Source organism: Triticum urartu, chromosome 6A (genome assembly GCF_056163025.1).
Source record: "Triticum urartu cultivar PI428250 chromosome 6A, HENAU_Tu73, whole genome shotgun sequence".
NCBI lineage: Eukaryota > Viridiplantae > Streptophyta > Magnoliopsida > Poales > Poaceae > Triticum > Triticum urartu.
The window spans coordinates 221246090-221390268 of NC_141878.1; positions in this window are offsets into that span (position 1 = coordinate 221246090).

Here is a 144179-nt window from a genome sequence, read left to right on the forward strand (position 1 = left end):
CACGGCCCCTTGTGAAAGCAGGTGCGGCGTCTTGGCATTCTTCCGAGCGACCGAGCCGCTTGCAACTGAGCTGGTCGGCGGTGCCGAAACCGTCGCTGGTGTCGCTGGCGGCGTCATGCCCGGGAGTTGCGGAATGGATGAAAGCGTCAGGTCGAGGACCCTCGCCGGGTTGCTCCCCCACCGGCGTCGTCCCCTCCTGCTCAACTTAGCGCATGCGCATGCCGTAGCATTTTCAACGGAACCCCAAATCTCTCTCAAAAAGATGGATTCTTCATAAAAATTAATAGAAGAAACGTTTTGCGGGAAGTCTTTCAGCACGGCGCCGGTGGATTTGGCTCGTGGCCATAAGCGTTTTGGGTTGCCTTGAATGCATGGCATCAGCGTGACATCACTGACAATGGGGCCCCATGTCTAGTTAGTTTAAATTAAACACTCTATTAAAATATGTGAAAATGACATATGGGCCCCATTGACCCTACATGTCAGTGTCTGTGGCTGGATCTGCCCTGTGTAATAAAAGTAATTTGCTGTTTAATTCGAATTAAATAAATTCCAGGATTTTTAGAAATTGAATAACATTTACTAAATTAATAGAAAATAATCCATAAGTCAGATTAAAAAAGTTTTCTACATGTAAGTTGTTCAGAAAAAGAGACGAAACTGAATACGCTCCTCCGTCACGTGCCCCTAGCATAGAGAACATGTAACCGTCCCCCACCGTTACATCTGTCCGAGAAATGCAAACTTCGGGAAAACATTTCCGGATGTTTTCCCCCTTCACCGGTATCGTGTAGCACTATGATAGATCACCCCTAACACTGTGTGTTGTCGTGTCGTGCATCTGTCTTACATATGTGTGCTTTATATTTACTATTTCTTCCCCCTCTTCTCTCCGGTAGACCCCAAGACCGCTGCTGATGCCACTGTGATTGACGACGTCACCGACGTCCCTTCTTCCTTTTCAGCAGAGCTTCCAGGAAAGCAAACCCCCCTTGATTATTCCAATATCGCCTATTTCATTCTCTCTCATGCTTACATTAGATTTTGCTACTCTAATTGTTTGCTCCTATTCTGATGCATAGCCTGCTTTTGTAACATGATGATGTTACATACCTGCTTATCCTAAACTGCTTAGTATAGGTTGGTTAGTGATCCATCAATGATCCCTCACATTGTCCCTGTTGCCCCTGCTTCATCACCAATGGCTCGATACGTGATCGACGTCCAGGGCCCAACACAGCACATCACCCCCTTTGTTGCTCGGCTCTGCAGAGCTACTATCGAGTGCCGGGGGTGATACCTCATAACGCACTCCTGATGATAACTATGTAGTGTAGCTATTCGGTCGTGATCATCGAGGGTGATTCCTCCTTCACCACCCCTGATATGTCTCTGTCGTGCAACACCTCAAGTGTGAACCTCGAGGGTGATTCCTCCTAAGTTCACCTTGACGATTACATCAGGTGGATTCCATCGAGCGTGATTCCTCGGATTCCCCCTTGATGTTGTGGACACACAGTTACCTGGACTTTACTTGAGACCATTGTTGAAGTCGGGTTGGCCCTGATGGGTACCTGCGAGTTGATGTGAAACTCGGGTAGGCCCGGAGAGCACCCGCGAGATAATTACGAGGCACGACCGGGTAGGTAGACTGCCCTAGTGAGAGGGTTGGGCCTGGCCCTTGCCGTATTTCCTCGAGACGGGGCAACAGGGTCACATGATCATGAGTCTCTGCTCGTCTCCACGAGCTCCTAATACACTAAAGGTTTGGGTATTTAATCTGAGTTGGCCACTGGCCTATACGCACTAGCCGCCATGCGGGAATAGAGTTGGAGGTCATTGGAGACTTGGCTACATTATGAAGAATTAAGGGGACTTCATCATTCTTATTGTCTCAAGCCAAGTCAATTGAATCATCAAGTTTATATCTTATATCCAATGTGCCTCCTTGCGGTAACTTGTACTTAAATTGCTTACATTGAAAGTTACTTGCCCCCTTTGCATGTTTGGCTTTGTTCCTTGCATGTGTTTGTATATGTTGTGCTTCCAACTTGATTATCTTGAGCAATCAAGTATGTGTGTGTTGGTTTGCACATCATGTACGTGTGTGTCATGCGTTGAGCCTTTTGCATCTTGTTTATTTCTTAGTTGGCTCTTGTGAGAGATTAATGGAGTATCCCATTATGGGGGAGTTATGTGCTTTGTGCACTTCATAATCCTATAAAGGTGGGTACATGGGGAATACCACTTAGAATTGATATTGCAAGCTTATCTAGTCGCTATGTGGTATGTCTTCTCATGAGAAATTCAAATTCTAAGTTGTCCATTAATTATCTCTTGTTGGATCGTTTTTTTGCCTCTTGTTTATCTTTTATTGGTATCACATTATGGGGGAGTAATATGCTATGTGTATATTACTAGCCTAGAAAATGTGTACATTTGAGATATTATCACCTAGAATTGATATTGTAAATTATCTTGTTCCTAGGTGGCATGTGAGCTCTACAAGTTGCAATTTGCTTTTTGTTTGGTGTGAATATGATGTCGGATATCCTTGCTATCTACCACCAGGAATTATTTCCAAATACTTCTTGTCTTTTGATAATTGGTACTCACTTATGTGTGGTAGAAATTATTGATCATCTTTACATTGGCCTTTGCTTTTATTTGCTTTATCGCTTGCCTAGGATTGTGTCAACTCCCATTGTATTCCATACCACTTGTGGATCTTGTTATTTACTTGAGCTTGTCTAGTGTTTGTATAGATATAGTGAAAGTGGTGATCCCATCTTGTGCTTTTTGTATTCAAATGCAAGTTCTCTATAATGCACTAGTCTTGGGGGAGCTATCATATTTTCTATAAAACACTCATCTTGTGATCCTTATCAAGTGTGTGTCAGTGGAAGGCAAGTCGTTTCTTTTGGGCACTTTGTGCCATATTGAAACTTTGTAGAGAGCTTGGTTTGTTTGGAACCATCCTCTCTTTTGGGGGTTTGATATCCTTTATTTAGTGGGTATCAATGGATATCTCATTCCTTGATGTATCTTTTTTTGATATCCTCCAAGTGCTGATTTATTCATTTGGTATCTTTTCTTCACTTGGTATTTCTTTGTCTTTTGGTCTCGGTTCTTGAAAGTCTTGATCTTGCATATTTACTTCTTGTAGTTTCTTTGGCATGTTTTCTTTCTTTGACCCAATATATAGGGGGGACTCCACCAAGTCTCAAATTGGATGAGATGTGCATGAAATTCATTTTCATATCTATATGCACATATTTATGTGGAGTTTGTCCTACGTGTTGTTGGTTCTCTAACTCTTTGGTCCCAATGAGTTTGGGTACCATTTTGTTTGTGTTGTTGTTCTAGGAACAAGTGGAGATACATTGGATGCTCGGCTCACTCACAAGGAAGGTGTTTTCACCATGTGCTTATTGGAGTCAAGCTAGGATGATCAACTACTTTGTACCTTCAATTGGTATCTACTACATCCTTCCAATGTTATCTTGGTAACAAGTATCTTCATATACTTCATGCACACATTTCTTGTATCAGCCTTGTGTAGGTTGTATCATGGCATGTTATTCATTCATTCTTGTGATACTTGTTTTCTTTCTCAAAGCATCCCAACAATGATCTCTTGTTGCTAGTTGTGATGTCTTTGTTGTTCGTGTGTGGACTCATTTATATACAATAAGACCAATATCTAGCCATGAGCTATGCTTCCAAGCAAATATCTTATTGGTATATGTATGACCTCCCTTTTGATATCTTGTTCCTCGTGTTGTAACTATTTCGGGTGTACATCCTTCTTTGTAGATATATATCATCATGATTTCGTCTACCTAGAATCTTATACACTTGAGAGAAGTTGCATATCTAGTTGATATCCTTTCTTTCACGTCCACCTTGTCTTTCTTATGTTATTTCTTTGGTGGCTCCGTGAAAGCTTTTGCCTTGAGTGCGTGTCTTCTATCGTTGCATCTTGATGCACTCTTGTGTGTGGTGAAGATTATTTTCCTCATGCTTATCTTCACGAGGCTTTTGCCATCTTAATTGGTATCCCTCGTCTTGATGAGGCTTTCATCTTCTATCTTCACCATGGGTTGTCACAAGCATAGGTTCTTAATATGCTTATTAGTAAGCTTGTGAACCCATTTGCTAGTTGTGTGTGGGAATGATAGGCCTTGCACCGTGTGCCTCGTTCTTTCAAGACTTTATTGATGCCTAATGCTCATCCGTACATTAGTCTTCTCAAGTGCATTGCCTTGACTCACACACATCATTTTGGTTGAGCCCATTCTTAAGTTGCCTCTTTTATTACTTGTTGCTCAACCATGTGTGTGTTGCAAGTATTAGGCTTTGTTTCCTATATGCTCACTTGCACTTGTTGTAAGTTTCTATTGATTTTGGGGGAGCTATGATCCTATTTTGTGCACTTTGTATCCAAATACAAATATTCTTATGTGTGCACAAATCATGGGGAGCTTCTCTAGTTTCTTTAGAACACTCCTTTGCTCATTTCATAATATCCTTTATTCATGTGGCTCGTAGGATCTTTGGTCTAGTAGGTTCAATTGATATCCGTTGATTGCTTGCTTCAATTGGTACCTTTTGATTGCTTGTGTCTCTCTTTGTTATGTCCTTGTGGCATATCATTCCTTTAGAAATCTTGGTGCCTCAATATAGTTGGTCTCCCTCCAAGTATTACCTTTGGATATGTGTATGGCATTCCACTCTCTTGTTGAGAAATACACAACTTTTGGAGGAACACCTTTTATATTGGTCTTCTTAGCTTTTCACCCATTTTGGCAATCGATGCCAATGGGGGAGAAGTTTCAGAGAGTTTTGTGGAGGTTTCAGAGAGTTTTGTGGAGAAGTCTTTAGAGTTTTCTCCTTGCTTTGGTTTTGTTCCTAAGCATTTGCATCTCATACACAAGCTTTATTGGTTGTTGCATTGCATGGTGATGCATAATTCCTTGTATTAAACTCTCTTGAAAGTGATTGTCATCAATTACCAAAATGGGGGAGATTGAAAGAACATGCGGTGCCCCCATGTTTGGTTTTGGTAATTGATGACAATCTCTATGGACTAATGGTTGCCTTGAGTTATATTTGAAGGTTTTTGTCCATAGGCTTTTCTTGGAGTACATGTGTTGGTTTCAAGGAGAGTTTGTGTCGACCAAGGTGCTATTCAAGGAATTACCTAAAGATTGGTCTTGTGAGAGGTTGATCAAGACTAAGTCAAAGAGTGAATCAAGTTGACCAACCCACAAAGCGTAGAAGATGTACCGAGAGGGATCAAGTGATCCCATGGTATGGTAAGCATTGTCAATTACGCTTCGTGTACTAACCCATGGTCTTCGTGAGGATTCTTTTTGGGGTTAGGTTGCGGTGTGCAAGTTCAAGTGGAGCATCACGAAGAGATCAAATGCTTGAAGCTTGCCGTCCTTTGTGGTGATAATGGACTTGTGAAGATGTGCGGAAGAGTGGCTCACCCATAGTGGAGTATGGGGGAGCAATCAACTAGTCTTCATCAAGTCAACCCAATCAAGAAAGGTGGTCCAACTTGAGGGAGTCAAGATCGTCTTCATCTAGCTCAAGTGGACCATGTGCAAGGCAAAGGTTTGCCCTTGATAGGTTTTCTATTTTACCGGTCTCATGATGGTAGTTGGGAGACTAGGTTATAGGATCGATTGTCGTACTATCAAGGGGGGCTCTCGATGAGTAGCTTGATCGTATCGTTCGCTGAGATCTCAAACCATTGCATCCTTGCATCATCTTTCTTGGTTCTTGTTTGGTTCTCTTTGAGAGTCTTAGAGCTTTTGCTCATCTTGATGACAAGCTTGAGTTCATCGAAAATGGAGTTCGCTTGCATACTCTATGATGTTTTCGTTGTTGGAGGTTTTGCCGGTTCTTCTTGGTTGGAGGTTTCACTCCTCTATTTGTTGGCATACCTTCCCTGCCTCTTCTTACTATATCCAGTCGTTGTTTTAATGCTACTCGTCGTCTTGTTTCCAACAAGCTTGAGTTTGCTCAATTCGGAGCTCATATGCAGAAGTTATGGCAGTTCTTGTTCTCTTGAGTGTGGTTTTGTCAGGGTCCGCGTTGGAAAGGTTTGGGTGGATTCATCACGTACACGTCTCCTTCTTTTCCCCTCCTTCCTTGGAGCTTCCTCCGTTTTCTTGCCTCCCTTGTGTGGCTGCCGTTGTTGGTTGCGGTAGTACTGCTCCCAGGAAAGCGGTAGTACCGTAGGCATCAGCGGTAGTACCGTGCAGTGGCACGGTAGTACCGCAGGTGCCCAAGGTAGTACCGCTCCCCTGGAGCTGCACTACCGCTGCCCACCAGGCTAGTGCCGCCCCTTTGCGGTAGTAGGAGCGGATGTAATTTTTTACATCCGCACCTACCGCGGTAGTACCGCTCTCGCCGTGCGGTAGTACCGCGCTATGCGGTCAGGCAGTAGTACCGCCCCTCGGCAGTACTACTGTGTCGGGTTTTTGCTACTTCTGTTTCTTTGCGGAAGTAGGCACAGAAGTTTCCCTTTTTCCCTGGCTGGGACTTTTGCCTTGCGGTAGTACCGCATGGGGGGCGCGGTAGTACCGCGCGTGCGGAAGTTCTGCCCCCAGCTCCTGTGCGTCTGTTTATCGGTTCTGTGCTGGGGTTGCGGCAGTACCGTGGGTCGGTACGGTAGTACCGCACAGCCGTGCGGTAGTACCGCGCGGCCTTGCGGTAGTACCGCTGGCCGTGGGCTGGTTGGTGGGTAACGACTGGATTTTTCCCCACCTATAAAAGGGGGTCTTCTTCCCCAATGGACCTTATCCTTTTAGCTCGTGTTCTTCCCCCATTGTTGACCTTCTTCGAGCTTTCTAACTCTCAATCCCTCCAATGATTCTTGCTAGTTCTTGAGGGAAAAGAGAGAGGAGATCTAGATCCACGTTTCCACCAATCACTTTCTCCTCTTTGTGAGGGGAACCCCTTGGATCTAGATCTTGGAGTTCTTGGTGTTCTCCTTCTTGTTCTTCCTCTCATTTTCCTCCCTAGCACTAGTTGCTTCCGTGGGATTTGAGAGAGAAGGACTTGGGCACTCCGTGTGCCCTTGCCATTGTTGGGGAACGTTGCAGAAAACAAAAAATTTCCTACGGTTTCACCAAGATCCATCTAGGAGTTCATTTAGCAACGAGTGATCGGATTGCATCTACATACCTTTGTAGATCACGCGTGGAAGCGTTCAAAGAACGGGGATGAGGAAGTCGTACTCGACGTGATCCAAATCACCGGAGATCCTAGCGCCGAACGGACGGCATCTCCACGTTCAACACACGTACGGTCAGCATGACGTCTCCTCCTTCTTGATCCAGCAAGGGGAAAGGAGAGGTTGAGGAAGATGGCTCCAGCAGCAGCACGACGACGTGGTGGTGGTGTAGCTGCAGTACTCCGGCAGGGCTTCGCCAAGCTCTATGGAGGAGGAGGTGTTGGAGAGGGAGAGGGAGGCACCAAAGGCGTAGGTTAGAGGCCCTCCCTCCCCCCACTATATATAGGGGGCCTAGGGGGGGCGGCGGCCCTAGGAGATGCAATCTCCTAGGGAGGGCGGCGGCCAAGGGGTGGGGCTTGCCCCCAAAGCAAGGGGGCGCCCCCCTTTAGGGTTTCCCCACCCTAGGCGCATGGGCCCTAGGGGGAAGTGGCGCCCCAGCCCACTTTGGGCTGGATCCCTTCCCACTTCAGCCCATGGGGCCCTCCGGGATAGGTGGCCCCACCCGGTGGACCCCCGGGACCCTTCCGGTGGTCCCGGTACAGTACCGGTGACCCTGAAACTTGTCCCGATAGCCGAAATAGCACTTCCTATATATAATTCTTTACCTCTGGACCATTCCGGAACTCCTCGTGACATCCGGGATCTCATCCGGGACTCCGAACAACATTCGGGTTACTGCATATACATATCCCTACAACCCTAGCGTCACCGAACCGTAAGTGTGTAGACCCTACGGGTTCGGGAGACATGTAGACATGACCGAGATTGCTCTCCGGTCAATAACCAACAGCGGGATCTGGATACCCATGTTGGCTCCCACATGCTCCTCGATGATCTCATCGGATGAACCACGATGTCAAGGATTCAAGCAACCCCGTATACAATTCCCTTTGTCAATCGGTATGTTACTTGCCCGAGATTCGATCGTCGGTATCCCAATACCTCGTTCAATCTCGTTACCGGCAAGTCACTTTACTCGTACCGTAATGCATGATCCCGTGACCAGACACTTGGTCACTTTGAGCTCATAATGATGATGCATTACCGAGTGGGCCCAGTGATACCTCTCCGTCATACGGAGTGATAAATCCCAGTCTTGATCCGTGTCAACCCAACAGACACTTTCGGAGATACCCGTAGTATACCTTTATAGTCACCCAGTTACGTTGTGACGTTTGGTACACCCAAAGCACTCCTACGGTATCCGGGAGTTACACGATCTCATGGTCTAAGGAAAGGATACTTGACATTGGAAAACTCTAGCAAACGAACTATACGATCTTATGCTATGTTTAGGATTGGGTCTTGTCCATCACATCATTCTCCTAATGATGTGATCTCGTTATCAATGACATCCAATGTCCATAGTCAGGAAACCATGACTATCTGTTGATCAACGAGCTAGTCAACTAGAGGCTTACTAGGGACATGTTGGTGTCTAAGTATTCACACATGTATTACGATTTCCGGATAACACAATTATAGCATGAATAAAAGACAATTATCATGAACAAGGAAATATAATAATAATCCTTTTATTATTGCCTCTAGGGCATATTTCCAACAGCCATTGCATTTGGTGCATCGGTTTGAGTTCTCCACGGTGATACGTGGAAGTTACAAGTTGAGAAGCTTATTACTCTTGGGTGCTTGGTACCCTTGAGCTTGTTCCTCTTGGGTGCTTGGGCGCCCTAGACGGTTGGTGGTGTTCGGAGCTCAATCATTGTGGTGTAAAGCTCCGGGCAAGCTTCGGGGTCTCCAATTAGGTTGTGGAGATCGCCCCGAGCAATTTGACGTGTACCGGTGACCGCCCCCAAGGGTTGCCAAAGTGTACGGGTTCGGTGACCGCCCCCAAGGGTTGCCATTTGTACGGGTTCGGTGACCGCCCTCAAGGGTCCCTTAGTGGAATCACGGCATCTTGCATTGTGCGAGGGCGTGAGGAGATTACGGTGGCCCTAGTGGCTTCTTGGGGAGCATTGTGCCTCTACACCGCTCCAAACGGAGATTAGCATCCACAAGGGTGTGAACTTCGGGATACATCGTCGTCTCCGCGTGCCTCAGTTATCTCTTACCCGAGCCCTTTACTTATGCACTTTACTTTGTGATAGCCATATTGTTTCTTGTCATATATCTTTCTATCACCTAAGTAGTTTATCTTGCTTAGCATAAGTTGTTGGTGCACATAGGTGAGCCTAGTTGTTTTAGGTTTTGTGCTTGACAAATTAACTGTTAGGTTTATTCCGCATTTGTTCAAGCCTAAACCGTAATTATTTTAAAGCGCCTATTCACCCCCCCTCTAGGCGACATCCACGATCTTTCACCAGAGTAATCAACGTGTTGGGTAATGTGGTGCACCTCTGCAGGGAAGGTATCTATTCGAATAGTCGTGTCCATGGCAATAGATGCTCGGAGTTGTATCCCAATCTATTACAACTATAAATGGATACTTGAAATATGTGATGGATATGATGGCTCCCGGATTGCTTTCTCGCAGGGAGTCGAGGAACGATCTCTGGGCGTTAATTCTACAACATGCTTGTTACTTATAATATGCTATTATGTACTCTTCTAAATGCTGCAAGATGCTTGAAGATGCTAGTCTTTGATAGGCTAGGCTTTCCCTTCTCCTTTGACATTCTGCAGTTCAGTCCACAGATACAACTCATTCCTTTGATACTGATGCATACTTAGTATACATCTGATGTAAGTCTTGCGAGTACTTTGGATGAGTACTCACGGTTGCTTTGCTACCCTTTTCCCCCTTCGTTCTTCTCTTGGATGTTGCGACCAGATGGCGGATCCCAGGAGCCTGATGCCACCCCCGTCGACTACTACTTCTACCCCGGGGGTGCCTACTTCTACGTGGAGACCGTCAATGACCAGGAGTAATTAGGTGGTCCAGGTAGGGGGCCTTGCCTTTTCGATCGATGATGCTTTTGTGCTAGCCTTCTTAAGGCAAACTTATTTAACTTATGTCTGTACTCAAATATTGTTGCTTTCGCTGACTCTTGTGTATTCGAGCCCTCGAGGCCCCCGGCTTGTAATATAAAGCTTGTATTATTTTAATTTGTGTATAGAATTGTGTTGTGATATCTTCCCATGAGTCCCTGATCTTTATCGTATGCATTTGTGTGTATGATTAGTGTACGATTGAATCGGGGCATCACAGGCCGTGTCCCAAACTTGCGATACGCCCCACCGACGTGGGCTCGCATGCGGGGTTCATGCCGATTCGACAAGCTCCGATGGGTCCATTGTCACCAAAGCAGCTGACTAAGAGGGAGTAGAATTTTGTGAAGAATGGAAGTGAATGTATTTGAGAACAAGAGCTGCCAACACATCTATATGTAGGCAAAACTTAGTGCTGGCATTCTAGACAACGGCACAACAACACAAGATTAAGTATCTATGGTGTGTTTATAAATCACACGACAGCAATATCTTGCAACTGGTCACGGCAACTGGGCCCACATAGTAGTGACGTCAGAAGTACTAAGTGCTGCAATTTAGTCTATTTTGGGCAGCCCAATAACTATTTCAGAAATTCCTAATAAATCCTAGAGGCCCACTTAGCCCATTTGTGCAAGGCAAGGGATACTACTAAAGTTTAGTCCCACATTGCTAGTTTAGTGGGAGTTGGACCTCCTTATAAGGGAGGTTCTTTCCCCACTTGTACGAGCATGAGAATAAGAGGGATATCCACGTGCGCTCCTCCTCCGCCGCCCGCCTCGCCACGCCACGCCACGCCTCGTCACGACGCGCCGCGCCGCGCCGCGGGTTGCGGGAATGAGCCGAGCCGATATCTAAATTTTTGCCACGCACGACGTGTATACGAAAGGTCACATGGGAGTTGAAACGTTTTCTGTAGTGGACACTGAATTCGAACGGCGCGCCTCTTCGGCCGCTGCCTGTTCGCTTCGTCTCCCTTCATTGCTTCACCTCCTGTCGCAGCCTCTTCGCGTCCTTCTCCTGTGCCTATATAAGAGAGGTCGCTCCTCTCCAGAGAGACACAACAGAAGGTCCTCTTCCTCTCGCCACAAAGTTCCGACCACTGCGCTACTGCTACATTCTTCCCCATCCCGTCTTGCGGCGTGCACCGCAGGTCGGGACAGTAGGCCTCCGAAACCGCACCCTTTGAGTCCTGTACGGGAGAAGGGTGATAAGGTTTTTGGGGAGCGCTCAGCGCGACTACTGGCTGCTTCATCACGGACGATCCGGTCGCCGATGACTACTTCCCCGACGACGACTTCTTCCCCGACGTCCATGACCTCCTCGACGACATGGCAGGCGAGGACACCGACCCCAAGTCCAGCGCTTCTGCTGCTGCTGTCCCGTACGTGTTCTTGTCTTTCCTGTTAAAGGTTCTGCCGCAGTTCCTTGTTCTAGTCCTTATCCTACACATGATAGGTTCTACTTCATATATGCTACTTGCTATACTGTCTGCTTTAGATATGATAGGCTACGGTTCATATATGCAAAAGCTATTTACCTTCTCTCTGTCAGAACACATGACTTGTTTTATCTCTACTATATTAGTCATGCTTTATCTAGTATTTCTGTTAATAAAATCATTTGGTAAATTGCTCATATTTCCAACAATCCAAAAACCTTATTATACGCAATTTACCCCAAGTGGTTTTGTTGCTTCCATGAGACCTCCTATGTTTGAGGGTATCCACTATAAGAGGTGGCGCGTGAGAGCAGTCTTATGGTTTCAAACCATGAGTTGCTATGACGCCACTCTTGGCAAACCTGAAGGGGAGCTTGATGCTCAACAGGCACAAGCCTTTCAGAAAATGGATACTCTGTTTAAGGCTGCTCTCTTGAGTGTTCTTGGTGAGAACATAGTTGATGCTTATGCGTCAATTGATAATGGAAAAGATATGTGGGATGCACTCGAGGCCAAGTTTGGGGTCTCGGATGCTGGCACTGAGCTGTACATCATGGAGCAATTCTATGATTACAGGATGACTGAAGAGCGCTCTGTGGTTGAGCAAGCTCATGAGATACAGTCATTTGCTAGAGAACTTGAGCACTTCAGTTGTATGGTATCGGACAAGTTTGTTGCCGGAGGTATCATCACTAAGCTTCCTCCTTCATGGAGGAACTTTGCTACCTTGCTGAAGCATAAGAGGCAGGAGTTTTCCGTCCCAGATCTCATTGGCACTCTTGATGTGGAAGAAAAGGCAAGAGCAAAGGACACACGTGCTCGAGGTATTGAGGGAGGATCTAGTGCCAATGTGGTACAGAAGCAGAACTTCCAGCCCCACAAGTTCAAGAACAAGGGCAAGTTTGATGGAAAAGCAAAGTTTGATGGGAAGAACAAGGCTGTGCAACACACAAACTTCAAGAAGAAGAATGGCAAGAAGAAAGGTGCTTGTCATGTGTGTGGGGATCCTGATCATTGGGCTCCTAGTTGCCCTAATCGCTATGACAAGCGTCATCCTGGGAAAGGCGGCAAGACCGCTAATGTTGTCATTGAAGACACTGACATGAAGGATGCTGGGTATGGTATATTTCCCACTATTCTTTCAGTATGTCATTCTCCTGACTGGTTGATTGACACGGGTGCTAATGTGCATGTATGCGGTGATATTTCCATGTTTTCGTCTTATCAGACCGCAGGGACTTCAACCGTGCCGATGGGCAACGGTTCAAGTGCTTCTGTTCGTGGTGTTGGCACGGTCGATCTGAAGTTTACTTCGGGGAAGATCGTGCGGCTGAAGAACGTGCATTATATCCTCTCCGTCAATAAAAATCTTGTTAGCGGATCTCTTCTGTGTAGAGATGGATACAAGCTTGTCTTTGAGTCGAATAAATTTGTAATATCCAAGTATGGAACCTTTGTTGGTAAAGGCTATGAGTCAGGAGGCTTGTTTCATTTATCCTTATTAGACGTTTGCAATAAAGTTGTTAATCATATTTGCAACAATAGTGAATCCAATGTGTGGCATTCACGTCTTTGTCATATTAACTTTGGTTGCATGTCGCGACTAGTGAAGTTGAACTTAATCCCTAGTTTCACCACCGTTAAGGGATCTAAGTGTCAAGTGTGTGTGCAAGCTAAGCAACCTCGTAAGTCTCACACGACTGCGGAAATAAGAAATCTTGCACCACTAGAGCTCATACATTCAGATCTATGTGAAATGAATGGTGTGTTGACAAAAGGTGGAAAGAAATATTTCATGACGTTAATTGATGACTCCACTAGATATTGCCGTGTGTATCTTCTGAAATCTAAGGATGAGGCTTTGAACTTTTTCAAGATCTATAAAGCTGAAGTGGAAAATCAACTTGATCGGAAAATCAAGAGGCTTAGGTCCGACCGTGGTGGAGAGTATTTTTCCAATGAGTTTGATGCCTTTTGTGCGGAACATGGTATAATCCATGAGAGGACTCCTCCCTACTCACCTCAGTCAAATGGGGTGGCCGAAAGAAAGAACCGTACTCTAACTGATTTGGTTAACGCCATGTTAGATACATCGGGTCTCTCCAAGGCATGGTGGGGGGAGGTGATATTGACAGCATGTCATGTCCTGAACCGAGTCCCCACAAAGAACAAAGAGATAACTCCATTCGAGGAATGGGAGAAGAAAAGGTTAAAACTCTCTTATCTACGAACATGGGGTTGTTTGGCGTAAGTCAATGTTCCAATTCCAAAGAAGCGGAAACTTGGACCAAAGACTGTGGATTGTGTTTTCCTGGGATATGCTTTTCATAGCATTGGCTATAGATTCTTGGTTGCAAAATCTGAGGTACCTGACATACATGTCAGTACGATCATGGAGTCGAATGATGCGACTTTCTTTGAAGATATCTTTCCCATGAAGGATATGGCTACCTCATCTAATCAGGAGATGCCTAGTTCATCGAATCAGGAACCAGTTACAATTACCGAACCTGCCATTTTGATGGAACACTTTGAAAGTCCCGTGGAGGAGAACAATGAAGTTCCTACTAGGAGCAAGAGACAAAGGACTGCAAAATCCTTTGGTGATGATTTTCTTGTGTATCTCATAGATGACATTCCCAGTTCTATTTCAGAGGCCTATGCATCTGAAGATGCTGACTACTGGAAGGAAGCGATTCGTAGCGAGATGGATTCCATCTTGGCGAATGAAACCTGGGAGATAACTGATCGTCCTTATGGGTGCAAACCTATAGGATGCAAATGGGTATTCAAGAAGAAGCTTAGGCCTGATGGTACTATTGAAAAGTACAAGGCTCGGCTCGTGGCTAAGGGTTATACCCAAAAGGAAGGTGAAGACTTCTTTGATACTTACTCACCTGTGGCTCGAGCACTATTCGAGTTCTACTTTCACTAGCTGCCTCACATGGTCTTCTCGTTCATCAAATGGATGTTAAGACTGCTTTCCTAAATGGAGAGTTGGACGAGGAAATTTATATGGAACAACCAGATGGGTTTGTACTAGATGGTCAGGAAGGGAAAGTGTGCAAGTTGCTGAAGTCTTTGTACGGACTTAAGCAAGCACCCAAACAGTGGCATGAGAAGTTTGAAAGAACTTTAACAGCTGCAGGCTTTGTTGTGAACGAAGCTGACAAATGTGTGTACTATCGCCATGGTGGGGGCGAGGGAGTTATCCTGTGTTTGTATGTTTATGACATACTGATTTTCGGAACCAATCTGAATGTTATTAATGAGGTCAAGGATTTCCTATCTCGTTGTTTTGAGATGAAGGATTTAGGAGTGGCTGATGTCATTCTGAACATCAAGTTGTTGAGAGACGATGATGGTGGGATTACTTTGCTTCAATCTCACTATGTGGAAAAGATCTTGAGTCGCTTTGGCTATAGTGACTGCAAGCCCTCTCCAACACCATATGATGCGAGTGTGTTACTTCAAAAGAATCGAGGAATTGCCAGAGACCAATTGAAATATTCTCAGATTATTGGCTCGCTTATGTACTTAGCAAGTGCTACAAGACCTAACATCTCTTTTGCTGTTAGCAAACTGAGTCAGTTTGTCTCAAAACCAGGAGATGTGCATTGGAAAGCTCTAGAGAGAGTTTTGCGTTATTTGAAAGGCACTGCAAATTATGGAATTCACTACACCAGGCATCCAAAGGTGCTTGAAGGGTATAGTGACTCGAACTGGATTTCAGATGCTGATGAGATAAAGGCCACGAGCGGTTATGTATTCACTCATGGAGGTGGCGCTGTTTCTTGGAAGTCTTGCAAGCAGACCATCTTAACGAGGTCAACAATGGAAGCAGAACTCACAGCACTAGATACAGCTACGGTTGAAGCAGATTGGCTTCGCCGGCTCTTGAATGACTTGCCGGTTGTTGAGAAACCTGTACCGGGTGTCCTTATGAACTGCGACAATCAAACTGTGATCACGAAAGTGAGCAGTTCAAAGGATAACATGAAGTCATCAAGACACATTCAGAGAAGGTTAAAATCTGTCAGGAAAATGAAAAACTCTGGAGTTATTGCGTTGGATTATATCCAAACGTCTAAAAATCTGGCAGATCCTTTTACCAAGGGTCTATCACGTAATGTGATAGATAATGCATCGAGGGAGATGGGTATGAGACCCACAATATGAGTTGTTCACAGTGATAACCTATTCTTTGTGATCGGAGATCCTGTGAATTAGATGTGGAAGACAAGCTGTTGGTCAACTGAGAGGAGAGTATCCTTACTATTCACAATACCACTCCATGAAGATGCAATACTCTCCTAATATGCATGGCAGGTTGATGTATATCTTAATGTGTTCTAAGTGGCTTATTTAAGCAGAGATGTTATCCTGCGGAACATCTTTTGAAGAACACACCTCTATGAGTCTGATTGTCAAAAGTCGCAATCTATGAGAGTAGGGTTCTCTCTAGTAAACTCATGAAAGGTGACGGAGTATGACGCATAAGCTCCACCCGCGTGGAAGATCCACGGTAGCCACGTATCGGTCAAGGCTTTATGTGAAGCTAGATTCGCAGAAAACTTGCAGTTCAAGGCCCAGTCCACTGTTCAAGTTGCTTACTAGTGTAGCATAGAGTTCTAGGTGGAAGTTCAACTTAACAGTCTCCACTGCAGTACCGGTATATAAAACAGTGTTTTGGAACCAAAGGCAAATTTCTGTGTGCCTCTGGGATCTGGTGGGGGATTGCTGGAATTTAGTCTATTTTGGGCAGCCCAATAACTATTTCAGAAATTCCTAATAAATCTTAGAGGCCCACTTAGCCCATTTGTGCAAGGCAAGGGATACTACTAAAGTTTAGTCCGACATTGCTAGTTTAGTGGGAGTTGGACCTCCTTATAAGGGAGGTTCTTTCCCCACTTGTACGAGCATGAGAACAAGAGGGATATCCACGCGCGCTCGTCCTCCGCCGCCCGCCTCGCCACGCCACGCCACGCCACGCCTCGTCACGACGCGCCGCGGGTTGTGGGTTGCGGGAATGAGCCGAGCCGATATCTAAATTTTTGCCACGCACGATGGGTATACGAAAGGTCACGTAGGAGTTGAAACGTTTTCTGTAGTGGACACTGAATTCGAACGGCGCGCCTCTTCGGCCGCTGCCTGTTCGCTTCGTCTCCCTTCGTTGCTTCACCTCCTGCCGCAGCCTCTTCGCGTCCTTCTCCTGTGCCTATATAAGAGAGGTGATAAGGTTTTTGGGGAGCGCTCAGCGCGACTACTGGCTGCTTCATCACGGACAATCCGGTCGCCGACGACTCCTTCCCCGACATCCACGACCTCCTCAACGACATGGCAGGCGAGGACACCGACTCCAAGTCCAGCGCTTCTGCTGCTGCTGTCCCGTACGTGTTCTTGTCTTTCCTGTTAAAGATTCTGCCGCAGTTCCTTGTTCTAGTCCTTGTCCTACACATGATAGGTTCTACTTCATATATGCTACTTACTATACTGTCTGCTTTAGATATGATAGGCTACGGTTCATATATGCAGAAGCTATTTACCTTCTCTCTGTCAGAACGCATGACTTATTTTATCTTTACTATATTAGTCATGCTTTATCTAGTATTTCTGTTAATAAAATCATTTGGTAAATTGCTCATATTTCCAACACTAAGAACGCCAGCAATAGCAAGTTATAGCTGGCGTACCAATTTGGACGAGGCCAGCACGATGGAAAACGACGTGCCATAAACGAAATTTGTGGCTAACCGTTTTCCACTAGTAAAATTATAATCCAAAACAAAGAGCAAGAGTGTTTGGATACGTAGATACATTTGGGACGTATCACTTGTTCGGGTTGTACTTGTTTATTTCAACTTTAAGGACCTCATGGGAAATCATGGTTATAATAAAGTGGTATTCTATGCAACAATCGTATATATGAAACAACGAAATGAGATAGATGAATTTGAATATGTGTTTGTGATACATCATGTCATGATCAGTGATAAATCGTGTAATAGTCTTGCTGTAGATTTTGGTTACAAGGATAACCACAAGCATATAATTTAGCACTGAATTAGACAATCCTCTATAACACTAAGCTTCGTAGTTTTAAAGAGCCCACATTTAATTGAGGTCTCCAATTGAGATTAGGCACCCGATTTTGACCGGGTCAATAATTTCTTAAAGTTTTCCCATTCAATTCTTTTATACTATACACTATGTTCCTTAATTTTTAAGGCCTCACAATTAATTGATCTTTCCAATTTAGAATTAGTTCAACTCAGTCAACAAAACTAAGCTCCCTAATTTTTAAGGCCTCATAATCGATTGAGGTCTCCAATTGGAATTGTTTACCGGATTTTGACCGGGTCAACAATTTCTCAAAGCTCCCCCATTCATTTATTTTATAGTACTATACACTATGCTTCTTAATTTTTAAGGCATTACAATTAATTGATGTCTATAAATTAAAATTGGGCCGCTCGATTTTGACCGGGTCAACAATTTCGCAAAGCTCTCCCATTCATTTTTTATAGTACTATATAGTATGCTTCCTAATTTTTAAGGTATCACAATTAATTGATGTCTACAATTCAGAATTTGGTCGCTCGATTTTGACCGGGTCAACAATTTCTCAAGGAGCTGTCCGATTCAATTATTTTAATTCACTATGTTCCCTAATTTTGAAGCTCTTTATTCGATTGAGGCATTCAATTTTAGATTTGATTTACTATTTTGATCGGACCAATGATTTTTCAAATCAATCAGCGGCAACCGGCCTATAGAAACATAGCAATCTCACGCACCCTCCCACCACCTTAGAGTCAAAAAATTAAACAAAATAATGACATCCACAATATAAAAAAATGTGGATATTCATTTCATGATGAATCTAACTATATTGGTTTGATATTATGGATTTTAATATATTTATCTATAAATTTGATAAAACTTAAAAATGTTTGACTTTTCAAAAAATTAATACACCTTGTATTTTGAAACAGAGTGGGCATTTTTTTAAAATACCGAACAGTATCAAGGCGCAGCAAAGCGCGTCCAATCCTTCTAGTTAATATGAATATCCATGCAAAAATTTATCCAATGGTCGCAGAAAGATCACTGCTAGAGGTATGCATGCACAAAATTAGCCTTGAGATCTTCGCCAGCTATAGAGATTCAGAGTTGAATTAAGTCAAAATTTAGTCTTAATTCGCTTGGGCCATATAGTCTAGCTCATTCGTATATCCTAGCTGATTAGGGGCAAATAACAGTCCAAGGTTGTCTCTAAGAGCAACTCTAGCAGACCCCGCAAAATCTCGACCCGCAAAGTGTGTTTGCAGTTTCACGAAGATTTCATTTGTGGGTCGAAAACTAGCGCGGCCGAAAACTAGCGCGGTCGAACAGAAACCGCAAATGAAACTGCATAATTTGAAAAAACAGTTTTGCCGGAGAAATTGCACCTCGTGGACGCGAGTAGTTCATCACATACTACATAGATTTTACATGATCAAACACTACAAACACTAGTTCATACTATATACTACACTAATACTAGTACTAGAGGGGTGGCGATCTCACGGCGGCGAGGTCGCGGCCATGGACGACGCCGTGGAGGAGCTCAATCCTCCTCGTCGGAGCTGCAGAGGTCGATGTACTTCACCCCCTGCTTCTCGCGGATGCGGCGCCACTCCTCGTCCTTCTCTTGGCGGTGAGGTTGGCGGCGACCGCCTGCCGTCACTGGAGGTCTTCGAGCTCTTCGGCGTGGCGCCGGCGCTCCGCCTCCTCGCGCACGCTCCACTCGGCAATGGCGGCCGCAACCGCGTCGAGTCGGAGACGAAGTCTTCCGGCCCGACGACTCCGCGGCGGCCGAGCGGAGCGGACTCCTCAGGCTCCTCCTTGACGGGGACGAACTTGAAGTCGTCCGGCTCCTCTGGCTCCTCCGACCACTCCCTTTTCACGGGGAGAAGGCCCGCGCCGGAAGAGGAGAAGCTCCCGGCGTAGGAAGATCTCGCCGCGGAGGAGAAGGACGTTCGCCGGCGGTCGTACTCCTCCGTCTCACGGACGCGGAAGCTCGCCGGCGGCAACAGGCCGCGGTTGGTCCACTTCCGGGCCCCGTGCTTCCTCGCGCCGTCCGGCCGGACGCGCCGCTCGCGCTCGGGGTCGCTTCCGTCGCCGAATCTGTTGCCGGAGCCGCGTCCGGAGCTCCACATGCGGCCTCACATGGCGGCTGGAGGCGGGGAAGGTGGTCGCCGACGGTGAGAAATGTGGAGAAGGGGGTGGGGAATTGTGTGGCTCGGCGACAACAGGGGATAGGGTTTGTACCCGCAAACACGCCGCGGAACCGTAGATATATTGGTCGGGGTATGCGGTTTGCAGGACGCGGTAAATTTTTTTACGGGTCGGACGAGTATGCGGGCTCTATTCTGGCCGAAAAATTAGGCCGAGCCCGCATACTCACCAGAATTTTACAATTTTGTGTGTTTTACGGGGTCTGTTAGAGTTGCTCTAAAAGACGCATGCCGAAGCTTTTGATTACCGCCAAACTGCAGATCGCTCCGAGGCTACCACAGAAAGTGTCCAGGTGAATCCTAATACTTGGCATTGACAGTATCTAATTTGGTGAAGAAACGTATTAGTAGCTCTGAAAAGGTAAAGGCAGATGAGTTGACGACATGATTCTCGGAAAAGTAGTAGGTGTTGATATTATTTATATTTGTCACTTTGTAAGCACGCAGCTGGTAGTTGAGTTGATTGGTTGACTGGAATCCAATCTAGCTTGTGTGCTCACAAGTGGAGTTTGCTTGATTCTAAGTCGCTTAGCCTGAATGCTACTCCTACATTGCTTTAGTTTCAGAATTTTGTGTTGTATTTGCTGTTGTCTTGTTTGCCACTATTGACCGGCCAGTTGAATCGATGCCGTACTCCCTCTCGATCGAGTAGCAATACTTCTTCAAGACTCTTTTATTTCTGAAATAGTTATCTAATATACGGGAACCAACATTCAAAGAAAACTTCGTGGAAGTTTGAAAGTTTCAAAACAACCTGGAATTTAAAGTTAAAACACATTATGGAATGCGAGCCATGAAAATACATAAATTCATCAATGAATAGTAACATTACAGTTTGGCACTATTCAATGTTGATTTGTTTTTTTAGAACTCACATCCTGCAATGTGTTTGAACTTGAAATTTTGCATAGCTATAGAACATCACCCTTTTAACATCCCGTATATTTTAGAACTTAAAAAGTTCATTTTCGCGCAGTTTTCACCGTTTACCACTGTTGGTTTTCATATGATATTCCCCTCTATGAGAATTGACACATGATAGAGAAAAGAAGAACACTTTAGTTGTAAGAGCATCTCTAGCTAATCCCCTAAAATATAGGGAAGTAAACGGCTGAGTAATGTTAGTGAAGTAAACTTTTACTTTAAGTTTTGGTCGTTTCTAGTTAGCCGATCCCCCATACTTAGTGGAGTAAAATTTGAAGGAAATATGCCCTAGAGGTAATAATAAAGTTATTATTTATTTCCTTATATCATGATAAATGTTTATTATTCATGCTAGAATTGTATTAATCGGAAACATAATACATGTGTGAATACATAGACAAACAGGGTGTCACTAGTATGCCTCTACTTGACTAGCTCGTTGATCGAAGATGGTTATGTTTCCTAACCATAGACATGAGTTGTCATTTGATTAACGGGATCACATCATTAGGAGAATGATGTGATTGACTTTGACCCATTCTATTACCTTAGCACTTGATCGTTTAGTTTGTTGTTATTACTTTCTTCATAACTTATACATGTTCGTATGACTATGAGATTATGCAACTCCCGTTTACCGGAGGAACACTTTGTGTGCTACCAAATGTCACAACGTAACTGGGTGATTATAAAGGTGCTCTACAGGTGTCTCCGAAGGTACTTGTTGGGTTGGCATATTTCGAGATTAGGATTCGTCACTCCGATTGTCGGAGAGGTATCTCTGGGCCCTCTCGGTAATGCATATCACTCAAGCCTTGCAAGCATTGCAACTAATAAGTTAGTTGCGGGATGATGTATTACGGAACAAGTAAAGAGACTTGCCGGTAACGAGATCGAACTAGGTATTGAGATACCGACGATCGAATCTCGGGCAAGTAACATACTGATGACAAAGAGAACAACGTATGTTGTTATGCGGTCTGACCGATAAAGATCTTCGTAGAATATGTAGGAGCCAATATGAGCATCCAGGTTTCGCTATTGGTTATTGACCGGAGACGTGTCTCGGTCATGTCTACATAGTTCTCGAACCCGTAGGGTCCGCACGCTTAAAGTTCGGTGACGATCGTAATTAGGGTTTTTGTGTTCTGATGTACCGAAGGTTGTTCGGAGTCCCGGATGTGATCACGGACATGACGAGGAGTCTTGAAATGGTCGAGACATAAAGATTGATATATTGGAAGCCTATATTTGGATATCGGAAACGTTCCGGGTGAAACCAGGATTTTACCGGAGTACCGGGGGGTTACCAGAACCCACCCCCCCGGGGGGGGGGTTAATGGGCCTACATGGGCCCTAAGGGAGAAGAGGAGGGCCGGCCAGGGCAGGCCGCGCGCCCCCTACCCTCCTAGTCCGAATAGGACAAGGAAGGGGGGCGGCGCCCCCCCTTTCCTCTTTCCCCCTTCCCCTTTCCTTCTCCAACAAGGCAAGAGGGGGAGTCCTACTCCCGGTGGGAGTAGGACTCCTCCAGGCGCTCCCTAGGGGCCGGCCGCACCTCATCCTCTCCCTCCTTTATATACGGGGGCAGGGGGCACCCCATGACACACAAGTTGATCTTCGTGATCGTTCCTTAGCCGTGTGCGGTGCCCCCTTCCACCATATTCCACCTCGGTCATATCGTAGCGGTGCTTAGGCGAAGCCCTGCGTCGGCAGAACATCATCACCGTCATCATGCCGTCGTGCTGACGAAACTCTCCCTCAACACTCGGCTGGATCGGAGCTCGAGGGACGTCACCGAATTGAACGTGTGCAGAACTCGGAGGTGCCGTACGTTCGGTACTTGGATCGGTCGGATCTGTAAGACGTACGACTACTTCCTCTACATTGTGTCAACGCTTCCGTTGCTGGTCTACGAGGGTACGTAGACAACACTCTCCCCTCTCGTTGCTATGCATCACCAGTGGCGTGTGCGTAGGAATTTTTTTGAAATTACTACGTTACCCAACAGTGGCATCCGAGCCAGGTTTTATGCGTTGATGTTATGCACGAGTAGAACACAAGTGAGTTGTGGGCGATATAAGTCATAGTGAGTTGTGGGCGATATAAGTCATACTGCTTACCAGCATGTCATACTTTGGTTCGGCATTACGCATACGCTTACGCGAGACTGGTTCTACCGACGTGCTTTGCACACGGGTGGCTGGCGGGTGTCAGTTTCTCCAACTTTAGTTGAACCGAGTGTGGCTACGCCTGGTCCTTGCGAAGGTTAAAACAACACCAACTTGACAAACTATCGTTGTGGTTTTGATACGTAGGTAAGAACGGTTCTTGCTAAAGCCCGTAGCAGCCACGTAAAACTTGCAACAACAAAGTAGAGGACGTCTAACTTGTTTTTGCAACGCATGTTGTGATGTGATATGGTCAAGACATGATGCTAAATTTTATTGTATGAGATGATCATGTTTTGTAACCGAGTTATCGGCAACTGGCAGGAGCCATATGGTTGTCGCTTTATTGTATGCAATGCAATCGCGCTGTAATGCTTTAATTTATCACTAAGAGGTAGCGATAGTCGTGGAAGCATAAGATTGGCGAGATGACAACGATGCTACGATGTAGATCAAGGTGTCGTGCCGGTGACGATGGTGATCATGACGGTACTTCGGAGATGGAGATCACAAGTACAAGATGATGATGGCCATATCATATCACTTATATTGATTGCATGTGATGTTTATCTTTTATGCATCTTATCTTGCTTTGATTGACGGTAGCATTATAAGATGATCTCTCACTAAATTTCAAGATAAAAGTGTTCTCCCTGAGTATGCACCGTTGCCAAAGTTCGTCATGCCCAGACACCACATGATGATCGGGTGTGATAAGCTCTATGTCCATCTACAACGGGTGCAAGCCAGTTTTGCACACACAGAATACTCAGGTTAAACTTAACGATCCTAGCATATGCAGATATGGCCTCGGAACACTGAGACCGAAAGGTCGAGCGTGAATCATATAGTAGATATGATCAACATATTGATGTTCACCATTGAAAGCTACTCCATTTCATGTGATGATCGGTTATGGTTTAGTTGATTTGGATCACGTGATCACTTAGAAGATTAGAGGGATGTCTTTCTAAGTGGGAGTTCTTAAGTAATATGATTAATTGAACTTAAATTTATCATGAACTTAGTACCTGATAGTATCTTGCTTGTCTATGTTTGATTGTAGAGAGATGGCCCGTGCTGTTGTTCCGTTGAATTTTAATGCGTTCCTTGAGAAAGCAAAGTTGAAAGATGATGGTAGCAATTACACGGACTGGGTCCGTAACTTGAGGATTATCCTCATTGCTGCACAGAAGAATTGCGTCCTGGAAGCACCGCTGGGTGCCAGGCCTGCTGCTAGAGCAACACCAAATGTTATGAACGTCTGGCAGAGCAAAGCTGATGACTACTCGATAGTTCAGTGTGCCATGCTTTACGGCTTAGAATCGGGACTTCAACGACGTTTTGAACATCATGGAGCATATGAGATGTTCCAGGAGTTGAAGTTAATATTTTAAGCAAATGCCCGGATTGAGAGATATGAAGTCTCCAATAAGTTATATAGCTGCAAGATGGAGGAGAATAGTTCTGTCAGTGAACATATACTCAAAATGTCTGGGTATCATAATCACTTGACTCAACTGGGAGTTAATCTTCCTGTTGATAGTGTCATTGATAGAGTTCTTCAATCACTGCCACCAAGCTACAAGAGGTTCGTGATGAACTATAACATGCAAGGGATGGAGAAGACGATTCCCGAGCTCTTCGCAATGCTAAAGGCTACGGAGGTAGAAATCAAAAAGGAGCATCAAGTGTAGATGGTCAACAAGACCGCCAGTTTCAAGAAAAAGGGCAAAGGGAAGAAGAAGGGGAACTTCAAGAAGAACAGAAAGCAAGTTGCTGCTCAGGAGAAGAAACCCAAATCTGTACCTAAGCCTGAAACTGAGTGCTTCTACTGCAAGCAGACTGGACACTGGAAGCGGAACTACCCCAAGTATTTGGCGGATAAGAAGGATGGCAAGGTGAACAAAGGTATATGTGATATACATGTTATTGATGTGTACCTTACTAGAGCTCGCAGTAGCACCTGGGTATTTGATACTGGTTTTGTTGCTAATATTTGCAACTCGAAACAGGGACTACGGATTAAGCGAACACTGGCGAAGGACGAGGTGACGATGCGCGTGGGAAATGGTTCCAAAGTCGATGTGATCGCAGTCGGCACGCTACCTGTACATCTACCTTCGGGATTAGTACTAGACCTAAATAATTGTTATTTGGTGCCAGCGTTGAGCATGAACATTATATCTGGATCTTGTTTGATGCGAGACGGTTATTCATTTAAAATCAGAGAATAATGGTTGTTCTATTTATATGAGTAATATCTTTTATGGTCATGCACCCTTGAAGAGTGGTCTATTTTTGATGAATCTCGATAGTAGTGATACACATATTCATAATGTTGAAACCAAAAGATGCAGAGTTGATAATGATAGTGCAACTTATTTATGGCACTGCCGTTTAGGTCATATCAGTGTAAAGCACATGAAGAAACTCCATACTGATGGACTTTTGGAATCACTTGATTATGAATCACTTGGTACTTGCGAACCGTGCCTCATGGGCAAGATGACTAAAACACCGTTCTCCGGTACTATGGAGAGAGCAACAGATTTGTTGGAAATCATACATACAGATGTATGTGGTCTGATGAATGTTGAGGCTCACGGTGGATATCATTATTTTCTCACCTTCATAGATGATTTAAGCAGATATGGGTATATCTACTTAATGAAGCATAAGTCTGAAACATTTGAAAAGTTCAAAGAATTTCAGAGTGAAGTTGAAAATCATTGTAACAAGAAAATAAAGTTTCTACGATCTGATCATGGAGGAGAATATTTGAGTTACGAGTTTGGTCTACATTTGAAACAATGCGGAATAGTTTCGCAACTCATGCCACCCGGAACACCACAGCGTAATGGTGTGTCCGAACGTCGTAATCGTACTTTACTAGATATGGTGCGATCTATGATGTCTCTTACTGATTTACCGCTATCGTTTTGGGGTTATGCTTTAGAGACAGCTGCATTCACGTTAAATAGGGCACCATCGAAATCCGTTGAGACGACGCCTTATGAATTGTGGTTTGGCAAGAAAGCAAAGTTGTCGTTTCTAAAAGTTTGGGGCTGCGATGCTTATGTGAAAAAGCTTCAACCTGATAAGCTCCAACCCAAATCGGAGAAATGTGTCTTCATAGGAACCCAAAGGAGACTGTTGGGTACACCTTCTATCACAGATCCGAAGGCAAGACATTCGTTGCTAAGAATGGATCCTTTCTAGAGAAGGAGTTTCTCTCGAAAGAAGTGAGTGGGAGGAAAGTAGAACTTGATGAGGTAACTGTACCTGCTCCCTTATTGGAAAGTAGTACATCACAGAAACCGGTTTCTGTGACACCTATACCAATTAGTGAGGAAGCTAATGATAATGATCATGAAACTTTAGATCAAGTTACTACCGAACCTCGTAGATCAACCAGAGTAAGATCCGCACTAGAGTGGTACGGTAATCCTGTTCTGGAAGTCATGCTACTAGATCATGATGAACCTACGAACTATGAAGAAGCGATGGTGAGCCCAGATTCCGCAAAATGGCTAGAAGCCATGAAATCTGAGATGGGATCCATGTATGAGAACAAAGTGTGGACTTTGGTTGACTTGCCCGTTGATCGGCAAGCAATTGAGAATAAATGGATCTTCAAGAAGAAGACTGACGCTGACGGTAATGTTACTGTCTACAAAGCTCGACTTGTTGCGAAAGGTTTTCGACAAGTTCAAGGGATTGACTACGATGAGACCTTCTCACCCGTAGCGATGCTTAAGTCTGTCCGAATCATGTTAGCGATTGCCGCATTTTATGATTATGAAATTTGGCAGATGGATGTCAAAACTGCATTCCTGAATGGATTTCTGGAAGAAGAGTTGTATATGATGCAACCAGAAGGTTTTGTCGATCCAAAGGGAGCTAACAAAGTGTGCAAGCTCCAGCGATCCATTTATGGACTGGTGCAAGCCTCCCGGAGTTGGGATAAACGCTTTGATAGTGTGATCAAAGCATTTGGTTTTGTACAGACTTTTGGAGAAGCCTGTATTTACAAGAAAGTGATTGGGAGCTCTGTAGCATTTCTGATATTATATGTGGATGACATATTACTGATTGGAAATGATATAGAATTTCTGGATAGCATAAAGGGATACTTGAATAAGAGTTTTTCAACGAAATACCTCGGTGAAGCTGCTTACATATTGGGCATTAAGATCTATAGAGATAGATCAAGACGCTTAATTGGACTTTCACAAAGCACATATGTTGACAAAGTTTTGAAGAAGTTCAAAATGGATCAAGCAAAGAAAGGGTTCTTGCCTGTGTTACAAGGTGTGAAGTTGAGTAAGACTCAATGTCCGACCACTGCAAAAGATAGAGAGAAAATGAAAGATGTTCCCTATGCTTCAGCCATAGGCTCTATCATGTATGCAATGCTGTGTACCAGACCTGATGTGTGCCTTGCTATAAGTCTAGCAGGGAGGTGCCAAAGTAATCCAGGAGTGGATCACTAGACAACGGTCAAGAACATCCTGAAGTACCTAAAAAGGACTAAGGATATGTTTCTCGTATATGGAGGTGACAAAGAACTCATCGTAAATGGTTACATTGATGCAAGCTTTGACACTGATCCGGACGATTCTAAATCGCAAACCGGATACGTGTTTATATTGAACGGTGGAGCTATCAGTTGGTGCAGTTCTAAACAAAGCGTCGTGGCGGGTTCTACATGTGAAGCGGAGTACATAGCTGCTTCGGAAGCAGCAAATGAAGGAGTCTGGATGAAGGAGTTCATATCCGATCTAGGTGTCATACCTAGTGCATCGGGTCCAATGAAAATCTTTTTTGACAATACTGGTGCAATTGCCTTAGCGAAGGAATCCAGATTTCACAAGAGAACCAAGCACATCAAGAGACGCTTCAATTCCATTCGGGATTTAGTCCGAGTGGGAGACATAGAAATTTGCAAGATACATACGGATCTGAATGTTGCAGACCCGCTGACTAAGCCTCTTCCACGAGCAAAACATGATCAGCACCAAGGCTCCATGGGTGTTAGAATCATTACTGTGTAATCTAGATTATTGACTCTAGTGCAAGTGGGAGACTGAAGGAAATATGCCCTAGAGGCAATAATAAAGTTATTATTAATTTCCTTATATCATGATAAATGTTTATTATTCATGCTAGAATTGTATTAACCGGAAACATAATACATGTGTGAATACATGGACAAACAGAGTGTCACTAGTATGCCTCTACTTGACTAGCTCGTTGATCGAAGATGGTTATGTTTCCTAACCATAGACATGAGTTTTCATTTGATTAACGGGATCACATCGTTAGGAGAATGATGTGATTGACTTGACCCATTCCGTTAGCTTAGCACTTGATCGTTTAGTTTGTTGCTATTGCTTTCTTCATAACTTATACATGTTCCTATGACTATGAGATTATGCAACTCCCATTTACCGGAGGAACACTTTGTGTGCTACCAAACGTCACAACGTAACTGGGTGATTATAAAGGTGCTCTACAGGTGTCTCCGAAGGTACTTGTTGGGTTGGCGTATTTCGAGATTAGGATTTGTCACTCCGATTGTCGGAGAGGTATCTCTGGGCCCTCTCGGTAATGCACATCACTCAAGCCTTGCAAGCATTGCAACTAATAAGTTAGTTGCGGGATGATGTATTATGGAACGAGTAAAGAGACTTGCCGGTAACCAGATTGAACTAGGTATTGAGATACCGACGATCGAATCTCGGGCAAGTAACACACCGATGACAAAGGGAACAATGTATGCTATTATGCGGTCTGACCGATAAAGATCTTCGTAGACTATGCAGGTGCCAATATGAGCATCTAGGTTCCGCTATTGGTTATTGACCGAAGACGTGTCTCGGTCATGTCTACATAGTTCTCGAACCCGTAGGGTCCGCACGCTTAAAGTTTGGTGACGATCGTAATTAGGGTTTTTGTGTTCTGATGTACCGAAGGTTGTTCGGAGTCCCGGATGTGATCACGGACATGACGAGGAGTATCGAAATGGTCGAGACATAAAGATTGATATATTGGAAGCCTATATTTGGATATCAGAAACGTACCAGGTGAAATCAGGATTTTACCGGAGTACCAGGGGGTTACCGTAACCCCCCCGGGGGTTAATGGGCCTACATGGGACCTAAGGGAGAAGAGGAGGGCAGGCCACGTGCCCCCTCCCCCCTAGTCCGAATAGGACAATGAAGGGGGGGGGGCGCCCCCCTTTCCTCTTTTCCCCTTCCCCTTTCCTTCTCCAACAAGGCAAGAGGGGGGAGTCCTCCTCCCGGTGGGAGCAGGACTCCTCCAGGCGCACCCTAGGGGCCGGCCGCACCTCCCCCTCTCCCTCCTTTATATATGAGGGCAGGGGGCACCCCATGACACACAAGTTGATCTTCATGATCGTTCCTTAGCCGTGTGCGGTGCCCCATTCTACCATATTCCACCTCGGTCATATCGTAGCGGTGCTTAGGCGAAGCCCTGCGTAGGTAGAACATCATCACCGTCATCACGCCGTCGTGCTGACGAAACTCTTCCTCAACACTCGGGTGGATCGGAGCTCGAGAGACGTCATCGAGTTGAACGTGTGCACAACTCGGAGGTGCCGTACGTTCGGTACTTGGATCGGTTGGATCGGGAAGACGTACGACTACTTCCTCTACGTTGTGTCAATGCTTCCGTTGCCGGTCTATGAGGGTACGTAGACAACACTCTCCCTCTCGTTGCTATGCATCACCATGATCTTGCGTGTGCGTAGGAATTTGTTTGAAATTACTATGTTACCCAACAAAATTTTATTTGGCTCATACATTTCATCAAACACTTACTATGCGCCTCTGAGGCTTGCAGCGACCATGATGACCACGCCAGCAACACTAGAGAGCACGTCGAACATGCCTGTGGAGGTCACGTGTGTCGTCGCCAGCAACATCGGAGAGCGCGTAAAGCAAGTAGCAACAAATCCATCAGATAGCATCAAGCGGAAGAGCTATTTCTGATGAATTGTGGAGAGCGACGACGACATACCTCGACAAAGTGGGTGTGCATGCTACAGTCGGAGATGGAAGTGATATTGGCAATGATTACCATGGGGCAGAGCTCCTCGAGCGCACTGCATACCTTGGTCATGTCGCCATGCTTCTTGCTGCACGTCATGCTCACCACCAGCAGCTTCCTTCGGCACGCGAAGCTCCAGAACCTCCACGGGCGACGATGTCACTGCTCCTGCCGCGGCGAGCAAGACATCGTTCATGGGCATAATAGACAAGGCGCGCTTCACCTTCTTCCTCTGTGCCGAGGAGACCCGCTCCATGGACAGGCCGTCGCCATAGTCATCCTTAGCACTGGCGGCGGACTCGAGCATGGAAACCTCGACCTCTATCTACCGTTCCTCTGCCTGTAGATGTTGGATGTACTCTATCGCGTCCTTGATGATCGGGTCCTTGTCCATCTGCAACAACGAGGGCACTAGATATGTTGTTGTGTTTCGGTAATGCGGGCTAGGATGCTTGCACTCACCTTGGTGATGTTGGGCACTACGCTGAGGTCACCGTGGAAGGGGTTGTGGCCAAGGTTAAGGGTGGTCGCGGAGTGGGGAACGACGTAGTCGTAAGGAGAGGCCACAACTTCTACTCCACGGGTGGACGGAGGAGAAAATTTAGGATTCGCAGTGTGGGAGAGTAAAAGTTTTCATGTAACAGTTTTACATGTTCGGTTAGGTGCGGTTTATAGTAAAACTTAATTTTACTTCTCTATAATTTGTTAGGATCGGCTAGAAATTCAATAAGTTGTAACGACAGACTAGAAGCAACAAACATAGGGCCGATCCACGGTTATGTTTACCGGGTCCGGTCGGAGTTGATAGGCACTAGACGCCTTGTAGCGGTTTCCTGACCTAGAGTCAGATCCCAGGGAACATGGGATTCTCTACCAAAAGCAAGTGGCGCATTGAACAGTTGAATTAAAGATACAAGGAACAGAGTCCGATCAAGGGAACATTAACTTAAAGATACACTGAATAGTTGATCATCACAACAAAGCAGGGAGCATGCGTTTATTGAAGGAAATATGCCCTAGAGGCAATAATAAAGTTGTTATTTATATTTCCTTATATCATGATAAATGTTTATTATTCATGATAGAATTGTATTAACCGGAAACTTAGTACATGTGTGAATACATAGACAAATAGAGTGTCCCTAGTATGCCTCCTACTTGACTAACTCGTTAATCAAATATGGTTAAGTTTCCTGACCATAGACATGTGTTGTCATTTGATGAACGGGATCACATCATTAGAGAATGATGTGATTGTAACACCCACAATGCGACTATATCTTCCACGTGTCGGGGCACGACTTAGAGGCATAGCCGCATGGTAGTTTTGTCGCAAGGAGGGTAATCTTCACACAATCCCATGTACTGAATAAGAAAGGGATAAAGAGTTGGCTTACAATCGCCACTTCACACAAATAACAAGTTAAACATACATCATCCATAATACAATCAAGGTCCGACTACAGAACCAAAATAAAAGAAGACAACCCCAAATGCTAGATCCCCCGATCGTCCCAACTGGGCTCCACTACTGATTGACTGGAAAAGACACAAAACAACGATCAAGATCTTCATCGAGCTCCCACTTGAGCTCGGTTGCGTGACCTGCACTGGTATCATCGGCACCTGCAACTGTTTGGAAGTATCTGTGAGTCACGAGGACTCAGCAATCTCACACCCGCGAGATCAAGACTATTTAAGCTTATGGGTAGGAAAGGGTAATGAGGTGGAGCTACAGCACTAAGCATATATGGTGGCTAACATACGCAAATAAGAGCGAGAAGAGAAGCAATGCAATGGTCGTGAAGCTAGAAGTGATCAAGAAGTGATCCTGAAACTACTTACACACAAACATAACTTCAAAACCGTGTTCACTTCCCGGACTCCACCGAAAAGAGACCATCATGGCTACACACGCGGTTGATTCATTTTAATTAAGTCAAGTGTCAAGTTATCTACAACCGGATATTAACAAATTCCCATCTACCATATAATCGCGGGCACGGCTCTCTAAAGTTTATACCCTACAGGGGTGTCCCAACTTAGCCCATCACAAGCTCTCACAGTCAATGAAGGATATACCTTCTCCAGGAAAGACCCGATCAGTCTCGGAATCCCGGTTACAAGACATTTCGACAATGGTAAAACAAGACCAGCAAGACCGCCCGAATGTGCCGACAAATCCCGATAGGAGCTGCACATATCTCGTTCTCAGGGCACACCGGATGGGCAAGACGTCGGGTTGGCATAGACCCTGGTTGCCCAGGGGGCGCCGGACATCGCCCACTTCGGACCAACACTTAGAGAAGCACTGGTCCGGGGGGGGGGGCGGGGTTAAAAATAAAGATGACCCTCGGGTTGGCCGACCGAAGGGAAAGGTAATAGGTTGTTAGGAAAAAGTAAAACCAAGGTTGGGCCTTGTTGGAGGAGTTTTATTCAAGGTGAACTGTCAAGGGGTTCCCATAACACCCAACTGCGTAAGGAACGCAAAATCAAGGAACATAACACCCGTATGATGGAAACTTAGGCGGCAAGAGTGGAACAAAACACATGCATAAGGCCGAGCCTTCCACCCTTCACCAAGTATATAGATGCATTAATTAAAATAAGAGGTAATGTGATATCCCAACATATCCATGTTCCAACATGGAAGAAACTTTAACTTCACCTGCAACTAGCAATGCTATAAGAGGAGCTGAGCAAAAGCGGTAACATAGCCAAACAACAGTTTGCTAGGAAAGGTGGATTAGAGGCGTGACGTGGCAATATGGGAGGCATGATATAACAAGTGGTAGGTAGCGCGACATAGCGATAGAGCGAACAACTAGCAAGCGAAGATAGAAGTGATTTCGAGGGTATGGTCATCTTGCCTGAAATCCCGCTAGGAAGAAGAACGAGTCCATGAAGAAGACAACGGGCGTAGTCGAACGGATCCTCACAACTCCGGAACAAAACCGAAGCTAACGAGAGAAGCAACCCGGAAAGAAGCAAGCAACAAACAACCATCACATAAACATGGCATGATGCACAACCAAAGATGATGCATGTCCGGTTTAAATATGCATGGCATGGCAAAGTGCAACAAGCAATACTACAAATTAAGTGGAGCTCAATATGCAACGAGTTGCATATTGAGGAAACACCACATTCAATTACTTAGTTCTCTCCATTGTATGTACTCAACAATATTCAATGTTATTAAACATGGCAAGAGGTGAAGCATAAGTAAACTAACTATCTAGTCAAGTTTAAACGAGGTCGGAAATAACAAACAACAAGTCCTGAAAATCCTCATATGCATATTATTATTTTCGTACTGTTTTGTCCTAAACATAATTTTAGAGTTTTTAAACATGCAAAGCAAGTACACCATGTTAAACTAGGAATTTTTCTACCCCATTTACATATAAAGATTATTTAAATCCGAGCTACGGTTAATTAGTTATGAATTAAAGCATTTTAGCATGGCATTGGAGCAAATTAAAGCAAACAACAATTTAAACATTTCAAACATGCATGAAAGTGGAATATTATGAATTTAGACACAATTCTAAGCATTTTTCATAGTTTTTACAAATGATGCATGGTTGGTGAGTTATTAAATGCATGTTGCTTGGGGGGTTTTCTCCAAAACAGCGTTATCTCGAATAAATACTAAATCCATCGAGACAAAAAAACATTACTCAAGCCGAAACTAAGATCTGGTCCAACATGCACAAGGGGCTGGAGGGGGGCTGCTCACCCATGGGCCATGGCCCAAGTCGAAGGGGAAGGAGGCCGGGGCACTGCTGGGCCGCGGCGAGGCCCACGCACGGTCAACGGGCAGGTGCGGATTGGGGACCTCCCGATCAAGCGAGGCGGCGGCGACTCTGGCGCTCCGGCGAGCAGGTGGTGGCGGGGCCAAGCGAAGGGCGTCGGAGGTGGGCCGATGCGGTGGGGACAACCCGTATCCGGGACGAGGGGGGTTGCCGGGGCCGGTTCCAGGCCGGATCGAGGCGGAGACGACAAGCATGGGCAGCGTGGCCCTCACGGCGGCCGACGCCGGCGAGCTCCTGCAGCCGGCGGTGCGATGTAGGGCTAGCGACGATGGGGAAGGCAGGGTCGGGCGGGCGGCGGGTCGAAGTTGACGAGAGGCAGCACTCCGGCGCGGTGCGCAACGGCGGCGGGGCCCGAGGTCACGGGCGGGAGGGGCGATGGCGGTGCTCCCCCGATCCAGCTCGGGGTCGAGCGGCAGGAGGCGCGGGCTTGCGCGAGGAATGAACGGCGGCGTTCGGGCGGCCCCGCGGGCCTGGGCGTGCCGCGCCTGGGCCCGGCGGGCTGCGGCGGTGGAGGGCGTGGGGCTGGGACGCGTGGCGGCCTTCTGTTGGTGGAGGGCGGCGGCTGCGGTGGCGCTGGCTGATGGAGGCGCGACAAGTGGCGGCTGGGCAGCGGTTGTGCGCGGAATTTGAGGAGGAGGTGGGAGGCTAGAGGTAGGGGAAGGCTAGGCTGCGAGATTTGGAAGGGGAGGTGGTTTAAACAGGCAGGTTTAGGGTTAGGGGGATTTTGGAGCGTTTCGGAGCACCCGATTGCGATCCGACGGTTCCGATCGAGAGGAGGGGTTTAGGTAGGTTAGGTGGGCAGTGGAGAGTGGGTTGGGATGAGAGGAGAGACGGAAATGCAGTCCGACAACCATTTCCGGAGACCGGAAACGTCTCATGATAGACCGGCTATAATGCCGCTATAGTTACACGTTGGGGCGTCAGACGGACTCCGAATGCGATGAAACTTGGCAGGCGACCTACTAACAACATAAAAACACCGCATGCCAACTTTCAACCCATTCCGAGAACATTTTCCGGCCACTTATAAAATAATATTTCGGACATGCCGCCGGCGCGTGCAAGTGTGTCTGGGCTCTGAACTGACAACGGAGAGAACTGGGGAACCCGGACGGATGCAAGTTTTGAAAACATGATGATGCAATGCACATGATGACATGACCAAGATGCAACACGCAAGCGAATGACAAGGCAACAACAACGAATAACTAGAAGACACCTGGCGCAACGGTCTCGGGGCGTTACAACACTCCACCACTACAAGAGGATCTCGTCCCGAGATCTAGGATGGCACCGGAGGGAAACGGAAGAGGAAGAGAAGAGGTAAAACTAAGTTGCTTCTTGGACAAACGAGTGAAACCACGAACCTTGCGAGGTTGGACAAATTGAAAGAAAGAATACAACAAAGATGAACAAAGTTGAAAACACTCCGTTAGAAAAGAGGAACACGGAACATTACTAGAACCTTGTAGGTTGAAATACATAAGAAAAGGGTTGCAATGGACAAAGAGTACATGCAAGCACTCTGGTTGAAAACGAGATGTACAAGGAACGATAAATATCAATTGCGAATACACTCTGGTTGGAAATGGAAGGTAAAGAATATGAGCTTGTCAAAATGAAAGCAATTGGATGAGAGTCCGGTTAGAAGAGGAATGATAGACACAACACTCCGGTTAAACAAGATAGAGAAGGAATAAGAATGATATACTTTGGGCAGCACTCCGACTGTAAGTGGAAAGAATTGAACATGATCTTGACAAAACAAGATGATGGGTCGAAGAGAGCAACATCACAATGCCTCCGGAACAAATGTAAGAATGGAATCAAAATAACGACGAAGAAAACAACATCTTCTACCTCAAATGAGCTTGAAAAAGTATCTTTAGGAGAAGGGTCGAACGGAGTTGTTGGAAAACCAACAACGAAAAGAGTATGATTGTTGTGGGCTTATGGAAAACAACTCAAAATTAAGGTGAAATTCTGCCACCAACAAAAACAATGATTGATTGTGAACAACGAAGAGATGAAAAACTTCTTCCACCAAGATGATAGAGAGATAACTTGGATCATTGATAAGCACCATAATAGCAACATTCCTTAGGAAAGGCTTTAGGTGAAATCTATACCAACATAACTCCAACAAAGAAATTGATGGATTTAAAATACCTCATTCTTGACAACATGTGAATCATGAAACAAGAATGGAAATTGACAAAAATGACATAACACCACATCAAAAGATAATGTAGAAAGAATTGCATTTCAAAATGCACGATGAAGAATACTTGAGCTCCTCTGAAAAGAATCTTGATGAACACTTCGAGAAGGAATTAAATCCTTGATGAACCATCATGTAGAGCCTCCATGAAGAACTCCGGTAATAAAAGGATGACCAAAAAGAAGTGAAGGATGAAAAGAATAAAATTGAAGCCTTGCAATGATTGGATGGAGCTTTGCGATGAGATAAAGCGGAAAACTTGGAACTCCGGAAAGAAAAGATGAAACATCTCGAACCGAGACATGTGACATGATGAACAACTCTGGAAAGAAAAAACTAGATCACTTGGATGAAACAATAATAAGAATTACGTTATGCGTATCGTTCATCAATTTAAATTGATGACATGCAACGGATTTGGCATACTACTTATTCTTCTTGAAAAGATTGAAGAGAGATATAGCACGAACTTGAGAAAAGTCTTCAACGATCCGCCGGTAGGATTTGGGAAGAACGAATGAATCTGTATGATAAGAAGGAAGAGAGCTCTTGAACGAACCACCATAAGAGTTGAAAATGAAAGTAGCAGAGGCACAATTCACCGGGAAGAATTGGAAAACGAAAGAAGATACTTGAGGGAATTTAGATACATGAGAACGAATAGATCACGAGCTAATTAGAGAATACTTGAATGACGCACCGGTAAGATTGGGGAAAGAGAGATGAATGCTGAGAATGAATAATTTTGAGATGAAGGGCTCCGGAGAATCAAACTGAAAGACTCCTGGATTGCTCCGAATGGTTGAAAGAATTCTCACAATCGAAAACAATTATGAGAGGATGGCATCAAGCTAGAACCATGAATCTTGAAGAGAATAGAGCAAGATTCAAGAGAAACTCTTCTTCGGTCTTCACAAACCCGAGAATGACGACGAGAAACACCACCATAAATTGTTGAGACACTCCGGAATGAATAATAGAAAGGTTGAACCAACGATGAAAAGAATTTGAAAGATCTTGGAGAAAGACATATGCCTGATGACAACTCATTCTTACATCAAACTTGGAAAGGAATTTGAGAGTAACTCCGGCAAAATAGAAGAGTCAGGTAAGATCCCACGAAAAGACCTATGGTTTAGAGCCCACTCAAGAGAAACACCGTTGAAATGATTACTGAGGAAGAGATAAAGCACCGGTTGATTTAAATGGCTTGAACAAGATATCCACATGGAAATAACTTGAACGGATTGAGAATGGAAAACGTGAATCTTCTGAGAGATCTCCAGCACTCCAGAACAAATGAATAGTGAGAAGTGAATGATTAAGAGGTGCACCGACATGAGAAAGCATTTGAACCGAGGAAAGGATATGATCAACAAAGCTTGAATTGAATCCACCGGAGAAGAAAAGAGAACGAAGTATGATGAACTTGAAGCTATGTTAGTATCTTACTGAGAATCACCGGATAAGAACATTGACGGAAAAGAATGGAGAGACTTCCCATCAATAAAAACGATACTTGATTAGGAAATCTGAGTCCTTGAAGAAAAAGAAAGGGTGGGAGGGCGGGAAAACAAAGGCAACTTGGGGACAGATGAAACGAACAACGTTGGGAAAACTGAGAGGTGATCTTGCGAATGTTGAAATGATCGGATCCACTTGAAGAGAATTAAACCGGTTGGAAATAGAATTGAGATGACAATCTCGATAAATAAGAAGGGTTAGTATTCACATAGAAGTATGAGAACACACCACTTAGGAAAGGTATGGAATCAACATTTGACATTGAAGCAACTCGAATACCACAACTCAAAACAAAACAAAGGATTTGGCTTGCAAAATAAGCCGGAAACAAACATATGATAGACCCCATATCGTATCATGTGTCTATTGGAAAGATATCCTACGAGATACTTGAATTCCCACTTATAAACTATCGAAACTTTCTGGTTATGCAATCAGGTGTTGGGGATATGATACGTCTCCAACGTATCTATAATTTTTGATTGCTCCATGCTATGTTATCTACTGTTTTGGGCAATATTGGGCTTTATTATTCACTTTTATATTATTTTTGGGACTAACCTATTAACCGGAGGCCCAACCCAGAATTGCTATTTTTTTGCCTATTTCAGTGTTTCGAAGAAAAGGAATATCAAACGGAGTCAAAACGGAACGAAATCAACTGGAGAAGTTATTTTTGGAAGGAAAGCTACCGGATGGACTTGGACCCCACGTCAGGAGCCAAGGGAGGTGCTCACGAGGGTGGGGGGCGCCCCCCTAGGGCGCGCCCCCTGCCTCGTAGGGCTCCCGAAGCTCCACCGACGTACTTCCTGCACCCATATATACTCACGTACCCTAAAACTTCCAGAACAGACAATAGATCGGGAGTTCCGCCGCCAGAAGCCTCCGTAGCCACCGAAAACCAATCTACACCTGTTCTGGCACCCTGCCGGAGGGGGAATCCTTCTCCGGTGGCCATATTCATCATCCCGGTGCTCTCCATGATGAGGAGGGAGTAGTTCTCCCTCGGGGTTGAGGGTATGTACCAGTAGCTATGTGTTTGATCTCTCTCTCTCTCTCTCGTGTTCTTGAGGTGATACGATCTTGATGTATCACGAGCTTTGCTATTATAGTTGGATCTTATGATGTTTTCTCCCCCCTCTACTCTCTTGTAATGAATTGAGTTTTCCCTTTGAAGTTATCTTATCGGATTGAGTCTTTAAAGATTTGAGAGCACTTGATGTATGTCTTGCCGTGCGTATCTGTGGTGACAATGGGATATCACGTGATTCACTTGATGTATGTTTTGGTGATCAACTTGCGGGTTCCGCCCATGAACCTATGCATAGGGGTTGGCACACGTTTTCATCGTGATTCTCCGGTAGAAACTTTGGGGCACTCTTTGAGGTCCTTTGTGTTGGTTGAATAGATGAATCTGAGATTGTGTGATGCATATTGTATAATCATACCCATGGATACTTGAGGTGACATTGGAGTATCTAGGTGACATTATGGTTTTGGTTGATTTGTGTCTTAAGGTGTTATTCTAGTATGAACTCTAGGGCTGTTTTAGGAATAGCCCAACGGATTGATTGGAAAGAATAACTTTGAGGTGGTTTCGTACCCTACAATAATCTCTTCGTTCGTTCTCCGCTATTAGTGACTTTGGAGTGACTCTTTGTTGCATGTTGAGGGATAGTTATGTGATCCAATTATGATATTATTGTTGAGGGAACTTACACTAGTGAAAGTATGAACCCTAGGCCTTATTTCCTATCACTGCAATACCGTTTACGCTCACTTTTATCATTAGTTACCTTGCTGTTTTTATAATTTCAGATTACAAATACCATTGTATTGGGTGTGTTGGGGACACAAGAGACTCTCTGTTATTTGGTTGTAGGGTTGCTTGAGAGAGACCATCTTCATCCTACGCCTCCCACGGATTGATAAACCTTAGGTCATCCACTTGAGGGAAATTTGCTACTGCCCTACAAACCTCTGCACTTGGAGGCCCAACAACATCTACAAGAAGAAGGTTGTGTAGTAGACATCAAGCTCTTTTCTGGCGCCGTTGCCGGGGAGGTGACTTCTTGAAGTTATATCTTTAGATCTTGCAATCGAGTCTTTTAGTTTCTTGTTTTATCACTAGTTTAGTTTATAAAAGAAAACTACCAAAAATATGGAATTAAGGGTACCTCATATGCTTCATCTTTTTAATATCTATCATGAAAATAAGGATTCTGATAATTGTGCTCAAGTGCTAGAAGAAGAATTCATTAGAATGTTTGGCACTAAATATTTGAATGATGAGCATGATTGCAATGTTGTTAGTATGAATTCCTTGAATATCTATGATGCTAATGATATGCAAAGCCACAAGCTTGGGGAAGCTATGTTTGATGAAGATGATATTTTTTGCCCCCCAAGTTTTGATGAGCAAATTTATTATGATGAAAGCATGCCTCCTATCTATGATGATTATTGTGATGACACGTATGCTTTAAAGAATAATGATAACAATGAAACTTGTCATCTTGATTTCAATTTTCAATCCCATGATAGTTACCTTGTTCAGTTTGCTCCCACTATTATTCATGAGAAGAATTTTGCTTATGTGGAGAGTAGTAAAAATTTCTATGCAAGTAGATCATGAAAAGAATGCTTTAGGTGCTGGTTATATTGTTGAATTCATTCATGATGCTACTGAAAATTATTATGAGGGAGGAACATATGCTTGTAGGAATTGCAATAATATCCAGTTTCCTCTCTATGTGCTTAAAATTTTGAAGTTATGCTTGTTTTGCTCTCCTATGCTAGTTGATTATTGTTCCCATAAATTGTTTGCTCACAAAATCTCTATGCATAGGAAGTGGGTTAGACTTAAATGTTCTATTAATATTCTTCATGATGCTCTCTTTATGCTACAATTCTTATCTTTTATGTGAGCATCATTAAAATCATCATGCCTAGCTAGGGGCGTTAAATGATATCGCTTGTTGGGAGGCAACCCAATTTTATTTTTGTTCCTGTTTAGTAATAAATAATTCATCTAGCCTCTGTTTAGATGTGGTTTTGTGATCTTAATTAGTGTTTGTTTCAAGTAGAACCGTTGAGAAGACTTGGGCAAAGTCTTTTTGATCTTGTTGTAAAAAACAGAAACTTTAACGCTCACGAGAATTGCTGCCATTTTTATTTGAAGAGTGATATTTAGTTAATTATTTTTTAATATGATTAATAGATAAATTCCTCAGGTCCAGCAATTTATTTCAGAATTTTATGAGTTCCAGAAGTATACGTTTGATTCAGATTACTACAGACTGTTCTGTTTTTGTCAGATTCTGTTTTTCATGTGTTGTTTACTTATTTTGATGAATCTATGGCTAGTAAAAGAGTTTATAAACCATAGAGAAGTTGTAATAAAGTAGGTTTAACACCAATATAAATAAATAATGAGTTCATTACAGTACCTTGAAGTGGTGATTTACTTTCTTATACTAACGGAGCTTACGAGTTTTCTGTTAAGTTTTGTGTTGTGAAGTTTTCAAGTTTTGGGTACAGATTCGATGGACTATGGAATAAGGAGTGGCAAGAGCCTAAGCTTGGGGATTCCCAAGGCACCCCAAGGTAATATTCAAGGACAACCAAAAGCCTAAGCTTGGGGATGCCCCGGAAGGCATCCCATCTTTCGTCTTCGTTCATCGGTAACTTTACTTGGAGCTATATTTTTATTCACCACACGATATGTGTTTTGCTTGGAGCGTCAAATTGTTTTGTTAATATTTTCTTTCTATTATTTATAACAATGTTTTGCATCTTTTATTTCAATAAATGGCATTGATAGCCTTTACTATGCCTATTTTACAAGTCTTCATGTTGCTGTTTGAAAACAGAAAGTTTACCGCTGTTGCAATAATTTCCTAGAAAAGTCAGAATGTGATAAAATATTGAAACCTTTTGCATATTAAGCTCTGATAAATTTACTACAGTGGGAATTTTCTTTCATAATTTTTGGAGTTAGGGAAGTATGGATGTTGCTGCATTCTTTATAGACTGTCCTGTTTAGGAAGATTGCTGTTATGTTTGCATTGTTTGCATATGTTTGCTTCTTTAATGATTCTATTTGAGGATAGGACTATTAAATATGCAGAGGCGTTTAGTATGAAATGTTGAATAATAATTTTAGTGATTTGCTACAGTAGAGTATGATAAGGTTTTTGCAATGGTTTATACTAACTTATCTCACTAGTCCTTGTTGAGTTTTGTGTGGATGAATCTTTTGAGATTTAGGGAGACCGTGATATGAGAGGAATTAAGGAGACACAAAAGCTCAAGCTTGGGGATGCCCAAGGCATCCCAAGATAATATTCCAAGAAGTCTCAAGCATCTAAGCTTGGGGATGCCCCGGTTGGCATCCCACCTTTCTTCTTCAACAACTATCGGTTAGTTTCGGTTGATCCTAAGTTTTTGCTTCTTCACATGATGTTTGCCATTCTTAGAATGTCATTTTATTTTGCTTTTGCTGTTTGAATAAAATACCAAGATCTGAAATTCTTAAATGTTAGAGAGTCTTCACATAGTTGCATAATTATTCAACTACTCATTGATTTTCACTTATATCTTTCGGAGTAGTTTGTCATTTGCTCTAGTGCTTCACTTATATATTTTAGAGCATGGTGGTAGTTTTATTTTGAAGAAATAGATGAACTCTCATGCTTCACTTAGATTATTTTGAGAGTCTTAATAGCATGGTAATTTGCTTAAAATCCTAACATGCTAGGCATCCAAGAATAGTAAAAACTTTCATATAGAGTATTGAATACTAAGAGAAGTTTGATGCTTGATGATTGTTTTGAGACATGGAGGTAATAATATCAAAGTCGTGCCGGTTGAGTAATTGTGAATTTGAGAAGTGCTTGTGTTGAAGTTTGCAAGTCCCGTAGCATGCACATATGGTAAACGTTATGCAACAAATTTGAAACATGAGGTGTTATTTGATTGTCTTCCTTATGAGTGGCGGTCGGGGACGAGCGATGGTCTTTTCCTACCAATCTATCCCCCTAGGAGTATGCGCGTAGTGCCGAGGTTTTTGATGACTTGTAGATTTTTGCAATAAGTATGTGAGTTCTTTATGACTAATGTTGAGTCCATGGATTATACGCACTCTCACCCTTCCATCCTTGCTAGCCTCTTCGGTACCGTGCATCGCCCTTTCTCACATTGAGAGTTGGCGCAAACTTCGCCGGTGCATCCAAACCCCGTGATATGATACGCTCTTTCACACATAAACCTCCTTATATCTTCCTCAAAACAGCCACCATACCTACCTATTATGGCATTTCCATAGCCATTCCGAGATATATTGCCATGCAACTTTCCACCATTCAGTTTATCATGACACATTCATCATTGTCATATTGCTTAGCATGATCATGTAGTTAACATAGTATTTGTGGCAAAGCCACCGTTCATAATTCTTTCATACATGTCACTCTTTAGTCATTGCATATCCGGGTACACCGTCGGAGGCATTCATATAGAGTCATCTTTGTTCTAGTATCAAGTTGTAATCATTGAGTTGTAAATAAATAGAAGTGTGATGATCATAATTATTAGAGAATTGTCCCAAGTGAGGAATGAAAAAAGATAAAGGCATAAAAAAGAGAAGGCCCAAAAAAGGGAGAAAGGCCATAAAAAAGAGAAGGCCCCAAAAAAAGAGAGAAAAAGAGAGAAGGGACAATGCTACTATCCTTTTACCACACTTGTGCTTCAAAGTAGCACCATGATCTTCATAGTAGAGAGTCTCTTGTTTTGTCACTTTCATATAGTAGTGGGAATTTTTCATTATAGAACTTGGCTTGTATATTCCAACAATGGGCCTCCTCAAGTGCCCTAGGTCTTCGTGAGCAAGCAAGATGGATGCACACCCACTTAGTTTCTTTTGTTGAGCTTTCATACATTTATAGCTCTAGTGCATCCATTGCATGGCAATCCCTACTCCTTGCATTAACATCAATCGGTGGGCATCTCCATAGCCCATTGATTAGCCTTGTTGATGTGAGACTTTGTCCTTTTTGTCTTCTCCACATAACCCCCATCATTATTCTATTCCACCCAAAGTGCTATGTCCATGGCTCGCGCTCATGTATTGCGTGAAAGTTTATAGGTTTGAGATTACTAAAGTATGAAACAATTGCTTGGCTTGTCATCGGGGTTGTGCATGATGAGAGCATTCTTGTGTGACGAAAATGAAACATGACTAAACTATATGATTTTGTAGGGATGAACTTTCTTTGGCCATGTTATTTTGAGAAGACATAATTGCTTAGTTAGTATGCTTGAAGTATTATCATTTTTATGTCAATATGAACTTTTGTCTTGAATCTTTCGGATCTGAATATTCATACTACAATTAAGAAGAATTACATTGAAATTATGCAAAGTAGCACTCTGCATCAAAAATTCTGTTTTTATCATTTACCTACTCGAGGACGAGCAGGAATTAAGCATGGGGATGCTTGATACGTCTCCAACGTATCTATAATTTTTGATTGCTCCATGCTATGTTATCTACTGTTTTGGGCAATATTGGGCTTTATTATCCACTTTTATATTATTTTTGGGACTAACCTATTAACCGGAGGCCCAGCCCAGAATTGCTGTTTTTTTTGCCTATTTCAGTGTTTCGAAGAAAAGGAATATCAAACGGAGTCGAAACGGAACGAAATCAACTGGAGAAGTTATTTTTGGAAGGAAAGCTACCGGATGGACTTGGACCCCACGTCAGGAGCCAAGGGAGGTGCTCACGAGGGTGAGGGCGCCCCCCTAGGGGGCGCCCCCTGCCTCGTGGGGCCCCCGAAGCTCCACCGACGTACTTCCTGCACCCATATATACTCACGTACCCTAAAACTTCCAGAACAGACAATAGACCGGGAGTTCCGCCGCCAGAAGCCTCCGTAGCCACCGAAAACCAATCTAGACCCATTCCGGCACCCTGCCGGAGGGGGAATCCTTCTCCGGTGGCCATCTTCATCATCCCGGTGCTCTCCATGACAAGGAGGGAGTAGTTCTCCCTCGAGGTTGAGGGTATGTACCAATAGCTATGTGTTTGATCTCTCTCTCTCTCGTGTTCTTGAGGTGATATGATCTTGATGTATTGCGAGTTTTGATATTATAGTTGGATCTTATGATGTTTTCTCCCCCCTCTACTCTCTTGTAATGAATTGAGTTTCCGCTTTGAAGTTATCTTATCGGATTGAGTCTTTAAAGATTTGAGAACACTTGATGTATGTGTTGCCGTGCGTATCTATGGTGACAATGGGATATCACGTGATTCACTTGATGTATGTTTTGGTGATCAACTTGCGGGTTCCGCCCATGAACCTATGCATAGGGGTTGGCACACGTTTTCGTCGTGATTCTCCGATAGAAACTTTGGGGCACTCTTTGAGGTCCTTTGTGTTGGTTGAATAGATGAATCTGAGATTGTGTGATGCATATCGTATAATCATACCCACGGATACTTGAGGTGACATTGGAGTATCTAGGTGAAATTAGGGTTTTGGTTGATTTGTGTCTTAAGGTGTTATTCTAGTACGAACTCTAGGGCTGTTTTAGGAATAGCCCAACGGATTGATTGGAAAGAATAACTTTGAGGTGGTTTCATACCCTACCATAATCTCTTCGTTCGTTCTCCGCTATTAGTGACTTTGGAGTGACTCTTTGTTGCATGTTGAGGGATAGTTATGTGATCCAATTATGATATTATTGTTGATGGAACTTACACTAGTGAAAGTATGAACCCTAGGCCTTATTTCCGATCATTGCAATACCATTTACGCTCACTTTTATCATTAGTTACCTTGCTGTTTTTATAATTTCAGATTACAAAAACCTTTATCTACTGTCCATATACCACTTGTTTCACCATCTCTTCGCCGAACTAGTGCACCTATACAATTTACCATTGTATTGGGTGTGTAGGGGACACAAGAGACTCTCTGTTATTTGGTTGCAGGGTTGCTTGAGAGAGGCCATCTTCATCCTACGCCTCCCACGGATTGATAAACCTTAGGCCATCCACTTGAGGGAAATTTGCTACTGCCCTACAAACCTCTGCACTTGGAGGCCCAACAACGTCTACAAGAAGAAGGTTGTGTAGTAGACATCAAACTCTTTTCTGGCGCCGTTGCCGGGGAGGTGAGTGCTTGAAGGTATATCTTTAGATCTTGCAATCGAGTCTTTTAGTTTCTTGTTTTATCAGTAGTTTAGTTTATAAAAGAAAACTACCAAAAAATGGAATTAAGGGTACCTCATATGCTTCATCTTTTTAATATCTATCATGAAAATAAGGATTCCGATAATTGTGCTCAAGTGCTAGAAGAAGAATGCATTAGAATGTTTGGCACTGAATATTTGAATGATGAGCATGATTGCAATGTTGTTAGTATGAATTCCTTGAATATTTATGATGCTAATGATATGCAAAGCCACGAGCTTGGGGAAGCTATGTTTGATGAAGATGATATTTTTTGCCCCCCAAGTTTTGATGAGCAAATTTATTATGATGAAAGCATGCCTCCTATCTATGATGATTATTGTGATGACACGTATGCTTTAAAGAATAATGATAACAATGAAACTTGTCATCTTGATTTCAATTTTCAATCCCATGATAGTTACCTTGTTGAGTTTGCTCCCACTATTATTCATGAGAAGAATTTTGCTTATGTGGAGAGTAGTAAAATTTCTATGCAAGTATGAACCCTAAGCCTTATTTCCTATCATTGCAATACCGTTTACGCTCACTTTTATCATTAGTTACCTTGCTGTTTTTATAATTTCAGATTACAAAAACCTTTATCTACTATCCATATACCACTTTTTCACCATCTCTTCGCCGAACTAGTGCACCTATACAATTTACCATTGTATTGGGTGTGTTGGGGACACAAGAGACTCTCTGTTATTTGGTTGCAGGGTTGCTTGAGAGAGACCATATTCATCCCACGCCTCCCACGGATTGATAAACCTTAGGTCATCCACTTGAGGGAAATTTGCTACTGTCCTACAAACCTCTGCACTTGGAGGCACAACAACATCTACAAGAAGAAGGTTGTGTAGTAGACATCAGGATACAGGGGAAGCATAATATCTCACCCAAACTAACAATTCATACATCCAGTTGTATCCATCCTTCAACACATAACCAAGAAACCTTCGGAAATCGTGTACCTCAACCTTCGAAAAGCATCTGTTATACGAGTTATGGCAATACTCCCGAACTCCCGCCCTAGTACAGGGTGGCATCGAGATTATCTCACCAACAACTACATAAGAGAGATTTTCGATGTCGGCGAAACTCAGGTATTCCAGAACTGCAACGGTAAAATTGTGACGACAACACCTCAGAGCTCCACTCCCTGGGACACTGCCACAACCCTAAATGTCAGGAGGCACCAAGAACAATGTTCTCGTCACACGAATATTGGAACGATCCCAAGATACTTGCGTGATCCTAAAAAAATCATGAAATTTGAGGAGAGAAAAGTCAAAACTTCTACGTCAGGAGGCCTCACCAGAGCGACCAAGGGACTGAGGAGTAAAAAGAATCCTACTCTCCGATATATATAATCCTAAGACTCAAAACATTTTGTTTAGACTCAACAACGTCAGCGATTCGATCAAGCAGGGGGCTCCTAAGTCGGGGATGGTTCTGATACCAACTTGTAACACCCACAATGCGGGTATATCTCCCACGTGTCGGGGCACGACTTAGAGGCATAGCCACATGGTAGTTTTGTCGCAAGAGGGGTAATCTTCACACAATCCCATGTACTGAATAAGAAAAGGATAAAGAGTTGGCTTACAATCGCCACTTCACACAAATAACAAGTTAAGCATACATCATCCAGAATACAATCAAGGTCCGACTACGGAACCAAAATAAAAGAAGACAACCCCAAATTCTAGATCCCCGATCGTCCCAACTAGGCTCCACTACTGATCGACCGGAAAAGACACAAAACAACGATCAAGATCTCCATCGAGCTCCCACTTGAGCTCAGTTGTGTCACCTGCACTGGTATCATCGGCACCAGCAACTGTTTGGAACTATCTATGAGTCACGAGTACTCAACAATCTCACACCTGCGTGATCAAGACTATTTAAGCTTATGGGTAGGAAAGGGTAATAAGGTGGAGCTACAGCACTAAGCATATATGGTGGCTAACATACGCAAATAAGAGCGAGAAGAGAAGCATTGCAATGGCCGTGAAGCTAGAAGTGATCAAGAAGTGATCCTGAAACTACTTACGCACAAACATAACTCCAAAACCGTGTTCACTTCCCGGACTCCGCCGAAAAGAGACCATCACGGCTACACACGCGGTTGATTCATTTTAATTAAGTCAAGTGTCAAGTTATCTACAACTGGATATTAACAAATTCCCATCTGCCACATAACCGCAGGCACGACTCTTGAAAGTTTATACCCTGCAGGGCTGTCCCAACTTAGCCCATCACAAGCTCTCATGGTCAACGAAGGATATTCCTTCTCCCGGAAAGACCCTATCAGTCTCGGTATCCCGGTTACAAGACAGTTCGACAATGGTAAAACAAGACCCGCAAGACCACCCCAATGTGCTGACAAATCCTGATAGGAGCTGCACATATCTCGTTCTCAGGGCACAGTGGATGGGCAAGACGTCGGATTGGCATAGACCCTGGTTGCCCAGGGGGGCGCCGGACATCGCCCAGTTTGGACCAACACTTAGAGAAGCACTGGACCGGGGGGTTAAAAATAAAGATGACCCTCGGGTTGGCCGACCCAAGGGAAAGGTAATAGGTTGTTAGGCAAATGTAAAACCAAGGTTGGGCCTTACTGGAGGAGTTTTATTCAAGGCGAACTGTCTAGGGGTTCCCATAACACCCAACCGCATAAGGAACACAAAATCAAGGAACATAACACCGGTATGACGGAAACTAAGGCGACAAGAGTGGAACAAAACACCAGGCATAAGGCCGAGCCATCGACCCATTACCAAGTATATAGATGCATTAATTTAAATAAGAGGTAATGTGATATCCCAACATATCCATGTTCCAACATGGAACAAACTTCAACTTCACCTGCAACTAGCAATGCTATAAGAGGGGCTGAGCAAAAGCGGTAACATAGCCAAACAACAGTTTGCTAGGAAAGGTGGGTGATACGTCCATTTTGCATCATATATCGATATTTATTGCATTATGGGCTGTTATTACACATTACGTCACAATACTTATGCCTATTCTCTCTTATTTTACAAGGTTTACATAAAGAGGGAGAATGCCGACAGCTGGGATTCTGGGCTGGAAAAGGAGCAAATATTAGAGACCTATTCTGCATAGCTCCAAAAGTCCTGAAACTTCACGGAAGACGTTTTCAGAATATATAAAAAATACTCAGCGGAAGAAGTTCACCAGGGGGCCACACCCTGCCCACGAGGGTGGGGGGCGCGCCCCCCTACCTCGTGGGCCCCCCTGGTGTCCCTCCGGTGGCCATCTTCTGCTATATGAAGTCTTTCGATGGGAAAAAATCATAAGCCATCTTCTCGGACGAAACTCAGCCGCCACGAGGCGGAACCTTGCGGAACCAATCTAGGGCTCCGACAGAGTTGTTCTGCCGGGGAAACTTCCCTCCGAGAGGGGGAAATCATCACCATCGTCATCACCAACGCTCCTCTCATCGGGAGAGGGAAATCTCCATCAACATCTTCATCAGCAACATCTCCTCTCAAAACCCTAGTTCATCTCTTGTATCCAATTCTTGTCTCCAAATCCGGGATTGGTGCTAGTAGGTTGCTAGTAGTGTTAATTACTCCTTGTAGTTGATGCTAGTTGGTTTATTTGGTGGAAGATCATATGTTCAGATCCTATATGCATATTAATACCCCTCTGATTATGAACATGAATATGCTTTGTGAGTAGTTACGTTTGTTCCTCAGGACATGGGAGAAGTCTTGCTATTAGTAGTCATGTGAATTTGATATTCGTTCGATATTTTGATGAGATGTATGTTGTCTCTCCTCTAGTGGTGTTATGTGAAAGTCGACTACATGACACTTCACCATTATTTGGGCCTAGAGGAAGGCATTGGGAAGTAATAAGTAGATGATGGGTTGCTAGAGTGACAGAAGCTTAAACCCTAGTTTATGCGTTGCTTGGTAAGGGGCTGATTTGGATCCATATGTTTCATGCTATGGTTAGGTTTACCTTAATACTTTTGTTGTAGTTGTGGATGCTTGCAATATAGGTTAATCATAGGTGGGATACTTGTCCAAGTAAGGACAGTACCCAAGCACCGGTCCACCCACATACCAAATTATCAAAGTACCGAACGCGAATCATTTGATCGTGATGAAAACTAGCTTGACAATATTCCCATGTGTCCTCGGGAGCGCTTTTCTCTATATAAGAGTTTGTCCAGGCTTGTCCTTTGCTACAAAAAGGATTGGGCCACCTTGCTGCACTTTATTTACTTTTGTTACTTGTTGCTCGTTACAAATTATCCTATCACAAAACTATCTGTTACCACTTATTTCAGTACTTGCAGAGAATACCTTGCTGGAAACCGCTTATCATTTCCTTCTGCTCCTTGTTGGGTTTGACACTCTTACATATCGAAAGGACTATGACAGATCCCCTATACTTGTGGGTCATCACTGGGTTAGAGGCATGGCATGGCAATATGGGAGACATGATATAAAAAGTGGTAGGTAGCGCGACATAGCGATAGAGCGAACAACTAGCAAGCGAAGATAGAAGTGATTTCGAGGGTATGGTCATCTTGACTGAAATGCCGCAAGGAATAAGAACGAGTGCATGAAGAAGACAAAGGACGTAGTCAAATGGATCCTCACAACTCCGGAACGAAACCGAAGCTAACAAGAGAAGCAACCCGAAAAGAAGCAAGCAACATAGTAAACAACCATCACATAAACATGGCATGATGCACAACCAAGGATGATGCATGTACGGTTTAAATATGCATGGCATGGCAAAGTGCAACAAGCAATACTACAAATTAAGTGGAGCTCAATATGCAACGAGTTGCATATTGAGGAAACACCACATTCAATTACTTAGTTCTCTCCCGTGTATGTACTCAACAATATTCAATGTTATTAAACATGGCAAGAGGTGAAGCATAAGTAAACTAACTATCTAGTCAAGTTTAAATGAGGCCGGAAATAACAAACAACAAGTCCAGAAAATCCTCATATGCATATTATGAAGTTGGTACTGTTCTGTCCTAAACACAATTTTAGAGTTGTTAAACATGCAAAGCAAGTACACCATGTTAAACTAGGCATTTTTCTACCCCATTTACATATAAAGATTATTTAAATCCGAGCTATGGTTAATTAATTATGAATTAAAGCATTTTAGCATGGCATTGGAGCAAATTAAAGCAAACAAAAATTTAAACATTTCAAACATGCATGAAAGTTGGGTATTATGAATCTAGACACAATTCTAAGCATTTTTCATATTTAAAGTTTTTACGAATGATGCATGGTTGGTGAGTTATTAAATGCATGTTGCCTGGGGGGTTTTCTGCAAACCATTGTTCTCTGGAATAAATACAAAATCCGTCTAGACGAAAAAAACATCACACGGGCCGAAACTGAGATCTGGCCCAACATGCACAAGGGGCTGGAGGGGGGTCTGCTCACCCATGGGCCATGGCCCAAGTCGAAGGGGAAGCAGGCCGGGGTGCTGCTAGGCCAGGGTGAGGCCCACGCACGGTCAACGGGCAGGTGCGGATCGGGGACCTCCCGATCGAGCGAGGCGGCGGCGACTCTGGCGCTCCGGCGAGAAGGTGGCGGCGGGGCCGAGCGAAGGGCGTTGGAGGTGGGCCGATGCGGTGGCGACAACCCGGATCCGGGACGAGGGGGGTCGCCGGGGTCGGTTCTAGGCCGGACCGAGGCGGAGACGACGAGCACGGGCGGTGTGGCCCTCACGGCGGCCGATGCCGGTGAGCTCCTGCAGCGGGCAGCGTGACGTAGGGCTACCGACGATGGGGAAGGCAGGGTCCGGCAGGCGGCGACGCAAAGGCGGCGGGTCGAAGTCGACGGGAGGCGGCGCTCCGGCGCGATGCGCAACGACGGCGGGGCCCGAGGTCGCCGGCAGGAGGGGCGATGGCGGCGCTCCCCCGATCCAGCTCGGGGTCGAGCGGGAGGAGGCGCAGGCTTGCGCGAGGAATGAACGGCGGCGTTCCGGCGGCCGCACGGGCCTGGGCTGGCCACACCTGGGACCTGCGGGCTACGGCGTTGGAGGGCGCGGGGCTGGGACGCGTGGCGGTCTTCTGTTGGTGGAGGCGGCGGCTGCGGTGGCGCTGGACGATGGAGGCGCGACAAGTGGCGGCTGGGCAACGGCTATGGGCGGAATTTGAGGAGGTGGGAGGCTAGAGGTCGGGGAAGGCTAGGCTGCAGATTTGGAAGGGGAGGTGGTTTAAATAGACAGGTTTAGGGTTAGGGGGATTTTGGAGCGATTCGGAGCACCCGATCACGATACGACGGTTCCGATCGACAGGAGGGGTTTAGCTGGGTTAGGTGGGCTGTGGAGAGTGGGTTGGGCTGAGATGAGAGAGACGGAAATGCAGCCCGGCAATGTCCGCCGATAGACCGGCTATAATGCCGCTATAGTTACCCGTTGGGGCGTCAGACCGACTCCCAATGCGATGAAACATGGCAAGCGACATACTAACAACATAACAACACCGCATGCCAACTTTCAACCCATTCCGGGAACATTTTCCGGACACTTATAAAATAATATTTCGGACATGCCGCGGGCGCGTGCAAGTGTGTCTGGGCTCCGAACTGACAACGGAGAGAACTGGGGAACCCGGACGGATGCAAGTTTTGAAAACATGATGATGCAATGCACATGATGACATGACCAAGATGCAACACGCAAGCGAATGACAAGGCAACAACAACAAATAACTGGAAGACACGCAGCGCAACGGTCTCGGGGCGTTACAGTGATGGACAAGACCCATCCGTTAGCTTAGCATAATGATCGTTTAGTTTTTTCTGCTATTGCTTTCTTCATGATTTATACATGTTCCTCAAACTATGAGATTATGCAACTCCCGAATACCGAAGGAACACCTTGTGTGCTATCAAATGTCACTATGTAACTGGGTCATTATAAAGATGCTCTGCAGGTGTCTCCGATGGTGTTTGTTGAGTTGGTATAGATCGAGATTAGGATTTGTCACTCCGTGTATCGGAGAGGTATCTCTGGGCCCTCTCGGTAATGCACATCACTATGAGCCTTGCAAGCAATGTGACTAATGAGTTAGTCACAGGATGATGCATTACAGAACGAGTAAAGATACTTGTCGGTGACGAGATTGAACTAGGTATGATTATACCGACAATCGAATCTTGGGCAAGTAACATACCGATGACAAAGGGACCAATGTATGTTGTTATGCAGTTTGACAGATAAAGATATTCATAGAATATGTAGGAGCCAATATGAGCATCCAGGTTCCACTATTGGTTATTGACCGGAGATGTGTCTCGGTCATGTCTACATAGTTCTCGAACCCATAGGGTCCGCACGCTTAACGTTCGATGACGATTTGTATTATGAGTTATGTGATTTGATAACCGAAGTTTGTTCGGAGTCCCGGATGAGATCATATACATGGAGAGGAGTCTCGAAATGGTCGAGACATAAAGATTGATATATTGGATGATGTTATTCGGACATCGGATGAGTTTCGAGAGGTGCCGGATAATTATCGGAGTGCCGGAGGGTTATCGGAACCCCCCGGTGGAACTAATGGGCCTCGATGGGCCTTAGTAGGAAGAGAGGAAGGGCCAGGAGGGCCTGCCCCCCCTTGGGTCCGAACTGGACTAGGGGAAGGGGGCGGCGCCCCCCTTTCCTTCCCTTCCCCCTCTTCCTTCCTTCTTCCCCTCTTCCTTAGGTGGAAACCTACTAGGACTTGGAGTCCTAGTAGGATTCCCCTCTCCTGGCATGCCCTAGGAGGGCCGACCGGCCTCCCCTCCCCTCCTTTATATACGGGGGTAGGGGGCACCCTAGAACACAGGAGTTTCTCTTAACCATGTGCGGTGCCCCCCTCCATAGTTACACACCTCGGTCATATCATCGTAGTGCTTAGGCGAAGCCCTGCGCCGGTAACTTCATCATCACTGTCACCACGCCATCGTGTTGATGGAACTCTCCCTCGGCCTCAACTGGATCAAGAGTTCAAGGTACGTCATCGAGCTGGACATGTGCTGATCGCGGAGGTGTCGTATGTTCGATACTTGGATCGGTTGGATCGTGAAGACGTTCGACTACATCAACCGTGTTACTAAACGCTTCCGCTTTCGGTCTACAAGGGTACGTAGACACACTCTCCCCTCTCCTTTCTATGCATCTCCAAGATAGATCTTGCGTGATCGTAGGAATTTTTTTGAAATACTGTGTTCCCCAACAGTGGCATCCGAGCCAGCTCTATGCGTAGATGTTATATGCACGAGCAGAACACAATGAGTTGTGGGCGATAATAGTCATACTGCTTACCAGCAACGTCTTACTTTGATACGGCGGTATTGTTGGATGAAGCGGCCCGGACCGACATTACATGACCGTGTTCATGAGACTGGTTCGACCGACGTGCTTCGCACACAGGTGGCTAGCGGGTGTCTGTTTCTCCAGCTTTAGTTGAATCGAGTTTGACTAATCCCGGTCCCTGTTGAAGGTTAAAACATCACACTTGACGAAAAATCATTGTGGTTTTAATGCGTAGGTAAGAACGGTTCTTGCTAGAAGCCCGTAGCAGCCATGTAAAACTTGCAACAACAAAGTAGAGGACGTCTAACTTGTTTGTGCAGGGCATGTTGTGATGTGATATGGTCAACACGTGATGATATAAATTGTTGCATGAGATAATCATGTTTTGTATCAGTTATCGGCAACTGGCAGGAGCCATATGGTTGTCGCTTTATGGTATGAAATGAATTCTCCATGTAATTGCTTTAGTTTTTCACTAGGCGGTAGTGATAGTCGTAGAAGCAATAGTTGGCGAGACGACAACAATGCTACGATGGAGATCAAGGTGTCAAGCTGGTGACGATGGTGATCATGACGGTGCTTTGGAGATGGAGATCAAAAGCACGAGATGATGATGGCCATATCATATCACTTATTTTGATTGCATGTGATGTTTATCTTTTATGCATCTTATTTTGCTTAGTATGGTGGTAGCATTATAAGATGATCTCTCACTAAATTTCAAGGTACAAGTGTTCTCCCTGAGTATGCACCGTTGCTACAGTTCGTCGTGCCGAGACACCACGTGATGATCGGGTGTGATAAGCTCTACGTTCAGATACAATGGGTGCAAGCTAGTTTTGCACAAGCAGAATACTCAGGTTAAACTTGATGAGCCTAGCATATGCAGATATGGCCTCGGAACACTGAGACCGAAAGGTCGAGCATGAATCATATAGTAGATATGACCAACATAGTAATGTTCACCATTGAAAACTTCTCCATCTCACGCGATGATCGGACATGGTTTAGTTGATATGGATCACGTGATCATTTAGATAACTAGAGGAATGTCTATATAAGTGGGAGTTCTTAAGTAATATGATTAATTGAACTTTAATTTATCATGAACTTAGTACCTGATAGTATTTTCATGTCTATGTTGTTTTACATTAATGGCTTGTGGTACTATTCCTTTGAATTTTAATGCATTCCTAGAGAAAGCTAAGTTGAAAGATGATAGTAGCAACTACACGGACTGGGTCCGTAACTTGAGGATTATCATCATTGCTGCACAGAAGAATTATGTCCTGGAAGCACCGCTAGGTGAAAAGCCCGTTGTAGGGTCGACACCAGATGTTATGAACGTCTAGCAAAGCAAAGCTGGTGACTACTCGATAGTTCAGTGTGCCATGCTTTACGGCTTAGAATCGGGACTTCAATGACGTTTTGAACGTCATGGAGCATATGAGATGTTCCAGGAGTTGAAGTTAATATTTCAAGCAAATGCTCGGATTGAGAGATATGAAGTCTCCAATAAGTTCAGATATGAGAGATATGAACATATACTCAGAATGTCTGGGTACCACAACCACTTGACTCAACTGGGAGTAAATCTTCCTGATGATAGTTGTTGGAAATATGCCCTAGAGGCAATAATAAATTGGTCATTATTATATTTCCTTGTTCATGATAATCGTTTATTATCCATGCTAGAATTGTATTGATAGGAAACTCAGATACAGGTGTGGATACATAGACAACACCATGTCCCTAGTAAGCCTCTAGTTAACTAGCTCGTTGATCAATAGATGGTTACGGTTTCCTGACCATGGACATTGGATGTCGTTGATAACGGGATCACATCATTAGGAGAATGATGTGATGGACAAGACCCAATCCTAAGCCTAGCACAAAGATCGTGTAGTTCGTATGCTAAAGCTTTTCTAAATGTCAAGTATCATTTCCTTAGACCACGAGATTGTGCAACTCTCGGATACCGTAGGAATGCTTTGGGTGTGCCAAACGTCACAACGTAACTGGGTGGCTATAAAGGTGCACTACGGGTATCTCCGAAAGTGTCTGGGTTGGCACGAATAGAGACTGGGATTTGTCACTCCGTGTGACAGAGAGGTATCTCTGGGCCCACTCGGTAGGACATCATCATAATGTGCACAATGTGACCAAGGAGTTGATCACGGGATGATGTGTTACGGAACTAGTAAAGAGACTTGCCGGTAACGAGATTGAACAAGGTATCGGATACCGACGATCGAATCTCGGGCAAGTACAATACCACTGGACAAAGGGAATTGAATACGGGATTGATTGAATCCTCGACATCGTGGTTCATCCGATGAGATCATCGTGGAACATGTGGGAGCCAACATGGGTATCCAGATCCCGCTGTTTGGTTATTGACCAGAGAGTCGTCTCGGTCATGTTTGCATGTCTCCCTGACCCGTAGGGTCTACACACTTAAGGTTCGGTGACGCTAGGGTTGTAGAGATATTAGTATGCGGTAACCCGAAAGTTGTTCGGAGTCCCGGATGAGATCCCGGACGTCACGAGGAGTTCCGGAATGGTCCGGAGGTAAATATTTATATATAGGAAGTCCTATTTTGGCCACCGGAAAATGTTCGGGATTTTTCGATATTGTACCGGGAAGGTTCTAGAAGGTTCCGAAGTGGGGCCCACCTGCATGGGGGGACCCACATGAATGTGGGTAGTGGGGGCAAGGCCCCACATCCCTGGTCAAGGCACACCAAGATCCCCCCTTAGAAGGAATAAGATCATATCCCAAAGGGATAAGATCAAGATCCCTAAAGAGGGGGGATAACAATCGGTGGGGAAGGGAAATGATGGGATTTCTTTCCCCCACCTTTGCCAACGCCCCAATGGACTTGGAGGGCAAGAAACCAGCCCCCTCCGCCCCTATATATAGTGGGGAGGCGCATGGGAGCCGGACCCTAGCCCCTGGCGCCTCCCTCTCCCCTCGTAACACCTCTCGCTGAGCTTGGCGAAGCCCTGCCGAGATCCCCGCTGCTTCCACCACCACGCCGTCGTGCTGCTGGATCTCCATCAACCTCTCCTTCCCCCTTGCTGCATCAAGAAGGAGGAGACGTCTTCCCCAACCGTACGTGTGTTGAACGCGGAGGTGCCGTCCGTTCGGCACTAGGATCTCCGGTGATTTGGATCACGACGAGTACGACTCCTTCAACCCCGTTCTCTTGAACGCTTCCGCATAGCGATCTACAAGGGTATGTAGATGCACTCTCCTTCCCTCGTTGCTAGTTTCTCCATAGATAGATCTTGGTGACACGTAGGAAATTTTTTGAATTTCTGCTACGTTCCTCAACAGTGGTATCATGAGCTAGGTCTATGCATAGTTTCTATGCACGAGTAGAACACAAAGTAGTTGTGGGCGTCGATTTTGTCAATTTACTTGCCATTACTAGTCTTATCTTGATTCGGCGGCATCGTGGGATGAAGCGGCCCGGACCAACCTTACACGTACACTTACGTGAGACAGGTTCCACCGACTGACATGCACTAGTTGCATAAGGTGGCTAGCGGGTGTCTGTCTCTCCCACTTTAGTCGGATCGGATTCGATGAAAAGGGTCCTTATGAAGGGTAAATAGCAATTGGCATATCACGTTGTGGTTTTTGAGTAGGTAAGAAACGTTCTTGCTAGAAACCCATAGCAGCCACGTAAAACATGCAAACAACAATTAGAGGACGCCTAACTTGTTTTTGCAGGGTATGCTATGTGATGTGATATGGCCAAGAAGAATGTGATGAATGATATGTGATGTATGAGATTGATCATGTTCTTGTAATAGGAATCACGACTTGCATGTCGATGAGTATGACAACCGGCAGGAGCCATAGGAGTTGTCTTAATTTATTTATGACCTGCGTGTCAACATAAACGTCATGTAATTACTTTACTTTATTGCTAACCGTTAGCTGTAGTAGTAGAAGTAATAGTTGGCAAGACAACTTCATGAAGACACGATGATGGAGATCATGATGATGGAGATCATGGTGTCATGCCGGTGATGATGATGATCATGGAGCCCCGAAGATGGAGATCAAAAAGGAGCAATATGATATTGGCCATATCATGTCACTATTTGATTGCGTGTGATGTTTATCATGTTTTTGCATCTTGTTTGCTTAGAACGACGGTAGTAAATAAGATGATCCCTCATTAAAATTTCAAGAAAGTGTTCTCCCTAACTGTGCACCATTGCGAAGGTTCGTTGTTTCGAAGCACCACGTGATGATCGGGTGTGATAGATTCTAACGTTCGAATACAACGGGTGTAAGCCAGATTTACACATGCAATACACTTAGGTTGACTTGACGAGCCTAGCATGTACAGACATGGCCTCGGAATGCGGAAGACCAAAAGGTCGAACATGAGTCGTATAGAAGATACGATCAACATGAAGATGTTCACCGATGATGACTAGTCCGTCTCACGTGATGATCAGACACGGCCTAGTTGACTCGGATCATGTATCACTTAGATGACTAGAGGGATGTCTATCTAAGTGGGAGTTCATTAAATAATTAGATGAACTTAATTATCATGAACATAGTCAAAAGGACTTTGCAAATTATGTCGTAGCTTACACTTTAGTTCTACTATTTTAGATATGTTCCTAGAGAAAATTTAGTTGAAAGTTGATAGTAGCAATTATGCGGGCTGGGTCCGTAAACAGAGGATTGTCCTCATTGCTGCGCAGAAGGATTATGTCCTTAATGCACCGCTCAGTGAGTTGAACCTCGAACGTCGGTTGTGGATGTTGCGAACTTCTGACATACACGTTTTGATGACTACATGATAGTTCAGTGCGTAATGCTAAATGGTTTAGAGTTGAGGCACCGAAGACGTTTTAAAACGTCACGAAACATATGAGATGTTTCGAGGGATGAAATTGGGATTTCAGGCTCGTGCCCACGTCAAAAGGTATAAGACCTCCGACGATTTTCTTAGCCTGCAAACTAAGGGAGAAAAGCTCAATCGTTGAGCTTGTGCTCAGATTGTCTGAGTACAACAATCATTTGAATCGAGTGGGAGTTAATCTTCCAGATGAGATAGTGATGTTTCTCCAAAGTCATTACCACCAAGCTGCTAGAGCTTCATGATGAACTATAATATATCGGGGACATATGTGATGATCCTTGAGATATTCGCGATGTTTGACACCACAAAAGTAGAAATCAAGAAGGAGCATCAATCGTTGATGGTTGGTGAAACCACTAGTTTCAATAAGGGCAAGGGCAAGAAGGGATACTTCATGAAACGGCAAATCAGCTGCTGCTCTAGTGAAGAAACCCAAGGTAGAACCCAAACCCGAGACTAAGTGCTTCTGTAATAAGGGGAACAGCCACTGGAGTAGAATTACCCTAGATACTTGGTAGATAAGAAGGCCGGCAAGGTCGATAGAAGTATATTGGATATACATTGTGTTAATGTGTACTTTACTAGTACTCCTAGTAGCACCATGGTATTAGATACCGGTTCGGTTGCTAAATGTTAGTAAACTCGAAACAAAAGGCTACGGAGTAAACGGAGACTAGCTAAAGGTAAGCTGGCGATATGTGTTGGAAGTTTTTCCAAGCTTGATGTAATCAAGCATCGCACGCTCCCTCTACCATCGAGATTGGTGTTTGTGTTGAGCATAGACATGATTGGATTATGTCTATCGCAATACAGTTATTCATTTAAGGAGAATAATGGTTACTCTGTTTATTTGAATAATACCTTCAATGGTCTTGCACCTAAAATGAATGGTTTATCGAATCCCGATCGTAGTGATACACATGTTCATGCCAAAAGATATAAGATAGTAATGATAGTACCACATACTTGTGGCACTGCAATTTTAGTCACAATGGTATAAAACGCATGAAGAAGCTCCATGTTGATCGATCTTTGGACTCGCTTGATTTTGAATCACTTGAGACATGCAAATCATACCACATGAGCAAGATGACTGAAAGGCCTCGTTTTCAGTAAGATGGAACAAGAAAGCAACTTGTTGGAAGTAATACATCTTGATGTGTGTAGTCCAATGAGTGCTGAGGCATGTAGTGGATATCGTTATATTCTTACTTCACAGATGATTTGAGTAGATGCTAAGTATATTTACTTGATGAATCATGAGTCTGAATTATTAAAAGGTTCAAGTAATTTCAGGGTGAAGTTGAAGATCGTCGTGACAAGAGGATAAAATATCTATGATATGATCATAGATATGAATATCTGAATTACGAGTTTGGCACAGAATTAAGACATTGTGGAAATTGTTTCACAACTAATTCAGCCTGGAACACCATAGTGTGATGGTGTGTCCGAACATCATAACTGCACCCTATTGGATATGATGCATACCATGATGTCTCTTATAGAATTACCATGATAGTTTATGGGTTAGGCATTAGAGACAACCACATTCACTTTAAATAGGGCACCACGTAATTCCGATGAGATGACACCGTATGAACTATGGTTTAGAGAAACCTAAGCTGTCATTTCTTAAAAGTTTGGGGCTGCAACGCTTATGTGAAAAAGTTTCAGGCTGATAAGCTCGAACCCAAAGCGGATAAATGCATCTTCATAGAGTACCCAAAACAATTGGGTGTACCTCCTGTCTCAGATCCGAAAGCAATAGGGATTGTTTCTAGAATCGGGTCCTTTCTCGAGGAAAAGTTTCTCTCGAAAGAATTGAGTGGGAGGATGGTGGAGACTTGATGAGGTTATTGAACCGTCACTTCAACCAGTGTATAGCAGGGCACAGGGAGTTGTTCCTGTGGCACCTACACCAATTGAAGTGGAAGCTTATGATAGTGATCATGAAACTTCGGATCAAGTCACTACCAAACCTCGTAGGACGACAAGGATGCGTACTACTTCAGAGTGGTACGTAACCTGTCTTGGAAGTCATGTTGCTAGACAACAATGAACCTACGAGCTATGGAGAAGCGATGGTGGGCCCAGATTCCAAAATTGGCTTGAGGCCATAAAATCCGAGAGAGGATCCATGTATGAAAACAAAGTGTAGACTTTGGAAGAACTGCTTAATGGTCATAAGGCTGTTGGGTACATATGGATTTTAAAAGAAAGACGGACAATGGTGGTAAGTATCACCATTAAGAAAGCTCGACTTGTCGTTAAGATGTTTTCCGACAAGTTCAAGGAGTTGACTACGATGAGATTTTCTCACTCGTAGCGATGCTAAGAGTCTGTTGAATCATGTTAGCAGTTACTACATTGTTTATGAAATCTTGCAGATACGATGTCAAAATATTGTTTCCTTGACGATTTCCTTGAGGAAAGGTTGTATGTGATACAACCAGAAGGTTTTGTCAGTCCTGAAAAATGCTAACAAGTATGCAAAACTCCAGCAATCCTTCTAAGGACTGGAGTAAGCATCTCGGAGATGGAATGTACGCTTTGATGAGATGATCAAAGCTTGTGGGTTTATACAAAGTTTATGAGAAACTTGTATTTCCAAAGAAGTGAGTGGGAGCACTATAGAATTTCTGATGAGTATATGTTGTTGACATATTGTTGATCAGAAATGATGTAGAATTTCTGGAAAGCATATAGGGTTATTTAAAAAGTGTTTTTCAATGGAAAACTTGTATTTAGCTACTTGAACATTGAGCATCAAGATCTATAAGATAGATCAAAACGCTTAATGGTACTTTCAAATGAGCACATACCTTGACATGATCTTGAAGGTGTTCAAGATGGACCAGTCAAAGAAGGAGTTCTTGCCTGAGTTGTAAGGTATGAAGTTATGAAGTTAAAGCTCGACCACGGCAGGAGAAAGAGGAAGGACGAAGGTCGTCCCCTATGCTTTTGTCATGGGCTCTATACAGTATGCAATGCTGAGTACCGCACCTGATGTGTGCCTTGCCACATGTCTGGCAAGAGGGTACAAAGGTGATCTAGGAGTAGATCACCAGATAGCGGTCAAAAATTATCCTTAGAGGAATAAGGATATGTTTCTCGGTTATGGAGGTGATAAAGAGTTCGACGTAAAGAGTTACATCGATGCAAGCTTAGCACCTATCCGGATAGCTCTGAGTAGAGATACTGGATACGTATAATGGAGCAACAATTTGGAATAGCTCCAAGTAGAACAGTTATTTGAAATGGCTCCAAATATAGCGTAGAGATTTGCGAAGTACATACGGATCTGAATGTTGCAGACCCGTTGACTAAAACCTCTCTCACAAGCATAACATGATCAAACCCAGAACTCATTGAGTGTTAATCACATAGTGATGTGAACTAGATTATTGACTCTAGTAAACTCTTTGGATGTTGGTCACATGGCGATGTGACCTGTGAGTGTTAATCACATGGCGATGTGAACTAGATTATTGACTCTAGTGCAAGTGGGAGACTGTTGGAAATATGCCCTAGAGGCAATAATAAATTGGTCATTATTATATTTCCTTGTTCATGATAATCGTTTATTATCCATGCTAGAATTATATTGATAGGAAATTCAGATACATGTGTGGATACATAGACAACACCATGTCCCTAGTAAGCCTCTAGTTAACTAGCTCGTTCATCAATAGATGGTTACGGTTTCCTGACCATGGACATTGGATGTCATTGATAACGGGATCACATCATTAGGAGAATGATGTGATGGACAAGACCCAATCCTAAGCCTAGCACAAAGATCGTGTAGTTCATATGCTAAAGCTTTTCTAAATGTCAAGTATCATTTCCTCAGACCATGAGATTGTGCAACTCCCGGATACCGTAGGAATGCTTTGGGTGTGCCAAACATCACAACGTAACTGGGTGGCTATAAAGGTGCACTACGGGTATCTCCGAAAGTGTTTGAGTTGGCACGAATCGAGACTGGGATTTGTCACTCCGTGTGACGGAGAGGTATCTCTGGGCCCACTCGGTAGGACATCATCATAATGTGCACAATGTGACCAAGGAGTTGATCACGGGATGATGTCTTACGGAACGAGTAAAGAGACTTGCCAGTAACGAGATTGAACAAGGTATCGGATACCGACGATCGAATCTTGGGCAAGTACAATACCGCTGGACAAAGGGAATTGAATACGGGTTGATTGAATCCTCGACATCGTGGTTCATCCGATGAGATCATCGTGGAACATGTGGGAGCCAACATGGGTATCCAGATCCCGCTGTTGGTTATTGACCGGAGAGTCGTCTCGGTCATGTCTGCATGTTTCCCGAACCCGTAGGGTCTACACACTTAAGGTTCGGTGACGCTAGGGTTGTAGAGATATTAGTATGCGGTAACCCGAAAGTTGTTCGGAGTCCCGGATGAGATCCCGGACGTCACGAGGAGTTCCGGAATGGTCCGCAGGTAAAGATTTATATATAGGAAGTCCTATTTTGGCCACCGGAAAATGTTCGGGATTTTTCGGTATTGTACCGGGAAGGTTCTAGAAGGTCCCGAAGTGGGGCCCACCTGCATGGGGGGACCCACATGAACGTGGGTAGTGGGGGCAAGGCCCCACACCCCTGGTCAAGGCGCACCAAGATCCCCCCTTAGAAGGAATAAGATCATATCCCAAAGGGATAAGATCAAGATCCCTAAAAAGGGGGGATAACAATCGGTGGGGAAGGGAAATGATGGGATTTCTTTCCCCCACCTTTGCTAACGCCCCAATGGACTTGGAGGGCAAGAAACCAGCCCCCTCCACCCCTATATATAGTGGGGAGGCACATGGGAGCCGGACCCTAGCCCCTAGCACCTCCCTCTCCCCTCGTAACACCTCTCGCTGAGCTTGGCGAAGCCCTGCCGAGATCCTCGCTGCTTCCACCACCACGCCGTCGTGCTGCTGGATCTCCATCAACCTCTCCTTCCCCCTTGCTAGATCAAGAAGGAGGAGACGTCTTCCCCAACCGTACGTGTGTTGAACGCGGAGGTGCCGTCCGTTCGGCACTAGGATCTCCGGTGATTTGGATCATGACGAGTACGACTCCTTCAACCCCGTTCTCTTGAACGCTTCCGCATAGTGATCTACAAGGGTATGTAGATGCACTCTCCTTCCCCTCGTTGCTGGTTTCTCCATAGATATATCTTGGTGACACGTAGGAATTTTTTTGAATTTCTGCTACGTTCCCCAATAATAGTGTCACTGTCAGAGTTCTTCAATCATTGCCAGCAAGCTACAAAAGCTTCGTGATGAACTATAATATGCAAGGGATGGATAAGACAATTCTCGAGCTCTTCGCAATGCTAAAGGTTGCGGAGGTAGAAATCAAGAAGGAGCATCAAGTGTTGATGGTCAACAAGACCACTAGTTTCAAGAAAAAGGGCAAAGGGAAGAAGGGGAACTTCAGGAAGAATGGCAAGCAAGGTGCTGCTCAAGTGAAGAAGCCCAAGTCTGGACCTAAGCCTAAGACTAAGTGCTTCTACTACAAAGGGACTGGTCACTAGAAGCGGAATTGCCCCAAGTATTTGGCGGATAAGAAGGATGGCAAAGTGAAAGGTATATTTGATATACATGTTATTGATGTGTACCTTAGTAATGCTCGTAGTAGCTCCTGGGTATTTGATACTGGTTCTATTGCTCATATTTGCAACTTGAAACAAGGGCTACGGATTAAACGAAGATTGGCTAAGGACGAGGTGACGATGCGTCTGGGAAATGGTTCCAAAGTCGATGTGATCGCCGTCGGCACGCTACCTCTACATCTACCTCCGGGATTAGTTTTTGACTTGAATAATTGTTATTTGGTGCTAGCGTTAAGCATGCACATTATATCTAGATCTTGTTTAATGCAAGACAATTATTCATTTAAATCAGAGAATAATGGTTGTTCTATTTATATGAATAATATCTTTTATGGTCATGCACCCTTGATGAGTGGTCTATTTTTATTGAATCTCGATAGTAGTGATACACATATTCATAGTATTGAAGCCAAAAGATACAAGTTTAATAATGATAGTGCAACTTATTTGTGGCACTGCCGTTTAGGTCATATTGGTGTAAAGCGCGTGAAGAAACCCCATGTTGATGGGCTTTTGGAATCACTTGATTATGAATCACATGATGCTTGCGAACCATGCCTCATGGGCAAGATGACTAAGACTCCGTTCTCCGGAATAATGGAGCGAGCAACAGACTTATTGGAAATAATACATACTGATGTATGCGGTCCGATGAGTGTTGATGCTCGTGGCGGGTATCGTTATTTCTGACCTTCATAGATGATTTGAGAAGATATGGGTGTATCTAGTTAATGAAACATAAGTCTGAAACATTTGAAAAGTTCAAAGAATTTCAGAGTGAAGTGGAAAATCATCATAACAAGAAAATAAAGTTTCTACGATCTGATCGTGGAGGTGAATATTTGAGTTATGAGTTTGCTCTTCATTTGAAACAATGTGGAATAGTTTCGCAACTCACGCCACCTGGAACACCATAGGGTAATGGTGTGTCCGAACGTCGTAACCGCACTTTATTAGATATGGTGCGATCTATGATGTCTCTTACTGATTTACCGCTATTGTTTTGGGGTTATGCTTTAGAGATGGCTGCATTCATGTTAAATAAGGCACCATCGAAATCCGTTGAGACGACACCATATGAACTGTGGTTTGGCAAGAAACCCAAGTTTTCGTTTATTAAAGTTTTGGGGCTACGGTGCTTATGTGAAAAAGCTTCAACCTGATAAGCTTGAACCCAAATCGGAGAAATGTGTCTTCATAGGATACCCAAAGGAGACTGTTGGGTACGCCTTCTATCACAGATCTGAAGGCAAGATATTCGTTGCTAAGAATGGATCCTTTCTAGAGAAGGAGTTTCTCTCGAAAGAAGTGAGTGGGAGGAAAGTAGAACTTGATGAGGTTATTGTACCTACTCCCTTATTGGAAAGTAGTTCATCACAGAAATCAGTTCCAGTGATTGCTACACCAATTAGTGAGGAAGCTAATGATGATGATCATGAAACTTCTGATCAAGTTACTACCGAACCTCGTAGGTTAACCAGAGTAAGATCCGCACCAGAGTGGTACGGTAATCCTGTTCTGTAGGTCATGTTACTTGACCATGACGAACCTACGAACTATGAGGAAGCGATGATGAGCCCAGATTCCGCAAAATGGCTTGAGGCCATGAAATCTGAGATGGGATCCATGTATGAGAACAAAGTATGGACTTTGGTTGACTTGCCCGATGAATAGCAATCAATAGAGAATAAATGGATCTTCAAGAAGAAGAATGACGTCGACGGTAATGTTACTGTCTAGAAAGCTCGACTTGTTGCGAAAGGTTTTCGACAAGTTCAAGGAGTTGACTACGGTGAGACCTTCTCACCCATAGCGATGCTTAAGTCTGTCCGAATCATGTTAGCAATTGCCGCATTTTATGATTATGAAATTTGGCAAATGGATGTCAAAACTGCATTCCTTAATGGATATCTTAAAGAAGAGTTGTATATGATGCAACCAGAAGGTTTTGTCGATCGAAAAGGTGCTAACAAAGTGTGCAAGCTCCAGCGATCCATTTATGGACTGGTGCAAGCCTCTCGAAGTTGGAATATATGCTTTGATAGTGCGACCAAAGCATATGTTTTTATACAAACTTTTGGAGAAGCCTGTATTTACAAGAAAGTGAGTGGGAGCTTTGTAGCATTTCTATATGTGGATGACATATTGTTGATCCGAAATGATACTAAATTTCTGAATAGCATAAAAGGATACTTGAATAAGAATTTTTCAATGAAAGACCTCGGTGAAGCTACTTATATATTGGGCATCAAGATCTATAGAGATAGATCAAGACGCTTAATTAGACTTTCACAAAGCACATACCTTGATAAAGTTTTGAAGAATTTTAAAATGGACCAGTCAAAGAAAGGGTTCTTGCCTGTGTTACAATGTGTGAAGTTGAGTTAGACTCAATGCCTGACCACTGCAGAAGATAGAGAGAAAATGAAAGTCATTCCCTATGCCTCAGCCATAGGTTCTATCAAGTATGCAATGCTGTGTACCAGACATGATGTGCGCCTTGCTATTAGTTTAGCAGGGAGGTAGCAAAGTAATCCAGGAGTGGATCACTGGACAGCGGTCAAGAACATCCTGAAATACCTGAAAAGGACTAAGGATATGTTTCTTGTTTATGGAGGTGACAAAGAGCTCATCGTAAACGGTTACGTCGATGCAAGCTTTGACACTGATCAGGATGACTCTATGTCACAATCCGGATATGTATTTTTTATTGAATGGTGGAGCTGTCAATTGGTGCAGTTCTAAGCAGAGCGTCGTGGCGGGATCTATGTGTGAAGCGGAGTACTGATGTCTACTGCACAACCTTCTTCATGTAGACGTTGTTGGGCCTCCAAGTGCAGAGGCTTGTAGGACAGTAGCAAATTTCCCTCAAGTGGATGACCTAAGGTTTATCAATCTGTGGGAGGCGTAGGATCAAGATGGTCTCTCTCAAACAACCCTGCAACCAAATAACAAAGAGTCTCTTGTGTCCCCAACACACATAATACAATGGTAAATTGTATAGGTGCACTAGTTCAGCGAAGAGATGGTGATACAAGTGCAATATGGATGGTAGATAAAGGTTTTTGTAATCTGAAAATATAAAATCAGCAAGGTAACTAATGATAAAAGTGAGCGAAGACGGTATTGCAATGCGTTGAAACAAGGCCTAGGGTTCATACTTTCACTAGTGCAAGTTCTCTCAACAATAATAACATAATTGGATCATATAACTATCCCTCAACGTGCAACAAAGAGTCACTCCAAAGTCACTAATAGTGGAGAACAAACGAAGGGATTATTGTAGGGTATGAAACCACCTCAAAGTTATTCTTTCTGATCGATCTATTCAAGAGTCCGTAGTAAAATAACACAAAGCTATTCTTTCCGTTCAATCTATCCTAGAGTTCATGCTAGAATAACACCCTAAGACCCAAATCAACCAAAACCCTAATGTCACCTAGATACTCCAACATCACCTCAAGTATCTGTGGGTATGATTAGACGATATGCATCACACAATCTCAGATTCATCTATTCAACCAACACAAAGAACTTCAAAGAGTGCCCCAAAGTTTCTACCGGAGTTTCATGACGAAAACGTGTGCCAACCCTTATGCATAAGTTCACGAGGTCACGGAACTCGCAAGTTGATCACCAAAACATACATCAAGTGGATCACGTGAATATCCCATTGCCACCACAGATAAGCACATGCAAGACATACATCAAGGGTTCTCAAATCCTTAAAGACTCAATCCGATAAGATAACTTCAAAGGGAAAACTCAATCCATTACAAGAGAGTAGAGGGGGAGAAACATCATAAGATCCAACTATAATAGCAAAGCTCGCGATACATCAAGATCGTGTCGAATCAAGAACACGAGAGAGAGAGAGATCAAACACATAGCTACTGGTACATACCCTCAGCCCCGAGGGTGAACTACTCCCTCCTCATCATGGAGAGCATCGGGATGACGAGGATGGTCACCGTTGAGGGATCCCCCCTCCAGCAGTGTGCCGGAACAGGGTCCCGATTGGTTTTTGGTGGCTACAGAGGCTTGCGGCGGCAAAACTCCCGATCTAGGTTATTTTTTTGGAGGTTTTTGTATTTATAGGAATTTTTGGCGTCGGGAACAAGTCAGGGGGTCCCCGAGTCGTCCACGAGATAGGGGAGCGCGCCCAGGTGGTAGGGCGCGCCCTCCACCCTCGTGGACGGCTCGGGACTCTTATGGCCCAACTCTTTTACTCCGGGGGCTTCTTTTGGTCCATAAAAATCATCAAAAATTGGCACGTCAATTGGACTCTGTTTGGTATTCCTTTTCTGTAAAACTCAAAAACAAGGAAAAAACAGAAACTGACACTGGGCTCTAGGTTAATAGGTTAGTCCCAAAAATCATATAAAATAGCATATAAATGCATATAAAACATCCTAGATGGATAATATAAAATCATGGAACAAAAAAATTATAGATACGTTGGATACGTATCAAGCATCCCCAAGCTTAATTCCTGCTCATCCTCGAGTAGGTAAATGATAAAAACAGAATTTTTGATGTGGAATGCTACCTAACGTAATTATCAATGTAATCTTCTCTATTGTGGCAAGAATGTTCAGATCCATAAGATTCAAAACAAAAGTTTAATATTGACAAAAAAATAATAATACTTCAAGCATACTAACAAAGTAATCATGTCTTCTCAAAATAACATGGCCAAAGAAAGTTCATCCCTACAAAATCATATAGTTTGGCTATGCTCCATCTTTGTCACACAAAATATTCAGATCATGCACAACCTCGATGACAAGCCAAGCAATTGTTTCATACTTTAGTATTCTCAAACTTTTTCAACTTTCACGCAATACATGAGCGTGAGCCATGGACATAGCACTATAGGTGGAATAGAGTGGTGGTTGTGGAGAAGACAAAAAGGACGAAGATGGTCTCACATCAACTAGGCGTATCAATGGGCTATGGAGATGCCCATCAATAGATATCAATGTGAGTGAGTAGGGATTGCCATGCAACGGATGCACTAGAGCTATAAATGTATGAAATCTCAACAAAAGAAACTAAGTGGGTATGCATCCAACTTGCTTGCTCACGAAGACCTAGGGCATTTGAGGAAGCCCATCGTTGGAATATACAAGCCAAATTCTATAATGAAAAATTCCCACTAGTATATGAAAGTGACAACATATGAGACTCTCTATCATGAAGATCATGGTGCTACTTTGAATCACAGTTGTGGTAAAAGGATAGTAGCATTGCCCCTTCTCTCTTTTTCTCTCATTTTTTTGTTTTTTCTTTTTTTTCTTTTTTTGGCCTTCTCTTTTTCTGCCTTTCTCTTTTTTTCCTCACATGGGACAATGCTCTAATAATGAAGATCATCACACTTCTATTTATTTACAACTCAAAGATTACAACTCGATACTTAGAACAAAAATATGACTCTATATGCGTGCCTCTGGTGGTGTACCGGGATGTGAAGTGAATTAAGAGTGACATGTATGAAAGAATTATGAATGGTGGCTTTGCCACAAATACAATGTCAACTACATGATCATGCAAAGCAATATGATAATGATGAAGCGTGTCATAATAAACGAGACGGTGGAAAGTTGCATGGCAATATATCTCGGAATGGCTATGGAAATGCCATAATAGGTAGGTATGGTGGCTGTTTTGAGGAAGGTAAATGGTGGGTTTATGGTACCAGCGAAAGTTGCGCGGTACTAGAGAGGCTAGCAATGGTGGAAGGGTGAGAGTGGGTATAATCCATGGACTCAACATTAGTCATAAAGAACTCACATACTTATTGCAAAAATCTACAAGTCATCAAAACCAAGCACTACGCGCATGCTCCTAGGGGGATAGATTGGTAGGAAAAGACCATCGCTCGTCCCCGACCGCCACTCATAAGGTAGACCATCAAAGAAATACCTCATGCTTCAAATTTGTTACACAACGGTTACCATACGTGCATGCTACGGGACTTGCAAACCTCAACACAAGTATTTCTCAAATTCACAATTACTCCACTAGCATGACTCTAATATCACCATCTTCATATCTCAAAACAATCATAAAGAATCAAACTTCTCGTAGTATTCAATGCACTTTATATGAAAGTTTTTATTCTATCCCTCTTGGATGCCTATCATATTAGGAATAAATTCCTAACCAAAGCAAATTACCATGCTGTTTAAGACTCTCAAAATAATATAAGTGAAGCACTAGAGCAAATGACAAACTACTCCAAAAGATATGAGTGAAGATCAATGAGTAGTTGAATAATTATGTAACTATGTGAAGACTCTCTAACATTTAAGAATTTCAGATCTTGGTATTTTATTTAAACAACAAGCAAAAAAAATGACGCTCCAAGAAAAACACATATCATGTGGTGAATAAAAATATAGCTCCAAGTAAAGTTACCGATGAACGAAGATGAAAGAGGGGATGTCATCTGAGGCATCCCCAAGCTTAGGCTCTTGGTTGTCCTTGAATATTTCCTTGGGGTGCCTTGGGCATCCCCAAGCTTAGGCTCTTGCCACTCCTTATTCCATAGTCCATAATCTTTACCCAAAACTTGAAAACTTCACAACACAAAACTCAATAGAAAATTTGTAAGCTCCATTAGTATAAGAAAATAAATCACCACTTTTGGTAATGTTGTGAAATCATTATAAATTCATATTGGTGTAATATCTACTGTATTCCAACTTCTCTATGGTTCATACCCTCCGGCACTACTCATAGATGCATCAAAATAAGCAAACAACACATAGAAAACAGAATCTGTCAAAAACAGAACAGTCTGTAGTAATCTAGAGATTTTGAGTACTTCTATAACTCCAAAAATTCTGAAAAATTAGGAAGACCAGGATCAAAAGTATATTGATCTACTGCAGTTGGAATTGATATTTTATCGTTCTATGGTAAAAAATGTAAATTATTTTCGTGAGTGCATACTTTCTGTTTTTATCAGCAAGATCAAACAATAATCACCCAAGAAGATCCTAAAGGATTTACTTGGAACTTTATTCAAACAAAGGCTGTAAAACATGATTACTACAGTAGCTTAATAATGTGAACACACAAAAACAATAGGGGTAAATATTGGGTTGTCTCCCAAAAAGCGATTTTCTTTAATGCCTTTATAACTAGGCATGATGATTTCATTGATGCTCGCATAAAAGTTAAGAATTGAAACATAAAGAGAGCATCATGAAGAATATGACTAGCACATTTAAGTCTAACCCACTTCCTATGCATAGGGATTTTGTGAGCAAACAACTTATGGGAACAAGAATCAACTTGCATAGGAAGGTAAAGCAAGCAAAACTTGAAGATTTTCAACACATAGAGAGGAAACTTGATATTATTGTAATATGTAGAAGCATATGTTCCTCTCTCATAATAACATCATTCAAAGATTTAGTGCCAAACATTTTAATGTATTCTTCTTCTAACACTTTGGCACAATTATCAGAGACATTAAAAAGATGAAGCATATGAGGCAACCTCAATTCCATTTTTTGTAATTTTCTTTTATAGACTAAACTAGTGAGAAAACAAGAAACAAAAAGATTCGATTGCAAGATCTAAAGATATACATTCAAGCGCTAACCTCCCCGGCAACGGCGCTGTTGGTGTACAAAAGTAGGGGCTCTCCTTTGTACCCCTTTACTTGTGCATGGGCAGTCAGAGCCGCGCCCGCGGCCACACTGAGCAAGGCAGCGGAGGGAAGTCGGAGCATGATACGTCTCCGTCGTATCTACTTTTCCAAACACTTTTGCCCTTGTTTTGGACTCTAACTTGTATGATTTGAATGGAACTAACCCGGACTGACGCTGTTTTCAGCAGAATTACCATGGTGTTGTTTTATGTGTAGAAAACAAATATTCTCGGAATGACCTGAAACTCCACGGAACATCTTAGAAAAAACCATAAAAAAATCCTCGCCAAAGATGAAAACCAGGGGGCCCACACCCTTCTCACGAGGGTGGGGGGCGCGCCCCCCTAGGTCGCGCCCCCTACCTTGTGGGCCCCCTGTTGCGTCTCTGACTCCAACTCCACCTCCATATATTGAGTTTCGATGAGAAAAAAATCAGGGAGAAGAAATCATCGCGTTTTACGATACGGAGCCGCCGCCAAGCCCTAGAACCTCTCGAGAGGGCTGATCTGGAGTCCGTTCGGGGCTCCGAAGAGGGGGATTCGTCGCCGTCATCATCATCAACCATCCTCCATCACCAATTTCATGATGCTCACCGCCGTGCGTGAGTAATTGCATCGTAGGCTTGCTGGACGGTGATGGGTTGGATGAGATTTATCATGTAATCGAGTTAGTTTTGTTAGGGTTTGATCCCTAGTATCCATTATGTTCTGAGATTGATGTTGGTATGACTTTGCTATGCTTAATGCTTGTCACTAGGGCTCGAGTGCCATGATTTCAGATCTGAACCTATTATGTTTTCATGAATATATGTGAGTTCTTGATCCTATCTTGCAAGTCTATAGTCACCTACTATGTGTTATGATCCGGCAACCCCGAAGTGACAATAATCGGGACCACTCCCGATGATGACCATAGTTTGAGGAGTTCATGTATTCACTATGTGCTAATGCTTTGTTCTGGTTCTCTATTAAAAGGAGGCCTTAATATCCCTTAGTTTCCAATAGGACCCCGCTGCCACGGGAGGGTAGGACAAAAGATGTCATGCAAGTTCTTTTCCATAAGCACGTATGACTATATACAGAATACATGCCTACATTACATTGATGAATTGGAGCTAGTTCTGTGTCACCCTATGTTATGACTGTTACATGATGAACCGCATCAGGCATAATTATCCATCATTGATCCGGTGCCTATGAGTTTCCCATATACTGGTTTATGCTTATTTACTTTTCCGCTGCTACTGTTACAATCACTACAAAATACCAAAAACATTACTTTTGCTGTCTTTACTTTTGTTGCCGCTACCACCACTATCATATTACTTTGCTACTAAACACTTTGCTGCAGATACTAAGTTTCCAGGTGTGGTTGAATTGACAACTCAGCTGCTAATACTTGAGAATATTCTTTGGTTCCCCTTGTGTCGAATCAATAAATTTGGGTTGAATACTCTACCCTCGAAAGCTGTTGCGATACCCTATACTTGTGGGTTATCAAGACTAATTTCTGGCGCCGTTGCCGGGGAGCATAGCTCTATTCTTTGAGTCACTTGGGATTTATATCTGCTGGATACTATGAAGAACTTGAGAGATCCAAAAACCAAGATATATCCCTCAACTACGAGGGGAGGTAAGGAACTGCCATCTAGCTCTGCACTTGATTCACCTTCTGTTATGAGTAAGTTTGCGACACCTGCATCTGCTTCTGCTATTCGTTCTGATATGTCGCATGTTATTGATGATGCCACTTCTGCTATGCATGATACTTATGATGAAACTGCTTCTATGCCTGATACTACTGTACCCCTTAGCGAATTTCTTGATGAACAAATTGCTAGGGCTAGAGAAAAAGAAATTATTGAATCTGAATACGATGATGATAGTGATGATGAAAATATGCCTGTTATTCCTGAGGGTTATCATTTTGATATGGAATCTTCTGTCGCTATTTCTGCTTGCAAAGATAGATATGAGCTTAAGAGGTTATTAATTAAATGGAACAAAGAATCACTTAGAGATAAAATGAGACCTGACCCTGCTTTTGCTACTTCACCTATATGTGTTCCTGATAAGGATTATGAATTCTCTATTGATCCTAATATAATTACTTTGGTTGAATCTGATCCGTTTTATGGCTATGAATCTGAAACTGTTGTGGCACATCTTACTAAGTTAAATGATATAGTTGCCCTGTTTACTAATGATGAGAGATCGCGTTACTTTTATATACTCAAAATATTCCCATTCTCATTAAAGGGTGATGCTAAGATATGGTTTAATTCTCTTGATCCTGGTTGTGTGCGTAGTCCCCAGGATATGATTTATTACTTCTCTGCTAAATATTTCCCTGCTCATAAGAAACAAGCTGCTTTGAGGGAAATATACAACTTTGTGCAAATAAAAGAAGAGACTCTCCCACAAGCTTGGGGGAGGCTTCTCAAGTTACTTAATGCTTTGCCTGATCATCCTCTCAAGAAACCTGAAATACTTGATATCTTTTATAATGGACTAACTGATGCTTCCAGAGATTACCTGGATAGTTGTGCTGGTTCTCTTTTCAGGGAAAGAACACCAGATGAAGCTGAAATTCTATTGAATAATATGTTGACAAATGAAAATAATTGGGCACCTCCCGAGCCAGCTCCTGAGCCAGCTCCTGAGCCAACTCCTGCTCCAATTACTGAGCCTATTCCTAAACCAACTCCGAAGAAGAGGGGTATTCTATTTCTCAGTCCCGAAGATATGCAAGAGGCAAAGAAATCTATGAAAGAAAAAGGTATTAAAGCTGAAGACGTTAAGAATTGACCTCCTATTGAAGAAATACATGGTCTTAATATACCGCCTGTTGAAGAAACATATTATCTTAATTTTTTATTTACTGAAGAACCCCCTGATCCCGATATCCTGACACAGGTAGTAAAGGTAAATTCTCTCTATAGATATGATAAAGCTGAAGTCCCTCCTACTAAAATTGCTAGTCAGTGCTTGGATGAGTTTGATAACTTTATGTTTAAGCAAGACGACTTCAATGCTTATTTTGGTAGTCAATTAAAAGAAAATGCTTATATGATTAGACGCTTGGGTGATTATATGGCTGATATTAAAGGTGAACTTAAACTTGTTAGCAAACATGCTTCTATGGTTAGCACTCAAGTAGAACAAGTACTTAAAGCTCAAAAAGAAGTGCTTAATGAAATGAATAGTAAGAAAAATGATTATGCTGTTAGAGTGGCTACTAGAACTGGTAGAATGACTCAGGAACCTTTGTATCCTGAAGGCCACCCTAAGAGAATTGAGCAAGATTCTCAAAGAAATAATATTGATGTTTCTAGTTCTTCTAAAAAGAAGAAGAAGAAAAATGATAGAACTGTGCAAACTTCTAGTGAACCTATTGCTGAACCACCTGATAATCCAAATGATATATCTATGTCTGATGCTGAAACACAATCTGGTAATGAACATGAACCTAGTAAAAATATTAATGATAATGTTCATGATGATGCTCAACCTAGTAATGATAATGATGTTGAAATTGAACCTGCTATTGATCTTGATAACCCACAATCAAAGAATCAACGTTATGATAAAAGGGACTTTGTTGCTAGGAAACATGGTAAAGAAAGGGAACCTTGGGTTCATAAACCCATGCCTTTTCCTCCGAAACCATCCAAGAAAAAGGATGACGAGGATTTTGAGCGCTTTGCTGAAATGATTAGGCCTATCTTTTTGCGTATGAGATTAACTGATGTGCTCAAAACAAATCCTTATGCTAAATATATGAAGGATAGCATTACTAATAAAAGAAAGATACCGGAAGCTGAAATTTCCACCATGCTTGCTAATTATACTTTTAAGGGTGGAATACCAAAGAAACTTGGAGATCCCGGAGTACCTACTATACCTTGCTCCATTAAAAAGAATTATATTAAAACTGCTTTATGTGATCTTGGAGCCGGTGTTAGTGTTATGCCTCTCTCTTTATATCATAGACTTGACTTGAATAAGCTGACACCTATTGAAATATCTTTGCAAATGGTTGATAAATCAACTGCTATACCTGTCGGTATTTGTGAGGATGTGCCTGTTGTGGTTGCAAACGTTACTATTTTAACGGACTTTGTTATACTTGATATTCCCGAGGATGATAGTATATCTATTATTCTTGGAAGACCTTTTCTTAATACTGCAGGGGCTGTTATTGATTGCAACAAAGGCAATGTCAGTTTTCATGTTAATGGTAATGAGCATATGGTACACTTTCTGAGGAAACAACCTCAAGTTCATAGTATCAATTCTATTGGAAAAATTCCATCGATTATATTTGGAGGTTTTGAATTTCCTCTTCCTACTGTCGAGAAGAAATATGATATTCTTATTATATGGGATGTGCATATCCCCGTTGAGGTAACTTAGTGCTATTCAAAATTTCTCCGGTTTCATGATTATCGGAATGAGTTTGTTAACAAGACTTGATCAACCTTGTTAGTGGATTCTTTTTGATGAGCATGAGATGGATGAAACTAGAAGCACAAACTTTTGTACCCTCTTTATACTTTCTGTAATTTATATTAAATAAAGTAAAAATAGTATTTTCAGTCTGTTTCCTGACTTATCCATGCAATATAAAAATATCTCGAAAATAAAAGTCCTCAGAATGCCATGCCAATTTAACATGATTTTTTCGGGAATATTTGAGGATTTACTGTGCAAAAATTACCGCGGGAGGAGCTGACACCTGGCCACGAGGGTGGTGGTCGCCCCCCTATAGGGCGCCCCCCCTGCCTCGTGGGCCCACGGTGGCCCTCCTCCACTTATCCCAGCACCCATCTTCTTCCGCTTTCTCACACAAACCCGAAAAACCAACTCAAGCACGAGTTCCAGCCACTTTTGTTGCGATTTTCGATCTCCTTGCTCAAAGCACCTCTCGCAGAACTGCTTGGGGAGATTGTTCCTTGGTATGTGACTCCTCCATTGGTCCAATTAGTTTTTGTTCTAGTGCTTTATTCTTTGCAAATTTGTGCTGCATAGGTGACCATGTTCTTGAGCTTGCATGTCAAATTTATATGGTTCCAAGTAGTTCTAATGCTTGATATAGGCTCTAGGCACTTGTAGGAGTAGTTGCTATCAATATTATTGAGTTTGGTTTACTTCTATTTTGAAGTTACTAAAAATTTCCGATTGTTTCAAAAAAATGATGAGGAGATTATTGAGGGGCTCATCGAGCCAAAGCTCGAAGGAAAAGGCACCGAAGCCTAAGTATAATTTGCCGTGCACCGCGGAGATTCGGGCATGTGAATGGCCTTCTGATGATTTCTTGAGAGCAGCCGGTATCTATGAAGATTTTCATGAATTGGCTCACAATGCAGGCCTCACCGCTTTCCTCCACGACCAATGCGATTAGTATCTCTTACTCACAAATACCTTTGTGCAAAACTTTCATTTTCATTCTAGGAACTCACCACCTATGGTGGAGTTTCATTTATATGATGAGCATAAGGAGATGTCACTTTATGATTTATGTCAGATTTGTTTAGTTCCTTTTGAGGGCAAGACAGAAGAACCACATCATGATGATGTGGCTGGGTTTATTGATAATATCACTGTAGGAGAAACTAGGAAGGTTTCCGACGCACGAATCACTAGCATACATTTTCCTGTTTTGCGTTACTTTGCATTATTTGCTAGTCGTTGTTTAATTGGATGCGGAAATTCTGCAAACCTTAGTATCCCTGATTTAATTATTCTGCTCCAAGGTTTATACAGTGACAACACTTTTAGTTTGGGCGGTATTATTGCTAGACGGTTAAATATGAACCGTACTAAGGGCCCCATCTTTGGAGGCATCTATGCCACACGGCTAGCCGCACATTTTAACATACCTATTAGGCATGCTGAGAAGGAAGAAAAGGTGCTGCCCCGTGTTTATCTAGATCATAAAAGTATGGTGGCACATGATTTTATTGTTAAAAATAGGGCAGGGGAGCTTAAATATCAATTGTTCTTTAATAAACATCATCCTGAGACTATTACCTTGCCTGCTCCTTCTTTGTTTGATTTGACTATAGGCACATACCTTGTTCCGTTGACGGCTATTCACGCCTACCGGAACCCTGCACCAGCCCCGGAACAGGAGCCACAAGATGAGCCTCCACGACAATCTGTTTATTCTTGGGATCCAGAGATGACTGTCAGCCAGTGGCAGTCAGAGTCTTCTTCTTCATCACAGTATGATCCCAACTATTCCTCCTCATCACAGTACGACCCCAACAACTATTATTATGGATATCCGCCAGGCCAGCCATGGCCATAGACCAACTTAGGCCAAAAGCCTAAGCTTGGGGGAGTACGTATTTGTCACCGACATTACATTTATGCTCACACACACTCATTGCTAGATGTCGGTGCTCATACTTTTTCATTGTATCATCCATGCTAGTTTATTTTCTTTTTCCTATTTTCTTCTTGTGTGTTTGTTAAACCTTAAGAAAAACCAAAAAAATTTAGTAGTAGTTTATTTTTCTGCTGTAGTAGTAATAATTAAAAAGAAAACCCAAAAATATTTCCCGTTCTTCTTTTGCTTGTTGGGAGCTTTCCCGTGTAAATAGCTTATTTCTTTTCTTTTCTTTGGGGGTCGGTAGGAGAAGACCATAATTAAATTGTTGAAGTGGCTCTTATATGCATTATTGTTGATTTAACCAAGAGCCCATATTGCCTTGTCTTCTCATATTTATTGAATGCCCGCAGATTCCAGCTTAGTCCAATGCACGTGCACTCTTATTATTATTCACACCGTTCGGTCGTGCAAGTGAAAGGCAATTATGATGATATATGATGGACTGACTGAGATGAGAAAAGCTGGTATGAACTCGACCTCTTTTGTTTTTGTAAATATGATGAGTCCCTCATTCTTGATTCAGCCTATTATGAATAAACATGTTTGCAATGACATTTAGAGATCATAGTTGCTCGTGCCATGCTTGATTAGCTATGAGTTATAATGATTTACCTTGTATGCCAACATGCTATTGAGATGATTATGATATGGTATGATGGGGTGGTATCCTCTTTTGAATGATTTAAGTGACTTGACTTGGCACATGTTCACGCATGTAGTTGAAACAAATCAACATAGCCTTCACGATATTTATGTTCATGGTGGATTATATCCTACTCATGCTTGCATCCAATGTTTATTAATTTTAATGAATGTACATGGTTGTTGTCGCTCTCTAGTTGGTCGCTTCCTAGTCTTTTGCTAGCCTTCATCTGTACTAAGCGGGAATACTGCTTGTGCATCCAATCCCTTAAACCCCAAAGTTATTCCAGATGAGTCCACTCCTATATGCGGTATCTACCTGCCGTTCCAAGTAAATTTGTATGTGCCAAACTCTAAACCTTCAAATAAACATTCTGTTTTGTATGCTCGAATAGCTCATGTATCAACAAAGGTTGTCCTTATCTTCCGTGTTAGGCGGGTTATTCTCAAGAGGAGTGGACTCCGCTCCTCACTCACGAGAAAATGGCTGGTCACCGGGATGCCCAGTCCCATGCTTTATGCAAACTAAATCAAAATTAATTGCAAACAAAACTCCCCCTGGGACCTGATGTATGTTGGAGGCACTCGTTGTTTCGAGCAAGCCATGGATTGATGCTTGTTAGTGGAGGGGGAGTATAAACTTTACCATTCTGTTTGGGAACCGCCTATAATGTGTTTAGCATGGAAGATATCGCTATCTCTTAGTTGTTACGTTGACAATGAAAGTATACCGCTCAAAATACAATTTATCTCTATTGCAAAATTGAGCTCTGGCACCTCTACAAATCCCTGCTTCCCTCTGCGAAGGGCCTATCCATTTACTTTTATGCTGAGTCATCACCCTCTTATTAAAAAGCACTAGCTGGAGAGCACAGCCGTCATTTGCATTCATCACTGTTAATTTATATTGGGTATGACTATGATTGGATCTCTTTTACCATGAATTACAATGTCTAGTCAGTCCTTAATCTTTAAAGGTGCTCTGCATTTATGTTTTGCGGTCTCAGAAAGGGCTAGCGAGATACCATCTTGTTATATCATATTATGATTGTTTTGAGAAAGTGTTGTCATCCGAGATTTATTATTATGACTTGCTAGTTGATTATGCTATTGATATGAGTAATTGTGAGACCTGAGAATTATTGCAAATATGGTTAGTTATGATCTATGCTGAAAACTTGAATGCTAGCTTGACATAGTTACAACAACAAAAGCAAACAGATTTTGTAAAAGTTTTTATTTTTTTCTTTCAGTTTGTCAACTGAATTGCTTGAGGACAAGCAAGGGTTTAAGCTTGGGGGAGTTGATACGTCTCTGTCGTATCTACTTTTCCAAACATTTTTGCCCTTGTTTTGGACTCTAACTTGTATGATTTTAATGGAACTAACCCGGACTGACGCTGTTTTCAGCAGAATTACCATGGTGTTGTTTTATGTGCAAAAAACAAATATTCTCGGAATGACCTGAAACTCCACGGAACATCTTAGAAAACACAATAAAAAATCATCGCCAAAGATGAAGACCAGGGGGCCCACACCCTTCTCACGAGGGTGGGGGGCGCGCCCCCTACCTCGTGGGCCCCCTGTTGCGTCTCCGACTCCAACTCCACCTCCATATATTGAGTTTCGATGAGAAAAAAAATCAGGGAGAAGAAATCATCGCGTTTTACGATACGGAGCCACCGCCAAGCCCTAAAACCTCTCGGGAGGGCTGATCTGGAGTCCGTTCGGGGCTCCGGAGAGGGGGATTCGTCACTGTTGTCATCATCAACCATCCTCCATCACCAATTTCATGATGCTCACCGCCGTGCGTGAGTAATTGCATCGTAGGCTTGCTGGACGATGATGGGTTGGATGAGATTTATCATGTAATCGAGTTAGTTTTGTTAGGGTTTGATCCCTAGTATCCATTATGTTCTGAGATTGATGTTGCTATGACTTTGCTATGCTTAATGCTTGTCACTAGGGCCCGAATGCCATGATTTCAGATCTGAACCTATTATGTTTTCATGAATATATGTGAGTTCTTGATCCTATCTTGCAAGTCTATAGTCACCTACTATGTGTTATGATCCGGCAACCCCGAAGTGACAATAATCGGGACCACTCCCAGTGATGACCATAGTTTGAGGAGTTCATGTATTCACTATGTGCTAATGCTTTGTTCCGGTTCTCTATTAAAAGGAGGCATTAATATCCCTTAGTTTCCAATAGGACCACGCTGCCACGGGAGGGTAGGACAAAAGATGTCATGCAAGTTCTTTTCCATAAGCACGTATGACTATATACGGAATACATGCCTACATTACATTGATGAATTGGAGCTAGTTCTGTGTCACCCTATGTTATGACTATTACATGATGAACCGCATCCGGCATAATTATCCATCACTGATCCGGTGCCTACGAGTTTTCCATATACTGGTTTACGCTTATTTACTTTTCCGCTGCTACTGTTACAATCACTACAAAATACCAAAAACATTACTTTTGCTGTCTCTACTTTTGTTGCCGCTACCACCACTATCATATTACTTTGCTACTAAACACTTTGCTGCAGATACTAAGTTTCCAGGTGTGGTTGAATTGACAACTCAGCTGCTAATACTTGAGAATATTCTTTGGCTCCCCTTGTGTCGAATCAATAAATTTGGGTTGAATACTCTACCCTTGAAAGCTGTTGCGATCCCCTATACTTGTGGGTTATTAGAGCATGAGACAACCAAAGCAACGCCAAGACTAGAGACACAAAGAGCAAGAGGGCGAGGTGGACTCCCCCGGCAAAACCCTTGCTGGGGTAGCCTCCGCAACCCTGATACGTCTCCAACGTATCTATAATTTTTGATTGCTCCATGCTATATTATCTACTGTTTTGGACATTATTGGGCTTTATTATCCACTTCTATATTATTTTTGGGACTAACCTATTAACCAGAGGCCCAACCCAGAATTGTTGTTTTTGCTTATTTTAGGGTTTCGAAGAACAGGAATATCAAACGGAGTCCAAACGGAATGAAACCTTCGGGAACGTGATTTTCTCAACGAGTAAGACCCAGGAGACTTGGACCCTACGTCAAGGCACGAAAGAGGAGGCCATGAGGTAGGGGGCGCCTGCCTACCCCAGGCGCGCCCTCCACCCTCGTGGGCCCCATATTGCTACACCGACGTACTCCTTCCTCCTATATATGCACGTACCCCCAAATGATCAAATACGGAGCCAAAACCCTAATTCCACTGCCGTAACTTTTTGTATCCACGAGATCCCATCTTGGGGCCTGTTCCAGAGCTCCGCCAGAGGGGGCATCGATCACGGAGGGCTTCTACATTAGCACCATAGCCTCTCTGATGAAGTGTGAGTAGTTTACCTCAGACCTACGGGCCCATAGTTAGTAGCTAGATGGCTTCTTCTCTCTTTTTGGATCTCAATACAATGTTCTCCCCCTCTCTTGTGGAGATCTATTCAATGTAATCTTCTTTTTGCGGTGTGTTTGTTGAGACCATTGAATTGTGGGTTTATGGTCAAGTCTATCTATGAATAATATTTGAATCTTCTCTGAATTCTTTTATGTATGATTGGTTATCTTTGCAAGTCTCTTCGAATTATCAGTTTGGTTTGGCCTACTAGATTGATCTTTCTTGCAATGGGAGAAGTGCTTAGCTTTGGGTTCAATCTTGCGGTGTCCTTTCCCGGTGACAGTAAGGGCAGCAAGGCACGTATTGTATTGTTGGCATCAAGGATAACAAGATGGGGTTTTATTCATATTGCATGAGTCTATCCCTCTACATCATGTCATCTTGCTTAAGGCGTTACTTTGTTTTTAACTTAATACTCTAGATGCATGCTGGATAGCGGTCGATGAGTGGAGTAATAGTAGTAGATGCAGGCAGGAGTAGGTCTACTTGTCTCGGACGTGATGCCTATATACATGATCATACCTAGATATTCTCATAACTATGCTCAATTCTGTCAATTGCTCAACAGTAATTTGTTCACCCACCGTAGAATACTTATGCTCTCGAGAGATGCCACTAGTGAAACCTATGGCCCCCGGGTCTATGTTTATCATATTGATCTCCTATTACTTAGTTATTTCCTAAGCTATTTACTTTACCTTTATTTTACTTTGCATCTTTATCACCAAAATACCAAAAATATTATCTTTATCATATCTATCAGATCTCACTCTCATAAGTGGCCTTATAGGGATTGACAACCCCTATTTGCGTTGGTTGCGAGGATTTATTTGTTTTGTGCAAGTACGAGGGACTCACGCGTAGCCTCCTACTGGATTGATACCTTGGTTGTCAAAAACCGTGGGAAATACTTACACCACTTTGCTACATCATCCCCTCCTCTTCGGGGAAAACCAACGCAGTGCTCAAGAGGTAGCAAGAAGGATTTTTGGCGCCGTTGCCGGGGAGGTCTTCGCAAAAGTCAACATACCAAGTACCCATCACATACCCTTATCTCCTGCATTACATTATTTGCCATTTGCCTCTCGTTTTCCTCCCCCCACTTCACCCTTGCCGTTTTATTCGCCCTCTCTCTCTATCCTCCCTCTCTTTCTCTATTTGCCTCTTTTTGCCCGCTTTGTTTGCTTGTGTCTTAGTTTGCTTGCTTGTCGCGATGGCTCAAGATAATACTAAATTGTGTGACTTCACCAATACCAACAACAATGATTTTATTAGCACTCCGATTGCTCCTCTTACCGATGCTGAATCTTGTGAAATTAATACTGCTTTGCTGAATCTTGTCATGAAAGATCCGTTTCCGGCCTTCCTAGTGAAGATGCCGCTACCCATCTAAATAGCTTCATTGATTTGTGTGACATGCAAAAGAAGAAAGATGTGGATAATGATATTGTTAAATTGAAGCTATTTCCTTTTTCGCTTAGAGATCGTGCTAAAGCTTGGTTTTCGTCTTTGCCTAAAAATAGTATTGATTCATGGAACAAGTACAAAGATGCTTTTATCTCTAAGTATTTTCCTCTCGCTAAGATCAACTCTCTTAGAAACGATATTATGAACTTTAAGCAACTTGATCATGAACATGTCACAAGCATGCGATAGAATAAATTAATGTTTTGAGTGGAAAGATGGATGAACTTATGAAATTATTTACTAATAAGAGTGTTTCTTCTGATCCTAATGATATGCCCTTGTCTACTTTGATTGAAAATAAAATGAATCTATGGATGTGAATTTTGTTGGTAGGAACAATTTTGGTAACAACGCGTATAGAGGAAATTTTAATCCTAGGACTTATCCTAGTAATCCCTCTAATAATTATGGTAATTCCTACAACAATTCTTATGGAAATTATAATAATATGCCCTCTGATTTTGAATCTAATATTAAAGAATTTATTACTTTGCAAAAGAATTTTAATGCTATGATTGAAGAAAAATTGCTTAAGATTGATGATTTGGCTAGGAACATTGATAGAATTGCTCTTGATGTTGATTCTTTGAAACTTAGATCTATTCCACCTAAGCATGATATCAATGAGTCTCTCAAAGCCATGAGAATTTCCATTGATGAGTGCAAAGAAAGAACCGCCAGGATGCGTGCTAAGAAAGATGCCTTTATAAGAGCGTGTTCTTCTAGTTGCTATGAAAATAATGATGAAGATATAAAAGTTATTGATGTGTCCCCTATTAAATCTTTGTTTTGAAATATGAATCTTGATAATGATGGGACTGAATATGATCCATCTTTACCTAGAAGGCGTTCTAAGAATTCGGAATTTGTTGATCTTGATGCTAAAATTGATAAAAGTGGGATTGAAGAAATTAAAACTCTAGATGTTGCTAAACCCACTATTATGGATTTCAAGGAATTTAACTATGAAAATTGCTCTTTGATTTATTGTATTTCCTTTTTGCAATCTGTGCTAAATTCTCCTCATGCTTATAGTCAAAATAAAGCATTTACTAAACATATCGTTGATGCCTTGATGCAATCTTACAAAGAAAAACTTGAATTGGAAGTTTCTATCCCTAGAAAACTTTATGATGAGTGGGAACCAACTATTAAAATTAAAATTAAATATCGTGAATGTTATGCTTTATGTGATTTGGGTGCTAGTGTTTCCACGATTCCAAAGACTTGATGTGATTTGTTGGGTTTCCGTGATTTTGATGATTGCTCTCTAAACTTGCACCTTGCGGATTCCACTATTAAGAAACCTATGGGAAGAATTAATGATGTTCTTATTGTTGAAAATAGGAATTATGTGCCCGTAGATTTTATTATTCTTGACATAGATTGCAATCCTTCATGTCCTATTATTCTTGGCAGACCTTTCCTTAGAACGATTGGTGCAATTATTGATATGAAGGAAGGAAATATTAGATTCCAATTTCCATTAAGGAAAGGCATGGAACACTTTCCTAGAAATAAAATTAAATTACCTTATTAATCTATTATGAGAGCCACTTATGGATTGCCTAACAAAGATGGCAATACCTAGATCTATTCTTGCTTGTTATGCCTAGCTAGGGGCGTTAAACGATAGCGCTTGTTGGGAGGCAACCCAATTTTATTTTTATTCCTTGCCTTTTGCTCCTGTTTAGTAATAAATAATTTATCTAGCCTCTGTTTTGGTTGTGTTTTTTGTGTTTAATTAGTGTTTTTGCCAAGTAGAACCGTTGGGAAGACTTGGGGAAAGTCTTGTTGAACTTGCTGTAAAAAACAGAAACTTTAGCGCTCAGGAGAACTGCTGCCATTTTTATTTGGAAAGTTCTATTTAGTTAATTATTTTTGAAGATGATTAATAGATAAATCCCTCACGTCCAGAAATTTATTTTAGAATTTTTGGGGTTCCAGATCTTGCGCTAGCTTCAGATTACTACAGACTGTTCTGTTTTTGACAGATTCTGTTTTCCGTGTGTTGTTTGCTTATTTTGATGAATCTATGGCTAGTAAAATAGTTTATATAACATAGAGAAGTTGGAATACAGTAGGTATAACACCAATATAAATAAAGAATGAGTTAATTACAGTACCTTGAAGTGGTCTTTTATTTTCTTTCGCTAACGGAGCTCACGAGATTTTCTACTTTAAGTTTTGTGTTGTGAAGTTTTCAAGTTTTGGGTAAAGATTTGATGGATTATGGAACAAGGAGTGGCAAGAGCCTAAGCTTGGGGATAACCATGACACCCCCAAGATAATCTAAGGACACCTAAAAGCCAAAGCTTGGGGATGCCCCGGAAGGCATCCCCTCTTTCGTCTACTTCCATCGGTAACTTTAGTTGGAGCTATATTTTTATTCGCCACATGATATGTGTTTTGCTTGGAGCGTCTTGTATTATTTGAGTCTTTGCTTGTTTACCACAATCATCCTTGCTGTACACACCTTTTGAGAGAGCCATATATGATTGGAATTTGTTAGAATACTCTTTGTGCTTCGCTTATATCTTTTGAGTTATATAATTTTGCTCTAGTACTTCACTTATATCTTTTAGAGCACGGTGGTGGATTTGTTTTATAGAGACTATTGATCTCTCATGCTTCACTTAGATTATTTTGAGAGTCTTTAATAGCATGGTAATTTGCTTAAAAAAATAATATGCTTGGTACACAAGATTAATAATAAAACTTTCTTATGGGTGTGTTGAATACTATGATAAGTTTGATGCTTGATAATTGTTTTGAGATATGAAGATGGTGATATTAAAGTTGTGCTAGTTGAGTAGTTGTGAATTTGAGAAATACTTGTGTTGAAGCTTGTGATTCCCGTAGCATGCACGTATGGTGAACCGTTATGTGATGAAGTCGAAGCATGATTTATTTATTGATTGTCTTCCTTATGAGTGGCGGTTGGGGACGAGCGATGGTCTTTTCCTACCAATCTATCCCCATAGGAGCATGCGCGTAATACTTTGCTTTGATAACTTGTAGATTTTTGCAATAAGTATATGAGTTCTTTATGACCAATGTTGAGTCCATGGATTATACGCACTTTTCTCACCCTTCCACCTTTGCTAGCCTCTCTAATACCGTGCACCTTTTCACCGGTATCATACAACCACCATATACCTTCCTCAAAACAGCCACCATACCTACCTATTATGGCATTCCCATAGCCATTCCGAGATATATTGCCATGCAACTCTCCACCGTTCCGTTTATTATGACACACTCCATCATTGTCATATTGCTTAGCATGATCATGTAGTCGGCATCGTATTTGTGGCAAAGGCATCGTTCATAATTCTTTCATACATGTCACTCATGAGTCATTGCATATCCTGGTACACCGCTGGAGGCATTCATATAGAGTCATATTTTGTTCTATATCGAGTTGTAATTGTTGAGTTGTAAGAAAAATAAAAATTCATAGTAGAGAGTCTCTCATGTTATCACTTTCATATACTAGTGGGATTTTTTCATTGTAGAACTTGGCTTGTATATTCCAATGATGGGCTTCCTCAAAATGCCCTAGGTCGTCATGAGCAAGCAAGTTCGATGCACACCCACTTAGTTTCTTTTTTTGAGCTTTCATATACTTATAGCTCTAGTGCATCCGTTGCATGGCAATCCCTACTCACTCACATTGATATCTATTGATGGGCATCTCCATAGCCCGTTGATACGCCTAGTTGATGTGAGACTATTTTCTCCCTTTTTGTCTTCTCCACAACCACCATTCTATTCCACTTATAGTGCTATGTCCATGGCTCACACTCATGTATTGCATGAAAATTGAAAAAGTTTTGAGAATGTCAAAAGTATGAAACAATTGCTTGGCGTGTCATCGGGGTTGTGCATGATTTAAATATTTTGTGTGGTAAAGATAGAGCATAGCCAGACTATATGATTTTGTAGGGATAACTTTCTTTAGCCATGTTATTTTGAGAAGACATAATTGCTTAGTTAGTATGCTTGAAGTATTATTATTTTTATGTCAATATGAACTTTTGTCTTGAATCTTTTGGATCTGAATATTCATAACACAATTAAGAAGAATTACATTAAAATTATGCCAAGTAGCACTCAGCATCAAAAATTCTGTTTTATCATTTACCTACTCGAGGACGAGCAGGAATTAAGCTTGGGGATGCTTGATACGTCTCCAACATACCTATAATTTTTGATTGCTCCATGCTATATTATCTACTATTTTGGACATTATTGGGTTTCTTATCCACTTTTATATTATTTTTGGGACTAACCTATTAACCGGAGGCCCAGCCCAGAATTGTTTTTTTTTGCCTGTTTTAGGGTTTCAAAGAAAAGGAATATCAAACGGAGTCCAAACGGAATGAAACCTTCGGGAACGTGATTTTCTCAACGAATAAGACCCAGGAGACTTGGACCCTACATCAAGGCACGAAAGAGGAGGCCACGAGGTAGGGGGCGCGCCTGCCTACCCCAGGCGCGCCCTCCACCCTCGTGGGCCCCTTGTTGCTCCACCGACGTACTCCTTCCTCCTATATATATCCACGTACCCCCAAACGATCAAATACGGAGCCAAAACCCAAATTCCACCGCCGTAACTTTCTGTATCCACGAGATCCCATCTTGGGGCCTGTTCCGGAGCTCCGCCGGAGGGGGCATCGATCACGGAGGGCTTCTACATCAACACCATAGCCTCTCTGATGAAGTGTGAGTAGTTTACCTCAGACCTACGGGTCCATAGTTAGTAGCTAGATGGCTTCTTCTCTCTTTTTGGATCTCAATACAATGTTCTCCCCCTCTCTTGTGGAGATCTATTCGATGTAATCTTCTTTTTGTGGTGTGTTTGTTGAGACCGATGAATTGTGGGTTTATGATCAAGTCTATCTATGAATAATATTTGAATCTTCTCCGAATTCTTTTATGTATGATTGGTTATCTTTGCAAGTCTCTTCGAATTATCAGTTTGGTTTGGCCTACTAGATTGATCTTTCTTGCAATGGGAGAAGTGCTTAGCTTTGGGTTCAATCTTGCGGTGTCCTTTCCCGGTGACAGTAAGGGCAGCAAGGCACGTATTGTATTGTTGGCATCAAGGATAACAAGATGGGGTTTTATTCATATTGCATGAGTCTATCCCTCTACATCATGTCATCTTGCTTAAGGCGTTACTTTGTTTTTAACTTAATACTCTAGATGCATGCTGGATAGCGGTCGATGAGTGGAGTAATAGTAGTAGATGCAGGCAGGAGTAGGTCTACTTGTCTCGGACGTGATGCCTATATACATGATCATACCTAGATATTCTCATAACTATGCTCAATTCTGTCAATTGCTCAACAGTAATTTGTTCACCCACCGTAGAATACTTATGCTCTCGAGAGATGCCACTAGTGAAACCTATGGCCCCCGGGTCTATGTTTATCATATTGATCTCCTATTACTTAGTTATTTCCTAAGCTATTTACTTTACCTTTATTTTACTTTGCATCTTTATCACCAAAATACCAAAAATATTATCTTTATCATATCTATCAGATCTCACTCTCATAAGTGGCCTTATAGGGATTGACAACCCTTATTTGCGTTGGTTGCGAGGATTTATTTGTTGTGTGCAGGTACGAGGGACTCACGCGTAGCCTCCTACTGGATTGATACCTTGGTTCTCAAAAACTGAGGGAAATACTTACGCTACTTTGTTGCATCACCCCTTCCTCTTCGGGGAAAACCAACGCAGTGCTCAAGAGGTAGCAATCCCCGACAAGAGCCTTGCCGGGGCAACTTGCCCAATGCTAGCAGAACGCGCCGCCCTTGAGCCAAGGGGTTCCAACGCCATCACCCACATTGGAACCAAGGCTTGGGAGGCACCTCCAGGGTGGGATGCAGATCTTTGTGGAGATCATAAATACAGAAGATCAGATGAGGACCAGAAGATGACGATCCTTGGCAAGATTCCTACCAAGGAAATCCACGAGACCCCCGGCAAGATCCTTGCCGGGGACAACCACGGTGCCATGGCAAGACCCTTGCCGGGCCCCCGGCAAGACCCTTGCCGAGGACATCTGCGGGGCCGCAGCCAGGCCCACAGCAGCCAAGACTCCATCGCCGCTCCCATGCAGCTGCTAGCTCAACCAGATGGGCAGGCATCTGCGTGGCAGCGTGCAGCCTCCACACCGACTCAGCAAGCACCTATGTGGTGGCATGCAGATCTTCGTGAAGACTTCGCCACCACGCCAGCCCAGCAGCCAGCCAACGTGGCGCTACAACGCCTCGTCAGCTCGGACGCGTGTCGGAGCCAGGCGAGGCGGCGATAGCTGGGACGAGCTTCCTTGCCGTCCCCGATAAAGCAAGAGGGGCATGTCGGTAGCACATTACATGTGTTTGTCCGACGGTGACAGAGGATACACTCAGCCACTATACACCTTTCCACCTCTTGTGTGCCACTGTGGCGACCCCTTTTTGGCTATAAAAGGAGGCCTGTGGTGTACTGGAGGGGGATTCAAATCTTTGGAACTAGAGACACACCGTAGCTAGTTCAAGGACTCGAGAACACTCAAATATACATAAAAGGAGGACTAGGGTATTACGCATCTCCGCGGACTGAACCTGGGTAAACGATCCTTGTGCTGACCGCCAGACCCGCTCTTTGCACAACCCCGCGCCCGCCAACCGTAGAAGGGATCCAGTGATTCCATAGGTGTCATTCCCACCGACATCTTTGGCGCGCCAAGTAGGGGGTGCAGTTGTGGAAATCTAGTCTGGTTGAAGCAACGGCTTCGTCATGGTCGTCACTCCAAGGAAGAAGATGACCGAACAAGTGGCGTCCTCGGTGGATGCAGTGAACGCTCACGCAGTGGCAAAAAAGCAAGTCATGCAAAACTTTGAGAAATTCCTTTTTATATATAAGGTTATCGTCCTCGATGATCTCGCCATGTGTATGGACAACCTGCACGCAATGGGGCCCTGCCACTATTGGCAACACCCTCGTTCTGTTTTGAGTCCGCTCAACAGTTCGAGCGGCTGCGTCCAGAACGGCAAGGTGACCTTCTGCGATTGGCAATGCTCTCGTTCTGTCTCGAGTCCGCTCGACATTTCGAGCGGTCGCGTTAAGAGTAGTGAGGTGGTTTGCCCGGCAGCAAGCACACCCGGCAGGCCATTGGGGATCCGTCCTCAAGGCGCCGCGGCCTGGGTTTCCGTGCCGGCAAGCCTACCCGATTAACGTAGGGTGGACATACAAAGGGAGATCAAACGGGAAAAATAACATGCATCGTTTCGACAGCACTCTAGAGTTATATTACATCAGTTGTTGTTGCGGTTCTAACTAAAGATAAAAAATGTCTTAGTCGTGAACCTGCAGCGGCGATAAGAAACGGGCTGCCTAGTCCCGACGCTGGCCTTCTATCCTCCGAACTCCATCGATGCGGCTGATGACGGGCTCGATAGGCTCCTCGAGCGTCACGAGGTCCACGTGCTCCGGCAAGCTCTCCAGCGCAGCGTCGAAGTCGAGGCCGGGGTTGAAGTACGCCACCTTGGTGAGGACCTTGGTCATTGCACCCCGGCAAAGCCTCCGGGCCTCATCGGCCAGAGAGGCCGCCCTGTTGGAGCGGAAATGCTCCAGGGCCCCGAGAACACCCTCGAAGAACAGGGTCAGCCTGGCGTTAGGACTCACGTTCGGCTCCGGGACGTACCTCACGTTTGGCATCCCCATGGTAGCAAGCTGAGTTGTGATTCTGCCAGCGACGCCGGCAAGGCAGTTGATCCAGAGGTTCTCGCCCTTCACAAAATCCTCATGGTTGGTGGCTTCGTTCTTCCGCAGCTGCCTCTCCTTCTCCAGATTCTTGGTCAGGGTCTCCTCCCAGGCCCCAACCTCCGACAACGTTCCCTCAAGACCCTCCAGCTTCAGCTTCAGGTCTTGGATGGAGTCGTTGGCCTTGGAGAGTAGCTCAGCCTTGCCGAGGATTGTGGTCTGCGCGTCAGCCAAAGCGCCTTTGGCCGCGTCCCTCTCCCTCGTCAGCTCCAGGATCTGCTTCTTCAGCCCGTCCCGCTCCACCTCCAGCTCGTTCACCTTGCTGGCATGGACCTGGGCCTAAGCATTGAGTGCCTCTTCGTGCCTCTGCTCTAGTTCCTGGGTTTGCTGCACGACAAGCTTCTTGGTCTCTTCGTCCTTGCCACAGAGTGTCGCAGCGAGTTTCTTGCTACCTCTTGAGCACTGCGTTGGTTTTCCCTTGAAGAGGAAAGGGTGATGCAGTAAAGCAGCATAAGTATTTCCTCAGTTTTTGACAACCAAGGTATCAATCCAGTAGGAGACCACGCGCGAGTCACCTCGTACCTACACAAACAAATAAGAACCTCGCAACGCGATAAAGGGGTTGTCAATCCCTTCACGGCCACTTACAAGAGTGAGATCTGATAGAGATAATAATAATAATAATAATAATAAGATAAATATTTTTGGTATTTTTATGATATAGATTGAAAGTAAATATTGCAAAATAAAGTAGATTGGAAACTTGTATGATGGAGAGTAGACCCGGGGGCCATAGGTTTCACTTGTGGCTTCTCTCAAGATAGCATAAGTATTACGGTGGGTGAACAAATTATTGTCGAGCAATTGATAGAAAAGCGAATAATTATGAGAATATCTTGGTATGATCATGTATATAGGCATAACGTCCGTGACAAGTAGACCGACTCCTGCCTACATCTACTACTATTACTCCACACATTGACCGCTATCCAGCATACATCTAGAGTATTAAGTTCATAAGAACAGAGTAATGCCTTAAGTAAGATGACATGATGTAGAGGGATAAACTCATGCAATATGATATAAACCCCATCTTTTTATCCTCGATGGCAACAATACAACACGTGTCGTTTCCCTTTCTGTCACTGGGATCGAGCACCGCAAGATTGAACCCAAAGCTAAGCACTTCTCCCATTGCAAGAAAGATCAATCCAGTAGGCCAAACCAAACTGATAATTCAAAGAGACTTGCAAAGATAAACCAATCATACATAAAAGAATTCGGAGAAGATTAAATATTGTTCATAGATAAACTTGATCATAAACCCACAATTCATCGGATCTCGACAAACACACCGCAAAAGAAGATTACATCGAATAGATCTCCAAGAGAATTGAGGAGAACTTTGTATTGAGATCCAAAGAGAGAGAAGAAGCCATCTAGCGACTAGCTATGGACCCGAAGGTCTGAAGTAAACTACGCACACATCATCGGAGGGGCCATGGAGTTGATGTAGAGGTCCTCCATGATCAATGCCCCCTCCGATGGAGCTCCGGAAAAGGCCCCAAGATGGGATCTCTTGGGTACAGAAGGTTGCGGTGGTGGAAATAGGATTTTGTGGTGCTCCTAGATGTTTGCGGGGTATATGGATATATATAGGAGGAAGAAGTAGGTCGGTGGAGCAACGTGGGGCCCACGAGGGTGGAGGGCACGCCTAGGGGGGTGGGTGCACCCCCCTGCCTCATGGCCTCCTCGATTATTTCTTGACGTCCACTCCAAGTCCCCTGGATCATGTTTGTTCCAAAAATAACGCTCCCGAAGGTATCATTCTGTTTGGACTCCGTTTGATATTCCTTTTCGGGGAAACACTAAAATAGGCAAAAAATAGCAATTTGGGTTGGGCCTTCGGTTAATAGGTTAGTCCTAAAAATAATATAAAAGTGTAAAATAAAGCCCATTAACATCCAAAACAGATAATATAATAGCATGGAACAATCAAAATTATAGATACATTGGAGACGTATCAAGCATCCCCAAGCTTAATTCCTGCTCGTCCTCAAGTAGGTAGATGATAAAAACAGAATTTTTGATATGGAATGCTTCCTAACATATTTCTCAATGTAATTTTTCTTTATTGTGGCATGAATGTTCAGATCCAAAAGATTCAAGATAAAAGTTTAATATTGACATAGAAATAATAATACTTAAAGCATACTAACTAAGCAATCATATCTTCTCAAAATAACATGGCCAAAGAAAGTTATCCCTACAAAATCATATAGTCTGGCTATGCTCTATCTTCATCAAACAAAATAATAAATCATGCACAACCCTGATGACAAGCCAAGCAAGTGTTTCATACTTTTGATGTTCTCAAACTTTTTCAATCTTTACGCAATATATGAGCGTGAGCCATGGATATAGCACTATGGTGTAATAGAATGGTGGTTGTGGAGAAGACAAAAAAGGAGAAGATAGTCTCACATCAACTAGGCGTATCAATGGGCTATGGAGATGACCATCAATAGATATCAATGTGAGTGAGTAGGGATTGCCAAGCAACAGATGCACTAGAGCTATAAGTGTATGAAAGCTCAACAAAAGAAACTAAGTGGGTGTGCATCCAACTTTCTTGCTCACGAAGACCTAGGGCAATTTGAGGAAGCCCATCATTGGAATATACAAGCCAAGTTCTATAATGTAAAATTCCCACTAGTTTATGAAAGTGACAACATAAGAGACTCTCGATCATGAAGATCATGGTGCTACTTTGAAGCACAGTGTGGAAAAGGATAGTAACATTGTCCCTTCTCTATTTTTCTCTCATTTTTTTATTTGGGCCTTCTTTCTTTTTTTCTTTTTGGCCTCTTTTCTTTTTTTCCTTTTTTTATTTTTCGTCTGGAGTCTCATCCTGACTTGTGTGGGAATCATAGTCTCCATCATCCTTTCCTCACTGGTACAATGCTCTAATAATGATGATCATCACACTTCTTTTTACTTACAACTCAAGAATTACAACTCAATACTTAGAACAAAATATGACTCTATGTGAATGCCTCCGGCAGTGTACCGTGATATGCAATGAATCAAGAGTGACATGTATGCAAAATTATGAATGGTGGCTTTGCCACAAATACGATGTCAACTACATGATGATGCATGGAAATATGACAATGATGAAGCGTGTCATAACAAACGAAACGGTGGAAAGTTGCATGGCAATATATCTCAGAATGGCTATGGAAATGCCATACTAGGTAGGTATGGTGGCTATTTTGAGGAAGGTATATGGTGGGTTTATGGTACCGGCGAAAGTTGCACGGTACTAGAGAGGCTAGCAAATGTGGAAGGGTGAGGGTGCGTATAATCCATGGGCCCAACATTAGTCATAAAGAACTCACATACTTATTGCAAAAATCTATTAGTTATCGAAACAAAGTACTACGCGCATGCTCCTAGGGGGATAGATTGGTAGGAAAATACCATCGCTCGTCCCCGACCGCCACTCATAAGGAAGGCAATCAATAAATAAATCATGCTCCGACTTCATCACATAACGGTTCACCATACGTGCATGCTACGGGAATCACAAACTTCAACACAAGTATTTCTCAAATTCACAACTAGTCAACTAGCATGACTCTAATATCACCATCTCCATATCTCAAAACAATTATCAAGTATCAAACTTCTCATAGCATTCAATGCACTTATATGAAAGTTTTTATTCTGCCTAAAGCAAATTGCCATGTTGTTCTAAAGGACTCTCAAAATAATATAAGTGAAGCACATAAAGTATTCTAATAAATTCCAATCCATGTGTGTCTCTCTCAAAAGGTGTGTACAGCAAGCATGATTGTGGTAAACTAAAAAGCAAAGACTCAAATCATACAAGACGCTCCAAGCAAAACATATATCATGTGGTGAATAAAAATATAGCTCCAAGTAAAGTTACCGATGAACGAAGACAAAAGAGGGGATGCCTTCCGGGGCATCCCCAAGCTTAGGCTTTTTGGTGTCCTTGGATTTTACCTTGGGGTGCCTTGGGCATCCCCAAGCTTAGGCTCTTGCCACTCCTTGTTCCATAATCCATCAAATCTTTACCAAAAACTTGAAAACTTCACAACACAAAACGTAACAGAAAATCTCGTGAGCTCCGTTAGTGAAAGAAAACAAAACACCACTTCAAGGTACTGTAATGAAATCATTATTTATTTATATTGGTGTTAAACCTACTGTATTACAATTTCTCTATGTTTTATAAACTCTTTTACTAGCCATAGATTCATCAAAATAAGCAAACAACACACGAAAAACAGAATCTGTCAAAAACAGAACAGTCTGTAGTAATCTGTAAGTAACGCAAACTTCTGGAACCCCAAAAATTCTAAAATAAATGGCTGGACGTGAGGAATTTATCTATTAATCATCTAAAAAAATAATTAACTAAATAGCACTCTCCAATAAAAAATGGCAGCAATTCTCGTGAGCGCTAAAGTTTCTGTTTTTTACAGCAAGATCAAAAAGACTTTCTCCAAGTCTTCCCAACGGTTCTACTTGGCACAAACACTAATTAAACACAAATACACAACCAAAACAGGGGCTAGATAAATTATTTATTGAATAACAGCAAGGAAAAATATTGGGTTGTCTCCCAACAAGCGCTTTTCTTTAAAGCCTTTTAGCTAGGCAAAAGATTTCAACGATGCTCACATGAAAGACAAGAATTGAAGCACAAAGAGAGCATCATAAAACATGTGAAAAACACATCTAAGTATAACATACATCATATGCATAGGCATCTTATATGCAAACAAATTATCAAGGCAAGCAAAAACTAGCATATGCAAGGAAGCAGGAAGAAACAATAGCAATCTCAACATAACGAGAGGTAATTTAGTAACATGAAAATTTCCACAACCATATTTTCCTCTCTCATAATAATGACATGTAGGATCATAGCAAATTCAACAATATAGCTATCACAAAACATATTCTTAATACGATCCACATGTATGCAAAGTTGACACTCTTCCAAAATAGTGGGATTAACATTAACTAAAGTCATTACCTCTCCAAACCCACTTTTATCAAAAACTTCATAAGATTGAACATTCTCCAAATATGTGGGATCTAAAGTTGACACTCTTCCAAACCCACCTTCAATATTGTTGCAAACATTATAATCAATCTCATATTCATCATGGGGTTTAAATAAATTTTCTAGATCATAAGAAGAATCACCCCAATCATGATAATTGCAACAAGTAGTAGACATAGCAAAACTAGCATCCCCAAGCTTAGGGTTTTGCAAATTATAAGCACACTTGATATTAATAGAATTTATACTATCATCATTGCAATCATGCTTTCTATTCAAAGATCCATCGTGAATCACTCCATAAAGTACTTCATCACAATTTTCATATTCACGAATTTTAAGCAAAACTTCATAAAGATAATCTAGTGCACAAAACTCACTACAATTGGTTCATCATAATTGGATGTCTTGAAAAGATTAGCAAGCGGATGAGGATCCATAGATCTTAGGTTCTCTGTTTAGCAATAAATAAACAACTATTCCAACCAAACAAGCAAACGAGCCAAGTAATACATCAAAGCAAATGGAAAGACGGACAGAAGAAGGGCGAATAAAATGGCAAGGGTGAAGTGGGGGAGAGGAAAACGAGAGGAAAATGGCAAATAATGTAATGCAAAGGATAAGAGTTGTGACGGGTACTTGGTATGTCTTGACTTTGCGTAGATCTCCCCGGCAACGGCGCCAGAAATCCTTCTTGCTACCTCTTGAGCACTGCGTTGGTTTTCCCTCGAAGAGGAAAGGGTGTTGCAGTAAAGCAGCGTAAGTATTTCCCTCAGTTTTTGAGAACCAAGGTATCAATCCAGTAGGAGACCACGTGCGAGTCACCTCGTACCTACACAAACAAATAAGAACCTCGCAACCAACGCGATAAAGGGGTTGTCAATCCCTTCACGACCACTTGCAAGAGTGAGATCTGATAAAGATAATAATAATAAGATAAATATTGTTGGTATTTTTATGATATAGATTGAAAGTAAAGATTGCAAAATAAAGTAGATTGGAAACTTGTATGATGGAGAATAGACCCTGGGGCCATAGGTTTAACTAGTGGCTTCCATCAAGATAGCACAAGTATTACGGTGGGTGAACAAATTACTGTTGAGCAATTGATAGAAAAGCGAATAATTATGAGAATATCTAGGTAGGATCATGTATATAGGCATCACGTCCGTGACAAATAGACCGACTCCTGCCTGCATCTACTACTATTACTCCACACATCGACCGCTATCCAACATGCATCTAGAGTATTAAGTTCATAAGAACAGAGTAACGCCTTAAGCAAGATGATATGATGTAGATGGATAAACTCATGCAATATGATATAAACCCCATCTTTTTATCCTCGATGGCAACAATATAATACGTGTCATTTCCCTTTCTGTCACTGGGATCGAGCACCTCAAGATTCAACCCAAAGCTAAGCACTTCTCCCATTGCAAGAAAGATCAATCTAGTAGGCCAAACCAAACTGATAATTCGAAGAGACTTGCAAAGATAAACCAATCATACATAAAAGAATTCAGAGAAGATTCAAATATTGTTCATAGATAAACTTGATCATAAACCCACAATTCATCGAATCTCTACAAACACACCGCAAAAGAAGATTACATCGAATAGATCTCTAAGAGAATCAAGGAGAACTTTGTATTGAGATCCAAAGAGAGAGAAGAAGCCATCTAGCTACTAGCTATGGACCCGAAGGTCTGAAGTAAACTACTCACACATCATCGGAGGGGCCATGGAGTTGATGTAGAGGCCCTCCGTGATCAATGCCCCCTTAGGCGGAGCTCCAGAAAAGGTCCCAAGGGATCTCTTGGGTACAGAAGGTTGTGGTGGTGGAAAGAGGGTTTCGTGGTGCTCCTGGATGTTTGCGGGGTATATGGATATATATAGGAGGAAGAAGTAGGTCGGTGGAGCAACAAGGGGCCCACGAGGGTGGAGCGCACGCCAAGGGGGGTGGGCACGCCCCCTGCCTCGTGGCCTCCTCGATTGTTTCTTGACGTCCACTCCAAGTCCCCTGGATCACGTTTGTTCCAAAAATAACGCTCCCGAAGGTTTCATTCCGTTTGGACTCCGTTTGATATTTCTTTTTGGTAAAACTCTAAAATAGGCAAAAAACAGCAATTTGGGCTGGGCCTCCGGTTAATAGGTTAGTCCCAAAAATAATATAGAAGTGTAAAATAAAGCCCATTAACATCCAAAACAGATAATATAATAGCATGGAACAATCAAAAATTATAGATACGTTGGAGACATATCATTTCTCCTCGCGAGCGGCAAGGTCCTCCTCCTGGGAGTTCAGCGTGGCCTGGTGCTAGCGCCGAGCGGCCTCGTACTTGGCGGCCTGTTGTCTCGCCGCCTCCTGGGCCTTCTCGATATCTGCCTGCTTCATGACAAGCTCCAGCTTGCGCTCGGCCAGCAGATCCTGGGCGGTCTTCAGTTCCTCATAGGCCTGGCGGAACCAAGCCCGCGTCTCGGCGACGCGTCCCTCGAGGTCCGCCTCCGCCTTGTTCACCGCCGCCATCCTGGACTTGGCCTTGTCCAGGCGGGCACAATGAAGTGGCTGGAGCTTAAGGAAGTTGGCGCTCATGCCCTGGAGGAGCCGCTCTTCCTGGGAACCGCAGCCACCGACGCTTGGTTCGTCAACGACCTCAAGCACTACAAAAAAAGACACATCCATGACATTTTGGGCCGAACAATTTTTTTTCCTGTCATACATATGACACTTCTATGACGATAATTGTGACAAAACCCGGTATCATCATAGATGTGGTGGGCTCCTACTTCTATGAAAAAAATCATGACAGAAAATGGGCTTTTCGTCCTGGGTGGGCCGAAGACGCAGCTGCATGACATTCTTTGGGCCGTCCATGACGGAAAAAACCGTGGTAGAAGCGAGGGGGAGGAAAATTTCGGGGAGTTCCCAGTTACGGTGGGAGGTCGGGGGCCGAGCGATGCACGCTTCTCTCGTACACGTACGTGCGTGTGTGCGAGGCCTTGGGCTCTAACTGAACCCGAGTGATTGCACTGCAGGCTACGCGTTACTGAACCCGAGCGATCGATCGATGGCTGTTAACTAAACCCGATCGAGCGATTCTTTCGCTACTGCTGCTAACTGAAGCCGATCGATTGGATGAACAGTGAGCGTTGCGGGGGGGGGGGGTGGATGAACAGTGAGCGGTGGCATTGCCTCTAGATGAACAGGACCCCGTGGTGTGGTGGAGGGCTGGATGAACAGTAGACGGTGGAGGGGTGCCCGTGGAGGGGTGGATGAACAGGACCCCATGGTGTGGAGGGCTGGATGAACAGTAGACGGTGGAGGGGTGCCCGTGGAGGGGTGGTTGAACAGGACCCCATGGTGTGGAGGGCTGGATGAACAGTAGACGATGGAGGGGTGCCCGTGGAGGGGTGGTTGAACAGGACCCCGTGGTGTGGAGGGCTGGATGAACAGTAGACGGTGGAGGGGTGGTTGAACAGTAGCCGGTGGAGTAGCGCGCGGTGGAGGCTGGATGAACAGGAGCCCGTGGAGGCTGGATGAACAGGAGCCCGTGGAGGCTGGAGGAGGTCGACGGTGGAGACGAACAGTATCCCGTGGAGTCCCGTTTTGCGGTACGCCACACCCCTCCCGATGAACAGGACCCCCGTTTCGACCGTAGCGCTCCAACACAAGTCCGTTTCGTCCGTTTTGCGGTACGCCACACCCCTCCCGATCTACAGGACCCCCGTTTTGACCGTAGGAGGTCCGTTTCCTCCGTTTTGCGGTACGTCAGACCCCTCCCGATGAACAGGATCCCGTTTCGAACGTGGCCGGTCGAACACAAGGCCGTTTCCTCCGTTCTGCGGTACGCCAGGCCTCGTTTCCATCGCCTATTCCTTCCAAGCCCTCCCGATGAACATGACGCATTCCGTTGCCTCCCCATGAACATGACTCATTCTGTTTCCTCCCCATGAACACGACGCATTCCGTTGCCTCGCCATGAACACGACGATGACGTTGTTTCTTCGTTCCGACCCAGCCATGTACACGAGCCCTGGTCGTACGTATGCGCGAGTAGGCGTTCGAGACCTCGCCCGTATGTACACATATGTGGCCGTATTTTCTTTCTTGCACCCTGGCCGCTGTACGTATGTGTACATGCTACGTGCACGCCTCTACATCGACCAGTATATATGTACGTACACGTTCGCGACCAGAATGACAACGCTACGTACACTTCGACCAGGTGGGTCCCGACTGTCAGGCACTTCCTTGCGTGCGAAGATGTAGCTGGTGGGTCCCAGCAGTCAGGGGGCGAAATACGGTGGCCCGTCCGGTGGGTCCCTGCTGTCAGGTGGAGGAATAATTTTTTCGCACGTAATAAGGAGGCACTTCCTTGCTGCGGCCGTGGACCCAGCTGTCAGCCTCTCCACGTACAGTCCACGTCCGATGGAAGCCGTTCCTTGACCACGTTGACCACGCCGCACCGAGAGCACCAGGGCGGTGGATGACGGCAAGGCCTAGGAAGGGGACGACGCGGAGCCGGGGAAGACGCAACAATGGATGCCCACGCGTAGAGGAGTACGAGGGTTCACTGGTTCGCTGCGGTGTGAGGCTGCCGTCGCCGCAGAATAACAGGGGGTGTGGGTGAGTAGAGGGATGGCCTGGCCAGCGGTGGGAGTAGTAGGGGGTGGTGAGGCCTCCGCCACATTGCAGCCGGCCACAGGAGGCAGGAGCACGAGGCACGACCGGCGCTGGTTTGGGCGGCTGGAGCAACAAGACCAGAGGTTGAAGAAGCACTACGGCCGTTGGATGGACATCGTACGGTCACTGGAGCTAGAATCGTGCATATTGACTAAGTTGACAAAGCCCTCCGTCCCCGTCAACTTAGTAGGCCCACAAGTCAGCCTCCCACCAAGGTGGGTCCCAACTAGCAGGGGGTATTCATTTTTTTGAGCGTAATAAGGAGGCACTTCCTTGCGTGCGAAGATATAGCTGGTGGGTCCGAGCTGTCAGCGGCGGTAACGTTTTTTTCACGAAATACAGAGGCCCTTTCGGTGGGTCCCTGATGTCAGGTGGAGGAATCATTATTTTGCGCGTAACAAGGAGGCATTTCCTTGCGTGCGGCCGTGGACCCAGCTGTCGGCCTCTCCACGTACAGTCCACTTCAGACGCATGTCGATCGTTGACCACGTTGACCAGGCCGCGCCGAGAGCACCAGGGCGGTGGACGACGGCGAGGCCTAGGAAGGGAACGACACGGAGGCATGGAAGACTCGGCAGTTGTTTCCCACGCGGAGGGGAGTACGACTGTACGAGGGTTTACTGGTTCGTCTGCCGTCGCAGGAGAATAACAGCAGGTGTGGGTGATTAGAGGGATGGCTAGGCCAGCAATGGGAGTACGATGGGGCGGTGAGGCCTGCGTGGCAGCACAGCCGGCCGTGGGGAGGAGGGAGCAGGCAGTCCCGCCGGCGCTTGTTTGAGCGGCTGGAGCAGGAAGAGCAGAGATTGAAGAAACACGACGGCCGTTCGATGGACATCCAACAGTAACTGCTTGTGCATCAACCTTTTTTAGGAAAGCCTCAAATCTGTGGAAAACAGCATACAGCCCATCTGCCATTATTTCTAATAATTTACAGCATGTTTGCTAATTCTTAAGGTTTTTTTTGGAGCCCATATTCTTTTTATTAGCATTACAGCCCATATTGTGGCCACGGTTAAAAAATTAATGAAATTTTGCATATTTCGGTGCGGTCTGAACTGTTTTTAATCCCGAAATTTCGACTCACATTCAAACTGATTTAAAAAAATGTATATCAATATAAAATCCAACAAATTCTCCACGCATAGAAATTAATGTAATTTGAAATCTCGAAATGAAAAAAAGATATTTTAAACTAATTGCCGGTTTGATGTGTTTTAAAAATGTACAGCCCATTTCTCATTACTGATGGGCCATTTTCTCGGCCAGCTGAATGAAGCTCTCCTCGTCTTGAAAGATTTGCAGCCCAACAGGCCTGACAAAGCGACTTACTTGGCAAATCACAAAAAAACTGGGTTGTGGCCGTGGACCCAGCTGTCAGCCTCTCCACGTACAGTACTCTTCCGATGGAAGTCGGTCGTTGACTACACCGCGCCGAGAGCACCAAGGAGGTGGACGATGGCAAGGCCTAGGAAGGGGATGATGCGGAGCTGGGGAAGACGCGACAATGGATGCCCACGCAGAGAGGAGTACGAGGGTTCACTGGTTCGGCTGCGGTGTGAGGCTGCCATCGCCGCAAAATAACAGGGGGTGTGGGTGAGTAGAGGGATATCATGGGCCAGCGGTGGGAGTAGTAGGGGGCGGTGAGGCCTCCGCGGCATCACAGCCGGCCACGAGAGGCAGGAGCACGCGGCACGACCGGCGCAGCTTTGGGCGGCTGGAACAAGAAGACTAGAGGTTGAAGAAGCACTACGGCCGTTGGATGGACATCGTACGGTCACTGGAGCTAGAATCGTTCATATTGACTAAGTTGACAAAGCCCTCCATCCTTGTCAACTTAGTAGGCCCACAAGTCAGCCTCCCACCATGGTGGGTCCCAGCTAGCAGGGGGATTATTCATTTTTCTGTGCGTAATAAGGAGGCACTTCCGGTGGGTCCGAGCTGACAGCGGGGGGGGGGGGGACGTTTTTTCGCGAAATACGGTGGTCCGTCCGGTGGGTCCCAGCAGTCAGGGGTAAACATATTTTCGAGAAATACGGTGGCCCGTTCGGTGGGTCCCAGCAGTTAGGGGGGAAACGTTTTTCCGCGAAATACTGGTGGCCTGTCCGGTGGGTCCCTACTGTCAGGTGGAGGAATAATTATTTTGCGCGTAATAAGGAGGCACTTCCTTGCGGCTGCCGTGGACCCAGCTGTCAGCCTCTCCACGTACAGTACTCTTCCGATGGAAGTCGGTCGTTGACCACATTGACCACGCCGCGCCGAGAGCACCACGGTGGTGGACGACGGCGAGGCCTAGGAAGGGGACGATGCGGAGCCGGGGAAGACGCGGCAGTGGATGCCCACGCGGAGAGGAGTGCGAGGGTTCACTGGTTTGGCTGCGGTGTGAGGCTGCCGTCGCCGCAGAATAACAGGGGGAGTGGGTGAGTGGAGGGATGGCCTACCCAGCGGTGGGAGTAGTATGGGACGGTGAGGCCTCAGCGGTAGCACAGCCGGCCACGGGAGGCAGGAGCATGCGGCACGACCGGCGCTGCTTTGGGCAGCTGGGGCAAGAAGACCAGAGGTTGAAGAAGCACTACGGCCGTTGGATGGACATCGTTGACCACGCCGCGCCGAGAGCACCATGGCGGTGGAGGACGGCGAGGCCTACGAAGGGAACGACACGGAGCCGGGGAAGACACGGCAGTGGCTGCCCACACGGTGGAGAGTACGAGGGTTGACTGGTTCGGCTGCCGTCGTCGGAAAATAACAGGAGGTGTGGGTGAGTAGAGGGATAGACAGGCTAGGGATGCGAGTATGATGGGGCCGTGAGGCCTTCCCGGCAGCACTGCCGGCCACGGGAGGCGGGAGCAGGCGGTTCCGACAGTGCTGGTTTGGGCGGCTGGGGCAGGAAGATCAGAGACTGAAGAAGCACGATTGCTGTTAGATTGACATCTAATGGTCTGACGCTGGTAGAGTCGATTGTTGACTAAGTTTCTTTTTTGAGAAACCTTGTGTATGCATGAACTTAGTAGGCCCACAAGTCAGCCTCCAAATCTGTGGCAGACAACATAAAGCCCATTTGCTATTTTTTATAATTTGCAGCCCATTTGCTAATTCTTAAGTAATTTATTACAGCCCATTTTCTGCCCAGGACCACGGTCAAAAAGTCCAACCTTATTTTGCATATTTTGGTGGAGTCCGAACTGTTGTAATCCCGAAATGATAAACATTTTTTAAGAACTTATTGATTTGCCAAAAAAATCGTTTTGTTTTTGTAAGCAAATAAGACGTGGGACAATTTAGTTGGTTTAAGGGAAAACCAGTGGTAAAAAATCAGCGCTGGGTGGGAAAAAACAACAAAAATAAGGATGTAAATATGAAAAGGGAATTTTATGTGTTTTCAATATAATGATACGTGTATATGAACTAGTAAAACTACAGGTAGAGATTACAAAACGGATGTAGGACATGCGTTTCAAGAGGAAAATAGAACTAGGCTGTGTGTTTGATTCAGTAAAAAAACTGCCTGCGGATGTTGTAAGACAAAATATAACTAACGCTGGTGGGCCAGAGGCCAGTAGATACCTGCTAGATCTTTGTGCCCCGTTGTCGTCATGGGCTGGGCCTATTAAAAACAAAACAACCCCGTGCAATCTATAGCCCAGTTGAAACTTGCTCGACCTGAAAAAACAATATACGTGCTCAATAAACGAGAGAATTCTGCAAGTACAGACTGATAACTAGGATGCAGCACGGATATTGTTTTTTTATCATGATAATAAGTGTATGCACTTGTTTCAAAAAAATTGGAGAACTGGGAATTCGAACGGCGGGTGCTTATGCTACCCATCAAATAAAAATCAGGTGCGTGAAAATTCGTTTCGAAACAAATGATTCAGCTTTATATCCACGTCAACCCTCGGCATGATGGTTGGAAGCAAATGTAAGTTCATACCAAAAGATTGTTAACAACAATACCAACTTGCGGACGACAAGGTAGTACAACTACCGATACCAAACTAACTTATAATCTTTTTACTCCTGGCCCTAGTGCTCGTCTGGTAGAAAATCTTGCAGAGGACCAGCTCCCGCTCCTTCTCTTGCTCCAGGTCCCCGAGGTGGTACTAGTGCATCACCCAGTTGGTCCTCTGCTGGTCGAAGTTCTTATTGGTGTGCAGCACCAGAACCTTTTTTGCTGCCCGTCTGCCGGCCGTTGACCATCGCCGGCAAGGTATTGCCGGTCTTGTGCCACATCGCATGCATGCCGCACTCCGACTGTATCTTGCGACGCGTCCACGCGCCCCTTTTGAACGCCCTGGAATTGCGCTGGAAGAAATGCTTCCTTAGGCCACTCAGTGTGATACCTGCAGTATTGTGGAATACAGGTTTTAGTGTACCTAGTTGGCATTTTCATAACATCTTTGGCATGTTGCAGTCACTTGTTTCACTTTTTATTAACTGTCAAATTGTAATTGCTTCACCAGGTCTGCGTCTAAAAGGAAAAATAGAGCTATAAACAAAGGAATATGTTTGTGCAAGTAGACGGCCGATCGGTGTCTTACCTGGAAGTTTCTCAGGTTGGGTGTAACATATGCCATGCTCACTCTCGATGGTTGGTATGAACAAATCGATGAGAGACTGAAATCTGGAGGGAACAGAGGAAGCTTGAAATATGAACATGTCAATGGGAGGGAGTAAGCCCCATGCATGCATGCATGCATGCATGCAACATGCAACACTCACACGTACACATGGACGCACGCAACACTCACGCACCCATGCGGCACACAGCACACGACGCAACACACACGCTCACGCTCAATTGCTCAACCTACTCCCTACGTCCATGAAAGACTGTACATTTAGAGATTTACACATTGACCAGGGCATAATTAACGCCCAAAAGTAGCAGACTTATGTGTGCATGCGACCATTGAGATAAGAAGATTAAATGAAGGCCGTTGCATGCTGTAATTAAGGATAGACATGTAGCCTATACCTACAGCACAAGTTGGTGCATTAGCCAATCAATATCGATTTAGATTAAAGGCTAAATGCATTGGAAGTGTAGATGTACATCATGTTGTACACTCTTTGTTGGAAGACCGAGGGAGGACACGTGCATGCACTCACATACACAGCCAGGGCGGTTCGCGCGCAAGGGTTGGACTCGTGTCGCGCCTGCGTAAAGTTTTGTTTAACTGATTTCTTTGCTCTGCCAACTGACAGGTGGGACCTAGAAACCAGGTGACAATTTAACCAGTCAACAAAGTGCCACGTCGACTATGTGGCCGGTCAGTAGGGCGCAATACGGTGCTCTATGATGATCTAGTGATCGCATAATCGCCGCAAAACTATATATAGTGACCGTAAAGAGCGTACTGTTACATACGTTGACCGCCAGTGTATTTTTCTCGTTTCAAATTAAGCCATATTAATCGGAAAGGACGCAGTATGGACTACTACTACCAGTACTAGTACTGCTTTGATGTGTCCCGTCAACTCGCCGAACGAGGAGAAGCTTGCTTACTACGCCTCTTCCTCGCCCACGCGCGCGGTGGTTCGCAGGATGAGGAGAGGGTTTTGACTACAGTGCCCTCTCCCTCTCCCTCTCCCTCACCCTCGCGGTGGACGTGCAGCAGTTAAATCGGTGTCAAATTGCCAGAAGCATATTGTACTGTAGTATCATCGTTGTTGGACCTTCCGAAGAGGCGAAGAGCCAAGTGCAAGGTTCACACGAGTATGAACTGTTGAACCTCCCGAAGAGGCAAAGAGCCAAGCGCAAGGTTTTATAGGAGTTGTCGTCCTAGTAGGAGTGTACTAGTACAACTATAGCGAACGATGCTACTGTATGATGCTTCCACGTCACGTATATCCAAAGCTGTGCCACCTTTTTTTTCTCAAAGAGCATGTTGGAGCCCGTGCAGCAACCACACAAGTTGCACGTACACATAACACATTTACTAGTAATAAATTCTAAAGGACAAATGCCAGTATGCCACACAAGTTCATCTCCAACTCATGTGATAAATTTGTGCACGACTAGTCTACATATATTCACAGTGCTACCGTTCACAATTACCGTACTCCACATACACGTTATAGATGGGCTACATGTCCTCCTCCAGGTTCCAGTCCCAGGTGTTCTTCATGGATGGCATGATCCATAGCGGTGGGCAACGGGAATCATTGTCGCAGCTTTCTAGTCCGATTCCACACGATGGAGACTCATCCAAGCTGAAGTGGCATAAATCAGGGATAGCGTGTCCCAGCATGTCGTTCATCCGGCGGTGCGCACTAAAGACACAACCATGCTTCTTGAACGGCAGACCTTCCGTGTCGTGCACGGAAGGTGGCATCCGCTTCACAATGGGGTAGCTGTCCCCGATGAAAAGCGAGTACTCTCCAAGAGTGTTCCTCGGCACCCACGTAGCATCACGGGGGTCGAACTTGGCGCCGTTCATCTGGTACATGCGGCATCCCAGATCTGGACACATGGTGACGTACATAGTCAAGGTCCATGCATAATAATGTTGTGCTCAAATGTGGCGGTCAGTAATACTGTGCAGCAAATAGTACTACTCCGGTATAGAGGAAGTAAAATAACCGGCTTATTATATATAGCCACTCTTGGCTACATGGATGAGATAGTAAGACATGGAAAAACAAAAATGGTGGCAGCTAGTGGGTTCAAGTCTTCAAGGGCCTAGCTAGCTATACGCGTCCTCCAAGGTAAAAAGTACTCCTACTAGTACTACAAAGTATACTACTAGTACAACAATGAAAGAGAAGGTGAGAGGGTTAAAAATGGAATACCTGGGTAGATGGTGACGGTCCGATCGTGGTAGATTATGTGACCATGTTGCACATCAGTGGTACCATGGGTAACGACTGCTAAGATAGTTGATCCCAATATGCCCAAGTCAGTTACAAGGTTCCAGGTTAGACCGAATCACGGATGCAAATGCACATTCAGGATCGGCGATCTTATTTTGATCGGGGGATGACTAGTCCCTGCAAAATAATGGAGTACCGTTAGGGATGCAAATGATGGTTTGTGCATTCCGTTTGTAATCTCTCGTACCATAGGATGTCAACCGGATGAAACAAGTCCCCTGGCTTGTCACCGTGAAGATGCGGCCTAGATGGCGCACGGCGTCTTCGAACGTGTAGGGGTACAAATCTGCCACCGCCAACATGCGCCAGCCTCTGCCGTTACGGCCTCCTGCATTGATGGCAATCCTTATGTCGAACACCGTGACGAGATAGTAATCGTCGTAGCCGCGTCGCTTTGTCGGAGGGTCCGCAATTGCTATCTTCTTCAATATCATGTAGGCATCATCATACGTATTCTTGCCTAGCCAGTCCGGAAGGCCGATCCCAATGGTGGAGAAGGGGTCTACCGGAACGGCCGCACTGCTGTGGATGTTGTGCAAAATCATGGTGGTATCCGGCCAGAGGTATGCAAGCCAATCTTCATTGGCACCGACCCAGACCTATATATAAGATGGTGGGCAGCAGAGAAATTACGGGATGGAAATGGGATAACTAAGTACTACATGATCAAACTCCATTACTGACCTGCTCATCGGAAAAAATCCGACTACCTCTGAATGTCGTCAACTCTAGCGGAGTCAACGTGCAACCATGGCCAGGGAGCGGTGGACTGTTCGAAGAATTGTCTCATAGAAGAACCTTCTCCTCGAGGACGCATGGAAGACCAACAAGCATGGCCTTTTCCCAAGCCTGTTTAAGCAGCGTCTTGAAAAAGTTGGTGCAGGAAGCACCGAGTCTTGCGGCGGTGAGGACGTCGGAGCGGCGTGTGATTTCTCCCAGAGAATCATCGTCCAAGGTCTCCCAGCCCCGACGAGGAGGAGAACCGCCTGGCGAATCCATGGGAGCAGCGACGAAATGCCTTCTCTTCGGGGGGAGGGGAACTGGCGAGGAGGAGAAAAGAGCATAGTAACCGCAGGGCCTCATCCCTTCCAACTGTAGATCGTTCCTCGGCGAAGGGGTGAGGCTATTATTTACTACTCTAAATTATAGCACTAGTAAATAATAGCACTAGTAAGAAATTTTTGGCACTAGGTAGTAGTTTTTGGTACCATGGAGTACTAGTACTAGCATTATGGAACGTTATGGGATTGCATTATACTGTAAATAATAGCACTAGTAAGAAATTTTTGGCACTAGGTAGTAGTTTTTGGCGTGGATTAAGAAATTTTGGGTATGTTTTTGCCATTTTTTGTACATGCCAACTAGTGTCAAAAAACGTCGTACATTATGTGACGGAGGAGTACGTACTCGTACTGTAGCAGTACTAGTACTACTTTTCTCAACTAGTAGTGCGATGTACTGTACTTCTAGTCTAGTCTTGTATAGTGCACCAGTTTTGAACTCTTGAATCTCAGGGCCAAGGAGCTACAGTTGGAAGTGGAGGGTACTACTATTCTCTAGAACCATTGCTGTACTATCAATGCAGGGGAAGTACACCTGCGTAGTGGCCTAGTGGGTACTCTCGGTGCTCTATTCAGCCGCTCCTCTCACGTAGCTGGCCTACTCAGCCGCTCCTCTCACGCACACACTAGCAGCCTGTTTATCAGCGACGGTTACTGCGGGGCAGAACATTTGAGTTATTTGATACAGCGAGACTAGGCTTTTCGCTTCCATTTGTGGAGGTGTAATGGATCTCGTCGAACTTTGTTAGTAGTTCCTTCTTTATGAATGAGATGAAGAGAAGCTTTTGCCTCCGTTTCAAAAAAACACGGCAAGAGGAATTTATTTTATAGTAGAGCCGATAATGGAGTGGAGTCCATGCATGCAACGCCACAAGCTACAGAGTAGTAGTAGAGCACTTTACGTACAGAGCCATATTGCACAGTTCCCAATGCCCCGCCAGGCTTTTCTGGCTCCTCGGGCTTAATTGGGAGGCGCTAGTTTAAATATGCTACTAGCTGGAAGCTGCAAGCGAGGTGCGGCTAGGGAGAACACGCGAGCCACGGGATGTTGGGAAGGAAAACCCGTTCACGTGGCTAGGCTGTCCAGTGCACCCAGATTGTGGGAGCGCGCGTCCATTTGACTTCAAAACTCAAACTACCCGTGTAAAATATTGGCTCGCAGCGAAGTGTAGTAGTACTATTTAAAAAAAAGTCCGCCGTGCGTTCGGCCGGGATCGAACCCACAAAACGAGGTATACACTCCCGCGACCACTAGTAGTACTCGTTGGAGTACAACGCAACCTAGAATCGCCTTTTGTCGCTAGTAGTACGTACATTGTTCCTTACAAGAAACCCCTAAGAGCATGGTTAATAGTATATCCAGCTGCTGGCTATAAGCCAGTGCCATGTCATCTACAGCCCATCTTATAGCCAACATGTAGTAGTAGTTGATTTCTTATAGCCCGCTGACTCAGCTCTATTGTACTTGCTCTAATAATGCAAGAAACGACTAAAATGCCAAGAAACTACTACCACTTGCATACGTGGCAGACTTAAGATAAGACTACCTCATCAACCATTGTACATGCTCGTACCAACAAAAATCCTCGAGTGACCTCCTACCTCCGGCCCGTCCACCTAGTCATCCTCGGCCATGGGACGCAGCTACCACCGCCGGCAGAAGGCGAGGTCAAAACCGCCGGCGGTGCGGAGCCCATGTTGCGGCAGCCCGGATGCCAGCTCCGTCCAGTGCTCGCGGCCGCTAGCTAGCCAAGATAGCTCCGTCCAGCTGCTTGTCTGCAAGGTTTGCTAGCTAGATTGGCAAGGCAGCGCGGCAGCTTGCTCGCGTGCGCCGCGCTAAGGCCAGCCATTTGGCTCGAGTGAAGGCCAGCGCGGCGGCTTGCTCGCTCGTGAGTCACGCTCGGGCCAGCCTGCCAACCCGTGCGGAGGCCAGCGCGGCGTCCGACCCGTAGGGCGAAGCGGCAGCCAACTCGCTCATCACCGGCCCCACCGACGAACACGCATCAGTACTGTTTGAAGTAATGTTCAGGAAAAATAATGATTTGAGGGGGAATAACATGATAGAAGGTCAGATGTGGGTCCCTCGTGTCAACGGTCAAACAAAATGTGTTGGTTTAAGCTGCCTCGTCAGCACGGACATGTGGGCCAACCCTGTCATAAATGGGTTTAAACGAACCTAATCAGTAGGAGTACTAGGTAGTTTTTGGCGTGGATTAAGAAATTTTGGGTATGTTTTTGCTATTTTTTGTACAATAGATTCCTCCTAGGGCTGGTTGAAAGTGGTAGTTTTTTGTTAAATACTCTACATATTGTAAGTAGGAGTGAAAGTTAAGCTTTGGAAGCCAATAAGCAAGGCTAGTTACATAGTGCATATGTGTACATGATTGAAAGTAAATATCAACCATGAGTGACTAATATCTTGACGGAAAACTCGAAACTATGGAATACTAGGAAAAGAAATGCATGGTTAGAAATACTAGCAATGTTCATGTCCATTGCAACGAATCATAATTAGAATAATACTTATTCACAAACTTGGTACAAAACACTCTAATTTTGATATACATATGTCACTAGAGATATATTATGTTTCAATTATAATATATTCCTTGGGCTGTTTTGGTGAGGTCAGGGAGGGATGTGGTTGGTTTTAAGATACTAATTATGGGCTTTTCTGCAAATTGGTAGACAAGTGGGATGTTGGTGAGAAAAGGCAACAACTTACCTCACAATCGTTAGATGTAGATCTAATGGTCAGAAACGACGGATGGCAGACACACCAGCATCACCAACTTAGTCTTGTGTAGGAGTACTAGCAAGATCCGTGCATTGCATGGAACATCAAGATGCATTTTTTTTATAGAACACTTGTTGTGATTGACCCTTGCGGGAGTAATCCCATGTGTAAAAACTAATGATATCTCGAGAAATATGAGATAAGGTGAAGAGGAGTGGGGTGTGGTGGTGGTTGGTGGTTGAACTGAGCGGAGGCATGGGGATTGACGACGCCGGCAGCGGCCACCAGGCCAGTTTGTTTCAGAGGCTTCCTTTCTTAATTGCTCAACAATGAGGTTTGTTGGAGATAAGGATGAATGAGGGAAGGCCTTGTCTGCAAATGTGGAGAGGGGTGCGGGTATCTTTTAGTTTAATTTCCATCCGTCGGATATAGATCGGAAGGTCTATATTGCAAGATGGCACACGTACCATCATCACCAACTCAGTTTTTTATAAGAGAAGAAATATAAGTATGGAGATACAAACGTATTATCGATACTTTCTTTCGTAAACTAGCATCTACATTCTATTCAACGCCTCGGCATGTGGGGCCTTAGCACAATGACTTCTCGACTGTGTAAAATGAAGATTTTCCCGTCGCCGACAAGGAGGGGGTGACGGCGGCGCGCTTTTTGGCTTGCTCTAGTCCTAGTAGTCATACTAGGTGGTCTAAGCACGTGTAGATTTATTCTTTTTCACGTCTCGTGTTTGCCGTACTGCCACGACTGTTCATGAATAGACGGTAAGTTATTCACGGGGAAACCCTTGTTGAGCGTGTTTGCGAGAGAGAGAGAGAGAGAGAGAGAGAGAGCGTGTGTGATATGTTAGAGACTGAGGCAATGATAACAGATTCTTTGTGTCTATGTGTGTGGAGGATAGAGAGAGACATTTACATGGGGCTTTGTGTTGTGTAACGTGGAGACACATATACATAATTAGAGAGTGAGTGTGTGAGATACACATGCGGACATGAGGAGAGATGAGGATCCAGGTAAATGGGTGTTTGTGCGTGTTTGTGTGTGTTTTTGCACGCGTTTGTGTGTGAGAGGGAGAGAGTGTATGTGGAGTAGAGAGACCACTGATGATGTAAACCTAGTATAAGGGAAGGGGAATGGTGTGACATGTGTAGTAGCGAGATAGCACGGGTGCAGGCGGGGGGAGCAGACTATTTGGAAGAGACATCGAGTGTGTGTGTGGGAGAGGGTGTGAGAGCAAGAGAAAGAGAGAGCTGGTGATGGAGAGAGAGAGGAAGAGAGGGGGCGAGAAGGGTCGTTTGTGTCCATAAATGGCGTATAGATAGGGAGACAATGTTGATGTTGTCCGAAATTGGCCTATGAACGGAGACGCAAGGGAAGCGAGTCATCGTGTGTGTGATAGGGACTTCATGAGAGATCTAGAATAGATGGTGTAGAGAACAATGTGCGAAATCGAGAACGATTATACATTAGGGAGCTATGCAAAGAGTCACGACATATATGTATACAGGGAAGGAGCTGGGGCGGGTCCGCATGTGGGAGAGATAGAAAGAGGAGAGTGGTGCACAAGGAGACAAAGTGTGCTTGTTTGCAGTGGGGGTGGTGTGTGAGGTGAGTGCGCGAGAACCACATAACTAGGGAGATAGACGTTTGGGGGCGACGTTTTTTGTGTATGGGAAATATACACTCTACATAGTGCATGTGCTTGGGTAAGAGAGATAGCGGGAGACCTAGAGAGTGAGGGAAGAGATGTGTGCATGCCCGAGAGACAAAGTGATAGAGACCTATGTGGGGGTCCGGACTTTACAAGAGAGAGGGGTGTTAATGTGCTCGTGTGCTGGTGTTTGGGGGAGAGAACGACTTCTCTCCGTGTGTGCGTGGTGGTGGGGGGTTGACTTCAGATAAAGAGTGAGGTGTCTATATTTGAGGGACTTTAGCGTAATTGAGATATTGTGCACTCATGGTTGATTAATTTGTTTGACAGTTTGTACTATGAGATAACGATACTTTTGAACATGCGTGATATACCTTGATGTACCAGAATTACAAACCTAAGATTGGAATTTTGGAATTAGACTCCATCATTAGCTTTTGTAATTCATTTAAACGGAGGTACATTTTTAAGCCGGGATTTCGTGATTTCAAATTCATATATCAAACCTAGAGATATACACACACGAGCATGTTCAAACTTTATAATCATCCACTTTATTCATACACATACACATTTTTGCTTTTGTCATCATATTTATGATAAACACATTTGGAATTTCATTTGAATTGGACCGTATGATGGTATTTGCTTGTAGTAGCTCAATGATCCATATTTGAATTGAATGGAAAATCTAAGTTTCGAGTTGGGGACATTGATTTTCAAAACTTGCACATTTTTTGCGTGCAAAACAAACAAATTGTCGGCCATGATATCATAGTTGGCCATACGAGAGCAGAATACTTATAATTCTAGGCACCAAAAGCTTTCAAACTTCCCACTCACATCGAAATATCACGCGCCCGAAAGTTTAGCCCTGTGATATTACTATTTTACCCCTGCCACATGAATGGAAAAGGGCTGCTTTGGTAACTCCATTGTTTTCCCCTCTTTGCCCCCAACATTCTTCCCCAGAGCCCCTCCCCTTCCCCTCCCCGACCCCCCCCCAACCACGGCAAGCCGCCGAATCTAGTCCTCCGCTGCAGCGGTGGACCTCACACCCCGCCGGATCTACCTTCCGCACCTTGGAACCCCCAACTGCCAACTCACCACTTCACCGGAGCCGCTTCAGCGACTGGCTTTTCCACCGCTCTAGATCTCCTTGACCGCCATCATGGTCCACTGCACCGGATCTGCTTAACCGGTGCCCTCGTCCACCACAGCATAGGCCCTTCACTGACTCCCTCGTCCGCCCCTTCGTTGGCCCTTCATACAAGCCCTCGTCCGCCGCAACAGATCCGCCTCACCGAAAGCACTGTACAACACGCCCGCCGAAGCCTTCGTCCACTGCACCGGACCCGCTCCACGGATGCCATATTCAACTCCACCGGCCCTGCTTTACCGACGCCGCAGCCTCACCAGGTTATTTCGATTTGTACTCCTTCGTTTTTTCTCTTTATCGTGCAACTGTTCACTTACCACAGATGAGCTTTCTTGTATGTCGACAGGCGCCGCAACCGTAGCACCGGAGCTGCTTCAGCGACGGCGACAGCCGGCCCAAACTCAACCGCAACACGAGCACCATCGATGATCCTTAGCTATCAAGTATGACAACGATACCCATACGCCACCGAGAATCAGGTACTATTATCCAATGGCCGGCGCCTACGTTCACTTTCCTAGCATAAGCACCGCACCTTTGAATTTCTTCAGGGCATCATTCAGTTTTTCATGAGACGCGTTATTCTGCTTGCACCTGTAGGGCCATACTTCTGGCAGTGAACATGTTACATGTGCTAAATTACATACCAGTGCACATATAGTTAATATGATTTAGTTTTGTTCTGATGCCACCTGTTGGTTCCATCAGACTTCTTAATGTTCTCTATGCTTAATTACACATCAGCAAACTAACATGTGGTTCCGCTGCTTTTTGTTCATTTTACCCTACATTTTCCGATGCTAGCTATTACATCACTGCTCCGAGCCTCTGTTCATTACTTGTTTGTGTGTTCTTGATCTTCCCAAGTTGCATGACTAATTTGATGCTTATATTAATTATGGAGCTGCCAACCCCATCAAGCAAAATATTTGTTCTTTTAGGGCTGGCACCTCGAACAAGCATAAAAATAGAGGGAAGCAGATATACTCCCTCCGATTCTATTTACTCTGCGCATAACTCTTGACCCGCATACCAAGGAGGGCACTGGTTTAATTTTTCTAGACTAATTTGCCAATTAATTAGGGCAGAGGAGGATGGGGCAGGGCACAAAACGAAACCAGCGCTAGGAATCGGCAACGCGCAGACTAATACGAGAAAACTGAGAAAAAGTATACGCAAAGTAAAAAGAATCGGAGGGAGTATTGTCGTGTATGCACACACCCTTCTTTCATTAGTTTAGATGAACCATTGATGATCAATTCGGACCAGTGCATGCGATTAAAATTAATTTTACCTAAATAGATGGTGCAGAATAAACTACAACAACTAGATTTGCAACCACGGGATGTTGACGATATCTTCAAAGAACATTGCACCAGCAGCTAGGCTTCACAACAACATATGGTAAGCCAGTGTGTTTTAGTACATGTGAAATGTAATGCGAGTGGGCTGCTTTCTTGGCTTGTGCCCTCAACGTGTAATCCTACCGAATTACAAATAGTTCAGTTGTCTGCTTTGCTGTATTGCTTGATTCGAATGCTTTTTTGTTGTTACGCTATACCTGAGTTGGCCAATATGTCAGCAGTGCCTGCTATACTATCGTAAAGAAATGCATGCCTATTTCATTTGAGTCCTTAACTTTTCCTCTCAACTTCATCACAAGACTGTCTTCGTAATTTATATGAGGCCACACTGTTAAGTGCTTTCTCAGATTATTTCAACTGCTTAGATGCCTTGGCAACTTAAATATAACGGTTGTACACTCCCTTTCAACTAGGGATGTCAACTGGGTCCGGTTTAATCCCGATTAAAGTCCACTAGTGGTATGATAGTTCAAAAGAGTTTTTGTTTTTTTTTTAGGAAAATGAACTAGGGAGGTAGCAAAAACTAACTAGATGGGACTGGCGGATTTCATTTATTTGCCACTTACATCCCTAGTTTCATCTTACCATTTTAATTTCTTTTCGGTTGATGCTGCTTCGAACCATTTAAATATAGTTTGCCATGCTCGGCAATAATTTGTCCGTCGTTTACCATGTAAGCTTACTGCCTGGATCATACGATAACTATCTCTTACTGATGTCCAGCGGAAACTTTTCAGGATGCCGTTCACACTAGGACACAATGTACAACCCCAGAATCTATTTGTGGAAGCAGTGCGCCATCCATGTTACCAGATGGTAGCAGTTCAGAGGCAACACCGCCGGAGAGCAGTCTGAGCACATATATTATAGTGCTTGAGGCTCTACTAGAGGCAGAAAGAGATGGTGTGGCTGCCATGAATGAGGTAATATTTATCTTGAGGCTGGAATTATGGAATTAGCGGCACGCATTATGCAAGCAACCCAAGAATTGGAGGAAGTAAGAATATTGCATTTGAAGACGGAGGAGGTCCTGCTGTTTCTGCTATCTAAAGCCCAAGATAATCCCGGTTCTTCTTTAGATACCAGTTGAAATTTTCATTAGATTATTGTACTTGCATGTTGTGTCATGTCTCTGAATGGATTATGTTGCAAGACCCCCTATGGTGTCCATGTGTTGTAATGATCTGAATTTTTTAGGCGAGGTAATCCTCAGTACTTGTATGATTGACATAAGGTGAACTGTTTGTCGTGTGAGCATATTGTATTGGATGAAATAACTGTTCAACTCAGAGTGTATGCAACCTACTGAATTCAAAGATCACGACATTTCTAAATCATAATCATATATAAAGGTGGAATAAATCTTTGTTGTGGTTTTGAAGAAATAAATAACAAAACATATAATTATCTGTGGATATTCGTAATCGAATACAAATTGGATTTAAATTTAGTTTGCCAGGTCCCAGGGCAAACGTGAATGCTAATTCTCCCAAGTTTTGAACAAAGCGGCTAAACACCCACTATAATTTGTGGGCTGCTCGAAGCAAGTGTTTGTGAGATGAAAATTACTGTCTACCCCTGACACTTGACATCCTTATCAACAGGATTTACACTGCTGTCGATAGGGGTAGACTAGTAACTTCAATCAGACGTGACACGACGGCCTCTGAGCCCATTCAGACACGGTGGGCGCCAAACATGGGCGGCAAAACACATTTGATTCAAGCTCGTCCGAAAGACATGTCTCTCTTCCTCCATTTCCCCATTCATACACGGTGGGCGGCAAAACAAACTCTCCTCGTCCGAAATCGATGTAGGCTTATATTTTAAATAGGGGCAGATGTGTAACTTCCATCAGACGTGACACAACCGCCCTACTTGTCAGCCCCATTCATACAGCATGGGCGCCAACCATGGGCGGCAAAACACCCTCTCCTCGCCCGAAATCAATGTAGGCTAATATTTTAAATAGGGGCAGATGTGTAACTTCCATCAGACGTGACACAACCGCCCTACCTGTCAGCCCCGTTCATACATCGTGGGCGCCAACCGTGGGCGGCAAAACACCCTCTCCTCGCCCGAAATAGTTACCGGCAAATATTTGGGAGGTGCGAGATTACCGTCCTATCCCCAACCGACGCGATGTTCGAAATTTTAAACGGGGGATAAGTTCGTAACTTTCCCCCATTTCAGAGAAGCGCGTCCCAAAGTTTGAGATCCCCCTCCCCTCCATTTCCCCATTCATACACCGTCAGCGGCACGACAACCTCCGCACTGCGGCCAGCCTCCTCCGTCCGCCACCCCATCCTCCACCTTGCCGGAGCCGCTACCCCTACCCCGTCGTCCACTGCAAGAGATGGACGTCTCTCATCCACGGCGCTGGACCAGGATCCTTTCATCGCCTCCTCTCGCTTCACCGACCCCGTCGTCCACCTTGCCGTTGCCGCTCCTACAACCGCCTCGTCCACAGCAACAGGATATATCCCCCGACCCGGCCGTCTGCCGTCTAAAGTCTTCTTCCCCGCCGCCGACAGCCATCGCACCCGCAGCACCCTCAACGTATCAGCATAGGCCTACATGGCGTCGTAAGAGAGATGGTACTCTTCCATATGTGCTTAAGTTATTGATCTCACCCGGAAAATAGATCGTAATTTGTTTACTGTACTTTTCTTGTCCGTACCAAATCGTAGTGGCTAGTTGAAAGCAAACATTGGTTGTGAAGTAGCTTTGTCCGGTTTGCACCTTCAGATCCACCATGGCATGGGCACTATACTCGTAAAGCTTATGGTTTCCCCCCTTTATATTCGCTACCATCATCGTAGGTGCTTCGTGTCGTGCTAGCACTGCTCCTCAAGACCTCAACCCAAAGCTTACATGTTGAAATACGAATCTGATATGATGCTCATATCACTAAAATAGAGAACGTTTAATTGGTCACCTAATGTTCCTATATTCATTTCGAAAAGCATGTGCGCCACCCACTGGTCCAGCTAGTTCCACTTTCCTAATTTTTCTCTTGATGCTTAGGGTTTTCCCCTTTTATCTACTCTACTATGATCTGCGTAGGGGCTTTCTGTCATACTAGCATTACTCCACCCTTCAAGCTAAACAACACAACACTCAGAATTCGTTAGCTTAGTTGTTCAAATATGATTGTGATATGATACTGATATTAGTTAACCGACACATTTAGTTGGTTAGCTAAAGGTCCCACTTGAGTTTCCAAATGCATGTCACGACATATAGAGAGACAGCATAATTGCATTACTTTGTCACTTGTTGATCGTAATTTCTTGTCCATACCAAATCTTAGTTGTTATTTCAAAGCAAACATCGGTTGCTAACTACCCTTTGCGCGGTTTGCAGCTTCAGATCTGCCATCCCACTGCCACGGTCAACACTGTACTCATCGTGCTTATGTTTTCCCCATTTTATGATGACCACAATCAGCCTACGTGGTTTGTGTCGTAATAGCACTGCTCCACCCATCGAGCTAAACAAGCTTAGTTGTACAAATTCATATATGATATTATTGCTGATATTAGTAAAACTGAGAGATGTTTAATTGGTTAGCTAAATGTTCCTACTTTAGTTTCAAAATGCATGTGAGCCACATATGGAGATACCGGAAAGAATAGTATTTCTATATGCGCTCTAGTTCATCATGGGTGGCCAACCGACATTGTATTAAAAGACTTGTAATATCTTCAATCTGCTTGCTCTTCTGCTCTTCTTTAAGATGATACTCTTCTCTTGTGGTCGACTGGTCAGGTCGAGTTGTTCTCCCTTAGTATATTTTGAATCTGTCAGGTCAGGTCGACTTGTTCTTCTTTACTATATGTTGAAGCTATCATCTGCGAAGTGTCATCACTTCTGGAGCTCTCATATTTTGAGTAGTAGGCCACATTATATTAATGCACACAACAAATTACAGCATGCATGGCATCTTTTAAAAGAATTGCAGAGATAGCACAAAGGGGTTTACAGGGAGGCAGTATTGGATTAGAATCACTTCTGCATTACAAAGAAAATCTCACTTGTTTTTATGTTTTCATGCATGTCAGATATTGAACATTATCAAAATGAGTATGAGAATGGGCGCACAAGAGGAATATTGCGGAATGATCCACTGCCTAACAAACTTGGCATGGTGGAGGATGGCCTATCTTATTCACCCATCAAGGTGCTTGCTCTAACTTTGCAAAGTTTTATTGGTCGCACATATTTTGCTTCTGACCTCTTGCATTACTTCTACTTTGTTACACCATCTGCTTAGTTTAAGCATCATATATGAGTATATGCCATACCTATCCATTTTCTGTACCTATTCCATGTGTCGTCACACTATGTTTTTTCAGTCAAATGTTGTTCTTTCGTAATAGGTGTCCAAAAGGAAGAGGGTGAGTGCAGGTCGTCAAGGAATACAAACTAGGCATTTGGAAAAGGTAGTGATACCTGTTAAATCAGATAGATCAGCAGCCATAGAAAACACAGGCCCAACTGTACCACACTTTACCCCTACTCTAGTGGCCAAACCCCTATTAGAACTGCTGGGAGCCCAGCGTCAGGTACTGTCTATGATATCAATTCAAAATTTGAACTCCTAAATTTCTGCTTGTGCCTTACCTTCTCTCTTGTATGAAAACTAATTTCAGATGAATCTCCTGGCTCAAAGGATCATACGATCTCAAAACAATAATGGGCTCTGCATTGCTCTTGTCAGTACCTCTCTCCCTTTTGCCTTGTAACGATGTACTTAATTAATTGCTATTTGATTATGTATCATCAGTCTGCACCTGAGCTTCATTATCCTCTGTTTCTTCCAATATTATTTGATCTATATTTACTCTTTGCAAAATGTAGAATAATGGCAACGCTTATAAAGAATTTTCTTTGGGGAATTTATTGAATTATCCTTCCATCAACATGGAGAAGGGCTTTGTCCAGCCCGTGTTAACATGTAATGTAAGTTCATACTTCTTAAGCCTTCAAACTTTGTTCTAGTATAGATTTGGATAGGCATCATTTCCTCCATTGTTGTTTGCTTTGCTGTTTACATCTAATTGGATGTTTGCAACAACTACCAGTTTCAAATTGTAGTTGTAAAAACATGTTCCTTATGCAGAACAGATCCATTTATTTGCTTATATAATTGTGAAACCTGTTATGTGTCTCCTTGTTTCTCTTTCAGACTCGTATCTCTTACGCCAGGCAGAACTTTAGGGAAGATAGTGAGCCAAACCATCTTGAGGACAGCGAGATGACCCCAAGGTCCTATCTTGATGAAGGCAGTGAGTTGAAGCTACTCACCAGCAGGTGTGAGACAACCTCTGTGCAGTCGCTGCCTCAATCAGTTCGACTTCTTCAGTCTCAATTTAAAGCGGAAAGGCTTGCTTCAGCTCAGCTCCGACTTGAAGTCAAAGATGCAATGAACATGTCAGAGGACTGCCGTGCACACTATCATGCCTTAAATCTAGTGTTGATGCATCTATCGTTGACACAACTGAGGTCTACTCAGCTTCTTCAGCTGTTTGGGGGGGCCCGACCTGGCTAGGCCTAGTGCCTTCTGAAGTGCTCTCAGTTTTGTGTATTCTTTTGTCGGCGCGTTTATTTGCACTGGTGGCAAACTTTGATGCCCAGTGGATGTAATATGTGTGATAGCCGTGATAGCCTAGCGTAAGTTGCTTGCTTATTTATTTCCTTGTTGTCTTGTTTATTTGTTTGCTTCTAGTCATTGCAGTTCTTTTCCGCGGTTTGCTAGTGGCTGCAATAACCTATTTTTTAAAACTAGGCCACAATAACCATGGGATAATATTTACTGTAGTGACACTGGGCCTCCTACGGGCCATAGAAACAGTGGGCCTTCTACGGGCCATAGAAACAATGGGCCTTCTATGGGCCGTATCATCAATGGGCCTTATACGGGCAGTATGATTGATGGCCAAACATGGGCCAATAGCAGGCCACAATATGGCCGTAAATGGGCTAGAGTTGGAATCGTCCGTTCATGGGCCGACCATAACGGGCCATCATTAATAGGCCGTATTTGATGACGCTATGAAAACGGCCCAACGTATTAACGGACCACAAACGGGCCGACTGTAACCACGGGCTGAATTTGGCCCACAAGCAGAAAATGACAGTAACGGGCCGTAAGTAAACGAATGCTGGAAATGAGCCCAAGAATAAATGGGCTTTGAGAAGGCCAAAGATAACATGGGCTGGAAATGGCCCAATGGAATAACGAGCCGTTAATGGGTATAAAGTGATACACTGTTCATTACGGGCCAGTTTCACCACGGGCCGTTAATGGGTGTAAAGTGATACACTATTCATTACGGGCCAGTTTCACCATGGGTCGTTAATAGGCCAAGATTTACATAGGGCCTCATATGGGCCGAAAGACGTCATGGGCCATACATGGGCCAGAAGTGAAAACGGGCTGAAATCATATTGGGTGGCCCAGATGACGCTACTGGGCCTAATTCGGATAGGGCGTAACGGGCCTTGGGTTAGTGGGCTGTAAATGGGCTATATGCGAACAAGCCGTTAACAGGCTTTACATGGGCCGGCCCGCCACTTTTTGACCAAGTCAAACGGGTCGGCCTTTTCACAGGAATGGGCCTCTGTTGGGCCGTGCCACGTGTCGACGTATCATAGGCGCCTATCTGACCCACTGACGAGCTGACACGTGTTTCGTCTGGCCAATAAGAATTTTACACGTGGAAATTTCCCATTGGTCGGGGCTGTTAACGGGTTATCGGATCCAAAACCCGACCCGATAGCTTAACGGCGTTTCGTTACGGTGGATGCCACGTGTCGGTCACCCTTGACGAAAGCACTTCTGTGACGCGCGATTTATCGTCATGGAAGTGGACACTTCCGTGATGATAATTTTGGTAATGTCATGGAACACTTCTACGACAGCACATGTATGACTATCTTGATTCTGTCATAAATTTTTCATGGATGTACATGCATGACAAAAAACGCGACCTACTGTGACAAACACGTATCATCACGAAAGTGTATTTTTTTGTAGTGAAGCCCGGCAGCGTCAAGCACCTCGTCGTCGAACACCTCCCCCTCGGCGGGCACCCTGGTGCTCGCCGTCCATGGGAGGTGGACGAACATGTCGTCGCTCACCTTTAGGTACTTGCCCGAGCCGGAGGCGGTAGAGGAGGAAGGATGGTCATCAACCAACTCCTCCTTGGCAGCGGCCTTGCCGGCCTCCGCGGCAGCGGCCTTGTCGGTCTATCCGGCAGGCCCCTTGGCGGCGTCCTCAGTAGCACCCTTGGTGGCGTCCTCAGCAGCACCCTTGGCGGCCTCCTCAGCGGCAATCTTGTCGACCTCGGCCGCGTCATCCCTGGCGACCTCCTCGATGACAGTGTCCACGTCCTCCCAGTCCGCCGAGGAAGGATTTGGATACCAAGAAGGGGAATGAGGCGAACTCAAGACCAAATTTTGAAAGAAGAAAAACGAGCGGGGACAGAAGGCAAACAACTCACCCGTGCCAAGTTGGGAAGAAGTGGCCCCCTCCCCACCAACATTCGGTGCCGGGACAGAGCCGCCGGCGCCCGGGTTGCCTCCTCCTCCGTGCGCTTGGGCTCGGTGCTTGGCGCCCTTGCCAGGGACGCCCCTCAGGGCGGCGTGGTTGATGGGGGCGGCGTGTTGGTGGTGGCCCTCGGTGGATCCTCCTGCTGCCGTCCTCCTCCTGCAACCACGGCAAGGTCAGCACCAAGAGATCGTGTCCCAGCACACGTTGATGGGGAGCGAGTGATGAACCCACGCTGGGGCTGAGCCGGGGGCTGCTATCCGGGCTGCTCTCCACCACCAGCGGCGTACTCGAGGTGCCCGCCGGGGGCTGGCCGCCTGACGAGGCCCTAGCCCACTTCACCACCCTCTGGGCCAACGTCTCCATATCCCCGCGAAGATGAAGACAAGTCAAGAAAAGCGGGATGGTCTGAGGGGACCGAGATGAAAAAAGACAAGATACTTACTCATCCTCCGCCTCCTCTTCCGTTGCCTTCCTCTTCCTCCTCGGGCTAAGGGACCCGAGGTCAAAGATGACCCCCGTGTCGTCGTCTGCGGGAGGAGGGGAAGCGGGTGGAGTCCGAGGACTCTTGGACGAAGAAGAGGCAGTCACTTTCTTCTTCGCCACTGCAGCCTTCACCGCCTTCCTCGCCGCCGTGGCCCTCATGTGGCGCACGGATGCCTCCTGAGTTTGTTGCGGTTGCGCGGCCCTGCCGGGCCGGACCGGCTCACCAGAGCTGGCCCTCTGCAGGACACACCCTCTCCCCATGGCCGGGGGGTCGACAGCCTCGACCTCCGCCCCGGATGACCCATCGACCACATCTTCAATGAGAGGGGCCCCGGTGCCAGCGCTTCTGGCCTCCTCAGTGGATTTCGCCCACTGGGCGAGCTCCTTCTCCTCCGCGGCCGTCGTGGCCTCGTCCTCCACGCCGTCAGCGCTGCCGGCCTCCTTGGCGAGCGCCGCCTCCGACGCCCTGGCGGCGATATAGTCCAGCTCCGCTTGGGTGGTGTCCTGGATGAGCAGCGGCTCGTCGCGGATGTACTTCTCTGACAAGGTGTCGAAGAACTTCTGCACCTGATCCGCCTTCAGCTCGGCCCAATTCGGGTCAAGGCCGTGCGCGTTAAAGTCCGGCATCATGGCGATGATGTCGGTTTGGCAGGAGTTGTTGCTCAGCGGGACCACCCTCGCCGGCAACCCAAACAGGGGCCCCTTGGCGACCTTGCCGGCCTTCGTGGCCTTGCCGGTCCTCTCGGTCCTGCCATCACGGTTCACGTCGAGCTGAAAAAGCCGCTGGGAGAAGTGGGCGTGCCCCATCACCGTGAAGTTGTGGTTCAAGCCGGGGCGAAGCCGCATGATGTCAGCCGCATTCCTGAAAAGCCAGGCCGGCCTCCCCTTGTTGTGCAGTGGAGTGATTCGGCGGCGGCTGAAATCCACCCCAATCATCTCCAAGGTGAGCCCGGCAATGGTGAGGCGATGGATCCTAGTGGTTGCGACCTTGAGTTTCTCAACCTGGGCGTCGACATCGCCCCAGTCGTCTCCGCGAACTGGCGGCGCCTGGCAAACCTGGCAAAATTCCTGTGGGTCCTCCTCCTCAATCTAGCGCCACCGGCTCCGCTACTCCTCCCACCTCTCCTTCTGAGCGTCCTCTGGATATGTCCCCTTCTCCTGGGTCCTTGGGATCCAGGCAACACAACCAGAGATGGCGCCTCCCTTCTAGATCCAAGGATAGAAGTAGTGGCGGAAAAGCGCCATGTTGCGATGCACTCCGGCGAAGCCCTCACAGAGATGGGCGAAAAGGGCCATGCACACCATGGCATTTGGAGTGAAATCCAGAAGGTGGAAGCCATAGGTGTGCATGAGATCATTGAAGAAATCGGAGAAAGGGGGCAGAGGCCGCAGGAAAAGTAATCGATGAAGAATGGGTACCGATTCGGGCCGGCCTTGGCGAAATCAGTGGGGATGATGCGCGTGGCCGAATGCCCCTTCGTCTCCCCCCATCTTGCACCCTCACAGGGGTTTGAAGTTGTCCCAGAGATGGACCGCATCGACCGTCGAGGGAAAGTAGGCGAGTTGCGTCCGCCGCGCCGCCAACTCACTCTCCGGCGGCTCCTTCCCCCCGGCGTTCTTGGCCACTCCTTTGCCTTTGCTGGTTTTGGGTGCCATGGCGGCTGCGAGAGGTGGAGGATGAAGGACAGCGAAGACGCGACGGCGGCGAGCAAGAGCTTGAGGAGGAAGAAAGAGGGGACGACGGTTCCGAGATTGGAGAAGGCACAGAGGGTAAATGAGCAGCGCGCCCGCGGTTATTCCTTTTTATGGGGAAGGCGCGGGCCGCCGCTTTACCATTTACTACGACATGACGCATGCATGCGGGAACCGCCCCACGCATGACCCCCACGTCAAAACCTGACCCTCCACGTCACGCGTTCAACGCGGATCGTGGGGAAGCGTAGCGAGCGAAGGAGTTACTACAAGTAAAAATCCGCCCGCCTGCCCGCGCACCGTTCTGGGCCTAGCCCAACAACGCGTCGCGCTTATGTGTGGCCCAGGCCCGGGAGCTCTTGTCCGTGTACAAAAGTAGGGGCTCTCCTTTGTACCCCTTTACTTGTGCACGGGTAGTCAGAGCCGCGCCCGCGGCCACACTGAGCAGGGCAGAGGAGGGAAGCCGGAGCACAAGACAACCGAAGCAACGCCAAGACTAGAGACACAAAGAGCAAGAGGGCGAGGTGGACTCCCCCAGCAAAACCCTTGCCGGGGCAGCGTCCGCAACCCCGGCAAGAGCCTTGCCTGGGCACCTTGCCCAATGCTAGCAGAATGTGCCGCCCCTGAGCGAAGGGGTTCCAACGCCATCACCCACATTGGAACCAAGACTCGGGAGGCACCTCCATGGTGGCATGCAGATCTTTGTGGAGATCATAAATACACAAGATCAGATGAGGACCAGAAGACGACGATCCTTGGCAAGATTCTTGCCAAGGAAATCCACGAGACCCCTGGCAAGATCCTTGCCGGGGACGACCGCGGTGCCACGGCAAGACCCTTGCCGGGCCCCCGGCAAGAACCTTGCCGAGGACATCTGCGGGGCCGCAGCTAGGCCCACAGCTGCCAAGACTCCACCGCCGCTCCCATGGAGCTGCTAGCTCAACTAGCTGGACAGGCATCTGCGTGGCAGCGTGCGGCCTCCACACTGACTCAGCAAGCACCTATGTGGTGGCATGCAGATCTTCGTGAAGACTCCGCCACCACGCCAGCCCAACAGCCAGCCAACGTGGCGCTACAACGCCTCGTCAGCTCGGACGCGTGTCGGAGCCAGGCGAGGTGGTGACAGCTGGGACGAGCTTCCTTGCTGACCCTGATAAAGCAAGAGGGGCACGTCGGCAGCGCATTAAATGCGTTTGTCCGACAGTGCCAGAGGATAGACTCAGCCACTATACACCTTTCCACCTCCTGTGTGCCACTGTGGCGACCCCTTTTTGGCTATAAAAGGAGGCCCGAGGCGTACTGGAGGGGATTCGGATCTTTGGAACTAGATACACACCGTAGCTAGTTCAAGGACTCAAGAACACTCAAATATACATCAAAGAAGGACTAGGGTATTACGCTTCTCCGTGGCCCGAACCTGGGTAAATGATCCTTGTGCTAACCGCCAGACCCGCTCTTTGCACAACCCCGCGCCCGCCAACCATAGAAGGGATTCTGGTGATTCCATAGGTGTCGTTCCTACCGGCAGGCGCCAGAAAAGAGCTTTATGTCTACTACACAACCTTCTTCTTGTAGACGTTGTTGGGCCTCCAAGTGCAGAGGTTTTTAGGACAGTAGCAAATTTCCCTCAAGTGGATGACCTAAAGTTTATCAATCCGTGGAAGGCATGGGATGAAGATGGTCTCCCTCAAACAACCCTGCAACCAAATAACAAAGAGTCTCTTGTGTCCCCAACACACCCAATACAATGGTAAATTGTATAGGTGCACTAGTTCAGCGAAGAGATGGTGATACAAGTGCAGTATGGATGGTAGATATAGGTTTTTGTAATCTGAAAAAATATAAAAACAGCAAGGTAACTAATGATAAAAGTGAGCGAAAACAGTATTGCAATGCGTTGAAACAAGGCCTAGGGTTCATACTTTCACTAGTGCAAATTCTCTCAACAATAATAATACAATTGGATCATATAACTATCCCTCAACATGCAACAAAGAGTCACTCCAAAGTCACTAATAGCGGAGAACAAACGAAAGGATTATTGTAGGGTACGAAACCACCTCAAAGTTATTCTTTCTGATCGATCTATTCAAGAGTCCGTAGTAAAATAACACGAAGCTATTCTTTCCATTCAATCTATCTAGAGTTTGTGCTAGAATAAAACCTTAAGACACAAATCAACCAAAACCCTAAAGTCACCTAGATACTCCAATGTCACCTAAAGTATCCGTGGGTATGATTATACGATATGCATCACACAATTTCAGATTCATCTATTCAATCAACACAAAGAACTTCAAAGAGTGCCCCAAAGTTTCTACCAGAGAGTCAAGACGAAAATGTGTGCCAACCCCTATGCATAAGTTTACGAGGTCACGGAACTCGCAAGTTGATCACCAAAACATACATCAAGTGGACCACGTGAATATCCCATTGTCACCACAGATAAGCACATGCAAGACATACATCAAGTGTTCTCAAATCCTTAAAGACTCAATCCGATACGATAACTTCAAAGGGAAAACTCAATCCATTACAAGAGAGTAGAGGGGAGAAACACCATAAGATCCAACTATAATAGCAAAGCTCACGATACATCAAGATCGTGCCGAATCAAGAACACGAGAGAGACAGAGATCAAACACATAGCTACTGGTACATACCCTCAACCCTGAGGGTGAACTACTCCCTCCTCGTCATGGAGAGAGCCGGGATGATAAAGATGGCCACCGGTGAGGGATCCCCCCTCCGGCAGGGTGCCGGAACAGGGTCCCGATTGGTTTTTGGTGGCTACAGAGGCTTGCGGCGGCGGAACTCCCGATCTAGGTTATTTTCTGGAGGTTTCTGTATTTATAGGAATTTTTGGCGTCGGGAACAAGTCAGGGGGGGTTCCCGAGTCATCCACGAGATAGGGGGTCACGCCCAGGGGGGTAGGGCATGCCCTCCACCCTCGTGGACGGCTCGGAACTCTTCTTGACCAACTCTTTTACTCCGAAGGCTTCTTTTGGTCCATAAAAAATTGTCAAAAATTGGCACGTCAATGGGACTCCGTTTGGTATTCCATTTTTTCTGTAAAACTCAAAAACAAGGAAAAAATAGAAACTGGCACCGGGCTCTAGGTTAATAGGTTAGTCCCAAAAATCATATAAAATAGTATATAAATGCATATAAAACATCCTAGATGGATAATATAATAGCATGGAACAATAAAAAATTATAGATACGTTGGAGACGTATCAAGTACATAACTGCTTCGGAAGCAGCAAATGAAGGAGTCTGGATGAAGGAGTTCATATCCGATCTAGGTGTAATACCTAGTGCATCGGGTCCAATGAAAATCTTTTGTGACAATACTAGTGCAATTGCCTTGGCAAAGGAATCTAGATTTCACAAGAGAACCAAGCACATCAAGAGATGCTTCAATTACATCCGCGATCAAGTCAAGGAGGGAGACATAGAGATTTACAAGATACATACGGATCTGAATGTTGCAGACCCGTTGACTAAGTCTCTCTCACGAGCAAAACATGATCAGCACCAAGACTCCATGGGTGTTAGAATCATTACTATCTAATCTAGATTATTGACTCTAGTGCAAGTGGGAGACTGAAGGAAATATGCCCTAGAGGCAATAATAAAGTTGTTATTTATATTTCCTTATATCATGATAAATGTTTATTATTCATGCTAGAATTGTATTAACCGGAAACTCAGTACATGTGTGAATACATAGACAAATAGAGTGTCCCTAGTATGCCTCTACTTGACTAGCTCGTTAATTTCATTTTTGGGGTTTTGTTTCTTTCTTGGTTTTAACGTTTTTTTGTTTTTCTTTATTTCTTTATCGGCTTCCACTGCTTTTCATTCTTTTTGCACTTGTTTCTTTGCTTTTTTTCCATTTTTCTTTTATCTTTGGTTTCTTTTTCATTTTCATTGTTTTTCATTTTTCTTTGTTTACCTTGGTTTTAATTTTAAATTTTTTGTATGTGTCAAGAATAGTTTTCTAATACATGTTTAATATATTTAAGTACAATTTTAATATTTTTCTAATAAATGGCCCAAAAAATATACAGATTTCTTAACATTCATTAATGCTTGATTAATATTTTTCAAATACAAGATTAATTTTTTTAATACATGGTCAAAAAATCTGTACACATTTTAACATTTTCAAATAATTGATTAACATTTTTCGAATATAAGGTTAATACTTATTTAATAAATGGACACGATTTTTCTATATACATTTAACATTTTACAAATGCTCGCTTACTTTTTTCAAATGCTTAATTAATATTTTCTAAATACATATCAACATTTTTTTGCACACATTGTATATTCTTTGTATACATGAGAAATATTTTCTCTAACATTTTTTCTATACATTTAATATTCTTGAAATATGTGTTTAACATTTTTCTTATATGCTTGATTAACATGTTTTCAATAGATGATCAACTTTTTACACACATATTGTATACATTTTTCCTATACATGGGAAACATTTCCTTTATACACATTTAACTTTTTTGAAATGCTTGGTTAACATTTTTTTAAAAATAGGTAAAAAATGTTGTTTATTAAGAATATTTGAAAGTATAAACAAAAGTAAAAAATGAAAATAAAAAACGTGAAAACAAACAAAAAAAGAGGCCGTGGCATCCCGCGCGTCTGGCCCGGCCTACTTACTGTGGAGCCTGACGCCAGAGCACTCTAGGTCTCGGCGAACCCTATTAGACGCCGAGGTACGTCAAACTCCTGCAGCTTCGCTGAAGCGCACGCTGGTGGGCCTCCCCAATCCGCGGCAGAGCGTGCTGCCCGTTCGCTGCTTTGGTTTTTCTTTCGCTTTCTTCTGTTGCCTTTTTGTTTTGTTATATTTATTTATCTTTTCATCTCTCAAAAAGAATTATTCATCTTTTCGGTTTTTCCTTTCTAGTTCTTTTGCATCATTTTTATTATATTCTTTCTAATTTTATCTTTCTTTTTTACATTAAGGAAATGTTTCGTCGTGCATTTTTTTCATTAATACTTTAATACGATGAACAATCTGTGTTTCTTCTGTTTATTTTTATTTTTTTCCTTTCTTGTGTATTATACAAGAGTTCATCGTGTATTACAAAAATGTTTACCGCGTATTAAGAAAATATATGTTGTGTACTTAAAAAATGTTTTGCATACATCACAAAAATGTTCAATGTATATTTTCAAATTGTTCAGGGTATATCACAAAAATGTTAAATATATATTTTCAAATTGTTCGGCATATATCACAAAAAAGTTTTAATGTGTACTGGAGAAATGTTCATCGTATATTACGAAAATGTTCAATATACATTAAAAAATGTTCAATGATCGAATTTTATTTTGGATCTATCACCGCATATAGTTCTTATGTATTCACGCACCCTATTAATCGCAATCACACGGAAGTTCAAGTGGTAAGGAACGCTAACTCGCATTCGTATGGTTTGGAGTTTGATTCCTCCATGCAACACTGGATTTTGGGATTTTTAGTACTTTGCTCACTGTGATGCCAGGAAATGCGTCGGTCCATTCAATTGCGCCCGTCGCGGATGCTCGTCTTCTTGATGAATGCGAGCGTCGGCTAGGGGCTCTCCTAGGTCTCGCTATTTGCAATGAGACCTCCTTGACGCCTTAGGTCTCGCTATAATCCACAAAAAAATGTCTCGTTATAAGCAATGCTACCTCCTCCTTGTGCCTTATGCGCCAGTGAGCGGCACCAGCGATCACGTGCATTATGGAGCCAACGGTTCATGGAGTTACCTGCTCATTGCTGGGCAATGGTGTTGAGACATATCTCTCTCGATGTGGTTTTGGTGATTGATGACAACGTGTTTGCGGACTAATCGTGTGCTTTGAGCATTTCAGAGATTCATCCCTAGCACGAGACGATTTCTTCCCCTCGGAGTGTCATTCAAGACGGTGTAGACCTTTTGTTTCTTTTTCGGTGGACTAGTTGCGTAGAGGGCACCGTACTATCAAGAGGGGGTCCGCTTTGGTATTGCTTGGGTGGAATCAACACGTACACATCCGCTTCTCACCCTCCGAGCCCTTCCGCTTCTATGGAGAGATCTTCTCTCTTCTTGTGGGCTTTGTCTGGTACCCAGCGGTAGTACCGCTTAGGGGTCACAAGTGGCAGTACCGCTCCGCAGCGGTAGTACCGCCGGTGACTCCCCAGCAGTACTACCGCTGGCTTGCCAGGTCCCTACCGCGTCGATTCAAGGGGTCTTTTTCTGTGTCGGATTATGCGGTACCTCGCTGCGGCAGTAGTGCAGCAGTACTGCCCATTTGTGGCAGTACCACCCTTCCACCGCGGCAGTACCGCCCGGTTCCGTCTTTCCCTTTACCCTTCTTTCTGTGCGGCAGTACCGCCGAAGGAAGCGGTAGTACCGCTGTCTCCCGCGGTAGTATCGCCCTCTGTGGGGCTGTTTGGGGGGGGGTAACGGTTGGATTGTTCCCCCAACTATATAAGGAGGTCTTCTTCCCCAAAGTTGACCTACATCTTCCCCCTCAAGCTCCATTAATGCTCCAAGCTCCATTTTCGCCCGATCTATCTCTCTAGCCAATCAAAGTTGTTGATTTGCTCGGGAGTGGTTGAGAAGGCTCCGATCTACACTTCCACCAAGAGTTTTTTGATTCCCCCCACCTATCCCTAGCAGATCTTGTTACTCTTGAGTGTTCGAGCACCCTAGACGGTTGAGGTCACCACGGAGCCATAGTCCATTGTGGTGAAGCTTCGTGGTATTGTTGGGAGCCTCCGATTAAGTTGTGGAGGTTGCCCCAACCTTGTTTGTAAAGGTCCGATTGCCGCCTCCAAGGGCACCAATAGTGGAATCACGGCATCTTGCATTGTGTGAGGGCATGAGGATAATACGGTGGCCCTAGTGGCTTCTTGGGGAGCATTGTTCCTCCACACCGCTCTAACGGAGACGTACTTCCCCTCAAAAGGAAGGAACTTCAGTAACACATCCTCGTCTTCACCAGATCCACTCTTGGTTATCTCTTATCTTTACTTGTGCAAACTCATTAGTGTTACTTCTCTTGCTTGCGTGTTTATTTGTTGTTGTTGCATCATATAGGTTGCTCACCTAGTTGCATATCTAGACAACCTACTTTGATGCAAAGTTTAATTTGGTAAAGAAAAGTAAAAAAAATTGTTAGTTGCCTATTCACCCCCTCCTAGTCAACCATATCGATCCTTTCAATTGGTATCAGAGCCTCGTCTCTTTACTAAGGACTTTGCCGTCCGAAGAGTATGGTTGATACAGTAGACGGTGTGGAGGAACACCCCGGTGTGAATCCAATCTCGTCTACGGGCGATGGGGGAACCTCGGTCTCTCGTGAGGAGTTCAATATGGCCTTGGAGACATTGAAAACCTCCATGACGACCGAGGTCGAAAGCATGTTTACTAAATTCATTGAAGGGCTTAAACTATCCACCGCACCATTGAAAGTGGGTGATCCCACTGACAAGGTGACGGATGCTATCTCCAACAAGGGGGAAGCTAGTAGTGAAAAGGCTCCTTCTTCTAGTGGTAAAAATGGCACCGACATCTTTGCTCATGTGGAACCACCTCTTGTTTATGGTGGACCGGTTCCTTCCACTCATTTGAATCATGCCGGTCCTCCCCCTAAGATTGTGAAAAATGAGGACTTTGATTCTTGGGTTTATCGCTTTAAGCGTCATTTAAATCATGTGAACACTAATCTTTCGAGAATCATTGAAGAAGGTTTCCATCTGCATGATCCAAGCAACTTCACTCCTCGAGAAGCCGCAGATAATCAATTCAATGAGAATGCTCTCTTTATCATTCAAGATGAAATTCCACCTGAAGATCTACCTCACCTTCGGCCCTTCGCCTTGGCCAAAGATGCATGGCTTCGTGTTGTCTCTCTCCACCGGGGAAGCGCAAGCATTCAACGCTCCAACTATGAAGTAGTGCAAGATGAAGCCGATGAGTTTGCAATGAAAGAAGATGAAGAACCTCGTGAGCTTTATCGGAGAGTAACCAAACTCGCGGTCTCACTCCGAGATCACGGGAGCAAGGACACAGATGACAATTGGATCAAGCGCAAATTCCTCAAGGCAATGATGCCTTACCACAAGGCCATGCCCTCTGTCATTCGTCAAAGGCCGGACTTCCACACTTTGACCTCAAGTGAAGTGTTGGATGAGTTTGTGGCTATGAACATCTTGGACAAGACCGCCGATAATGCGGTGCTTCGTTCTCAAAGGGCAAAGAAGCCCAACCTTGCATTGAAGGCCAAGGTTTGCGTTGAAGAAGAAGAAGAGGAAAGCAACCCCGAAGATACAAAGTATGCCTATCAAGAACACATGACACTTGCTTCAAGGCAATTTTGGAGTAAGAAAAACTCATGGCCAAACTTCAACAAGAACAACTCAAGTGGCACGAAGAGCAAGCAACGTGTAAGTACTTGCTACAATTGTGGCAATGTGAGTCATTTTGTTGCGGAGTGCCCGTATGAGAAGAGGGAAGACAATGGTGGCAAGCTCATTCGAAAGGAAAAAGCCAAGTCTTTCCCCAACAAGAGCAACTTCATCAAGAAAACCCCTCACAAGGCATTGGTGGTTCAAGAGGAGTACCATGAGGATGATGATGATGAAGAAGATGGTGAGTCGGTTGCCATGGCATCCGTTGCCATTGCAAAAGCTCCACGACTATCTCCCTTCGACTCACCCAATGAGAACATCACCGCCAAGTGCCTCATGGCTAAAGCCACCAACAAGGTAACTCCTAACATCAAAACTACCATCATTAATAATCCTTCCTTGACGGATTGCATTGATGAATGTGAGGGATCTAATGTGGAGGAAAATGAGTTTGAGTCCTTTATGGGTAAACTCAAGGGTAAATCCAAGAAGCATTTTGTTGCTCTCTTGGAACAACTTGGTGAAGCCAATGACGTGATCGAGTCTCATGAAGATACCATCTCCAAGATGGAGGGGCATAGTCGTGACTATGCCGATGAGATTTCGGATCTTTCCAATGCTCTTGAGGAAGAACGTGGTCTTCGTTTGGCTCTTGAGGAGTCACACAACGATGATCATGCTAAGTTAAAGAAAGATTTTGATCATGCTCTCGTGGTTTCTCATGTGCTAAACTCCGAGAAGGCCAAACTTGGGGTTGATCTTGCTAGACTCAAAGAGGAGTTTGATCTACTTGACAAGGCTCACAAGGTCTTGAAGGGTGCTCATGCTAGCCGCAAAAGAGTATCATGATCAACTCCAAGTAAAGCTAACCAAGGAGAAAGCCACCTTTCCTCGTATGATGTTAATTGATAATGCAAATGCTACTAACCCGTGTTGTGAGCATGTGCATCTTGTTGAGGAGAACGCTAAGCTAAAGGTGCAACTTGAGAAAGGTCTTGTGTCTTGCATACAAGGCAAGAAGAGTCTCAACGACCTCTTGACCAACCAAAAGGGAGTTGTGGCCAAGGAAGGGATTGGGTATTTGTCCAAGTCCAAGAACGAGAAGAAGAATGACAAGGCCAAACGACCTCCTCCTCTCAAGAAAACCTTTGTGAGGGAGGGTGAGGGTGCTACTAAGGAGAGGGATAAAAACTCCATGAAGGGTAGTGATGCCAAGAAGGGAAACGCTCCCCTTCCCAACAAGGCCGCCGACTTTAACCCTTCTTATGTGTTGTGCCGCGCTAGAGATGGGCATGTTTATGCCAAATTTGTTGGTTCTCCTTATGAGTACATTGAATGGTCTATTTGGGTTCCTAAGACCCTTGTTACTAACATCAAAGGACCCATTACAAAATGGGTACCTAAAACCAAGCATTGATCTCTTGTAGGTGTTTGCTTCCGGTGGGGGATCATGGTTGCTCGATAGTGGAGCTACTAATCATATGACCGGAAGCAAGGACTTGGTGGTGGACGTACAAAAGATTCCATCCATGCCCACCAATGTTGAGTGGGGTGATGCCTCGTCTTCTAAGGTATTGGGACTCGACAAAGTTGTCATTTCTCATGATCTTACGATCAAGAAGGTCATGCTTGTTGAGTCCCTTGCATACAATTTACTTTCCCTTCGTCAACTAGCACTCATGGGCTTTGCCACTTTCTTTGATATTGATTCCGTGGCCCTCTTGTGGAGCAAGACTCTTAAAGTAGCCTTTGTTGGGCATGTCGAGAACGGTCTCTATGTGATTATGTGATTAACTTTTCGAAGCGACCCACTAAGACCGCGACATGCCTAATGGCTAAAATTGACGTGGGATGGCTTTGGCATCACCGTTTAGCCCACGTCAATATGATATCTTTGCAAAGTCTTCTAAAGGGGGACCATGTCCGTGGACTAATAAATGTTAGTTTTGCCAAAGATCATGCTTGCAGTGCTTGCATCGAAGGAAAGCTACATGAGAAGGCTCACCCTCCCACAACTATCATCTACTCAAAGAGGCCTTTGGAGCTCCTTCACTTGGATCTCTTTGGACCTCCATCCTTTGATAGTCTTGGGGGTAGAAAGTATTGCTTGGTGATTGTGGATGACTATTCAAGATACACTTGGGTATATTTCTTCAAGAGGAAGAGCGAGACCCAACAAACTGTCATCGACTTTACAAATGAAGCTCAATGACAACACAATGCAAAGATTTTGACAATAAGAAGTGACAACGGCTCCGAGTTCAAGAACTACACCTTGGATGAGTTTTTGAGTGATGAGGGAATCAAGCATCAATATTTCACACCTTATACCCCTCAACAAAATGGTGTAGCGGAAAGGAAGAACCGGACGTTGATGGACGCGGCAAGGACCATGATGGTGGAGTTCAAGTCTCCCTACAACTTTTGGGCCGAAGCCATCAACACCGCATGCCATGCATCTAATCGGCTCTACCTCCGCAAGGGCTTGAACAAAACTCCATATGACATACTCACCGATAACAAGCCCAACCTCAAGTACTTCCGAGTGTTCGGGTGTAAGTGCTTCATTCTCAAGAAAGGTGTCTGTTTGTCTATATTTGAGGCTAGAGCGCATGAGGGCATATTTTTTGGTTATGCTACAAACTCTCATGCTTACTGTGTTCTCAATAAGTCCACGGGACTTATTGAGGAAACGTGTAACGTGGAGCTTGATGAGAATAACGGCTCCCAAGTGGAGCAAAGTGGTACTTGTGATGTAGGTGATGAAATTCCTCCCCAAGCCATAAGAAGAATGGGTATTGGTCATATCCTACCCATTGAGGAACCCCTTGTGGCCGAAGGAGAAGGACAATGTTCTACTCAAGTGGAACCTTCACCAACCCAAGACCCACACGCTTCCGAAGAACAAAGTGAGGGACCTCAACCTCAAGAACAAGACCAAGGGCAAGATCAATCTCAAGATGGTGTTGTAACATCAAGTGATGCCCAAGGTCAAGCACCCTCCTCCGAGCAAGTTCAAGATCAAGTCCCACGAGATCAAGAACAAGCTCAAGACAACGCTCAAGATGATCAAGTGACCACTCCTCGTCTCACCCCCAAGGAGGAATTGGAGTGTCGTGCCGCCAAGGTTGCTTCCAAGCTCTACACCAAGGATCATGTCATGACGAATGTGCTTGGAAGCTTAAGAAAGGGGGTAAGCACTTGTAGACAATTAGCAAACTATTGTGAACATCACGCGTTTGTCTCTTGTGTCGAACCCCACAAGGTCTATGAGGCGCTCGAAGATCCGGATTGGCTCAATGCCATGCATGAAGAACTCAACAACTTCGAGCGCAACAAAGTGTGGAGATTGGTGCCAAGACCGACGGTGAAGCACAATGTCATTGGAACCAAGTGGATATTTAAGAACAAGCAAGATGCTCATGGGATTATCATTCGCAACAAGGCTTGTTTGGTAGCACAAGGCTACTCCCAAGTCGAGGGTATCGACTACGGTGAAACCTTTGCTCCCGTTGCTCGTCTTGAATCCATTCGCATGTTGATTGCATATGCTTCTCATCATAACTTTAAGTTGCAACAAATGGATGTGAAGAGTGCTTTTCTTAATGGTCCTATTAATGAATTGGTTTATGTCAAGCAACCCCCCGGGTTCGAGGATCCCTACTTTCCCGATCATGTGTATCAACTCGATAAGGCACTCTATGGCCTTAAACAAGCCCCACGTGCGTGGTATGACCACCTTACCAAGTTGTTACAAGACCGTGGTTTTGAAGTTGGGCTAATCGACCCCACTCTTTTTACTAAGAAGGTCAAAGGGGAGTTGTTTGTGTGCCAATTATATGTTGATGATATTATCTTTGGTTCCCCTAACAAAGCTTTCAACGAGGAATTTGCTGCTCTCATGACCTCAAAGTTCGAGATGTATTCCATGGGAGAGTTGAAGTTCTTTCTCGGGTTCGAAGTGAAGCAAAGGAGAGAAGGAACTTTCATCAACCAAGCCAAATACACTCAAGACATGCTTAAGAGATTCAAGCTAAGTGATGTCAAGCCGGCGATCACTCCCATGCCCACCAAGTGCCAACTTGACATTGATCCCAATGGTAAAGCGGTGGATCAAAAGGTATATCGCTCCATGATTGGCTCCTTGCTTTACCTTTGTGCATCTAGACCGGATATCATGTTGAGTGTGGGAATTTGTGCACGGTTTCAAGCCACACCTAAGGAAAGTCACTATGTGCCGGTCAAACAATCTTTCGATATTTGGCTCATACCCCAAAATTTGGCTTATGGTACCCAAGAGGAGCAAATTTCAAGCTTGTAGGTTATTCAGACTCGTATTGGGCGGGAGACAAAGTGGATAGGAAGTCCACTTTCGGAGGGTGCCAGTTTCTTGGTTGCTCTTTGGTAAGTTGGTCTTCCAAGAAGCAAAGTTGTGTGTCTCTCTTGTCCACGGAAGCGGAGTATGTGGCTGCCGGTAGTTGTTGTGCACAACTTTTATGGATGAGGCAAACTTTAAAGGATTACGGTGTCACTTGTGACAAAGTGTCTCTTTGGTGTGACAATGAAAGTGCCATCAAGATTTCCCTCAACCCGGTGCAACACTTCAAGACAAAGCATATTGAGATTAGGTATCACTTCATCTGGGATCACATTAGGCAAGGGGAGATTGAGCTCAACTATGTCAACACTCATGATAACCTTGCAGATATCTTCACAAAGCCTTTGGATGAAGCAAGATTTCATGAGTTAAGGCATGAGCTAAATATCATTGATTCGAGCAATGTGACTTGAACCCCTGCACATCCCACCTCACTCAACTTGTTGTCTAGTTTAGGTGTAGGCATGGACATAGGGGGAGTGTTGTTCTCTCAATGAACTTTCCCTCCCCTCATAATGCATAAACTAACCAAACTCTTTCACATTAGCCATTTCTTTATGGCACTTGTGCTTCAAAGATGAGTGTTGGTCATGGGCCCAAGGTTAAAATCTTCGCGGTGCCATACCTCTAAACTCAAACATAGGTGGCCTCGGCCACCGCCCTCTCTTAGAGAGGTGTGTGTTTCTCGTTCTCTTTGTTGTTTTTGTGTGTGTGTTTTGTTCCCGTTTTCTTTTCGCTCTTTTTCGAGAGTTAAGCCCCTTTTTGCCTAGTCCTTGTTGCGGCTGAGCGGTACTACTGCTGTGATTGCGGTACTACAGCTTATGAGGGTTAAGTGGTACTACCGCCCTCACCAGCGGTACTGCCGCTGAGGGGCGGGCGATGGGGGTTATATCGGGGCGGGGGGGGGGGGGTTATTTTCTCCCCATACCCATTTGCCCCCACTCGCTCGTCTTCCTCGTCGCTCCAGCGACGCCTCGCCGCGGGAGGGCACCGACTGGCCGCCGTTTTCCGGCCGCTTCTCTCCATTTCCTCTGGTGGAGTCGTTCTCCATCCCGTCCTCCAGCCATGGATGCCGGTATTGCCTCCGTTCTTGGTTTCTCTTTGCCTAGATCTTGCATCTAGTTCTTAGGGGCAATAGGCATTGTTTTCTAGTTTTTTGGCTATGAAGAGGCTTGTGGTGGATGAATATTGCTTCTAGGCTCTTTGGATTGATGTTTGGTAGGATAAATTTTTGAATTTGGCATCCCGGTAGTGCCGGATGTGACCACAACAGTAGAAAACCGCCATTCCCCATTCGGGGCGGCACTACCGCTCACCTTGAGTGGTACTGCTGCACGAGCGGTACTGTCGCTCATCTTGAGTGGTACTGCCGCGGGTAGATTGCGGTACTACCGTCGGATGCCCAGTTCCAATATTTTCTATCTCACCTTGATCCTTTTTGTTTCGTTTGGTGGCTTATGCTCTTTCTTTCGTGTTGTTTCTGTTGCTTGTGTGTTTGGTTCCAGGTGATGATCTTCCTGAGCAGCAAGCCCGCCGTATCAACCCCAGTCGTGCATCTTCAAAGCGCTACCGCACTTCTGAGTCAGCAATTGGTTCCTCTAGTGCTCCACCACCGCCTGCGGGTGCTTCCTCTAGTGCGCCTCCTCCACCTCAACTCCAGAAGAAGCCTGCCAACAGGCCGAAGCCCAAGGGCAAGACTATGACTGAGATGACTACCAAGGAGTTCTGGGCAAAGCGTCGCCGTAACCCCTATGAGGAAGCCCAAGAACCCAATTTGGTTAACCGCCCATTCTGGAACCGCTTTCAGTTTGCCATTTTCTTTTATATGATCAAGGCCAAGAAGAATCTCTATGTTGATGTTCGCTCCATCAACACAGATGCCATGGAAAAGGATCCGGAATACTCAGGTGAAGCTCTTCAGATGTGTACCCAGCTGAACATTCTCAGGATCATGCAGTTCAACAAGGATTTCGATGCTGATTTGGTGGCTCAATTTTATGCCACTGTCCATCTTGGGACTGATGCAGAGAGGACTCTGGCTTGGATGACCAATGGCAAGCTGCTTTCTGTCAAGTGGAAGGCCTTCATGAGTTACTTCATGTGGAAGATCAAGGGCTTGAGACTCCAGTTGGTTTCCGCCCTCACCGCAATGCAACCTCCACTCACAAGCAAGCTCTGTGGCCCTACTGCACTGTGAAGGTCAACCCTGTGAATTAGAAGGAAACCTATGAGCTGCCTTCCTATCTCGACATCCTTCATCGTGTCTTTCGAGAGACTCTTTTCCCTCGCATCGGGAATCTGGATATGGTCCACTCCTATCTTGTGGACATGCTACTCTTCTGCCAGCATGAGAAGGAAGCAATCACTGGTGAGTCCCTAGACATCTCTCATGTTATGTGGTCTGAGCTTCTTTTTGCCATTTCTGAGCGCAAGTGCCCGATCTATGGTCACCTTATGTGCACAATTATATCTGCATATGCTAGGCTCGTCAAGTTTAACCTTAGTATTCCGCGTGTGCAACTGTTTTGCACCCGTTGTATCTGAACGTAGAGCTTATCACACCCGATCATCACGTGGTGTCTCAGCACGAAGAACTTTTGCAACGGTGCATACTCAGGGAGAACACTTATATCTTGATAATTTAGTGAGAGATCATCTTATAATGCTACCGTCAATCAAAGCAAGATAAGATGCATAAAAGATAAACATCACATGCAATCAATATAAGTGATATGATATGGCCATCATCATCTTGTGCTTGTGATCTTCATCTCCGAAGCACCATCATGATCACCATTGTCACTGGTGCGACACTTTGATCTCCATTGTAGCATCATTGTCGTCTCGCCAACTTATGCTTCTACGACTATCGCTACCGCTTAGTGATAAAGTAAAGCATTACAGGGCGATTGCATTGCATACAATAAAGCGACAATCATATGGCTCCTGCCAGTTGCCGATAACTCGGTTACAGAACATGATCATCTCATACAATAAAATATACATCATGCCTTGACCATATCACATCACAACATGCCCTGCAAAAACAAGTTAGACGTCCTCTACTTTGTTGTTGCAAGTTTTACGTGGCTGTTATGGGCTGAGCAAGAAGCATTCTTACCTACGCATCAAAACCACAACGATAGTTTGTCAAGTTAGTGATGTTTTAACCTTCTCAAGGACCAGACGTAGCCACACTTGGTTCAACTAAAGTTGGAGAAACTGACACCCGCCAGCCACCTATGTGCAAAGCACGTCGGTAGGACCAGTCTCGCGTAAGCGTACGCATAATGTCGGTCCGGGCCGCTTCATCCAACAATACTGTTGAATCAAAGGATGACATGCTGGTAAGCACTATGACTTATATCGCCCACAACTCACTTGTGTTCTACTCGTGCATATAACATCTACGCATAGCAACGAGAGGGGGGAGTGTTGTCCATGTACCCTCATAGACCGAAAGCGGAAGCGTTTGCACAACGCGGTTGATGTAGTCGTACGTCTTCACGATCTGACTTGTCAAGTACCGAATGTACGGCACCTTCGAGTTCAGCACACGTTCAGCTCGATGACGTCCCTCGAACTCTGATCCAGCCGAGCTTTGAGGGAGAGTTCCATTAGCACGACGGCGTGGTGACGATGATGATGTTCTACCGACACAGGGCTTCGCCTAAGCACCGCTACGATATTATCGAGGTGGACTATGGTGGAGGGGGGCACCGCACACGGCTAAGAGATCCAAGAGATCAATTGTTGTCTAGAGGTGCCCCTTGTCCCCGTATATAAAGGAGCAAGGGGTAGAGGCGGCAGGCCAGGAGGAGGCGCGCCAGGGAGGACTCCTACTCGCACCGGGAGTAGGACTCCCTCCTTTCCTAGTTGGAGTAGGAGAAGGGGGAGAGGATGGAAAGGGGGGCGCCGCCCCCTCCTTGTCCAATTCGGACTAGAGGGAGAGGGAGCGCGTGGCCTGCCCTGGCCGCCCCTCCTCTTCTCCACTAAGGCCCATCTTGGCCCATTAAACCCCCGGGGGGTACCGGTAACCCCCGGTACTCCAGTAAAATCCCAATTTCACCCGGAACACTTCCGATATCCAAATATAGGCTTCCAATATATCAATCTTTATGTCTCGACCATTTCGAGACTCCTCATCATGTCCGTGATCACATGCGAGACTCCGAACTTCCTTTGGTACATCAAAACACATAAACTCATAATATAACCGTCATCAAACATTAAGCGTGCGGACCCTACAGGTTCGAGAACTATGTGGACATGACCGAGACATGTCTTCGGTCAATAACCAATAGCGGAACCTAGATGGTCATATTGGCTCCTACATATTCTACGAAGTTCTTTATCGGTCAAACCGCATAACAACATACGTTGTTCCCTTTGTCATCGGTATGTTACTTGCCCGAGATTCGATCGTCGGTATCTTAGTACCTAGTTCGTTCTCGTTATCGGCAAGTCTCTTTACTCGTTCTATAATACATCATCCCGTAACTAACTCATTAGTTGCAATGCTTGCAAGGCTTATAGTGATGTGTATTACCGAGTGGGCCTAGAGATACCTCTCCGACAATCGGAGTGACAAATCCTAATATCGAAATACGCCAACCCAACAAGTTCCTTTGGAGACACCTGTAGAGCACCTTTATAATCACCCAGTTACGTTGTGACGTTTGGTAGCACACAAAGTGTTCCTCCGATAAACGGGAGTTGCATAATCTCATAGTCATAGGAACATATATAAGTCATGAAGAAATCAATAGCAGAATACTAAACGATCGAGTGCTAAGCTAATGGAATGGGTCAAGTCAATCACATCATTCTCTCCTAATGATGTGATCCCATTAATCAAATGACAACTCATGTCAATGGATAGGAAACATAACCATCTTTGATCAACGAGCTAGTCAAGTAGAGGCATA